We start from the raw sequence: 115,915 nt of genomic DNA on the forward strand, positions 1-115,915 counted from the left end.
AATGAAACATTTGAAACGTATTCATACCCATGGCCAGAATGGTATCCTGCGACCCCGTTGCCGTTGAAATAGGTCGCTGCAGTGGTTGGGACATACGTAACTCCATCATAGGAATGACTTCCATACCCATTTCCTGGCACATAGGACCAAGGACAATATGGAAATGAACCATTTGCTGGGGCAGCCCCAGTTTCAACAGCAACAAAAGTGCCACGACAGTTCTTACACGAAAGTTTTTTATTCACATACTTGCGCAGATACTCATACTGAACTTTACAAGAGGTGCAAATTGTCCAAAAGGTGTCGTGCCTACCATGAGAAGTCGGCAAATTGGAACTTTTGCTATAACCTGTAGCATGGGGAGAAGACAAATTTGTCTGAGTAATCCCACCCATCTGTCCATTTCTCTTGAGGTCATATGTACTGCGCAAAGCACTATCTGACAGCCAAGTCCACGCCTCGGAAACAAGCTTAAATGCCCCATCAGCTCCCACACATTTGTTCTTATCAGGATGAAGCAACACAGCCATCTTCTTGTACTGTCTCTTGACAGCCTCTTTATCAGCAGAAGGTTTCAATCCAAGAATCGAATAATAATCTAGTTCACCATTGTGTTTAATCTCAGAAGCAATGTAAACCTCAAATGTGGTCACCATTTGAGATATACCCTCCAATCCAGGACATAGTGTCTTAGCTTTTATGGCATAGTTTTTTGCGCCTGCAAAGTCTCTCTGAGCAAATCGCTTCTCAGCAATCTCTATTGCTTTGAGTGCCTCCTCTTTCCCCGCTTCCATCTAGGAACCAAACCACTTCACAGCTGAACTCTCAAACAGAAACTATGACCAACCCAGCATCGTCTCCAATATCATGTATAACCTTGTTTCCATGTCTGACAACACGTTTGGAATAAACTAAAAAAGTAAGTACACATATACCCTAAATCCAAAAACACCAATTCATAAGCATATATGAACATAAATTTGAAATCAGGTGCACCAAAACGCCCTAATTGTGGGCAGAAACAACCAAAACAACACGGATCATGCTCTTTACTTAACTACCTAAACATATAATACTCAATCCTCCACATAAAATCTATAAAACAATGACGGAAAAATAGAAACCTTACTTTCCCATCTCTTCCCTAAACCTCCCTAGAAACTAAACAGTTCCAATTTCAAAAGCCAACAATTCATTTATATCATGAAACCACTCCAAGAGTGACGGAAATGATCCAAAAAGATCCATCTTTCAATTAACAACCAAATTCAGCTAAATTTGATATAGCCTAAAACTTTTACACATAGATCGAAAATATACAACAAAAGCCCCAAAATTCACATCCGTAACCTATTCCCAAAAAATAAAAAAGCACAATAATTAAAGCTAAAAAGAGAAAGAGCAGAAAGAAAATACTCACTGGGATTGGAACTTATAATGGGGTGTCGAAGAAGATCTAGATCGCCACGTGTACTTGGGAGATCGAGCAAAATTGAGCTGAGCTAAGTGCACTAAAAAACAGGGAAACACAGAACCCGATTGTATGGTGTGTGGTTAATAGTAAAGGTGAAGCCTTTGCGATTGAAAAATTCTAAGAAAAGTGCGATTTGAATGGCTACCGGAAGATCCGAAGTGGGTCCGACTCGGCGGTGTTAGTGGCGGCGGTGACGGCGGCGATGAGATATTGAATAGGAGCTTCCGACAAACGCCGATTTCGAAAGCGAAGGTAAAGGGGGAAAAAATGAAAATAAAAATAGGGAAAATTTTTTATAAAATAAAAATGATAATTTTCAGAGCTAGTAAACGCTGTTATTAACATTGTTGGAACATGCTAACTTGCGCCCCAGGTGCGTATCTTTTTCATTAAAATAATAATAATATAAAAATAAGTTTTTTTCCTAAATATTATAATTAATTATTATTATTATCATCATATGAAATTATTTTAATATTTACTTTTGGTAGGAATTAGATGTTAGACAGTATGTTATGGTTGGTGCAATGTTGGATGATGGTTTGGAGAGTTTTCAGTCATAGTCTGAATGCTCCACAATTTTTATTGATTTTTAGTTTGACTAATTTTTTTTATTATTATTTTTGTAAAAACAAAAAAAAATATTTTCTTCATTTCATTAATAGTGTGTGTTATATTTTATTTCGTTTATAATTATGTGATATTTTGATAAAAAAAAAATATATTGTGTGTTTGTTCTGTTTACACCAAATTGATAATGGTTCAATGACAAAAAAATATGTATGTTTTGTTAACTAAATATATAAAATATTAATAGTATATCTTTTGTTGTAAAATAAAAATAGAATATACTCCTTTTCGTACGAATTATTCAAATTAGCAAGAAAATTCCCAGAAGATAACTCCTGATCACATATTTTTTTTGTGTTGTGGACTGTTGTCTGATACATGATTCATGTTTTATTTGCATTTAAATTAAATTTATTGAAAAATAATTAACGAATATTTTATAATATGTAAATAGAGTATTGATATTGATTTTTTTTTCCTTTGAAGTTAAGCGAAATTTTGTCAGAGTATCTTTTCATTGTCAATTGTGACACTAATATTTTATATGAAGTTTAGAGATATTATTTCACTTGTATTTTTATTTAAAACAAAATCAATATATAACAAATTAAAAAGTAGTGTTTGTAATATTAGATGATTTGGAGAAAAAAGTTATTGTAATTTACCCATAGATATATCAATTGAGACTTGCTACACATACAAGTCTTTTTGACATACAAGTTTATACAAGTTAATCCTAATTCAATAAAATTCACTTTTATAATGCAAGGAAGAAGAGGAAGAGTTTTGAATTATATAGAACTTATCAATACACATACATAAAAATTCTTAAACAATACAATATAAATAACTTGTATGGACTTGTATGTGTAAATGACTTGTATGTAGAGAATAATCCATATCAATTATACACGTAATAGTACATCATTTATTTTTTGGATTATATATGAACTTGAAAATGATAAATTTGTTGAATGATTCACCTAGCTTATTTGAATTTCAAATTATTACTTTCTAATTTGGAACATAAAACTTTCTAGTTACACAAATCTAAAGTTCTTTTTAACTTGCATTTACAAATTTTTTTTTTTTTTGGTCAAGCATTTACAAATTCTGAACTCGTAATTTCTTTTTAACTTTTGGGCTAGCCACAACCATTTAAGTGATTGATTGGGCTAACCCTAAGGGCCCAAAGATATTTGCTAGTTTCAGCTAAATATTAATTGTTATAATTGTATTCACCAACCTCAGTGTATAGTTCACATTTTCAGATTTTCCCCCTAAAAAGTAGCATCTGAAGTTTAAATTTTATGAATGAGTAAAATTTTGTTCAAGCTGGCTTAAGCCTAACTTTTATCTGCTTTTATCATAATAATCACCCTCAAAGCTTAAACATTTAGATATATAATAAAATCTAACTTAATTAGCCTCACACACACCCCCTTTTAAATATCCTACTTGCTTTCATTACTGTTGTTGTAATAATGTCTCCTACCTTTTTTGTATGAACATATGCCTATACTATACTACTAGCTACCTAGTTAGCCATAGTTTTATTTGGACATTTTCTCTTCTTGTGATACTATAGTAGGATTTCTCTTAATAGTGTAAGTGTTGTTGGGGCCTTGCTTCATTTGCTTTTTCCAAAAATAAAGATCAACAAAATAATATATCGCCGAATGAAAGCAAAGAATATTCCAAATGACATTGAGATTTGAAGTCTTTGTATATATTACTTTACAAACCTTTTCTTAATTATTAATTACCAGATTAGAACTATTCTTGTAGCTATTGGTCAGTTAAAATTCTTTTAGCCCAGTAGCATCCTATGATTCTAATCTCAACTTTGTGTTATTTTAATTTGTAAGGGGTATTTTTCTTAAAAAAAAAAATTAAGAGTGAAATTCGAACCCAAAACCTTTAGGTGAAAATAAAAAAATTACGCAATTATCCTAATTCCTATCATTGAAATGCTTCTAAACAGAATACTTAGATTAAAAGTTTCATCAAATGTATATATCAGTGTATGTATCATAGTGTAAAATTTTGACTAGAGTTAGGTGCAAACTTTTTTAGGTTGGAATGACAGAGATTTGCGCTCCATTTTATGTCCTCAGCACTGCTAATAAGTTCTATAAAATGTGTTTAAAAATATAATTTCTATAAAAATAACAGAAAGGCAAATGCTATATGTGAGAAGAAGAAGAAGAAATAATGAGCCTATCACATTCAAGTAGTTGACCAAAAATAGTGGTAAAAAAAAAAGTTTAGTTTGTTTTTCTACTATTTACAGTACTACTTGTTGAACTGAAGCTCATGCTTTTAGAGTTTCTTGTTTTCCTAATTAACAAGGCCTTAAGCCTTAAGAATGTAAACAATATCTGACTATACTTGCATAATTGCATAGTACTAATTAACTAGAAACATTTTCTGTCCAAACAAAAGAGAAAAAAAGAATAAAAGAAAGAGAAAAAAGTACTAATAAAGCATTGTTATTTTGAAGCTTGTATTGATTAGTAATAATAGTAATTTTATATATAAAAGAAAAAGAATAAATAAATAAAATAGCCGGCACATTGATACAGATAGAGCAGCTTCTTGTAACTTTATTTAAATTAAAAAGATAATAATAATAATAATAATAAAGGAAGAGAAATCAGACGTTGATGGGGTTACAGAGGAACATGAGGGACGATGCGGACGCGTCGCTGGGGATGATTCCTCCTCCAGCGTTATTGTTACCGTGAAGCCTCTCATAACTGTCAATGCAGAACAGCGAGAGCGAGAGCTGAACCACCACAGCCACCGGAACCTCCTCCCGCCTCCACCTAACTCGCCTCCGATCCGACTCAGACTCAGCGCCGAGTCGACTCAGTACAGGCCTCACGCACACCATGTATAGCCTCTTGTAGCCTCCGAGCGCCAACACTACCGATTTCACCGACGCTGCTGGTGGACCTGACACGTGGCGGAAGCAGAGGTGCTCCCATAAGGAGTCGTCGTTTCTGGCCAGGCTGCACCATAGACGGCACACGCACGCCGCCACTCCCAGCGACGCTCCGTCGAGTCGTTTAAGTATTTCCCTTAGAATGTCGATGTTGTCGTTTATGAAGAACCGCTGCCGTTTCTCTTGCTTCATTTCTTCACGGTGGTTGAGAGAGAAAGGGATTTGAAGTTTGAAGGGTTTAAGAGGGAAGAAGAATAATGTGTGAAACTGAAATCTCAAATAACATAACTCTGCTAACTACTAACCTAAAGTGTGGGGTTTAACTCCAACTTTTAAACCAATTTCCAATATTCACATTCAAATTTTACAAAACATTATCGTAGCGTTTGGTGGAAAGACAGAGATGGAAAGACTGAAACTGAGAGATAGAGACTAAAAGATAGAAATTGAAATAAATATCAATAGTTTGTTTGGTGTAAAATGGGAGATAAAAATTGAAACAAGAATGAAACTCTAATTTAATTTGCATAAAGAGTAAAATTGGAATTAATTAATTGAAATGAAGGTATTTTAGGTATAAAATGTTATTAAAGTTTCGGTCTCCGTCTATCTAAAAATTTTAGTCTCTTGTATTCCCACTTTTTGGAAGTACTGAAATACTGAAATTTTGGAGACAGAGACAGAAATTTTAGTACCAGTCTCTGAACCAACAAACATAATACTGAATCTTAATCTTTCAACCTCTGTCTCATTACCTCAAAACAAACGCTATCTATTTATTTTTTCTTTTATACAGCTCGCATCCATTTATTTTAAATAACTATTCAAGTTAAGAATGTGAAAGATAGTTATTTTTGTTGATGTGTAATTATGTAATTAGATATACGTGTGTAAACTAATATATATACATTTGTGAGAGGCTGAAAACTCAGCTGTTAGATGATTTGATTGATTTGACTAATTTTTTATCTAATGACTCTCAACTATCAATTTCACGTGAAGTCAACTGCAAATGAGTTTTCAACTATGATTAACCTTAGGTTAGCTTCTAGAATTTCTGTTTATAAAAATAGATAGAAACTTAATTTTATATTATGTTGGGTAATTCTCTAAAGCCTAAACCCACAAGAAAAGAAAAGAGAGTCAAAAAGTTATTTTTTTAAAAGAAGCTTTGTGTGTACAGGGTTAATTGTATCTTGTGAGTTGCGAGAAATATTTGACTTGTGTGTGGAAAAAGAAATTAAAGGGTTATACGTACAGGCACAGTATATTATGTCATTGAATATAGTTGTTTGTTAGGTTGGTTTGTTGTTATAGTTGGATTTGTATGTGTAATGTGTGCATGAAGAGAGAGAAATATAGTGAGAGTATCGAGGGATTAGAGCAAGTGGCCAAAAGAATGGTCCAAAGCAAAATACTGGAACCAATGCCTATGGCTTTATTACTCTTGTTTCTTTTCTAATATAGGGTTTGTTTCAGGGTATGTAATATATATTACTAGATTTCCTCTTTCTTTGTTTCTTTCCTTGTTTGCATTGTTATTTTTTATTTATTGCTGCAAATTAGAAACAACAAAAGAATAGATAGAGAAGAGAACCGTTGTATGTGAGACATAGAAAGATCACGGAGGAAGGAAGAAATTAAAAAGGATTTCTTATCTTTGAATTCATGAAGATCTTAATTTTTTGCATTGCAATGACTAGTCACTAGTCATCCATGCAGACATGTGTGTATATATGTATCTTTTCGTAAGATTTTTATTTGGACCACTTCATACTTCATAATGCATTTAATAAAACTCTTATTTATTTGGTGTTCTGTCAAGAAATAAATAAGGAACAAAAGTTACTATATCTTGAAAAGTCACAAGATGATGTTCTTAGTGTATATATGATATATATAAGGTGTAGGGCTGGCAATTCATACCTTACCCGCGGGTACTTAACTCGGTTCAATCCGTTTGGGTAGGGTAGGCTACCCGACTCGCTGCGAGTAGAGTAGGGTACGGTCTGGGTATGCCTGCGGGTAGGGTAGGGTACGGATTTAGGGTGTACCCTACTCTATTCTATCCACACCTCAAGTATAACACATATTTTATAAAAATTAGATACATAGTGAAGGAAGTAAGAGTTGAATCCACAACCTCTCTTATCTAATAATTTACAATAAGTGAACAACCACTAAACTAGTTAGTTAATTTAGTAATTTAGTGCATTAGTTTGTTATTTTTTATATTATTAATATGTATAAAATTTAAAATAATTAAATTTTATATTTATTTTGAAAAAAGTTGATATTTCTGCGGGTAGGGTAGGGTTTAGAACTTTAAGGTACGGGTAGAGTTAGGGTTGAGAGATTCTCAATCCGCGGGTAAGGTAGGATAGAGTTTTAATAAAATTTTCAACCCGCGGGTAGGGTTAAGGTAGGCTCCAAACCCTACCCTACTCTATCCATTGCCAGCCCTAATAAGATGGAGAGTCTCGTACAGTTATCTTTATGTGAAGTTGATAGTTAAAAATCGTTAGAGTATAATTTAATCAAATTTGTCAAATTATTTAACAGTTTTTAGTTATTAACTTTACATAAAGATATGTGACTCTCCATTTTATATATATGCACTAATTTTTAAGGTTCATGATATTTATAGTTTAGGGATGTTAATTATTGATTTTAGCATAAGGTTCGTACGCTACATGCATAAACAAAAATAAGACTACATAGCAAGAAGGTTGACCCTCTAAATTTATAATTATACTTTATCATATCTTTCTATGTTTCGGCTTAGTTTCTTCTTCCAACGGTCCAAGTAAAACTTTGGATTCTATATATATATGCACAGGTTTTAAAATTGTTTTCTTATATTAAAGTTTTAGTTTGACTTATATATGTACTACTACCTTGGAATGATCGAGTTCAATAATAAATCATGTATGTTCTCTACAATAATAAAGTTACTATCTAATAATATCATCATTAGTCTTCATAGTTCTCTCCAATTTTTCATTCTTAGGAAATAAATATACTTAATGAAAATTTCCTTTTATTTAAATAATAAATAAAATAAATATGTTTGCTCAGATTCACCACCGCATTCTATCTATATTGTCATTATGCCCCTTCTATCATTAAACAACAGAAATAATCACTCATTGTTTAATCGATTGCTCTAGAATAAAAAAAGTATGGTCTCAGAGTTATTTTTGTAACTGTCTTCCCCTCAAAATCGTAACGACTTTTGAACTTTGTGGATTGCATCAATAGAGATGTTTAACCCGTTGAAGAATGTTGACCGTAATCCGCAATTATTTGCTATCATTTGCTGGAACTATTGGAAAGCTTGCAACTAGTTAATTTTTGAAGGTTCTACTTCAATGTCATCTGCCATTCTAGCAAACTTTGTCAAGTTGTTCCGTGAAATCCAAAAACTCCCAGTTTAAATCCTCATATCCATGAGGCAATCTCTTAGTTTCATTCAAATTGATTTATTATTCTTTTTTCTTTAAGATTTTTTTTTTATTTTTCGACCATGTACCGTTAAATGAATACCTTTAGTGTATTATTTTAAAAAATCTCCACATTTTATTATGTTGTTCTACTTTTAGATATCTTTGTATTAATATTTTATTTTTCAATAATTAATAAAATATAATCTACTATCTTTAAAAAAAATAAAATATAATCGAGTCAAAGACTTTTTGACATAACAAAATATAAATATTAGAGAGAGCTTGTGCATCTAAATTAATTCAATGTGTCTTAAATATGTAAGGTTAGATACAAAAGATATATAGTACGTAGTAATTTGTGAATTGTTATATATCTTTAATTTCTTTAATGCATGCAATAATACCTATTACCTTTCGTTAAAGACAATAAAATGTGTTTTGCATTGATTAAATTTTTCTTCTAATCTTGTTAGTAATTATGCACCAAACATTGCATTTCAGAAACAGAGAATACACCGTGGCTACTAGAATTATATATTAATTATACACCATTTTTGGTAAATGGAAAAGAAAAGAGCGAGGATGCATAATGTATGCTATATATTCACCGAAATAGTATCTGATTTAGTTTTCTTTTTTTTTTTTTTTTGGTTAGACAGACCAAAAGTAAAGTTACATTATATATACATATATACAAAAATATTATTTATATATTAAAATTATTCATCAAAATTAATTAGTATACATCTAACATAGTTTATATATATATATGTGTGTGTGTGTGTTAATTTGAATACTAACAAAGAAAAATAGAAAAAAAAAATAGTGAAATAATAACCTTAATACCATAATTAGTCAATCACTATTGAAATGCCTCTAAAATTAATTTTCTCACACATCAAAATTTTTGAGTAGAGTTATATAAGGTATAAGCTAAGTAATTTTTAATTAAAGTTCAATTAGTAAATCAATTTTTTTTCAATCAATATCATTCTATATTTTTTAAAACAATCCTTTTATCTTAATTATAAATCTTAAATTTTAAATTTTAAATTCTAAGTTCTAAATCTTAACTGCTAAATAATATATCCTAACAGTAAAATCTTTCAAAAAAAAAAAAAAGAGGATTTAAAAAAATAATTTTATAATAAAAGATTGGCTAATGTTATCTATAATTAAAAGTTGGTTTTTTATACTTATTTCTGTTAATTAAATTAAGGATTAAAATACAAAACTTGTTAAAATAAGAATAAGAAGAGTAGACTTCCATTAAAAAAAAAAAAAGAGTAGACTTGTGGCACAAAACAGTATACACTTGTTCATTTATTTAATTTAAATAGTATTAAATAGTTTTTTTTTTTAAAGAGTAGTTAAATTTTCTCTTTCAACAATATTGAAAGTTCATGTTTTTAATATTATTGCAATATATTTCTACTTATTAATAACTTAACACTATTATTAATAAAAAAAAAAAATTGATTGACATTTGATTTAAATATATTTATATGTTTGTGTGGAATTAAGCTAAGGAGTATGTAGATTGTAGAGGCCACTGTGCAATAGAGAGAGGGTGTCATAAGGGGTTGTTTTTATTAGGTTGGACTTGTTCGTTGGACACACTTGTTGGGAGAAGCACTATTTCCTAATTCTTGTTCCTAGCAACTCGATAAGTGCAAAACAACAAAGACATATACATATACATATATAAATAAATAAATAACTTATAAAGTTGGGAACCATAGAAAATTAATTAAAACTAAGTAACTCACCATTGATTTTCATTCATTTTCTACATTTATTCTTTCTCCACCAACAACTATGCTTTGTACTTTGTTGTTGTAAAGTTGCGCCCACATATAGTAATTGGTCAACTAGCTAGCTATCTAGCTATGCTATTATGTTTATAACAGCTTCTCCCATTGTCATCACCATTATTTATTCGTCAACGAATTCAAAGTGTTCAATAATGGAAAGAGACCCAATCATCCTTAGCTTGCTCCATTATTACTGCTCTGATCGATCATCATGCATGCCTTCAAATGATTATTTCATCTTCTTTTCACTTTGCTTCTTCACATTGCATTGGTTACTTCCTTTTTGTTTTTCAATTTTTTTATATTATATATATATATAGGTTTATGTATCTTAGATCAAACGCTTATTGATAAGAAAGGTCAAAAAGTATAGTTTTAGTAAATGTGTTGTAACAATTTCACTATAATTTGGAGACGGTGGAAACTCAGGTGCAGTTGACTTCATGTGAAGTTAAGAGTTGTTAGATGAAAATTTAGTCAAATTAGTTAAATCATCTAACGGTTTTTAGCTATCAACTTCACGTGAAGTCGACTGCACCCGAGTTTCCACCTTTGGAGATATACAAATAATTAATTAGTAGTTTTATTTAAAGGTATGCACGATTTGTCGTTGACTAATAAGTCGTTATATGTATAAGGCAGGATTCGAAATCCTGATACATATTTAAGCGGATAAATGAACTGACAACTCGACTAACTCAAGTTGGTTACTTAAATGAGCAATTTTTTGTTTTATTCACGGTATTTTCTAGTTTGACAACTTGACTAGTTTGTTAGAAATTTGAGCTTCATTTAAAGTTCTGCACGGTTCGCCACTGACCATTGAGTTGCTACATATATAAAGCAAGATTCAAATCCCCGACAATTAATTAAGCAGACGAGTCAGTTGAGAATTCGACCAACCCATTATTAGTTATACTACTATACTTACTACTAGGGCTGGAAGTGAGCCGAGTTGAGTCGAGCTAGACCAAGCTCAAGCTCGGCTCACAAAAACTGAGCTTGGCTCACGGCTCGACTCACTAACAATCAAGCTTATTTCTTAAGCTTAAGCTCGGCTCACCAAAAGCTCACGAGCTGACTCGAGCTCACGAGCTGGCTCAAATAAGAGAAACATAAATACATAATCTATAATTTTATATCAATAAATTATAACTTATATATTTTTAAAAATATTTGAAAAGATCAATTTTATATATTGTTTATCTATCAATAAATTATAAAAATTTTTTTATTTATGTCTTATATTAAATTATATGTAAAAAATAAATATAAATATTAAATAATTAAGATTATATGTAAAAAATTATATATATATATATATATACGAGCCAGCTCACGAGCTAATGAGCTGAGCTTATCCAAGATCAAGCTCGACTCATTTAATTTATGAGCTTAATTTCAGGCTCAAGCTTGGCTCACCAGCTCACGAGCTTAGCTTATCGAGCTGTTAACGAGTCGAGCTCGAGCTGGCTCATGAGCTGGCTTGACTCACTTCCAGCCCTACTTACTACTACAAGTGGTAAAATGTAATTGGTGGGACAAAAAAGGGATAGGATTTGATGGAAGAAATTTCAAGGAGACATCAAATTTAGTAATCACAAACACTCATAACATATAATATTTGTTTAATGTAGAAAACGTCTATAGCTAGAGAATGAAATCTCCCCAATTAATTAGCGCAAGTAAGTTGTGATGATAAATAATCCCTAAACAACATCCATAGAACAAACAAACAAGCAAGTAAAAGGTAAACAGAAAACAAAGACATGAAAGCAAACAATGAAAGACAGCCATAAGGGTTCTAAATCAAACGCTATATATAGTATAGAACCTGACATTTTTCTATTAACTACTCTCTTAGCTACAAGTGAATAACCATGGAATCTCTCATCCATCATCCCTTATATATTTTGAAAGCAAAAAAAAAAAAAAAAAATTAATAGCTATTATAATTAGCTTATTATAACGTGTATGCGTGTGTATGTTTTAAATTTTTAATTTAATGTTAATAATTTAACCTTAGCTTATGTCTTTGCTTTTTTGCATGGGATTGAGGAGTTTTATTTGTTGATGGATTATTCCTTGTTTCATGGGGAAGAAACTTCTCCCAATGAGGACGCTAAATTCCTAACTTGTATAGGTTATAAGATTTTTGGCTGACAAAGGCATCTTTGGATAGTGATACATGAATCAATAGAAACAAATAACTATGTGGCTCGTAGCATGCAAACAAGTAAGAACAACCAGCAACCCCCCAGAAGAAGTTACTATCACTCTATCCAAAAGTAAACTTTGTAATCGCCACCAAATTAATTAATTCTTATTATTATTATTATATCTTGTAACATTTTATTGGGCTTATAATTTTCACCGGAACGGATAAACACCAATATTTTCGTAGCTTCTAATATTAGGAACGTAATTTAGGATATACTCTCTTTTCCTGGCTTGTGTGGGCCTTCAATTCAGATGTTCCAAAAGTATTTATTTAAACATTATTTTTAGTATTTTTTAATATTTTTTGGTCGATGTAATTATGCAATTAACAATAAATGTAGGAATGTTCAAGACTTGGTCCGACCTGGATCCGAGACATATTTTTGTTGGGTTCGAGTTTTTATTTTTTATTCGGTGTTGCTTTTGGATTAGGATTGAGTTTTATTTTGAGTCATCCGGTCCGATCTGAATTTATTTTTTACAATAAAAAAATATATTTGAGTTAATTAATAATGTTATATTATATTTTTATAATTCAATTAATATTTTTTATATTATACGATATTATTTTTGTTTTAAAATAATTTATTTTAATATAAATATGAGCTAACATTTGTTACATTTATTTTTAAAAGTAAAATTTTATTCTTTTAATATATAAAATTTACAAATTTATATATACTAATGTCTTCTGGGATTGATCCGATTTAATTCGGTTTCTTTTTAGATCATTTTAAATTGGGTCAAAATAGACGTGGTATTCTTTTAGGGTCGGATCGGAATCTACTTAAATCCGGTTTGACCCAGCTCATAAACACCCCTAAATAAATGTACTTGTTTTTATATAATTTTATTAATAATAAAATTTAATTATTATTGATATGTCCTTTTTTATGTTTTCACAAGTTTATTTGTTATTAACAAATAAATTGTTTTTTTTTTAATAAACAAAAAAAATGAGTGCTACCACTGACTTCAATTATGATTAACTTTAAAAAAACTAATGTACAATTTATTATTATTTTGAAAAACAAAAAAAAAAACTAATAATGTATGAATAATATTATTTTTACTGTAAAATTTTTGTGTATCATCATCATCATATGGCCAATTTGGACAGATGCACGTGACTTGATAGACTACGTACTCTTCTTGATTCAGAGATTCCTCCTACCCAAGGAAGTGACAATTTCTCATCTATTTTGATTTTTAATTTTCTTTTCAGTTATTTTTTAAAATAAAAATTTTCCCCCCTCCATTTTGTGTGTGAAGGTATATTTCTAGTTTCTACTTGAGATCAATTCCATAATGTCCATATATAATTCAGTTTCGATATTTTGGGAGTAGTGACCTGTTCAAATTTTATCTTCCTCCACGTTATTGAATCAACTTTAGTTCATTTCATATCCCATAACATAATTTGAATGTTGATTGTCCTAACTTTTTAAGAAGTTTCAATTTGTATAATAAAAACAAAAAACCTTTTTCGTTTACTATGTCCATCTTAAGATAAAAGGTGTAATTATTTTATTACACATTTATTTGCTGGTATAAAATGACATAGTTACATAATTTTTAATAGAATATACTAACTATGATATTTTTTATTTTAATGTGAAATTAAAGTTTTAGATTTAACAAATAATAACCACAATATAATTTAATTTCATTTTTACTGGATCTCTGAATTATAGATAAAGTAGCACTACAAAAGCACACATGTGTCCTTATCTGTTTGGGCCAGAGGAAAGAGGCCCACATTTTTTTATTGGGAAAAAAAGCCATGGGAATTTTGGGCCATGAAAAATGATGGGTTGACCTTTGGGCCCATTAGTATATTGGATTCAATAAACTATAGTGAGTTTGGACCCCACAATCACACTTTAACAATTTTTTTCAAAAAAGTATCTTACCAAAAAAAATAAAAAAAAATAAAAAATAAAAAATAACAGAATTTGTTACTTATTAGTATTAGAGTTTGCAGTCACATGTCTCTGATTTTTTCTAATTATAGTATCGTGGCTATTTCCATTTTCCACAAACGGTTAATTCGGAAAACAAAACCCAGCTGAAACCGAAAACTGAAACTGAACCTGGGGGGTTTTTACGTCTTTTCACCTTCATTTCAATGGAGCTTGGTGGTTGTTCTTCTTCTTCGTCTTCTTCAAGCTTGTGCCTGCAACAATTAACAGCACTATTACGCACCGAAAAAAGTTCTTGTTGTGTTTCCACTCGTGACTGGAGGAGCATCAGCAGCAAGAAGAGAGCAACAACACTTTCTTCCATTTCCACGCGAACATTTTCAGTGTCGTATCGCAAATTTGTCGATTTCGCTTTGGATGAAACCACAAGCCACACTCACTTGTTCTCTTCCCCTCTACAGGTTCCACTTCTTAATTTTTTTGGATTAGGTTAATTATATAATATAATTTAATTTAACTGTAAACTATTATATCATTTAATTATGTGTTTCAGTCACATCCTGTGCCGTTATGCTACCTATATACAGCGACAACTTTTTACTTTGATTATTAGTTAGTGCCTTAATTAATTTGTTTTACTATAGGTAGTTATTTAACTACTAAACCACTAATTATTATTATAAGCTTGTGTGCTATTGAGCTTTTCATTCATAAATTGTTGCTACTATTGTTTAAAATTTAGTTTAATTATGGCTACTAATTGAGCTGAAATTGTGTTATTGTGTTTTATACCTTCGATGATACTTTCCTGTGTTGTTAACTAGGAAAAGTATAATTCTCTGGAGCCGAAGGATGGTAAAGGAGAGATTAGTATCCAATCATTCGAAGCTGCCGAGATTCGGCTTCTACGGAGTTTGATCATTGAGACAGAAACAATGCAGGTATCTTTTCAAAATTTCTTCTAAGCATCATATCTAATTTGATATATGATTGGTTTTACACTTTCAATATTTCAAATGCTATATCTCTGCATATTTCTTTTTTTCCTCCTTAGTCATATTACAGCTATTTTGATGTACCAACTACACTACAGGGGGAAATAAGTAGCAGAAGATTACTTATAATTATATAATAAAATAAAATTGAGAAGTCATTACTGAAGTATTCTGAAATCTTGGAGATAGGTAAAAGTTTTACTATATGCTTAGTGCTTCATTTTTATGCAGGTTCTGGATTTCACTGTCTTTCCAAGAGCAGAATATGATGTCCCCATATTTTGTGCTAACTTTTTCACCACCGCTAGAACAAATATTGTCGTCTTGTAAGTTGGCATCTTCTTCCATATCTATTGCAATATGCTTCTGGGAAATGTATCAATTATGTTCTCTATCTTGACAATCTGATAAAATTTTCTCAACTCTCAACTATTCCCTTTATATTTTCAAACACCGAGGAGTGAGGACAACATACTATGTATAAATTTGTAATGTGGATCACTAATTGTTGTCCAAAGCAAAAAAAAAAAAAAAAAAAAAGTATTGGAACACAAGTTCTAAGAATGCAGCTTTGCTTTTATGGTTACAGGGACCTTAACCCTTTGCATGATGTCATCAATCAACGTCACTACAAGGAGAAGTACTTTAAAAGCTTAATTCCTCTTGGCCTTAAATATGCAGAGGTAACTGGAAATAATTTAGTGGAACATTCATGAAACGATTCTTGCTAAAAGTATCTTCAATATAGGAACATTTAACCATTCAACTGTTTAACAGCTTTTTCCATGGGGAGGGAAGCTCACAAGTGAATCTATAAAGTTCTTTTCACCAATTGTCATTTGGACAAAGTTCAATTCAAGCCCAGAAAATTATGAAATTCTATATTCTGCATTCAAGGATTATTACAAGGTAATCCCAGCAGCATGGTACATTAATAAATCATGTTTTGCGAAGGGTAATCTCAGTAGGCTTTCTAATTCTTGACCTTTGAATATTATTCTTGCAGGTATGGTTGGAGTTGGTAAGCAAAGCCGTTAAAGCGACTGATGAATCCCAGATTTCCCGGAATCTCGAAGCTCAACATAGATATCTGGTGTGGAGAGCAGAAAAGGTAGTTTGCCTATTTTGTTTCTGACTTTTTAAATGACTGGTGATTTTCCATAAGAATGTAAATGGATGTCATAGTTATGATGGTTTATGATTTCAATAATTCAGAGAGAAGTCACTTTCCAGTTTCCCACCTATGAAATAGAATTACACAATTTTGACAAACATTATGGTCTTGCTTGTATATGATGGGAACATCCACTGTCTTTCAAACAATAAAATGGATGCTTTTGAGATCAAGTTTTGAACTGTCACACACTGAGCAACCAACCTAACAAGAACTTGCGTTTTAGTATCGTCCATGTCTAATTCTTATTACCTAAAAAACTTGGTGAGTAGGATCCTGGACAGGGTGTTTTGAAGAAACTGATTGGGGAAACACTTGCAAAGGTAGACCAAATTTGAGGTTAGTCTTATTCTGTTACATCCTAGTGCTACGGATCCTTAATTCCTGTTTTATCCCATAGGATTTGCTAAGAGGCTTTCTCTTTAATGGAGTTGACGTACTAGGCAGCAAAACATTCAATGATTATTTTCCGCACTACTGCTCGAAGGATGGTGATCTGAATAATAAAGGCAGCATTATTGGGAAGTCTTTTGAAAATCGCCCATGGGACGAGAGAGGAGAATTCCTTGGTAATATCTTTTGAACCAAGTTTCGTCCTATTGCTGCTTTCTTTCAGTCTCTTATTAGAGTCTTTTGTTATTTTCGCTCCATTGGCATCATTGGAGTATTTTAGGTGAAGGAATTATACCATAGGGAAGCCTTTCGTAATCGTCCCTAGGAAAAAAAATACAAGGACATTGAGATAGTAGAGACAGTGATCGGGTGACGCAAGCCAAAAAACTCGGGTTGCGACCTGCAATTTTTGTCAACAGTTAACACTTAACACCCTAAATCAGTTGCTGTCTTGCTGATTGGTTAAATCAGCTATCACTCGCTTGTAATTTCTTTTCCTCTTGCTATGTTTTTATGTGTATATTATGGGCTAAAATCAAAATTAAGCACCCTTGAGGTCTAGGAAATTGTAATGTAGACACCGAAATTTTGATTTATCTGCTGCTCTACATATATATAAATTCTTAATCCTGGAACACAATCTAATTTCAGCTGAACACACACACTGGTACAAATAATTTGAATGTGTTCTTGCGTGAGTAACCTGGACACAACGTCGGCTATGAGAGACGGCGCCGAGCTTTTATCTTCAATGTCGAGCTATAAGTTAGGAAAATCTGAGCTCTTTGTCCAGAGAAGTGTCATGGAGAGAATGAACAAAGGGGATGTACCTGCAAAAGGCACTCCGATATTTAAGTTAGTACTGTGAATTCAGTATATCCTTTGAAGACAAAATATCATACTTTTATAGGTGAGATAGAATAGGTCGGTTACGTTTTTATTGATCATCTGAATTGAAGAACAGTTAATAGGTTTTAATAAGTAATAATGTCTAATCGGACGTTTTTATTCCAGAATGTAATTCGTTAAGTCTGATTGTAACGTATAACGCCGAATTATAACGTAAAATGCCAAGTTATAGTGCATAATGTCGAGTTATGACATCGAATTTGTATCGGCCGTGTCAGAACGCTCCCTACAAAATTTGTTCCCGTCATAATTTAGAAACGTGCTTGGTATGTTCATCCTTTTGTACGTGGAACAATATGGGCTCTACTATTTTATTTTGGGCTGTTCTGTGCCATTGGATATATACACGTGAAATATAATAGAGGGCTTGATTATAAATATCCTCGGGCCTATGAAAAAGAGTGTTCTCTTAGTATTATAAACAGAAAACAACATCATTTCTTTTTAAGTTTTCAATATTCTGAAAGAATTAAAATTTTCTATTTCAAGTCTTTTAACTAGCGTCCATAAATGAATCCAAAATAAAATGAACCTCATTCGCTGTATTGAGTAAATAAATTTAACCTTTAAATCTTTTAACAAACTTTTTTCTTCAAAAAGAGTCTAAAGGATGGATGGTATAATAAGATGATCGATTATAAGGCAGTAAAAAGAGTCTAAAAGACTATAAAAGGATGAAGAACGGGTTCTACACTTCTACTTGTTGACTTGTGTAAAAATCAATATCTTTTTTTATAAAAATAAAAGGCAATATATATAACAGCAAGTACATGCCAGGCTTAGGTAATCAAATTAAAACCTTTTTCCTTTGACCCATTTTTCTTTTCTATGACTTTGCTATCGTCTTTCTCTCTCACTCTCTCTCTCTCTTCATATGCTTGGCAGTGTGCTGTACAGCAATACGAAATGAAATCTGTGAGTCTGTTCTGATTGTGAATGTTGATATAAGATTGTACCTGCTGTACCTCACTCTTCATCATAGAATGAATAATATAAACAATTTAGGTGGCTGCCTGTGGTATATTTTTCTCTACAACTTGTCCAATACCTTCTATTGAAAATAATTAAAAAAATTTATTTTTTTCACGTTAATATTTCAAACTATTTATATAGATTATTGACTAAAGTTATTCACCAAAAAAAAATTTAGTAGCTGGGAAAAATAATATTTCTGTTTTATCTACGAACAATCATGAAGTTTGATTCTCTATGTAGCTATGCATCTCACTTAGAATTAGGTATGAAATATGTCTATATTTTACAGGTCCAAATAAGAATGTTGAAAGTATCGTAATCTAAATATGAGTTCATATTCTTCCTCGAACAAAAATTTCTTCAGAAGATATTTGAATTTTGTATCATTTTTTTTATTTGTCCAATGCTATTTTTTTTTTTGAAAATAACAAGAATAAAAAATGTTTCAATCATATAAGTTTGATATTATATCATGAAATTATTTTTTTTAAATTTAAATTAATAAAAAAATATATAAATAATTATATCTATAACACATATTTTATTTAGTTTTTTAATTCAATAAAATAAAATTAGTTAAAAAATATCAATTTAAGAAACTAAAAAAATTATTAATTAGAATCACATAATGAAAATATTAATTTATAAAATTTAACATAGAAGTTAATATGTTTATAAACGAAGATAGTAAATTGGCAAATATAATTTTCAGGAAAAATGTATTTTATATTCTAAACTGACAAATCATTACTGGTGCCTTAGCAGTTATACTTTAAACAATTGATACTTAAATATATTTTGAGGAAGCGGGTTGCTGGTTAGAGGTGTTAAATAAGCGGGGAAGAGTTAGAAGTTAGAAGTGACTCCTCATGAGATCAGAGGTCAATTAAAAGTAGAGAAACGAGTTGGTTAATATTTTAAACAAATCAAATAAATGAATTAATCCAATTCCATTCGTCGGAGTCAACGAATTACACCAATTAACTTGTTTGATTTTTTTTAATTATTTCATAATTTTAACATTTTTTTAATTTAGTATCCTTTATATTACATTTTATATATATATTTATCATACATCAATATATTTTTATTGTAAATTATTTAAAGTCTAAATAACTAATTAGTAAAAATAAAATTTTGTATATATAAAAAGAGATTGTATACACTTAAGAAAAACAACCAAATCAAACGAACCAACAAATATATGTTCAATCTAAATTCGTTTAACTCGTAAATTATACAAGCCAAATTGAATTGATCTTTTCTTAAATGAGTTTTGACGGCTCTATTGCTGGTCATGGAATTGGGATCATAATAAGCTGGGGTATCGCAATGAGTTGGATGAAAGTGATAGGATGATAGGTTTCTTTTATTTTTCTTGTGGGGATGATAGACATAATAATTGAAAATTTTTGTCATTAAATTATTGAGTTAATATTTAATTTTATCTTTAAATTTGTATATAAATTTTAATTTAGTTTTTAATTTAATTATTTTTATTTAATCTCTAAATTTTATAAATGTAACTAATATTAATTTTTGAGATAATTTTTTATACATAAATATTAATAAAACATTAATATATGCACAGTTAAGTGCTATACTAAAATTTATAAAATAATCCTGTTTTAGTTGTGATATTTAAATAGTCTAAAAATAATATTGTATCATTTGCTTTAGAAAAAAATTCTATAAACATTAAATACAATGTTATTTTTGGGAAATAGATCCTCTCAAGTTTTTTAACACTTGAGAAAATGAAGTGCGATCTCTTACTTTTAATTCTATAAGTGGGACTAAAAATAAATATGAAAGAGAGAACAATAAAGAGTTAGATTTAACACTGGACACCATCCAATTTTTTTTTCATTGAAAAGAATCTACTTCCTTATTTTTGAGGTATTTAAATTTTTGCTAATATCTGTACGTTAAAAATTATTTTAAAGATTAATATAAATTACATTTTCAAAGTTTAAGAACTAAACAAACAAATAATTAAAATTTTAGAGATTAAATTAAAATTTGTGTGTAAATTAATAGATAAAATTGAATATTATCTGTTGATTTATTACTCCTCTTAAATTTGAGCTTGTCAATTTAACTATGAAAAAGAAAACATAGAATAGATAATGAAAAATCAAAATATTCATAAAATATATAAACAAAACCACTACAAATAATGATAACAAGAGACACTAAATTATACATAAGTAACAAAAATATAAGAAAAAATATAAGAGTAAGCACAATAACGAATACCCGATTATCTATTCAAATCTAAATCAAATCAATTAAATTAGTTTTGGTTTACCTTAAATCTAAACCAAACTTACCCGTGCTAACCCGTAATCGATTACGAAACTACTATCCCTGTAGAAAGACTAGACAACCTTCTCAATTCTCAAATGAGTGAAATGACACCCATAGAGAGAATGATCCTAGAAAAAGAGGAGAGTAAAAATTTGCTATATTAAGACCAGTTTAAGGCAAATTAGACGAGTGGGCCATCATAAAAAAATGCACGTAATACATATATGAACTTCAAATAAAGTTTTAAATTTATTATCATTCGTGTAGTTATTTATATTTATAATTTAGCAGTTACTTTTTAATGATGTTTATTTTGGATTTAGAATTATAATCTTCTATATATCAACTAAGAATAAATATTGATTTTATTATTTTAGGTAAAAAAATTATTACTATATTTTTCTTTTATGAGAGATGTCGTCATATTTTATATGTATGGAAAGTTATAGTACACCATATTCTAGCGCTAGCTATGTTACCATCACTATATGACAAAAAGTACGTAAGTATGTGTCAAAATGTCTGAGTACACATGATAGAGGGATTTTCTTTTTCAATTACAATGATAAGTAATAAATAAAATCAATAAATAATTGAAGGTTTGAACTTTGAAACATTTCTGTTTTAGCGAAAGTTGAACTATTAGATGATTTGACTAAATTTTTATCTAATAACTTTTAGATATCAACTTCACGTAAAATCCACATCACTTGAATTTTTACCTTATTATATATGCATTCAAAAGAAATCTACATCAACATTCTTGCTCAGTTAAGTTTGTTTACATAAATTTAGTTTAACAAATTTTAATTATCTGCATAATTATTCTTTAATCTAATTGATCATGTAAAAGTTAATTTGAATATTCTAGGTAAAAAATTTTAAGATAATTTATTATATTTAAATTGTATGAAAAACTTATTTTAAATAATATAATTATAAAAATAAATTATTATATTTAATAAAAATAAATTATATTTAATACTTGATGTTAAATCAATATAATATTATAATTCAAAAAATAATAAATTTTTTGTTATAATTCTACGCCTTAAAATATTATTTCACTTATAAATGGTTTTTATTAAAATTATAGGTTAAGATTATTAATGAGTTTTTTTTACTAAAAGCATATAAAATTTATATTTTTAATACATTTATTAAAATAAAAATTCAAACATTTTTAAAATAACATAACATGACATAAGTCATATATTTTTTTAGATATTGATAAAATTTTAGTATAACACTCGGTTATTATCATTAATATACAAAAAACGTATTATCTGATCTGCTCTTAGAATTTTATAAAATATCATAAAATTAATAAGTGAATGTTACACCAAAATTTTGTTCATATTAAAAAAATTTGGCAACATATGGACATTAATAATTTAAAATTTACAAAATTAAACCCTAATATAAACTTTAGGTTATTAATGGAAAATTTAAAATTAAATAATAATAATAATAATAATAATAATAATAATAATAATAATAATAATAATAATAATAATAATAAATTGAATAGTGCAAAAGTCAAAGAGAGAATGAATGAGTGGCAGATCTACAACTGCTCTCTCTAGTGCCTAGTCTCTCCCGCTTAATTAGCTGCTTCTTCTCTCTTCTGATCTCTTCTGAATCTGCATCTCTTTCTCTCTCTTTCAATATATATCATGCCATCCTATTCCTACATGGCTATATTATATAGCCCTGCTCTTTCCCTATCCCTCCATCTATCTCTATCTATTATCCGTTATACAATACATTATTCTAGTCTAAACTCAACCTAAGAAATGAATTACAAACTAAATAGATTATTATGATCATCAACAATAAATAAAAATAAAAAAAGGAGAAATTTCCAAACAATGAAGAGAAATACATCTTCTAAAAGACAGAAATTATATTTTTTTATATTAATTAACTTTTTAAAAAATTATATTTTATTTTAAATTCTAAATTTTCTAAAAAATTGGAGTTAAATAATAATTAAAAATTATTAAATAATAATTTAATCAATTTTATTAAATTATTTAACACTCTCATATAGGGGTGACAATAGTAGGGTAGATAGGGTTTGGATCCAACCTTAATCCTACCTGCGGGTTGAGAATATCCCAATCCTAATCCTACCCGCTCTTAATCTGCGGGTACCTGATGACTTTTCTTGCGGGTTACAAAAAATATACATTATTATATAACTTGAACGATAATTTAAAATAGAACTGATTTTTATATAAAAAAAATATTAAATTATCAATTAATAATTTTCTTTTAGTGGTTAAGAATCTTTTGCATTTAGTGAGAGGTCTTTGATTTAATATCCACTTAAAACATATTTTTATATAAGTATATAACATAAACATATATAGAGTGCGAGTTGATCAGGTTGGGTTGAGGCTCAACCCGCATCCTACTCGATCCGTACGAGAACCCTACCCACATTCTACCCTATCCACTGCGGATCGGATTGGCAACCCTACCCGATCGGATGGAATCGAATTGGATAACCGCGGATAGGATACATATTGCCACCCCTACTCTCATATGTTAACTTAAAAAATAATTAGACTTGAGTTTTTAATTTTTTATTTTGTTTTGTTTAAAACGCAACAGCATTATTGAGTGGGTTGGTTCCAAAGGGAAGGGATGATATTAATAAGAATTGAATGCATGTTTGGTATTTCTCTCTGATGTCCGTTACAAGAGAGATAGGTAGGTAGGGTTAGGTGTGAGGGGGGATAGATTAGGGGTAGTAGACATCTATATATATAAGGGAATGGGTTTTGTGTCAGAATTAGAAAGACAGAAAGACAGACAAATCAGAAATAAGACATAGAAGCAGGAGAGACTACCATAGCCACTAAACAATACAGATATATAGATCAGATCATAGCTACTCTACTATCATACTTTCTCATCTCAATATCAATATGTCCCTCTCATTTTGTCCTTCCCCCAACCCCCTCTTTCAATTCCCTCTTTTCAATACCACTCATTATTTTTTTTGTTTTATCATAGTATTATTAATTCCGATATTAGGAGTGAACATAAATCCGATTGAATATGACTAAAATTTTTATTTGAGCTGCACAAAAATTATAAGATTTAATATTCACAATTTTTAAATTTAAATTCAATTTGATTTGATCCGCATAATTGCGAATCAGATCGGATATCTGATATATTTGTAAAACACAAAAATATTTTTAAAAATTTATTTTTTATTAAAAAATAACAATAAAATTTATTTTTTTATATTTTTAAATATATTTACTTTAAAAATAATATTAACATATTTTTCTTAAATAATAAATTAAAATAATACAACATATATAATAATTATTAGTTGAAATAAAACATAAAAAAAATATTTACTTATTTATTTCTTTATTTTTGCGGATACGCAGATGTGCAAATTGGATATGCGAATATCTACCCAAAATCCACAATCCAAGTGATTGAAACTGATCGATGAATACCTCTATCCGGTATCACGAATTAAAACTCTATTTAAAAATTTGCTAAGTTACTGCATATATTAGTCAGAATTTAAATACCTAACACTTATTTAAATAAATTAGTAAACTGACAACTAAACTAATTTAACTTAGTTTTAATTTAATACTACTCATTATTACCCATTATATTACACACCAAAACTGTGCATCATACATATGTTACATATTAAACAAGTGATATATTTTATCCTTGGTCTTGTGTATTGATAAAAAATAGGTTGTCTATTTTTATATTTATCTCTTAAAATAGTTATTAAAAAAGTTTAAAAATATTAAATATTATATTATAATTCACATCTTATTTATTATTAAGCTGGCATTTAAATCCTAATATGACTGTTCATCGAGGTACCTTGCTCTGCCCCTTTTCAATTATAATGTTTGTATTATATAATAGCAATAAAACAATTATTAACTAAAAAATAACATAAAATAATGTTTTTTTTTCTGCATTCTTAGCTTACACATGCAGTGTCCTTTTCATTTAGACTTAACATCATGGTGAACAGTTTTGTCATCAAGTAGCAGAAACATGGTTATGACCAACAAGTCAAGTATGGAACCAGAATACTAGTGTACTTTGTATATTTGATCGATATATGGTAAATAATAGATTAAGATTTCATACTCAGATGCACGTGTCCCAAAAAATGTTGCTCAAAATAATAGGGATTCAACAAGTTATAAATGTTACATACATACACCATGCTCATATTAAAAACCAAAACCAAAATCATACTTATTAATTATTATCAAAATAAAAACCAAAACAAACAAACAAATGGAGAGTGGTAATACATACAAACAACACCCCTGCTTTATTGTCTATTTTATACCAATCAGAATCATATTTTCTATTTAAGATTTCTGGTTCAAGGCATTGTCAATTCAAAAAGTTTCTTTTGTTTGTTTTCGTAATGTCTATCTTCTATCATTCTCATTCCAAAGATCTCAGTTCTACAGGAATTCAGAAATAGTCAAACAAATAAGTCTCCGTTCACTTCACAACACCAAATTATCTTTTCAGAACCCCCAAACAAATAAACTAACGGAAATATTTCAAATGTATCGAGGAGTACTAGTGTACCAGTTATTTTAACCGTTGATTTCAATTAATATATGTTATATATATTTTTTATAATTCAGATCAACGATTAAAACAATTGGAGCACTAATACTCCCGGTGCACTTGAAATGTTTCCTAAATTATATGATTTATTTGGATCTCACTCTTTATTCTACACAAATTGAAATTCATAATTGGACATTAACTATATCACGATATAGCAATATTTTATATCATAAAAATTAATTATTTGCACCGATGAGATAGTATATGAAAATTAATTTTTTTTCCCTAAGTCAGAACATGCATGCACCGGTATCTTGCTGGTTGATTCGAAACATGAGAGGTTGTTAATAACTTAATAATATGGATTCTGATGAACATTGGGGATCTGACCTAGTAGAAGCACGAGAAAGGATATAGTAGTATATAAATTATTTAATGTGCCCGTGTTGTTAATTTAATTATTAATTAGATGTGGTCCATATAGTCATAAAAATATAGGGTCTTAATTTCTTATTTTGCGCATGTAGGCGTGCTTCCCTACATGAATTTTCTATTTCACTTCCAAGAAAAGCGTGGCAATGAAATCCGTCTTATTAATATAGCTTGTTTTATTATTTGATCACCTTTATAAGCATCCAATCAGCACTACAGTTAGGGTTAATAATCCCATGCATGCCCAATTTCCCATGATATTAATTATATCTTTGACAATATAAGGGTTAAATAAATAAATAATGACAACAATGGATGGATGTGAATGTGATTCTTGTGAGGGTAGATACAAAATGGAATCTAAAATTTGGAATAATGTGAGGCCAGCCGAACAAGATGAACAATGAAATCTCTACTCTCAAGCTAATTAAGCTAAGAACAATACTATACACCAAAATCCAATAACTGTATGAAGGTGTCATTCCAAGAAATCGCCACGTGTCTTTCATTTGCCACCATGGCATTACCCTCAGGTGCATTATCCCTAACTTCCAACGCGCAACAGAAAACCCCAGCAAGTTGCTCAATGTTCCAAACCCTTAGCATCCGAGTGACCCCGGAGTAGGTTAACACATAACTCAAGTTGATGCACGCTAACAAACCCCTAACCCACTGAGGCCTCAATCGGAACCTACTCAACCGCTCGAACGTGCTGGCGCGTCGCACCGTACCGTAACCGTTCCTCTCGACAACCACAAACGCATCGTGACGCGCGTCCAAACTGCTTACAACGAACCCCGTAACAGAACCCACGTCACGTATAACTTCCTCCGGGTTCCACAAACTAAAACAAACTAATCTCGAGCTCGTGCACGCCACGACGTAATCTGGTTCCGTTACTCTCACGCGCCCAACTGGCTCAACTAATTCTGTTAGCATGTGCCATCCCATAACCGTTTCCGGATCTGTTAACGTCCCGCCCACTGATACCAGTTGCTGGTTGGGCGCGTCCCATATTTGGAAAGCCCGGCCCGGAAGGCCTGCGTATAAGCCCACCCACCACCGACTGTTTCCCGCGAACTCAACTAAAACGCCGTTGTTCACCACGTCACCCGCAACCACCTGTTGCGGTGGTTCGTTGGCCACGTTAACCGACGCCACGAAAATATCCCCGTCGAGTCTAGCAAAGGTGAGCGTGCTGTTAGAGAGGATTATTCCGGACACGGACCGGGAGAACGGGCCGAACCGCGGCCCGTGGTTAGTCCGGAATGTGCTGACGTGGGCGAGAGTCTCGACGTCGAAGAGGCGGACGGTGCCATCCGCAAAGCCGCAGGCGAGGTGTCGGTCAGAGAGAGCAAGGCAGCGGCATAGGAGGGTTTGACGGTCGCCGGCGCCATTGGGAGGCATAGAAGGATCGAAGTGTGGGACATGGAAAGAGGGTGCTCCCAATGCAAAGTTCCTAGCCGTCCGATGCCAGTAGATGTACTCCTCTCGCCACGTGTCGCGTATTAAGTAGGCCCGGCGCCAGATCAATCTGGTAAGTCTCTGCCACAGTGGATCCAAGTGTGAGACCCCTCGCCATGTAGAACAAACCTGCATGCACATAAAATAATAATAATAATAATAATAATAAAAAGTGGACCAACCAAAATACAGAGCAAGTCCAATTAACTTTCCAAGCATACAGGGTGTTTTGTTATATTAAGCAAAGTCACTAAAATGATCTAGCCATATATAGAAAGTTTAATACCGTTTGGAATCTTATGTGTATCTAATATTCTTCGTTTATCTACTTTATTTTACTTTCTGTCTGCTTAACCATAAGTAGCATATTATATTATTATATTAATCCAGCAAGAGAGAGAAGCAGTGATATATATATATAGGCATGAAGGTAGGTGCAGTGGGTAGCATCATCAGCGGCACAGAGAAGCAGGAGATAGATACAATAGAGACACATGAATGGAAAATTAACTTGCCTAATTAATTAATACAGACAATATCTATCTATACATAATACATGCGCAGTGTACTTGAGTTTAGGGCTTGCTCCATCATGATGCTCATACAAACAGTACCCTTACCCTACCTATAACATAACATATACTAATCCAATAATCTCACATAAAATAATAACAACGAAGAAGAGAATATGAAGGAAGGAATGGAGAAGAAGTGAAGTGACTGGATGAGAGAGAGAGATTGATGTGGTCCATACCCACAGATATGGGTAAGATAATAACGAAACTAGCTTAGTCAAAAATATTAGTTGCTGTTTGTTTTTGTTGTATGTAGTGTAGGCATGTGTTGTGTATCAAATCAAAGTATAAACATGGTATCAAAAGCGTGCTTCCCCACAAACATTTCACTTTCATTTCCGAGAAAGGTATGCCCAAGTGCCTGTCTTGTTCAAACCAGCGAATCTCTACTTCTATTCACGCACACAAATTAAAGACCGGTCCAACAAACACCAAAGACAAAAACATCAACTGCTCATCAATCCACCAATGAATTATTCCTACTTCAAGCTATATAGGATTTGGAACAGACACTACAAAACTCTACACTCAAATGCAAAAACAAATTCACTTGCATTTTTCTTTTTTCTTATTTATATATCAAATTTATAGAAAAAAAGATAAGGTATATACCTATACCTATACCTATAGATGCTCATCCATGATATATAAAATAATAAATATATTTATATTCTGCATAGTTGCTGGTTCAGATATATAAAGGTTGATAGTTTCTAGTCAAAGCTAAGAATAAGCATGCACCATGTCCCAAGTCACAAGTATGATGTGTGTAAGAAAATTGTCATAATTATTTACTTATATGAATATGTTATATGAGACAATATTTAACTTATTAGGAAAGAAAGCCAAAATAATGATAGGTGTGAACTCCGCAGATATATATACAAAAGGAATGGGAAGTTGTAATGACAACCTTGCCATGGCATGTGCCTTTTGGCATTATGCACAACCTTCTTTTTGACCCATATATATGTACTTTCCATTAAACATTATTCAACTAATTAACCAATCCCTAATCACTATTAAAACCCTAATACACAAGGTGCCAAATACTAATAATACACTATAGTTAATTGCCACTATATGAACTAAGGAATAAGGATTAACTAGCTAAGTAGGAAAAATGTGTATTAATTTTGAGAGGTCTAACTTAACTACTATATATGGAAATGATGCACTTGTAAGGCACATAAGTAAACTACAAATGCATATCAACTTATGTTTTTATCTAAAAACTAAAAAGCTAAGGAAAATTTTTGAATGTGCCGTCATACCGGTGTTTGAGTGATTTTTAAAGGTTGTTCTTAATTATAAAAAATATATATAATATATATAACTAAGATCAACGGTTGGTACGACGGTACACTTGAAAATCTTTCAAAAGCTAAACTCCATATATTTAAATCTTAAGATAGCTAGAAAGGCATGCAATGGATCTTGCTAGCCTAGGTAGCATGAATAAAATTTAAAAAAAAAAAGTGAGTCAAAAAGGATGAATTCCAAGAAAGGGGAATGGCAAATTGGAATGCAACACAAAGAAACCTTTTTAATTGGATAAATGAAAAAGGAGGTCCCCAAAACTAGACATGTTTTGGAGCAAGATATAAGCTAATAGCTAGGTACTACCAAGTAGGAACATTGCCAACAAGAAAATCCAAGCCCCCTTCCATCTTTGAAAGGGACACTTTTTTTTTTATTTATTTATTAAGAAAATGACCCACGTAAAAGTAGGTTCTTGATTGCTTTCTCATCATAATACAAACTGTTTTTCTCTTCTAGGATGCTTGATAAGTAGTATGTAGTAGTAGTAGTAGAGAATGTATATCTTAGCTTCCACAACTCAAACCTAAATATATGATTTATTTTGAAAAGAAATAATAAAATAGAAAATAGAAAATAGAAAAAAGAAAAAAAGAATCAGCACCTGCAGGTTTTTGCAATGGTTTTCATGTTTGACTTGACCAATATTTTGTCGAGTTTACAACCCGTGATGATGGAGAAGATTGATTATTATTAATATTATTATTGCATTGAAAAAGAAAAGATTGTTAAGGGAAGAACCTGAAACAAACGAGCAACGGCAGGAGCAGCAGCCAAGCGACCATGGCGGTTGGAAGCATCAATGGCAACTTGAGCAGCGAGTATTTCGAGAAGGACCTCGGGCAGAGCCTCGTTCATGGCACGTAGTCGTTGCTGGCGAGCAGTAGAAGACTCTCCGAATTCGCGGGTGGACCTCCGAAAAGAAGACTCGGGGGCAGCATTGGCGTCGGAAGCAGCAGCATTTGAAGGAGGAGGAGGAGGAGGAGAAGGAGAAGATGTTGATGATGATGATGATGTTGATGATGATGATGATGGTGATGATGACATGAGAATTAAAGAAGTGGATGATGGATGGTGGGGTTTAGGGGAGAGAAGAAGAAGAGAAAGAAAGAGAAGAAGAAAGAAAGAAAGAAAGAAAGGAAGGACAAAAAGGTTGGAGATAAGGACATAAACTGAGGGTCCCAAAACCGATCATTTCAATTTCTTATATCTCTTTCTAATTTCTATACTCTCTCTCTCTTCTCTCTATACTCTATTCTATACTATACTGTAGGAAAATTTTCAAGTGTACCATCGTATCAGTATTTCAGTTATTTTTAATCGTTAATCTTAATTATAAAAAATATATATATAATTAAGATCAACGATTAAAAATTACTGATACACTGATACAATGATACACTTAAAAATCTTTCTATACTATATTCCAATACCATCATACTCTTCTCCTCCAAATAAAATACTCATATTTCTATCAAATTCGTTTTAGAGAACTGTTAGAGACATTAAAATTTATTATTTTTATTATTATTTAATATTAAAAATATAATTATTAATATTATATCATTTAAATTTTTAAGATAAGTAATTTTATGATATAATATTAAAATTTTATATTTAAAATTTTAAAATTTAATTTTTAGTAAATTTTAAAAATAAAAAGTAATATAAAATAAATAAAAAAGATTTATATAAAAATAAAATAAATTTAAAAAAAACTCTTATTTAAAAAAATATTAAAAATATAATCATTAATATTATTTTTTTTAGCTTAAATTTTTAAAATAGTAGTTTCATAATATTTAGTCATTAACTCAATATTTTTAATTTAGTAATTTAATAATATATTTTATTTTATATTTTTAAATATTAATAATTAACTGATATTTAAATATAATAAATTTTTATAATTTTTTAATATTCTCCTTAATTTTAATGTACTACTGCTATTTATTTCAAAAATAATAAAAAATCAATTCAAGATAGATTAAAATTTAATTATTATTTATTTTATTTTATATTTTAAATTATTATTAATAAAATAATTGAATAATATTAAATATAATTAAAATATAATTATAAATGTTATGTATCAGTCAACGATATAATTTGAAAACACTAAGAAATTTAGATGATAATGATAACTAAGTAATATTACTAATTTAATAATTAAATTTTGAATAATAATAGCTGATAATTATGGAAAAAAATTGTTTTTTTTTTTTTTAGTTGTCAGTTGTTAATATATACCTTTTGGTTATGAATGTCTATGGTTCTTTACTTAAGTGCAAAGTATAAGGTAATTAATTATTCGAATGATTTTATATAAAGATAATAATTATTAAAATTTTAATATTTATTATATTAAATAATTTATAAAATTATTATTATTATTTTTATATAAAAATAAATTTATTATTTAAGTAGTCACTTATTAAGGATAAAGCCAACTAAAATCAAGGAAGTGTTAATTAATGAGGTCAAAAGTCTAAGTTAAAGAAAATATCCAATACAAATACACATTAATATATTTAATTAAATGATTTAATATAATATATCTTTCATGAAAACATATGAACAGCCACCGTCTAGCTATAGAAACTAAAAAACTAACACTGCTGCTCTCTCTCAAAAGTAGTTGCTATTAGTTAACCACTTTTTTATACTCTTTAAAAGCATGAAAAATTTGAGACTTATTAACTAATAAAAAAGCACAAACATGTTTAATAAATGAGAAATTAAAGATGATGGACCCCAACATCAGAGAACACAAACTATAAAAGAGCAATTAAATCTGGAAAAAGAAATTTATGTATCAAAAATTTTTTATAATAAAAAAAATTAGTCAAAATTAATCAGAATTTATATTTTTAATTAATTGTTATAACCATTAATAAATATTAAATAAAATAAATTTTAACTATTTTTTATTGTTTCTCTAACATTATCGTTTTAATTAAGTGAGTGAGTGAATATAAAATGAAAAGACACCACATCCAACTCAAAACCTTAAGGTGTCAAGTTAATGGATCTCTCATCTTATAAACTATTCACTCTTCTTTACTTTCTTTGATGTGGGACTAATTTCATGCACCTCACACTTGCAACACTAACACATAATCCATCTTTTTTATATCCCTGCAAAAGTATCTTGTTAGCAAATTCACATTTAATTACACAATGAAAAGTATAAAATTAAAAAAATTATATATCTTTTACAAACTTTGACACACTAATTAAATTATTTATAATTTCAGAAATATGTATTTATTTTTGAAAAAAAAATCACTTTTTAGATTCTAAAACATAAATTAAGAAGTTACCAATATGTAGAATAGGAATATTTTCACCATAATTTTCAATTTGGACTTGATCATCTGGTCCATGGTCCATTGTATTCAATTTCAGCTGAATTTGCTTGGAATGAAACTGGTTATGCTAGATGTATATTAAAATTAGTCATCAATATAAAATATATGTTATAATATAAATATATATTAAAAATAAATTAAATCATATATATATTTATATACAAATATATTGAAACTAATTTTAGTGACTGATTTTAGTATACGGCTATTCTTGTATTGCGGGACATGATCACATTCTCTACTTATGGCAGTGAATAAGTCTCTAATTTTGTATTGATTATAGTAAGCAATATTTGATAGTCTTCATCAAAGTCTTATAAAATAATTTTAATGTGTTCTTCAGTTGAAAGAGGATTTTCCAAAGTTGTAATAAAATCTGTAATATGCTTGATTTTAATGATTTAATTTGTTGGGGTTAATTTTTATTGATGTTTTTCTATTATAATCGTAAAATTTTCTTGTGTCTTCAAATGGGCTTGCCTAATAAACACAACTATATGCTATATGGATCGGAATAAATAAAATAAGTCATAAGGAAAATAAATACATGTATTTCAGATGTTTTTGTTTGGGTTTTAGGTGTGTGGCAGATTGAATTTCAATTTAATTAGTACGGTACGAACAACAGCTCTTCATTATTATAATTTAGGGCCAAATTAGTATGTACCTGCAAATCATCGTACGTATATATTTGGATATACATGGATATGGAAATGCTAATTGTTAATTGAATATTCTTTATTTAAGGGGTTGCGTGTGTATTTGATTTCATTTAGATTGAATATTTTATCCAATTTTTAATAATTATTTTAAAAGGATAACGAAATTTAAAAAAAAAATTAATCTTATCTCTTATCTTTTTTTTAGACTGATTAATTTCTATGTCAAAAAAAATAATATTGACTTTTCTTTAGTATAGGAATCTCGTTGTTCTTTTGAGATAATTCTTAGAGATCGGATTAAATTTTTTTCTTTTATCAAAGACCTCAATGTCTTTCAAAATAATTGTCAGAACTATTTTGGATTTTTCTCTTTCATTTAAATATGGTATGAAGTGCACATATGATATATGAATAAAATTAATTATATTATTTAAAACAAGGTGTAGTGCATGCCAAATTGCCATATACAAATAACATTATTATTACAAGAATTGGAAGTGATTATTAATCTATTATTTATTTATGACATTATTAATATTAATGTGTCAATAAATAGTATTTATTTCTTGTGTATTTTTATAATAATACATTATTACATAGGCGACTTTTTATTTTATTTTACATTTTTTTGGAAGTATATATAAACAAAAACGTAACTCATTGTATATAATAAGTATGGAAAAATTTTAAGTTTACCAGAAAATACCAGTGTTTCAATTATTTTAACTGTTGATTTCAATTAATATATATTATATATATTTTGTATAATTTAAATCAACGGTTAAAACAACTGAAACACCAATATTTCCAGTACACTTAAAACTCTTCCAATAAGTATTTGCTTTCTTAAAGACCTCCTTTTGAGTTTTGAATATGGTCATGGGTAGAAGCTGCATATATATTCGCATTCGAGGCCATATTCAAGAGAAGAAAGAGACAAGAGAGGAATATGATGATGTCTACATATCTGAACTTTCATAATTTTTTGTCATTTTAGTACTGATTTAATTAGAACACAAGCAAGTCAAAGATTTCGTTACAATATTTTTACATAATAATATTTTATTACATAACATTATATTAGTAAAAATAACTACTTTTTATATTAATTGCGTGAATAATTATCCAAAACAGAGAACGGTTGTGATTGTACGAGTGTGTAAAATATTTTATACTATTAATGTATCAAAATTAAATTTTTATAAATATATAAAATGAGAGATACATTGAAGAATTATAACAAAAAAATTATTTTAAGTTAGAAATAATGTAATTAAGCAGAATTTGTAAGTATATTGCCAAATTGAGTCTTGTCTATTGATTTGATGAAAAAGGTTTCTTCTTTAGCACCACTTGTAATAGACTACATTATTATTAGCCTTGCTTTCCACATTTAGTTGGTCTTCATTCTAAATTTCCAATTAACTTTTGCACTATAATCATTATTCAAGGAAAGCACAACAAACATGACTGAATGTTCCTGTTTATTAATTTTATTTTAATATTTTACTATGAGAAAATCTTGGAGAGTGAGAGCAATAAGCGCTAGAACTAAAGTATAACACTTTTTATTTTTTATATTGGGTTGAGAATAATATTATTTTGGATAGTAGATTATTGAGGTGTTATTTTTAAATATGACACTGATTAATTTGGAGTATAAAAATTAAACTCTTTGATTTGTGAGAGGTATAAAAATTGAATCTTTTGATTTATACTTAAATAAAATAAGATACAAAAATTAGATCTAATAATTTATGTACTTTTTAAATTTTTAAAAAACACTCAAAATTACGATGTTAAAAAATAGGTGAAAACTTAGGTACAGTCGACTTCATGTGAAGTTGATAACTGAGATTCGTTAAACGATTTAACTAATTTGACTAAATTTTTATCTAACGACTCTCAAATTATCAACTTTACGTGAAATTGACTGCAAGTGAGTTTTCACCAAAAAAATATCACTCATCTCACATTCACCCAAAAAAAATTACCCAAAGTATAAGCGTGAAATTTACTGTCCCCTCATTTTTGTGCCACTATTATGACCACAAAACATATGATTTATAATCATTATTAATCCATCCACAAACCACAATCGACCCTATATAGAATCTAGAGAAAAAGGTCATACTCTAGATCATGCCTTCAATTTGTTGCTAATGTCACTAATTATTTTTCTTGCTTCAACTTGGTGTCTACTCAAGCACATGCATAACGGCGCAAACATCAATAAATTGCAACTCTTTACTCTTGGACCTTTTTTCTCATAAGTTGAAAGCTTGAATAATTAGGAAATTAATCACTTGCATATTTGTTTACTTAATTACACGGGATAGTTAAACAAAGATTACTTGGTTTATTTGTATTTTCATATATATTTTGTAATATATTCATTCATTTAATTAGATTATTAGATCTGAATGAGAGATTATTTCAATCTAAAATATAATGCTCTATATAAACTTTAGGAAGAAAAAAGTGTAGGACCTTTTTACTTATCCAAGTCCGTCATTGGACCTGGTCTCTTCCCTTTTACATAATAAAATCTTCGTGAAGTCAAGATTCTAATCCTATCAACTTTACTTTTTTCTTCTTTGAAACTTCAAATAATATATATATGGAAGGAGTTTTAAGTGTATCGGAAATACCGGTGTTTTATATTTTTAAGAAATAAATTAATTTAAAATTAAAATATATATTAAAATTAATTAATAAAATAAAATAAGTATTATTCTAGAGATATAGTATTATTTTAATAAAAAATTAATAAAATTTTATCACTTATATAATTATATTAATAAAATAATTAAAAATAATATAAAATTATAACTAAACTAATTAAGGCTAAGTATTAGAAAGAAACAGATTTTACTTTTAATTTTAAATTTTTATTTTATGACATATGATCTCACAAATATTTATGTGTCGCCTTATAAGACAAAAAATAAAATCAAAATTAGATCTAACATTGAAAATGCTCTTAGTTCAAATACCGACATTAATTAGCTAGGTTTCATTTGTCATATTTTGCAAAACAAAAGTGTTTAATAACAAAAAAATTAATAAAAAGTAGTCAAAATATATTTTATTTAATATTATTAATTATAATAATAATTAATAAATATTAAATAAGACAAATTTTTTTTTTGTTTCTTTAATATTACCCTTTGCAAAAATTATTTGTCAAATTTGAGAAAAGAGCAACTAACTAGGAATGTTTCATGGGTGGTGAACAATATAATTACTACTACTCTTCTTTATCTATCAACTCTTTCTTTTTAGTAGTTCTTAACTTCTTATTTCCTTAGCTTCCCTTTAATGACTAGGATAAGGTAATTTTGAAGTTAAATAATTTATATTGATAAAAGTTTTCTACCCTTATGTTTTCATTGTGATTAAAGATGCACTTGTTGAGAAATATGACATTATCATAATTCTTCAAATTAAAATTTCAAATAAATATTAAAAATTATTTTCCGAAAAATAAAACATAATTCAAAATCTGCCATGAATTGAAGAACAATCACTACAATGGCAGTGGTTGTCCTCGTTTGACTAGTTTGTCATATATGGTTGAACAATGGAACATTATTTAAAATCTTCAAAGCTGAATTATGCATTGAAAAGATGATACTATAACAAACAAAATACATAATCGGATAAATAATTTCCTAATTTTAAAAACACTCAATTGGAGAAAATATTATATATGTATTATTAAATAATTGATAAGAAATAAGAAAAACTATGTTATTCACACACACACATATACACACAAAAAAAATATTGTAAATATAATTTGTTAATTAAAAACAGTGAGAGAGACACATAAAGTACGCTTAGAAAGTTACCACTCAGACAGCTTTAGATCTTTTATAGATGATATGATGAACACTTTACTGACTTGGAGAGAAAATAAAAAAATCTTTATGTGTGTAGAAAAACACTATTTCTACACCCCATTTTTAATATTTTCCACTATTCATTCTTCTTTTGGTTCTTTAATATCTTCTCACATTTTAATTTCTTTGTCACTTTTTTTTCCTTATTACATTCTTCTTATTCTTTTTCCAACCTATTATTATATACTCTTTTGTCTCTTTTTTATGTAGTTATCAATTTTTTTTTCTTCTAAGTCATTATAACTTAATTTTTTTTTTTTGGAAGTTACATATGTTTCTTTTTGGACTTTAAAGTGGAGCTCTTGAACGGATCTGGTCCAGGCTACTTAATTTTAGTCAACCACTTCAGGCCAGGCCACTTTTGGGCCATTCCTGATTAACCTAATTTGGGTTTGGGTTAGTTAATTAGAATTTTGAGATTAGATTTCCATTGTTCATACTTTGTCTTTGTAATAAAAATTAGTTCGTTAGTTTTTGGTTTACTCTTTTGGGACCTTAATCTTTTTGGAAACAATTCTGAGTAACTAAGAAGCCCATAAACTATAAAAAAAAATAAGAAGCCCATAAACCCTATAAAAAAAACTAGGCACGTCATTCTAGAGATTTCCACTGCCTCAAAGGAAATGCCAATAATGCCCCTTTCGTTGTCTTCGTTACTTAATCTGCAAGTCTCTACGGCGTCGTTTTGGAGGTCGTAGATGGCAGGGATTACGAGCCCGAAGGCCTACTGAAGGGGAACCTCGTCGATTGGAACACTGCTGAGTAGAGGGGTTACTGAAGGTGGCAAAAATTTAATGGCTAGCGCCGCCGATCAGATTAGGGATTTGGGGAATCTGAATCTCAACCTGAGGTAGGTTTCGAACCCTATATCAAACACTTACGCTATGTTTGTTACGATGGAAAATAGGAGGGATTTGATATGGGGGGAAAGAAATAGAAAGGAAATAAATATTTTCACTTGTTTGGTTTTGAAAGAATATGGGAAGGGAAAATATAACAGTAGCAAAAAGTGATGTGGGGTCCAGTAAAAATTTTTCTTCCCAACTAAGGGGAGAAAACGGAAGGAAAACTCATTTGTTCATTCCATTTTATCATTCCAAACATACCTATGGAAATTAAATTCCACTTTTATTTCTTTCCTTTCTATTTCTTTTCACTCAATTTCTCTCCTTCCTATTTCTTTCCACTCCCAAACAAAGCATTAGAGATGATGTATTGATCGATTATGGCAAATTGTGGATCTTTGCATACTGATACTAGTTCTTTATTCATGTTGGAATAAAGAAACTTTTATTTGAGTGGAATAACGAACTTTACAGCGTTGATGACTACTCCAAAAGAGGGTCCTCTCTTTCCCGCCATTTCTTACTACTTACTACTTACAAAGGCCCCTTTGGCAAAAACAAAAACACAAGTAGATACCATGCAAAAACAAGAAACATTGCTAAGCTATGCCTTTCACATTCATCTTAGATGACAGTTCCACTTGGAATCAATGCATCCTTGATTATTGTCACAATCCCACTTTTTATGAAGTACCCATCTGTTTCCCTTGCAGCTTCTTGCACATTGTCACCGTTTATGATCTGAGTCACAACATTGCACCTAAAAGTTAGTTACATTATCTAAAACCAAATAAGGGTAGAAAACTCATGTGTACAATCTTCTACAAAGGCATTTGATTTGGAGACTGTCGCATGACACAAATACAGAACAAAGTTTTCTATCTCTGTATGTTGTATCCTGCGACGTTGCTAAACGAGGCCTTAGTGTACTAAGTTCATCAGATTATATACAAAACTATGAAAGCAACAACTTTTGAAGATTAATAGGACAAAATGGCATATGTTTACCTTGACATTTTCCCCAATTCGCGCATTCTTGTCAATGATTGCCCTTTTGATATGAGAATTCTTGCCAATGCCAATTGGAACACTGCCTTTAGCCGCCAGGAACCTCTTGTCAGCCTCAGTCTGGAAACACAAATCAGAAACAAATATTGAAGTTAGAACTCATAACTGCCAAGCAGAATTCAGTGTTGCAACTTTCATAATAGGCTTTACTTTTTAGCCATATTACCTCATAGTAATCAGCCCCCATTAACAATGTGTCTTCAATGATTGCACCTTCTGAAATGCAAGATCGTAGACCAACGACAGAGTGATGAATTTTGCAGTTCTACAAACAAAATATAGAGAAGGTTAGTTTCCAATAAATGAACTAATCTCACTGTATACATGAGCCTCGTGTTCATAAGAAAAAAAAATCGGTAGGTCACTATTGTTCTATTCAGCTTACCTTAATAACACATCCTTCACCAATGACACTATCTGTGACATCTGCATCAAGCATCTTAGATGGAGGCAAATATCGTGGTTGGGTGTAGATTGGGGATGAACGATCATAGAAACTGCAATCAATATGCCGAAAAAGAACATGAAAATGGCATAATTGAAATTCATTGAAAGTAGAATGATTATATCAAATGGCCATATATGTTCACCTGAAGTCTGGAACCGGCTTTTTAGTGATTCCCAAATTGGCATTATAGAAAGCTTCAATGGTACCAATGTCTTCCCAGTAGCCATCGTACAAGTAAGCTTGAACCTGCGAATATTTACAAACATAACATGAGACTCTTGGAAAACGAAGCTCTGAAAACGTTTAGAGATTTGCTAAGAAGGTTATACTACCAACAAACAATAGCAAGACATTTGCTATAACAGAAGTTTCAGCAACACATAGTCATGCTGAGTCCATGAAAAACAAATTCTTTGCATTTTATATTTATGCTATAAGCTTCTCAAGTTATACCCCGCCCATACATAGAAATAACAGGAAACCTCTTAATACTAAATACATGGAGGGAACACATACTCTCATTCCAATAGAAGTTGCACCAGGAATCACTTCGCTTCCAAAGTCATTTGCACCGGGAAACTTGTCGCGCAGCAGATTTAACATCACATCTTTGCTGACCACATATATACCCATGCTAGCAATATAAGGCATTTCCTTTGCTCTCGCATCATCAAGACCCAATATAGTGGTATCAACCTAGCAGGAAAAAAAGTTGATAGAAGCAATCACTTTAACCGACTGTGCAGATAACAATTGCAGAAAAAATTATATTCATTGCACATTGTATATGCTTACCTTCATAGCTCTCAACTGTTCTCCTTTTGGCTTTTCTGCAAATTCGATTATACGCCCCTCCTCATCAATCTTCATCAGACCAAATGCAGTGGCACGCTTTTCATCCATTGGCAATGCCGCCACAGTGATGTCGGCATCACTTTCCCTGTGGGCTTGGATGAATTTCTCATAATCCATCCGATACAAATGGTCACCAGCCAAAACTAAGAATTCCAAAACGTTGTGCTCCTCAAAAAGCCATAAGTATTGCCTCACAGCATCCGCAGTACCCTGCAATGATGAATGATGACCTTAGATTTGTTGAAATATCACATGAAGTGCCAAAGTTCTAAAATACAAGATGATTGTAACGAATTCATTTTCAAAAGCATAACAAAATCAAAGGAATTAGCACAATACAAAGGATTCCACATATGCAGTCAAGGTTGTGATTTTACCTGGAACCAATTTGGATTCTCAGGACTCTGCTGGGCTGCAAGAACCTCAACAAAACCCTCATTCTTGTAGCCACCCATGTTGCTTGCATACGCACGGGAAAGGTGCCGGTTAAGGGATGCAGAATTGAACTGTGTAAGAACATAGATCTTGGACACATTGCTGTTTAGGCAGTTGCTAACAGGAATATCAATGAGCCTATAGTTTGCTCCAAGAGGAACAGCTGGCTTCGCCCGCTTCTTGGTCAGCGGATACAGCCGAGTCCCAGCACCACCACCAAGTATAATGCCAAGAACACTCTGAAGAAACATAATCATCAAAATTCAAAGCATGTTACTTTGCAATCACCAGTGAAAAAACAGAGCCATGAATATCGATCAATCGAAGACGATAGTGTCTACCAAGTTAACATCATATATGAATGACAAAAACAACCTGATCCAATTTAGAAACCAAAAAATTCTCTACCTTTCATCCTATATATAGAGTGATCGTAACATTATTAAGCAAATGAAATGAAAATTAAGCTCCAATTACAAATACACCACATTCTAGGTCAATGATATAACAAACATGAGATCGTAAAAGATCTCATCTTTACACAAATTGTGAAAAGAGTAAGAAAGAAAAAGAAGTGGCAGTGAAAGCTCACTCTGCTAGCATCGGGATCAAGACAAGTTTGAGAATTCTGGGAATCAGAAACGGCCTTGGGAGTGACAATCAGAGGATTGCGGGTGCAGGTTGACGTGCGTGAAGACGCGGCGGGAAGAGAAGAAATCTTGTCGCCGGAAAGTTGTGAGGAGGAGAATGAGAGGGAGCGTGGGATGCACTTTCGGAGTGCGGCGTTGTTGGAGGCAGAAGGAGAAGAAGAAGAAGAAGAAGGAAGCTTGAGAACGCCGATGGCAGACATGGAAGCCATTGGTGTGGTTGTGTTGTTCTTACAGCTCTCACAGAAAATTGCGAGAGTTGTGTGAGTGAGTGTGTGGCTATCAATGTGTTTTTTTCTTCTCTCTCTTTCTCTCCATTTCTGATCCATATATTTATAATTTTTTTTATATTTAAAATAAATTATCATAATATAATTATTGCAATCACGTTATATATATATATATACTAAAATCAATTTCTAATATAAAATATATATTAAAATATAAATTATATATTAAAAATAAATAAATAACACATATATTTATACATAATATATGAGGATTGAATTTTATAGTTAATTTTAGTGTATAAAAAATATTTTTATTTTTATAATTATATAATTGAAGGCTAATCATACTAAATTATTCACACATGCATAAAATCTAACCATCAAAGAGAGGAGACTAAATTAGTTTCATAAAATTATATATTTTAGAATTGGTAAAAAATCACGTGTTTATTTTTATATGAAATCGATTGTAAAAATTAGTAGATGATTTGATAAATTTAATTAAATTGTTATTTAATAATTTTTTTAATTAATAATTTTATATAAAAAAAAATGTACGTGTGTCTCCACTTTTAAAATTACATAATTTATTGATAATTTTATCTAACGATTTTGGTTGTTTTATAGAATTAATTAAAATTTTTATGAATATTGAGTTAGTTAATATCTTTTATAATTAGAATTATTATTTTTATTATTTTTATAATAAAATGTCGTAGTGGGTAAAATATATTTTTTATATTTGTAGTTTATTTTTTTATATACTAATTTTTATATTTATTAATTTGTAAAAAATTACTTTATATTATCAAGACAGATAAATTGAAACCTTTTCTAATAATAAAAACCTAATTAACTGAAAAAAGACCTAGTATTATTAATTAATAATGTATGCAAACTATGTCCTTAATTTTAGTTTAAAATTCTCTATTTAAAGATTTATTTCAATTTTTTTTCCCTTTTCGTGTCTTATATTATAATTTGATTCGAATCACATTGGTTCAATGGCAAAACTTTCAATGCATGAATATTAAGTTTATTTTATTTGAATGAGATGAACTACTTAAATTTTAGCGATACGTTATATGCTTATTATGGTATATATTAAGAGTGATATTCATAATTCATACTATGTATATAAAAGTGGTACATAACTACATATATTTATTTTTTTAATATTTATAGATTGAGATACTTATTATATTTATTTGTAGGAGTGACTCATTTGATTGAAAACTTGTGTCGACACATTGTGGTAAAACGACAATGAACATTTGGCATGATAGATTGGCAAGTGGAGTGAAAATAATAATAATAAAAGGTTGGAGGAATGAAAGATGATTTGTGTATTTCCAAAATTGATTTTGCAATTTACACCGTCCTTTTAATTTCAATTAGGACAAAGATAATAATACAAGAAGAGAGGGACAGGCATGCAATGACCACCGTTGAGAGTGTTACTTGCCACATATAGGGGTGAGCACGGGTCAGTTTGGTTCGAGTTTATGGTCAAATTAAAACCGAACCGATTAAAGTATAATTAGATTAGTTTGATTCGGATTTACATTTTTTTTATATATGTACTCAAATCAAACCAAACCGATTAAAAATGGATTGGTTCGGTCCGAGTAATTGGGTATTCGATAACTTTAAAATTCATAAAAAAATCTAAATTTTTATCTTTAAAATTCAACAAATACAATAAACATATAATATCAATAAAAATAACACAAACATGTTAAATACTAAATACATTAAAAACTAAACTCATTAAAATCCAAACATATTAATAATGAATAATCATTGTCTAATGAAAAAGCCATATATATTTTTTATTTTTTTATTTAATTAATATATGATCGAGTTCGAAAGTTGGTTCGGGTTCCGCACCCCTAAAACTAATATCCGAACCAATCACTTACAAAAGTCATCGGTTTGATTCGGATTGAACCCGATTACCCATTGGTTTCAGAACCAATTTAATTGGTTCGGTTCGAGTTCGGACGGATAATCGGGTACCCGCTACCCGTACTCACCCCTAACGCCCACACATTAGTCAGAAACCAATGTATTTTAATTGAAAAATAATCAATTATATTAAATATATATAAAAAATTAGCTACCAAATTAACAACTCATATAAATACATTTGAAGCACAAAATAAAAATTGAAAATATATAATAACTATTTGACTGATTTGGTAGCGTATTTTTATGTCTATATATCATTTTTGAAAAAATATACCAAACTAATTGATGAGTTTGGATGGAGTCTAAAGTCTAAACTTTGATTTAACCAAACCTTATAGAATGCATTAAATAAATATATATGGATGGGTAGCTACAGCTTTCTATGTAAATCCCTTTAAAATTATAGGGTACATAGCTTGCACTTGAAAAAGATTAGGTATGACTTGGGATCTCTAAATTTTAATAATATTTTTTTAATTCCCTATATAGGTTTAAAAAATATGGAAAGTTCTAAAGGGTTGCCAGCTCAAGAATCTACCAAGTTTGCTCAGTGCTTATTGCCTTATTATATGAACGTATTTTCATTGAATATGTGATAAATATGGTCATAATGAGCACTCAATAACAAAGTAATCAGATTGCGACAAGCATAGTATCATCATTAAATTATTGTAAGATATTTAGGGATGGAGGTATGAGAGGCTTATAAGGAACAGAGGATTCAACGGTTCATAAGAGAGACCTTACTTGAAAATTAGAGAATATAAATTAGAAGCTGAGGCATCCACTGCGTTTGTAGTCCAACGGTTAGGATAATTGCCTTCCAAGCAATAGACCCGGGTTCGACTCCCGGCAAACGCATGTATTTGTTTTTTAAAACGATTTTCAATTATTATATTCGCACGAAATCTTACTACAGCCTTAAATTGGATTAATGCAATGTACAGATATAGATTTATATTTATATGCTTATAATTATTAGGGTTGTACTGTGTCCCTAAAGTTGAATAATTGATTGTTAATCCATACTGCATGCTTTGGACTTTGAGAGTTTGGTACCTGCATAATTTATTGATCTGATACGGGTATATATTGATTGCTTATAATATTAACTTTGTAACAATTCACTCTTGGTCATCTTTTTATATGAAAGATCAATGACTTGATCTCAAAGCTCATTGCACCTCTTAACTGATGTTAGGTGAGTTTGGTAAGGGATATTGGTAGTATAGATCACATGGATAGCATCATAGTCCTCTACTTTTTCTTTTTCCTGCTTATGTAAGAGTAAACCATGCACTGACACTGATAACTTCTCATTTGCATTGGAGTATGCTTTCATTGCATGCCACTCATGTCACGGCTTAAAGAGGAATGGGCCTCTCTGACACTCACAAGGACAATGTTGTTCTTTGTAGTAATATGTTGTCCATTTCCATGCAATGAATTGTGACTTGTGAGTACCGGGAAAGGGACATGTATGCAGTATGCTTCATAATTTTGCATTTATTTATAATTCTTTTAATTTCTTTTTTAAATTGATGTATGGAATGTAAATTATGTATGAAATAAATCTCATTGGACAATTGCTTTTTTTTTTTTTTTTTTTTTCAAGATTTCGGTGGGTTTGATCTAGTTCATGAATGGCATTAATGCATAGAATGCTCTGTTTCATGACAAAAATGCAAGCTCTTTCAATAGAAGAATCCTATGTTCCGAAGTTGCAATCACCATGGGTCCATTTTCCTTAATTAAAGTGTGTATGGCAGGTTGAATTGAAATTGCTCTACATGGACGGCAGCCTCTCCACCCTTCTCAACCCTGATCAGTTTCGCCGCAATTGCTTCACACAATACCGAGACATGAAGTCCATGGATCCTGCTGAGCTCCTTGGAATTTTACCGACATGCCATTTTGGCAGATTCTGCTCAAACAAGTACCTTAGCATTGTCCATCCAAAGATGGAGGAGTCTTGTTTGGCAATTTGGAGCAGCAGAGTCAAGTCTGTTGAGGAAACCATCCAAGGACAAAGTTTTAAGGCTGTGTTGTTGCTTCATTTGGTTGCAGTCTCACTTAAACTTGCACCAAGTCACTTTGAGGCAAGTCCTGGAGCTGAGTTCCATAAAGAGTATATGCAGTGTGGTGAGATTTTCAGGTTGGAGAGTACCACCTGGATATGTTGTAGGCTTTCCTGTTAGTGTTAGCCCTGGGTTTAAGCTTGGAAATGGGTCTATCATAAAGGCTAGAGTTTACTTGATGAGTCTAACACTCCAACAATAGGCGTAGAGCCAAGAATAGCCGTAATAGAAGTCACTTGATCAGAGAAAAATTTTTATTTTGATGCGAAAACCCATAAAATTTCACGTTTGTATTAGTGTTAGTATATTTCCAATATATCAATGTATAAATAAACAAGCCACACTATCTCATAAACATTCTTGAATACTCATTGATAAGACTAGCTAAACTAATGGCATAACGACCAAAAGAACCCCAAGAGTAACAGCCAAAAAAAAAAATGATAACGGGAATGATCAAGACAATAGTACATTGGATGCTGTTGAATATGGTACAAGAATGAACTTCGACCTCGCGTATCAAACTTCAACAAAGTAAAAAAGGCGTATCTGAAAAAAAACCCCTATTAAATTGTTCATCATCATTGCTTCCAATCTACACCACAATAAACTGCTTGATCTCCAAGCTCCTCCTCAATTCGCAGTAGCTGCATCAAAATTCAAATCATAGTACTACAGGCTAAAATATTGAATGACTAACACCCTAAAATGACAGTAAGCAAACCAAAAAGTCTACATCCATCAAGATAGTAGATAGTTCACAAAACTCTGCTTAGACTTGTGCATGAAGTTTAGCAGTATGGATAGAGAAGGGTGTCTAACTGGTTTGTCATGCTAAATAAATAATTTCCATCTTTTTGCAACGATAGTCGGATGAAGAATAATGGTTAGCAGGTCAATATTTGAAGTAAGCCACAAAAGTGCACTAATTCCATCAGCATAAGAAATAAGAAAGAGACCTGGATGTACTTCTCTAGTCGCTCGCCTCTGCAAGGAGCTCCTGCTTTGATCTGACCAACGGAAAGGCCAACAGATAAATCAGCTATGAAAGAGTCTATAGTTTCCCCACATCTATGAGAAGTTACCACTCCCCAATGTGCTTCCTTTGCCTGCTTCACCACCTCAATGACCTCTGTAACAGTTCCAACTTGGTTGATCTACATTACAATGGGAAATCATCACATTTGTTGTTTCATTTTCAGGAAAGATACACGGAAGGGCACAAAGAGAAGGATTTATATATCCTCTTAAATGACCAAAAAACTAAAGCTAAAACGCACTGGAAAAACTAAGGTGCAGTCAAGCTAATATATTTATATAAAGTGGCTTTGTAAACTCTATCTTCTAATGTATTTTGCACAAAAAGCAACCTTTTTGCAAACTCTGGATATCCAACACCCCTATTAATGAAACAGGATTAATTCTATGAAGAAAAAGTGGGAACAATTTTGAACTAAACAAAGGAACCCCTTCAAAGTTCATTTAAATTATAATCAGTTACCTTAAGAAGAAGAGCATTACATGCATACTCTAGTATTGCTCTCTCAATGCGTTTTACATTAGACATCAAAAGATCATCCCCAACTACCTGCATAACATTGGAATGAGGGGAAACCATTCAAAGAAGTATCCAGTAGATCAAGTAAACATCTCATTGGTAACATGTCAGTATATTTCTAAACTTAAAACCACAATCAGGCAACAGAGATTCTGTATTGTGAAAATGTGGCATTAATACAAAGTTATTTTTCATTTAAAATGTTCTGTAATAACCAAAAGGATAGGGCGTACACCATAGCATCTAGCACAACTTAACAAGGACAGAGATTGAATGTGCATTAACTCATATAAAATATCAATTGCATAAGAAATTACACCTGACAAATTCCAGTACTAGAGAAACGCTTGATATGTTCCCAATCTTCCTTGTCAAATGGATCTTCTATTGATACAATTGGGAAATCTGCATATTCAGAAAGAAAGATACAAAACAAGCATGAAGTATAGCCTAGACGACGTATGATATCATTAGGAAAAAAAATATAGTTAGAAAATTACTGACCATTACATAACTCCCTGTACAACTCCACCATATCCTCCGCTGACAAAAAATTCTGTCCTGACTTTTGAGGAGATTTGAAGTCCAGATCATATCTTGTACCTATATCAGGGGAAACACATATACTGCTTCAAGGTAGTCAAAGGTAAAAGATTTCTCGGAAGTGTAATAGAATTGTTAACATCTGTAGGAAGGATAGTAGCTTTGTTGTAACAGAAACTGCATCTATTTTTTTGAAAGTGACACTGAAATAGTAAAGACAATTCATATAAAGCAATTCATTTTAATAGCATTATGCAATATTATAGTAAGCACGTATCAGCATATTCCATCTTCTGAACATCTAGAGGTACAAAAGAGACTGAAAATTGCAATTACCTATACAAAAGTTAGTAGCAGCAACATCAAGTGCTATCTGTATTTTGTCAGTATAACCAGCTCGGCGAATTGCCTCCTTTACAAGATCCAGGGCTTCTCTAAAGCTGATGATACTTAACTTAAGTCAGCTGAATGAAATAAATCAAAAGAACTCTGAAAGTAATAACTTTAGATTTAAGAAAAATGAAAAAAAAATTAATATTATTCTCACTTGTTAGGATCTTTTCCAAATGTATTATTATTAAGCACATGCATCTTTAACATAACTAATTATGCTTTCATACCCTTTTTAGTAAAAGACTACATAACAAACAATAAAATAGCTTGCCTGGAGACATTAGGAGCAAAGCCACCACTTTCACCAACATTACAGTCATGTGTACCATATTTTTCTGTTATAACAGCCTGCCCTTTTATCATCAACCAGAAAATTAATGTATCAGCTTAAACATACTATCTGCTAGTGGCTGCTAGGATTCTTTAATCCAATGAAAAATAAGGCTGAGAAACAACAAACTGGACTTTGAGGAGATCAAAGGGAAATCAGAACATAGATAAATAAGTAAAATCACCTTCAAGTGATGATAGGTCTCGGTGCCCATTTGCAGAGCTTCCACAAATCTATTTGCTCCGGTTGGGAGGATCATTATTTCCTAACGACACAAACTATATAAGAAAGCTTTACATGTGTGAAAGAATCGTCTACACAACAAAGCAGCAGACAGAACACAGAACTTAATCACTTATAAGCCTAACTACAGCAAGATTACTCACACACTTATAAGCATGGCTAAAAAATGAAGCAAAGTGAAACAGAAGCTATACCTGAATGGCCAGATTATTGCCCGCATGCTTTCCGCCGCTGATAACAGTAAAGGCCGGAACAGGAAGCATGGGACTGACTTTTCCATACAGGTCAGCAATGTGCCTGTAAAGTGGCACCTGAAATTACAGAAACAATCATACTGGCTTTCCACCTTAAAAACTGAACGATCATGAACTTCTTGTTATTTAACCCCCCAAAAGATAAAAGACTTGAGAAAAGCATGCCTCTTTTTCAGCAGCTCCAGCTTTACAGGCAGCAATGGACACGGCTAAAATAGCATTAGCTCCAAGTTCACCCTGAAAAAATAAAAAAAAAAAAACTAAAAATCAGCAGCAACAAAAACAATGAACAAAGAGAAATAGTGATTGGTTGTTCAAAGGGAAAGAATGTGAGAAATTAAGGGACCTTCTTCTCGGTTTTGTCGAGGTCAATCATGGCCTGATCAATCTGTGACTGAAGAGTGGGATCCATACCAACAAGCGCTTCAGAAATCTTGTCATTGATGTTCTTCACAGCCTTAGCAACCCCGTTTCCAAGGTAGACGCCTTTGTCGCCGTCCCTAAGCTCGACGGCCTCGTACATGCCGGAGGAGTCGCCGGAGGGGACGGAGGCGCGGAAAACACCTTTGTTGGTATGAAGGTCCACTTCCACCGTTGGAATTCCCCTGCTATCGAGGATCTGACGTGCCTTCACTTTTGTGATGACTGATTGCACTGATTTCTTCATGTGATTCGACTGAATAAACAAACAAACAAAAAAAGGAATCGATTGAGAGAAGAGGAAAACGGAGAAATGACGAGAGAAGAGAGAAGAGTGAAGAGTAGGTTACGATGAAGAGGACGGGATCGGGGGTTTTAGCCCTAACGGCGGCATTGACAGCATCCTCGAGTTTTCGAGAGAGCATGTGCTTGTCCAGGTACTCCTGCACTGACATTTTTGTTTTCCACTAATTCAATTCAATTCAAATGCTTCGTCTTCAACACACAGACACAGTAACCGTAATTGAGAACTGAGAATTGTTCTTCCGCTGCGACGGAAACACGCTTCTGCAGCTGAAGCTGCTAGCTACCTAGCTGGAGATTCTCGGAGACGACGTCGTATTCCTTACGTAACTTGCCTTTCCAATTTTACCCTTTTTAAATATAATTTACCCAAAAAAGAAAAAAGAGAACGTTTCTGTGACTCTTTGCAGGCACAAAATCGTATTTGACAAATGAAATATGGAGAGAGATATTGTGTCCAAAAATATTGAATTGATATATTTTGTGTTCATTTTGTCACAGATATAACTTATATTTTATTTTTTTTATTATTCTTGTTAATTTTTTATAATTATATTTTTTATTATTATATTTTTTTCTCAATTTTTTTAAATAAAATAAATAAAAATAAATTAGATTTTCATTATCATCAAACAGAATACAAAAATACTAAATTCTTTATATCTATTATTTATGTCTTATTCTTAGTATTTATCTTATCCTATTCTCAAAAACAAACTTTTTATATCTATTATTTATGTCTTATTCTTAGTATTTATCTTATCCTATTCTCAAAAACAAACGCAGCTTTTAAATTTCAATTTCTAAGGTTCAATTGTAATTTACCTACAAGATAATATTTTTTATACTATTAAATATTATTTATATACCTTTTGTATCCCAATTAATCCTTTCTTATTATTATATATGACCCATCATTAATAATTAATAATTAAGAGCCCAAGTTTTTGTAGCACATAAATAATTGTAAAGAACCAAGTATTATGCTCAAACTAGTTTCATGAATGGAAAAAGGGAAAATTTTATGTTCCTTAATTGAACTAAAAATACAACTGAGAATCTTATTTATTCATTTTAGCGATTCAAATTTCAATATTAACAAAATGAACATAGTCATGATCCTCAGCAGTTTTAGACTTGTACTAAGAATATTTAGAAATGTTTAGAGTCAGAAATTTAACAATTTGAAAATTAAGACACAAATAACAACTCAACATTTCTTTGCATGTATTCTTCTTGTATAAATAATTAACCATGTCTGAAGAGCAATAGTTAACAAATACAACAACTTAATCAACTATTTCAACCTCTGATTCATGGTGTTCTGCTAGAGAACTCAGTATCAGAACAAATCAACAACAATGTAGTAATGAATAGCTTTAGGCATGTATAATGAGTATTCACCATTCACCATCCCTCCCCTTTATTTATGCTACTACAAATGCACTTGATGAACCTGTAAAGTGGCGAATGGATCCTAACAAACTCTTTGCAGCACCAAAATGTTTTATTCTGTATACACCAGGAGCTACATCCTGTGGAATTCTCCATTCTATGGTTGCTTTACTTCGCGAGCTGAGTTTAGAAGGCCGCGACCACTTGAACCTCAAGCAGAAGTCATCATCATCATAGGTAGGAACCCAAGTTTCCTTTCCTTGGAGGAATTCCACAAGTGAGAATGTACCTTCTGTCATTAGGTCATTTCTGGGGCATGCAGACCAGAAAGTAACCGACACCATGTCGCCTCTCTTAAAGGTAGCGTTCTTGGGCACATCAGAGATGACATCCCCGAAGTTTGAGCCCAGAGGTGTTGTGTCCACCACTACCGGTGTCAGCAAACTTATCTGCTTGTCGAGGAGATCCGGGGGTTGTGGCCCTGGTTCTACCGGCTGGCCACTGATGAGAGCGTTTGCAAGCTTCGTGAACTCTTGAATGTATGCACTGAGTGTGTGTGGACCGAAAAGCGTGGAAGCACCCTGACAATGCAGAAAAATAGAAAGCAGATACATTACTGCTATAATCTAAAAACAATTTGATGACATGATTTGTGTCTCTCTGCAAAAGAATTTTGCCTGACCTCATATCTTTGCACTTCGTACTCTTCAAATGTTGTCACATACTGTGAGTAAGTATTAGTCAACCCAGCTATAACAACATGAATGTTGTTACCGAAATCTTTGTGACCACTTAGCACTGTCTTCACTGCATCACGAAGACGCCTTCCAGCCATTGTTGTAAATTCTGTCAGAATTGAAACCGTTACAACCCAAATCATCAAGATATCATGGTATCAGTAACATTTCAGCATATTCTTACAACTTATAAGCTCAAAAATGTTAAAAAATTTGATCCAAGGAGTGTATTTCTCATTAATATTGATTTATATACGGTGCTTCTAATTGCAATGAGGTCATTGATAGTTGAAACTAGTTGTCTCAAAATGTGAAGGATCGAAATGTTAATCATCATAGGAATTAAGAATAAGAGTCCATACCTCCTGGTACACTAAGAATAACAAACTGTCCAACTCGGAGGATCTGGATGGGAAGTATTGAAGGCTGCGATGAACATTAGAGAAGAAAGGTTAATGCAAGTAACAATTATACTTTTAATAGTACGAGCGAGGAGCAACATAGTTTTCTATAAGGAACATCTTTCAACCAAGCAAAATAAGTGTATTGGGAAAACCACAAGTAGTCATAATAGTGACATAAAATTATCTTTGAGAGTGTTTGAATTCATTGAAGTTCAGGATGAATAAGTAACTTACTGCCCAATCATATGGTACTTTCATTTCACCAGTATCAAGCAAAATGGGCTTTGGCTTCTGGCAATCAATTTGTTCCTGGCCTGGTGTTCTAATCAAGTTGCGGACCAGCTTCCAAAAAGGATTTCCCTGGCATACAATTAGAACAAAGAATAAGCAGAGACAATGAAAGCAATTTAAGAGCACGAATTGAAGATAATGGAACCAGTCAACATAAAGTATGAAATCAGTGGTTACCTGATCATCACCTTGCGTGAAATCAAAAGCTCCAGGTCCATCTGTTGTTCCAGCAGCAAATGCGAATCCCATTGCAGCGGGGCATGTCTTTACTACCTTGGAATTCGGAAGATTTACCTGAAGCTGGGAGAAGTCTATGTAGGCATGTCGAGAATCAACCTTCCCTTTAATCTGTTCAGATGCTCCACTGAATAGTTCCACTGCTTTTTTAAATTGTCTCTCTCCTATCATACGTGTACTTTCGAATTCATCTGGATAGCTGCACATTGGTGATAGGATGTGATATAGTAATAAAAAGGTTAGGTAAATTTTTAATGCACTTGATAGAAAAGTTTAAATGTAATAAATAATTACCCTGGTCCTCGGCCATAGCATAATTCATTCTTCCCTCCACAAGTACTATGATTGAAGTCACAAGGTCGTCCAGTATCTATACAAAAAGCTCCAAGGACATTTGGACTAACGTCACCACAATTCGATTGGCAAAATGCAGATACAAATTTAGGCTTGTCAGCCTGCCTAAGTGCACCTCTTACGCGTCTTGCAATGCTCGAAGATTTTGTTACTGGTCTTCCAGGAGGAGATTGGAAGGAGGCTGCGATTTCCAGTAGTTCATGGTCTGTACCCACAAATTTTGAATCGAATTAGAGGCACTTTATCAGAAGTTCAGAACTTAGAAATTATGGACTAAGATAATGCAATCAATTATATCATCATTGCACACATTAAGTCAAAATATAAACAACAATAACTAACTCACGATTATCATTAAGGCTGGGAATTATGTTTGAGATTCTTCGGGGGATGCCACCATCTTCAAATCCAACATTATCCATTTTTACAGCATTTTTTCGCTCAAACCAGTCTTCCATAAAACGTGCAGCAGCACCTTTATTATCCCCACTAACTAATGCGTTTGTACGACTCATTGAGGTTCCGTGAGTAGCAAACCAATTGAAGCTTCCAACAGGACCCCATTCAGCATCAACAAACTTTAAGAGAGTCATTTCTTTATCCACATTATACTTATATTTGCTTCTCTCTTCAGCAGGATTATTGAGATAACCACTAGGACTGCGATTTACACCGGCATCTAAGAGCTCTCCTATAAGTTGAAGATAACTGTGTTATAACCTTATGATATCACCATAGAGAGGAAGAAAGTTGACATAATAGTCAACATACTTGGATACTATTCTTTGAGAGAAAAAATAGAAAAATTTGTGTCTCATCTAGCACATGTGTAATTTCCTGATTCTTTCATTTCTAAATTGCTGTAGACATAACACAAAACCGAAAAGTCAAAACAAAATGAAACACAAACTGATCAATTTGCCTCCTATAGTTTTTCATCTTAACCCAGCACGCTTAAACAGAAAAATACTTAAAACCACTATAAATTTTAAATAATATGGAAGCCATGGTTATGCATGTGAGTGGACAAGTGCCTTACTGGGAAAGAGAAAAACAATACAACTTCTTTTCCTTACCTTTGTTGACAAATATTGATCCTGGGTGGAGATTTTCATGAGCCTCAACAATGCTTTTCTCAATTCCATCAACAATGACATCAAATGACTGGCGAACGAATCCAAGGGATGTTACAATATACACAACATACTGGAGATAACCACCAGGACCAGCATGAGTGTGAATTCCACTAATAGCTACATTCTTTTCAGTGTAAAGATCACCATATCTGCCAAACCAAGCGAAGTACAACCTCAGGCATGCAATTAAGGATGGTAAATAATTAAGAAATGGAAAAAAAATGCATAACTACACAGCGAAATCTAAGAAATCTATCATAGTTTCTGCAAAGTAATCATAATACCAAATCATTGTTTTACTTTTACCTTGCTTTCAGCCTCTCAAGAACTTTGATAGTCACAAGCTGTGAAGCCATGCAAGCATCAAGGTTCACAAACACCACCCGGTTACCATTTGGCTCGGCGACAATGAAAGCACGAGCCCTGAGCCTGAAGTGAACACCAGATGCAATTTGTTCTGCGTTGGCATACCCCATCATATTGACATCAGCTGCAGGACCAGTGATGTCATAGCTTCCAAGACCAATCAAGTAATCCGAATTTGAATGCACAACAGAACTCCATAGCAGCAGTACTAGCGGCAACAAAAGGGTCCAACCTCCCATGGTTTTACATGCCCTCATAGAGAGGGAAGGGAACTCCATTTCACAACCCAAGTTCAAATCAATCAAAAGACCAATTCTTTTTCCTATTTTCAAGCTTAGTCAGTTGTTCTCATTTCCCTTCACAAATCACAACCACAAAGCTTTCAGTTATTGAAACTTCAAATTCAAAACCACACAACAAAAAATTGAACCTAAAATTGAAAATTTCAGAACTTCCTAGTTCCTAATGCATGTCTAACAAATAACTATCAATTCCAAGTTCCTAATAAATCATATATTCACACCCAATATACTTGATTAAAAAAAAATATAATAATAATTCAAATATACTAGACATTATTATGAAGCAATAAAAGGAGAGTTGAGTTCCTCACCACCCAGATGCAAAGTTGCGAGCTTTACACGAACATGAACATGACGAAGTAATCTAAGCTAAGTTGGAAATAAGAGAAAATGAACCAGGAGATTATTAAAGGGAGGAAGTAGTGAAGAATGGGGGGGAGAGAGAGAGAGAGAGTTATTTTTAATTATTATCGTTATGTAACAGCCACTCTTCAATCAATGTTGCAAGAGTGGACTGCTATGGAAGCAACGAAACCAGTGAGGAAAGAGAACAAGTGTGAAGTTGTTGGTTCCATGCCGTGCTATTTGAAGCTTCCGAATTTGTTTCTCACTGCATTGGATCAACCTAACTAATTCATTCATTCATTGAAAAATATAATTTATTTATTAGCCAATTAAAAAACAAACTTAATGTTTTGTTCCTCAATAAATAAGAATATAGTTTCATAAGTTTTGCACAAGTTATGCTTGTTTAATTGTTTAAATACTAAATGTTTAAATTGGTAAAAAATAATTACTCATAAATTAATCACTATATCATTATATTATTCTCCAACAAATTATATTTTGAAGTTAATTATACTGATGTGACGTATTCTGATACTGATTTACATATGTTTTTCTTTCGCTTTTTAATTTTGTTATGGAGCTTCAGTTAGTATAGGACTCCGATATGGAATAAGGGAGCTTTACCTGCTTGTGATGTCAGCGAGAGAGTAATCAGACCGTGCGAGTTGCAGCTGACAAATCGGATGGTCCAAGTTTTTCGTGCAAAACGGACCGTCCGAGTTCTTGATATCCAGCCACGTGTTGCATGCGTGTTGCTCCCACAAACGGTGCCCCTTTAACCCAACAAAACTCCTTCATTGCATGCATACCCACCCTCCGAGTCACTTTCCCCTTCATCCCCACCCAGCATCAATTCCTTCTTCTTTTTCCTCCTTGAACGCTGTCTGCTTCATCTACTTCACTAAAAAAAAATTAAAATGTCAAAGAAACCAAAATCTAGAAATGTTGATCGTCCTAAACTTCACATTATAAAATATCTCAACCATTCTGATTATGTAAGTTTATTATTAAATTTTTTTTATATTTTAGAATTATAATTATTATTTTTATAAATTTAATTATATTTATTATTGTTAGAAGTTGAACTGAAGAAGATATATGTGACTTAATATATATTTTTATTGATAGAAATTTAGAAATAAATATTTAAATAAGGTGTAAATGTAGTTGATTCTTGTTTAGAATTTTTTGTAATATAATAGATTAATAATAAAAAAAATTTAGAATTTTTTGTAATAATATTAGAAGTTATAATTAAGTAGTTAGTGGTTATAATTAAGTTTAGAGATTTAGGAATATATGTTAATAGTTAAAAATATATATGTTTAAATGTAGTTAATTCTTGTTTAGACTTTTTTGTAATATAATAGATTAGAAATAAAAAAATACTTGTTTAGAATTTTTTGTAATAATATTAAAAATTATAGTTAAGTGGTTAACTGTTACTGTTATAATTAATTTTAAAAATTTAGGAATATATGCTTAAAAAAAATTAATTCATATACAACACAAACTCTCCGATTAGCTTCATCAAAAATTCAAATATTCCCTCCATGAAAAACGGACCCTCTGATTTGCTTTTAAAATTTTTCTCCCAAAGAAATCGCATGATCCGACTTCTTCACACCAAATCTGAGCAAAAGCGGGGCGGTCTCACAAATTGGTCTAGCACCTCTAACATCTATAACCATGCACAATACTTTCTTTTTTTTTTTTTTTTCAAAGACAGGAGACTCGAACCCGCAACCTCTTAATTGAGTATGGGGAGATTATGCCATTTGAGCTATTACTCATTGGCCCATGCACAATACTTTCACAGCTTTTATAACCAAAAAAATAAGCCTTCTTCTTTTTCACTATTTTTTTAAAATATTATGTAATCAATTGTATATAAATTAATAGTTAATTATTATTTATATTGAAATTTATCAATAATTATAATATTTTATTTCATATATTTTTAGTAATTATTATTATAATTTTTTTTTATATTTCAATGACTCAATCGTCAATAATTAATAATTCTAATTCTATATCTGATTACATTTTGACACCTAGGATGACATAATAAATTTTAGTATATTTTGCATGTCAACAATTATAAAAACTTTATAACATTACTACCTTAATTCAGATAGATTTAAAAAAATGAAATTATTAAATAAAAATATTTAATATACATTAAAATTAATTATCAAATTAACTTATATATATATATATATATATATTAACTAAATAATCATGCCATTAGAATAATTACATAATCTACAATAAACAAATAATCATACTTGTTTATAATGATATAATAATTTTTTTATTAAAATATCAAATATGAATAAATTATCATTTGTACCCATAAAAGATATAGACGCTGACAAATATACCCATATAAGAATAAAACGACAATTGTAACCACAAAAGATGGCTTCTGTGTGTCAAGAGTACCCTAACAATTATCATTTTATTCTTATATGAATACATTTGTAAGTATCTGTATCTTTTATGGGTACAAATAGTAATTTATTCTATAATATATATTTCTATATGCAATGTTTGATTTTTCATATCTACTAACTTGATTATTGTTAAATATATATAAGAGGTCAAATGACTTATGCTAATCTTTCAATATTATTTTGAGTATTAACCAATTGTTTAACATTCAAACAGAGGAGCACAAAATCGACCTCAAATTCGTCAATTTTGGGATAGGCTATGATATAGGAGTAAGATCCAAAAGTCCAGTCATATTATACTTCATAAATCTTGAATATGTTCAATCAATAAATAAACAAATATATAGTGTTTGTGACACAGGATAATAATCCATTAGTGCAGCGTGCACCAGCATTTAATATTGCTTGAAGGTAGGTGCAGCAAGAATTAGTGCCTTAATGGGAACTATGATCAGTTATCATCAATTATTTTCTTGACTAGACTCTAATCTGCATCCACTTGTCAAGTTTCTATTTTCTTCTTGCAAGATACTTAACTAGTTAACTGTTTCTGTAAATGGTTCAGGACAGGGACGAAGCTTAGTTAAGATAAGGGAGCATAGCTCCCAAATTTTTGGTAAAAAAATTAGTAATATTTTTTCAAAAAATAAAAAATTAGTTCAATTGGCTCAAATATTTGCTATGACTTAAAATACCAAAATTTAATCTTTATTTTTTATTTTTATTACACAATAATTTTTAGTTTTAAATATTCAAAACATGTTGAATTTGGACTTAACTGAGTTTATTTGCATTTCGCAGCTCTCTATTCAATAAGCAACACTTTCTCTACCTTTGAGTTCAAATATAAAAAAATAGATATTTTTTATTTATGTAATTTAGTATTATTTTATATTTTACATTTTACTGTTTATTTAATTTAATTTTTTATATGATAAAAAATATTAGAATATTCAATAAATATGATATTATTATATTTGTATAAATTGATAAAAAAAATTCAATAAATATTATAAATTTTAATATTTGCCATTCTAACTTCCTTTTTACATATTTTATAGGATATATATTCAAATTTTTATATGAAATAATCACAAAAAAATCAAAGAATTGATACATTTTTAAAGAGGAAGGAGAACATATAACTTTTACAATATCAACAGCTGTAGATAGTTCTTCTATTTTAATGAATCACAAAAAAAAGTGAGATACAATCTCCAAAAGTTCAAAAAGTTGCATCTGATGAGTTTGACCTTAATTCTTTGGAACGAGACCCTGGAAAACGGCTTTAAATTTGGCAATATCACCCAAATCAAAGAGATGAGGTTAGACGAGTTTATCTTAAATGAGTCCATATCAAAAGCATCTGACAATTATCTTCTATCTGGCCCCTCTAAAATTTTGATTCAAGCTCCGCCACTGGATCAGGAACTTACCATAAATAAGAATTAAGAAAAATAAGAAAAAATCATATAAAATAAATAAGTCCTTCTTTTTAAAATATTTGCTATCAAGGCTACAAAACTACGCAAATTAACAAAATCACTCTTATGCAAAAGGTAAATTGGTAACAATGTGTTGGAAACTTGGAATTCGAATTTTTGTTATAGCTATATAAACTTATAAAAGGAATTCACAATAAGGTCTTTAAAAACTTAGTCTAATACAACCTCAGAATGAAAATATTTTTCTTTTTGATAATTAAAAAATATCTGAGTGAAGATATTTCAAATATAAACCATCATGGAGCATTTGAAGTTAGTAGTGCATGTGTGATAGTAACAACTGAAAAATGAAATAGACTAATGATCTTAACAATGTTTTGAGTGTGTTAGAGATATAATTATTTATATTATATTTTTTATTAATTTAAATTTTAAATTTTTGAAATGAATAATTTTATAATATAATATTAAAATTTTATATTTAAAAATTTTAATATTTGATCCTTAATAAATTAGGTATATACAAAAATAAAATAAAATCTAAAAAAAACTTTTATTAAAAATATAATCATTTATATTGTATTATAAATTTAAATTTTTGATATAAATAATTTCATGACAAATTATTGATTACAGATTATTAATCGGATCTAGTGTCAAACAAATCTATCCATGTGTTCACCAATTCACTAAAGGCAGGGAGTTTTAGGATGTTTTTTTTTTTGGTGACTAGGATATTTACTTAATTTAGGATTATGTTAGGTAACTAATGTTTTTTTTTAATAATATAAATAATAAATAATAGGTCTTAAAATTAGTCCAATTTAAATAGAAATCTGCTATATATACAAGTTTTTTTGGTTTATAAATCTTATAAGTTGGCACAAGCCCAACAAAATACACGCATTACATTTTCACATTCAAGAGTAAATAAACGTACGTTATTCAACCACTCCCACTTCCTGTTTCCAAAGCGCCCTACTCACCATGCATTATGAACGATTCTTCTTCTTCTTTCTCCATGAAAACGAGTTTCTTGCCAAATTTGAAGATAATGAAACTTCAGAAATATACTAAAACGATTACAGAAATACACCTAAAGGATTACAGAAATATACCCAAACGGTTACAGAAATTCACCCAAAGAATTATAAAAATACACCCAAAGAATTACAAAAATACACCTAAAGGATTTAAAAAATACACCCAAAATTCGTTGAAGTACACCTTATGCATATTTCAGAACTCTTTCTCTTTCTCCTCCTCATCTTTGCTGCTTCTTCTTCAAAAATGATTTCAGAGCTTGATGTCAAAAAACAATGAAAATCGAGAATAACGAATAAAGAAAACAGAGAAAAAAGCACGTAAACGAAGAAGGAGAAAGAGAAGGCAAGAAACGAAACAAAAGAAGAAGAAGAAGATGAAGAGAAAGAATAAAGTGCAGCAAAAAAAAGAAGAACGTGCAGTAAAAACGTACAGTAATGATTCGAAGCACATTAATATAAAAGATTTGTATAAAAAAATGCTTGTATGTAAAAAATTATTTATTCAAATAAAACACACTGTATTCTAAATTATTTATCTAAATCTTAATATTAAAATAACCATTCACATACATAATAAATTAAACATCAAATATATCTATTATTTATATTATTTAATAATTTTATTATTTGCCTATACTTTTCCTTAATCTATTTAGTGTTCACACATCACAATTATATATTCACACATTTCGGTGCTTTAACAAGTACTAAACCTTATGGCGGCAACGTCAAGTTAGGGAAAGAATGACACGTGTAGGTCCCCATCAAGATCCAAACATAAAGTCAACACGAAATATCATCGAAGCTCTTGTGGGCCCATTCCCTCTTATCCTACATTAATCCCCTATGGTTTCCTCATTCATATATAATTCTGATACCGGCTTTTGTTTGAAGCTAAGAAATATATTTCCACTTTCATAGTCTCCTATGATAATAAGGTGGAACCCCCAAAAGCAAGTTTAATATGTCATAATACGTCAACTTCAAAGTCACGATTACATGTACAAAAATGAAAACATCTTAATAGTTTTAGATAAATATTTTTCAAATACAAAACGTTGCAGCTAGAGAAAGACGTTATAATTAGAAGCTAGAAACACAGAGAACCGTGGCAACTTATAGGAAGATGAAAGCTGAAAGTAAAACAACAAATGTGACAAGAGAAAGTCATCATAATTGGTGAGTTGGAAAAACTCATCTAAGACAAGTGTATAGTATGCTCTTACACTGATAATTAATCTTTCAGAGCAAGCCCTTTAATTTAACTTGTCAATTATTGCAATGTATACTAACTTATTAATATATTTGTGTATATTGTAGCCCAAATTCAATTTATCAATCGCATCGTGCTGTCGTGGGTAAGATCTCCATTGACATCAACCTGAGATGTGGTACTTATGTGTAAAGTAATTATGTTATATTTTGTTGGACAAAACATCTCATTTACTTTTTATCACGATAATTTTTAAATTCAGTAGGTTAAGAATTCACAATAAAATTTTATTTAAGAATATGTAATTATTATTAGTTAATAGACTATTGTATATATAAAATGTGATTCAAATCATTCGCATTTATTTAAATGAACGAGTGAATTAACTATTTAGTCAAACTAAATTAATTTATTTTAGTATAAAATTTTGTAATGGATAATGTTAAGGTGAAGAGTAAAAATTATTTTTTTTTAAATTAAAATAATTCACCAATAAGAATTTATCATATATAATGTACATATTCATTCAAAATTTTATAAAAATCTTTATTGTTCACTTAATTTTATTCTTTTGCCGAAGAATTCTCTTTTGCAATACATGCTAACTAATTTTTTTGTTCACAGTATTTCCCAACTCAACAGGTTAAGGATTAATCTGTCACAAATCTGAGTTCTATTGAAGGTCTGTGACTAGCCAATAAATTATTGCATGCACAATGCAAGATTCGAACCCAACTCTTGTTTAAATTCTTTATAAAATTAAAGGGTACCATTTCGACTAGCCCAGCCCAGCCCACTTAAACAAAAAGCCCATAACATTAAAAACGGCGCAACGCAAAGACAAAGACGCGCCGAACCTGAAGCGTGGAGCTTGTACCTTGTAGTGTGAACTGTGAATTATCCACTAAGCTCAGCTAAGCTCAGCTCAGCACTTCACAGAAACCCTAAACCCGCATTTCAAATTCCTAAAACCCTAACGCCACCACCACCCTGCGTCCATGGCGGAGCTGAAGTTGTCGGAGTCTCGGGACTTGACCCGCATAGAGCGCATAGGCGCTCACTCTCACATTCGAGGCCTTGGTCTCGACTCTTCTCTCGAGCCTCGCGCCGTCTCCGAGGGCATGGTCGGCCAGACCTCGGCCCGCAAGGCCGCCGGCGTCATCCTCCAGATGATCCGCGACGGCAAGATCGCCGGCCGCGCTGTCCTTCTCGCAGGCCAACCTGGAACCGGGAAGACCGCCATAGCCATGGGGATGGCCAAGTCCCTCGGCCTCGAGACACCGTTCGCCATGATTGCCGGCAGCGAGCTCTTCTCCCTCGAGATGTCGAAGACCGAAGCGCTGACACAGGCGTTCCGTAAGGCCATTGGTGTTCGCATTAAGGAGGAGACTGAGGTCATCGAAGGTGAGGTCGTTGAGGTCCAGATTGACCGTCCTGCCGTCGCCGGCGCCGCCTCTAAGTCCGGCAAACTCACTCTCAAGACGACGGAGATGGAGACTGTTTACGACTTGGGAGCGAAGATGATAGAGGCCCTTGGGAAGGAGAAGGTGACCAGCGGTGACGTCATTGCCATTGACAAGGCTTCTGGAAAGATCACGAAGCTTGGGAGGTCGTTTTCGAGGTCTAGGGATTTCGACGCCATGGGGCCTCAGGTAACTAACTCGTAACAGATAAACTGCCTGTAACTAATATAGAGTTAGTTATTCAGTTTGTTGCGTTTTTTGTAGTATGCAGTAGAGAGCATTAGTAGTTGTGTGTACTTGGTTATTTGTTGTTATGGAAGTTAGTTTCTTAGATGATTAGTGATGGAATGAGTGTTTCTGTTTTCAGGTGAAGTTCGTGCAGTGTCCTGATGGGGAGTTGCAGAAGCGCAAGGAGGTCGTGCATTGTGTTACTCTTCATGAGATTGATGTTATTAATAGCAGGTACTTTACTTACACACCTGAAGTGATTTACTTTTTGTTCAAGCTCGTTGTTATGTGGCAATGCTTGTGCTTAATTTAGAGTTAGGTTTAGATTGAAGGATTGCCGTGTAATACAAGCCCTAGTTTAAGCAAAAACAAAAATCAATATCATCGTGATGCGTTGTCTTAATCCAGCTGATGATTGCCTCATAGGAATTTTTGTAGGCAACACTAGTAAGAATCTTGTTCAGTATGATGCATATTATGTAGAATGTTTAGAGTCAGCCTATGTTATTCTTGAGGATATCCTCTATTTTTTCTCTTTAATGAGTAGTTTACTACTTTCATTGTTTGAACAATACTCTGTCAGAGGCTTTTAGTTAGGGTGAATGTAGGTGCAACTGCTGAGGTTTAAAATGGTGTATGGAGGGGGAATTTGAACTTAACAAGGAGAGATGCATTACATGGCATATGGTTAATGTTTATGGGCTAGCATCACGATCATTGGCCATCCTTCTTCCAACCTAGGAGATGCAAGTATATTAAAGACTATTATCTTAATTGGGAATGGGATTCCTTTTTCTCTTCCAAATAAAATTTTAAATTGGGATTCCTTTTTCTCTTTTAGGTAAGTGTTTTATTTTATTGTTTTCCATTTTTCTATATGTTCTGTCAATCTACTTTTAACTGGTATGAAGTTCTGCTAAAAGGCATTGAGTATTGAGATTTTATGTATCCTATGTTTGGATCCTGCAACTCCTTGGATTTTGAAGGAGGCTCTCTTTCAACTTGTGACAAAGCTTGTTACTCCTGTTTTCTTAGTTATTCCTAACATTTGGTTGTGTTATCTTATTTTCAGAACACAGGGATTTCTGGCTCTTTTCACTGGTGATACAGGTGAAATTCGTGCTGAAGTAAGAGAACAAATTGACACCAAAGTAGCAGAGTGGAGAGAGGAAGGAAAGGCAGAGATCGTGCCTGGTGTCCTTTTCATTGATGAGGTGCACATGCTTGATATTGAATGCTTTTCCTTCCTAAATCGAGCTCTGGAGAATGAGATGGCTCCTATATTAGTTGTTGCTACTAACAGAGGCATAACAAATATTAGAGGCACCAATTACAAATCCCCTCATGGGATTCCCATTGATCTGCTTGATCGTCTGCTTATCATCTCTACTCAACCTTACACGGAGGAAGAGATTCGCAAAATTCTGGATATCAGATGCCAAGAGGAAGATGTAGAAATGGCTGAAGGTGCGAAGCAGTTGTTAACCAAAATTGGGGTTGAAACATCCTTGAGATATGCCATTCATCTCATCATAGCAGCTGCATTGGCATGCCAAAAGAGGAAGGGGAAAGTAGTGGAGCTGGAGGATATAAACCGTGTTTACCATCTATTTTTGGATGTCAAAAGATCAACGCAGTACTTGATGGAGTATCAGAATCAGTACATGTTCAGCGAAACAGGGGAAGGTGAAGAAGACGATGTCCATGCCACGGTCTCTTAAAAAACATGAACTCTAGTTTGGATGGATTTGTAAGTATGTGAGCAAGTCTCTAATTATTAGGTTGCAGTAGCAATATTTTTTCTTTCTTGTTTTAAAGGACATTGTGTTTGTTTGATATTGGGATTTACTAGCAGTTTTTCTTGGTTGAACTGAAATATCTTCATCCTCCATATGATGCTGCTGTATCTGTATGTAATTTTATTACTTGGTGAAATGCTTAATCATTTGATCTGACCATGTTAGAAAGTTTAGCTTTTACCACTTTCAACAGTCAACACGGCATCAATGAACGAAGAAAATTATCCTCACAATCTTTTAAAATTACGTGGCATTGGCAAATTGGGGCTATTGAGTCGCGTAACAAGAAGACAAATTTGGTTGCGTGCTCATTCTTTCCCCCAATTATATGCTTCCAAGCTACATTCTCTAGACCCAACTATTTGTCTTCGGCCTTACTCTGTAACAACGTTGCAAACATGTTTTCTATTTTTTATTTTTTACTTTTTTTATTAATTTAATCTTTTCGAAATGGTACTTGTTTACTTAAGCTTTAAACACAACTCTAGGTTGGCACTTCCATACGAACTAAACTATCTAATTTAAACTTAACTTGTTATGAATCATTTTTTTTTCTACCACCTTGGCATGAAATGTTTTTTTTTTTTTTTTGGTATTGCCTTGGCATGAAATGTTATTGTGCTATTTAGTTTGTGCGAACTCCTTTGTATTTGAAGGCCCAATTAGTCTTTTAATATTTAAAACCAAAATTAATTAAAAATTGCAAAAAATGAATATCTGCTCTAAAAATATTATTTATACATTAAAATCAATCATTATGTTATGTATACAAATATATGTATAATCTAATTGTATTTTATATTTTATTATATATATCTTTTGTGATTAATTTTGATAGTTAATTTTATTATATAACTAGCATGGTTGTATCTGCTCACAAATCAAGCAATGCAGCACAAGTTAGTCACCAAAAAAAAAAAGCAGCTGAAGACAGAAAAATAATGATAAAAAAGTAAGAAAATAGAAAAAAAAAGAGCGGAAAATTGAAAGAAAAGGGCGCCACCTTCTAAATTGAGATAAGTGAAGAAAATAGAAACACTCCCTTTCTCCAATTTCCAATCCTTTTATTGCCATCAAAAGTTCAAAACATAGCTCTCACCCTATTCTCACTACTATTATTATATTATCATTTATCATCCAAACAAAAAAAGCACCAAACCCTCAAAAATTAATTAGTAAAAAAAATAAAATAAAATAAATAAAATCTCTCTCTCTCTCTCTCTCTCTCTCTCTCTCTCATTGTGGTTGTGGAATGTGAAACTTCTTGCGCCTTCTCCTCCGCCGTGCATGAGCTTCCACCACCGCTGCCGGCGACTATAACAACCGCATCCACCACCACCGCCACCGCCATGCCGGCGTCCCGCCCCTCCTCCGATCTCATCCTTGACCGCCTCGCCTCCTCCGATGGTCAAATCAAGCTCAAAGCCATCCGGCAGCTGAAGAACCACATAATCGGAAACCGCACCAAGAAACTCTCATACATCAAGCTCGGAGCCGTCCCCGCCGTCGCCGCAACCCTCGCCGACTTCGATTCCGACCCCAACCTCATTGTACAGTCCGCCGCCGCGCTTGGCAGCTTCGCCTGTGGCCTTGACGCCGGTGTCCGTGCTGTCCTCGACGCCGGAGCTTTCCCTCACTTGATCAGGCTCCTCTCTGCCTCCGATGACAAGGTCAATTTCTCTCTCTCTTCTTTCCTTATCATTTGTTTTGCCAGATATTGTAGATTGCGATGAAATTGCAATGCTCTGAATTGTTAGGTTGATCGTTAGGTTGCGATTAGTGATGGTACTTGCTTGGTTACGCTGATTTGGACCGTTATTTTTTTTATCATGATAATGCATTGATAGTAGGAATGAAATAGCTTGTGTGAGAATAATGAATTGCATATTTTGAACTCAATTTAGTTTCTGGAGTGTTCTTATGGTATTTAGTGATCAGTTTCTCCTTTAATTGTTCTTGCTACTTCTATAGCTATTAGAAATATTTCGAGTGCGATTATTAATATTTTAATCTCCAATGCCATCTGATTGGCCTTTGTACACTTGATTTCAGGTTGTGGATGCAGCTGCACGTTCTCTACGAATGATTTATCAATCAAAATTGGCCCCAAAATATGATTTTTTCAAGGAAGAGAACTTGGAGTTCCTGCTTTTACTGTTGAAAAGCGAGAATGAAAGTCTTTCTGCACTGGGTGCGAGCATTATTATTCATTCGTGCGAGACAGGTGAAGAACAGAATATCTTATGCTATGCTGGTGTGTTGGACAAACTCATCAGCCTTCTGTATGGTTCTCTAAGCCAGCGAGATGCTAGTTTGGAGTCCATAGCTGCGATAGTTAAAAACAATTCTGAAGCTGTCTCTAAATTTGTCGACCTTAGAGGTGGAAGAGCTTTGAGCCCTGTAATTGAATTAAGTAAAGACAAATATTCTCGGACAAGATTACTAGCTTGCTTGTGCCTGATTTGTGTTAAGAATGCTTCTTCTTACCATCTTCAAGACACAGGAATCAAAACCAAACTGATAAATATTCTGCTTGAACTCCTTGATGATTCTGGTCAAGTTGGAGATGAAGCTCCATTTGCCTTTTTGAGTTTAATTGCTGAGAAGGAAGATTTGCAGAAGTTAGCATTTGAGGGAAATGCAATTGATAAGTTCTACAATCACTTGCAAGACTGTCCTTCACATCCCAAACGTCTTGAAGGGATATTTCTAGCCTTGGCTGATCTTTGCTCTAAATTGGAGTGCTGCAGGTCTAAGTTTCTTTCGTTACAGGTCTGTTATTTCATGGGCATTAATAGTAAACCTCATTTATTGCTAGTAACCTGTTTATTGAAATGCATTGTTATGTTGATGATATTTTTTAGCATGTCAATGTGAACATGTTTGAATTAATTATAAGCAATTTTGTGTTTCTTCCAATTTCATATTTTCATGGAGTTATGATATGAGTTGCACTGGTAAATTTCATATCTAGATACTAAACCCACCATTATTTTCTCTCTTGGCTGAACACAGATGTTAAATCTACTAGTTGATGCTTTAACCCATTATGATGCCAATGTACGCACTGCAGCCTGCATTTGCTTGAAAAGTGTCTCTCGTTCCATCAAGGTATGCAACTTACCATGATATGGTTCTCAATTTGTGTTATGCTATGTAGTTCCTATAACTGAATTCTCATAAAATGTCATTCAGAATTTGAGTGTAGGTTATTTTATGAACGAAAGAATTGTCATTCCGTTGGTTCGACTCCTCTCTGATCCTTCTACTTCTGTCCAGGTATGCGTTTATTTATTTAATTAGATCTAGCATGGGCATTTATCTCAAGCACATCGTTGCTTTTGTGGAAGTCATGCTTATTTACTAACAATATTTAGTGAGATTCTTCGATATAGTCCTTTTCTAACCTAGTAAGCCAAAGTTCTTTCTATGCTGTCTTCCAGGTTGCAGCCCTTGGTGCTATCAGCAACATTCTGGTTGACTTTACAGCACATAAGTCAGTGTTTGTACAATGTGGAGGCATTAAAGAGCTTGTTCAATTGACAAAGTCAATGGATCCATCTTTAAGGTTAAATGCTGTATGGGCCTTGAGAAACATGGTATTTCTGGCAGATAAGATGTGTAAGGAAGGAATTTTTATGGAACTGACGGTTTCTTCTGTAGCTAGCCTTATTTGCGGTAATGATCCTCATTGAAAGTTAATATTTTCTGAATTGGCACCTCCCAAAAAAATTGGTTCTTAATTCTCTGTATACTCTGCAGATCCTGAGCCTTCTATTCAAGAACAAGCGCTGGCTCTTGTGCGAAATGTTGTTGATGGGTGTATGGACTGTGTTGAATACGCTTTTGCTGAAGAAGGTATCATCCTGGATGCTGTTGGAAGGCAAATTCGGAAATCTTCAAAAACCGAAATTTTGATACAGGTTGGAGAAACTTCCGAAACTAAAGCCGTTGGTTGATATTTTAGCCAACCATTGGTATTTATATTAACTTTGTGATGCATCTAATTAGTTGTGTGGCCTACATAGGGGATGTACGTGCTCAGCAATGTTGCAAGCGGGAATGAGTTTCATAAAGAAGCTATCATGAAACTACTCTTCCCACCAGCAGAAAATGGGTCTCGCTCTTTCTTCTGCCAGTTTTTGCACAGCAGTGACAGTCGTTTACGCACATCTGCTGTTTGGGTCATAGTCAATTTGACTTTTCCTGCAAGTCCTGGTGCATTTGGTCGGATTGTAGAACTGCGTAAATTTGGTGTAGTTTCTCAAATCAAGAGGATGGCCAATGATTCTTGCATGGATGTGAAGGTCCTTAAATTTTTATTTCATCTTTTATTCCCTACTGCATTTGTTCTAAACTACTTTTAGTCATTTTGTAAATTTTATTATTCTGTTGGTGCAGCTTCGCGCAAGACATGCACTTGGGCAGATTATTACCTTTGGTGATAGTTAACTGTCTCCATGCAAAGCCCTTTGATGAAGCAAAGAAGAAAGTCTTGATAGAGTTATTTTCTCTAGTACATTATATGTAAGGGGGGTATCCAACCTCAGCTTCGGATATGGTATGTTTCAGCAGATGTTCTTCAATGACTTGCTTACTGTCTGTCGTAGAATCTTCTTTCTAGATATATGCCACTGAAAATTGGAATCATTGACTACTGTTTGGTTTTTGATATCGGAGTGTTTAGTTTATCCTTTTATGGTGTATAGTACTTAATAACATGAAAGATCTGTTGTAAAGTTTATGGAAGTTCAATGTTTGTACATTAAGCGAGCATGTTATAGAGATTTCAGATTAGCTGCTTATTCTGTTGTGTTTGTAGTAGTTTATTGTTATCTCTTGTATTTTTAGTGCCAAGAATACTTTTATCCGGGATCAAGATTTATCTGTTTCTCAATCTCTGTTTTCTTAATATTTTGTCACTTTGAAGTTTCTTCCCGATAATGGAATTTTGATGTTCTAATTCCAAATTCGTTGTTGCTTTTCCCATGTTTCCCTTTGCAGGTAAATCAAATTATTTCTTTAAATTTTTGAACAAGTCAGAGCAGTGTGAAAGGTTTCAATTTTGTTAGCACTCCTGACCAACCAGGATACGCCCCCCAAGTTTCATTTTCTTGTTAATTACTCCAAGTGTTTCTCTTTCTAAGTCAGATGCTCCAAGTAGATCGACAGGCTTTAGTATTGTACAATATGAGTAGTAAATGTCAAGTTTAGAACTTAGCTTCAAGTTTCAGCTTCATCCTTGGTTCTGCTTTATTTTGCCAAATAGTAGAATTGTATTTTTATGTGTAAGTAGTGATTGATGTTATGTGCTTGATCTCTAGTTATTGGTCGACAAAGTAGGTCCTAAATATAAGCAACAAATTTACTACACATTTATCTTGTTCTTAGTTAACCCCTTTACATACCTGAAAATGGGCACGTATAATAGACTTTGAAGATTTTCAACCAATTCATAAAAATCATTCATTCCAAACTCTCTTAGTAATAATAGAATAGATGATGTATTTAAAAAATGTGTAGACATATTCACAGCTTACAGAAAGTAGTAGTGATTGATACTGAAACCTATAAACTATACCCTAGAAGAGACTAGGAAGAAGCCAAAGGCAGGAAAAACATAATATGAAATTTTCTGACGCATGACTTATCAGCCGATTTTTTCTGTGTTAGTGTCATCCGAAGGCCATATTACAGTTTCTATGAGCCTTTCCCTCATTAACTCCAAGTTCTCATTCGATATGTCTTCATATATCTCAGCATGATTACATTTCTGCACCACAATAATGAAAAATAAAAAAAGATTATAAATCTTAAGCTTGGCCATTTTTAATCAAGAAGAAAGATATAACTACTTTTCTGAGTTCCATTATTAGTACCTTGACCCATTTACCATAAAGGTGAAGCCGTGTAACCATCACTCTCTCAGCTAGCTCTTGGTGCTCCTATCAAATTGGTCCAAAAAGGGAAAACAAAAAATTACATTACACATTGTGATTTGGTATTGCAATTTTCACAAGAATGGCATGTTAGATTGAAAATTCTATGGACACTCGAGTATCAAAGACTACCTTGGCGAGGGATCGTAGAAAACGTTTCCCATCTGATGGCTCGTTTGTTGCAACAAAACTGCCAACATTATAAGCATGAGTAAGACTTGGTCAACAAAATTATTATACTAATAACGAGAAAAACAAAACATTACTATGAGATTGTAAAAAGTGATATAGTTTCCAACAAGCTAAGAGTCTAGAATAACACAAGCTCATGTTGAACTAGTTTCTAAATTTGTCACAACACAATTCAACTATATTCTAGTGTCAATAAACTATAAGTAAATGGTTAAATTAGTCCCTAAAAGATTATTCATTTTTTAAATTGGTCCCCGAAAGATTTTTTTAATCAAATTCGTCCTTTAAAGATTTTAAATTAGTCATGTTAGTCTTTGCGTCACTTTGTTTGTTGATGGTGTCAAAATTTGCTAATGTAACGTGTTAAATGACACTCCAACATACACCTAGGAGTCTTAATTGACTATTAACATAATTAATTTATGAAATTAGATCAAATCAACTCCAAATTAAGGAATTCCAATGCCTCAAGTTTTCTCTTCAATTAGGTTTTGATTTAATCTAATTTCATAAACTAATCATGTTAATAGTCAATTAAGACTCCTAGATATATGTTGAGATGTCACTTAATGTGTTATATTAGCAAATTTTGACACTATCAGCAAACAAAGTGACAGAAAGACTAACATGGCTAATTTAAAAATTTTAAATGACGAATTTAATTAAAAAAATCTTTCAGGGACCAATTTGAAAAATGAGTAATCTTTTAAGGACTAGTTTGACTATTTACTCAATAAACTATTGTTGATACTTGATACAACATATGTGAATTTCACTTACTTATAAAAAAACCTATACTTAGGTGGGTTCATCTCATAGAGCTGCTGAAGCACCGTCCTCACTGCCTTGACTGTGAAGTAGTTGAGTAATTGCTGTATCCCAACACATGAATTCAGATAATATAAGATCACAAGCAACAACATCTAGTATAATATTAAAACACTTATTGACTATTATTGTATGAACCTCCGAAATTGCATTTACATATCAATGTTAATGAAATTGTCTTAGGAGAGTATAAAACTACATATGGTATGCAACATCTTTTGGGAGCGTTTGGTGGAGAGACATAGACTGAAAGACTGAGACTGAGAGACAAAGACTAAGAGACAGAGACATAAATAAATCACAGTATTCTGTTTGGCGCAAAATGGGAGGCAGAAATTAAAACAAGAATGAAACTCTAATTTAATTTGTACAAAAGATAAAATTAGAATTAATTAATTGAAATGAGAGTATTTTAGGTATAAAATGTTATTAAAGTTTCAGTCTCTGTTTCTAAAAATTTCATTCCCCTGTGTCCTCACATTTTGGAGGTACTGAAATACTGAAATTTTAGGTACAGAGATAGAAATTTTAATACCAGTCTTTGAGCCAACAAACATAATACTGAATCTCAATGTTAGTGTACCTCAAAACAAACGCTACCTATAATCATCAAATAGTGATCTGAAATAACATGACTAACTTCATCACTAACACCAAATAATAGATCTGAAATGAAAATATAAAAATGGCACCATGGATATAAACTGTTCATATATGATCCACACAATCATATTGAATTTATGTGTTTACCGTTTTAACATCATTAAAAGTCTCCTCATATTGACCACCAAGCTCGTTAACAATTGCAACTCTCCGATTATCCTTGCGCTGCTTCTTGAAGCTTCTATTAACAGAGAGCCTCCACTCTCTCACCCCATAAACAACAAAGGAACTACTCAGTTCCACGTTGTTCCCACGCCTCACCAAACACTGCTTATTACCATTCACACCGCCGGTAATGGTGGTGGTTGTGGGAAGAGCATCCACGCAAAGATATGAGTCCACCAACGATGTTCCCACAACACTTAGAGCACTCACCATATCCTCTTCTTCCACAACACAAACTTCAAAGTTTCTCCAAAACTCACCCACTTGAAAATTATGGCGGAAAATAGTCCAAGTTGGAAACTTGATGGTTACCCACTAATTTTGAACAAGGGAAGAATCGTGGGTATCCGAAAAAATTGGAAATTTGTAGCTATTGAAGTCAAAGAAGAAGAAGCATGCAGAGGAGAGAGAATGTGGAGAGCAAGGAACACGAGGGAGGAACAGGAAGAAGGTGGGATTTTTGAAGTGTGTGAACCTTAACCAAACGAAAACTTGAGGTCGAAAAATTTCGGAGAGGAAAAATAAAAAGCTGAGAACTGAAAATCAACGTTAGCCTCTGACTTTTTGTTTGTTTCTGTGTTCTTTCCAAATGGGTTGAGGAGAGAGAGCCAACTCAGTTCGACGGGTATTCAGTTTGGTTCTGAATGGACACGTGGCGGTTTTGAATCTTTGTCTTTGTCCATAGATTCTGATTCTGATGTTTTTTTTTTTTTTTTTTCTCGAGTCATTACTGGCTGATGATAAAATGGCTCAGAAAATCTTTTATCTTGTCCCTCTTTTTTTTAAGTTATTTATTTTTTGAATTGCAGTATTTTTATTGGACTTTTTTGAAATGGTCTAATATCTGATAACCTTTTTTGGTCAAGCACCTAAGGCCCATTAACAGGCCGGATATATAAGCCCAAGCGACACTGGATATATAAAATCCTGGATTAATGGGCCAATTCACAACTTTGGGTGAATAAGCTTAATCTTATAAGCCAATGAACTTGAGTTCACATGGCATATCTCTCCCTCCCTACTTTAAAGGTCTTGGGTTCAAATTTTAGAGATTACAATTAGAGAAAAAAATTTGGTAAATATGTGAGGAATATGTAGATGTATTGTGTACTTAGGATTGGAGATTGTCCAATCCATCTGGGTACTTAGGATTGGAAGTTGTCCAATCCACTTGACCTCCCAAAAAAAAAAGCTTAATCTTATAACAATCATTTTAGTCCCCTAGTCTGGTTAAACAAGTGTTAGAAGTTCGAATCCACCTTATGTATAGAACAACCTATTGACCAACGGCAAACTTTTAAATGGAACTCAAATTTCCGATGAATTAGTTTTTAGCCTGTTAAGTTGAAAGATAACGTGAAAAAAAAAATTTTATAACCATTTTAGTAGTTAACTCACTAGTTTATTTAAACAAATATCAGAAGATTTGAATCCTGTCTTATAAAGCTCTAATCTATGATAAATTAATTTTTAACCCGTTAGACTAAAGAATATGGTAGGGAAAAAAAAAAAAGAGTGGATTACCTTATAATAATGTTAGCTAATATTTTTTGGACAATGTAAAAAACTAGTAATGAGTTTGTATATAGGGGGCATAATGCCTAATCTAGAATTCAAAATAAATAGTCTACAGTCTTTTAAATGAATGTATGACTGAAAATTGATATCGGTTTGCAAGATATTAAGCTCCTCAAATGCCAATTTGATCATGGTGGCTCTGAATATTAGAGATGTTGGGTTTCATAAATTTAAAGTGCAAAGACAGCTCCTAGGATTCTATGACGAACCAATTAAAAAATTTGAAGTGCATGGTGGTGGCTGACAAGGTTCATTAAGCTAAGATTTAGTATTACTCTAAAAAGACAAACCAAAGGGATCCACTGCTATACGACAGGAACTGTGCCAAACCCCTCTTAGTCTCTTAATTTTCAACTCCATATGAATCAATTAGTATTTAGTACATATAATATGAGTAATCAATTTGTTACACAAAATGGCTGAACAAGAACCACTAAAATATTTTAATGGATCCGTAACCTAATGAGAATCTTAACCATTAAGTATTTAATTATATTATTTGTATACTAAAATTATGTTATTATATCAATTAATTATTGTATATAAAAATATATAGTTAGTATTTTATAAAAAAAATTTAATATACTATTATAAATAAATTTAATTATTCTATTATTATTTTATTGATTGATTATTTAAATTAAAAATATGTTAATCACCATATATAAATATTTATAAATACATAATAATTAATTTTTAGTATATATATAATATTTTTTTATTAAACGTTTTTTGGGCCACGTTATTATCGTATACAAATTAAAAGATAAAGAAAGTTGTAATATAATCATAAAAAACGTAATGTATCACCTAAAAAATACAAAAACAATATATGATTCCAATGAAGAACTGAAATTCAAAATTTTTTTTAAGGAGAATTTTGAATTATACCATCCCAATTAAACAAAAGTAGTAGATTCTTAATGGGGTTATCAACTTTCGTTTGGTACGAGGGATAGATATTAAGCAATTTTAGACGTGAGAATGCTTTTGGTCAGATCATTGGTGAAATCCCAATAAAATTTAATTAGTTAAGGTTACGTGTACACCAAAATCAGCTATTAAAGTCAATCATTAGTATAAAATATATGTTGAAATACAAATACACATATAGGGTACTAACAATAAAAAGTCTAATAATATAGGGTCCCAAAATATTTGAATGATCTTTATTTCTCTCCCACTTTTTGCATCATCATATTGTTTGCATTTTCTTATCAAAATTCCAAGGCCTTGAGTATCTGTAGTGGGGTAAATGTGTTTTAGATTCGCTTTTTTAACAATCTTTAAGAGGGTGCTTAAAAAAGCACACACATATATGAATTTGGCGGTCTCTTTTTTGATAAATCATGTATTTGGATTTTCCATGAGTTATTTTTCCTTAAAGTTATAAGAGAAAGAAAATTTTTATTAAAAAAAATAAATGTAAATTTATTAAATTTTAAGGCATTTAATATATTAGTTGAAAAATAAAAAATCATTTATTCTTTTAATCAATGTTTTATAGTAAGCCAAAGTTCATATATTATATATACACATTATCAAAATTATCCTAATTTTAAATTTTGATATGATTTTTATTTTTTATTTTTATTAAATAAGTATATTTATTCTCTTTTGAGATGTCAATAATATATTTATTCTACATCAATATATTATGTGTCACTAATTAATTCGTCATTATATCATTACATATGACCAAACTATGAAATAACATGTATTACTAACAATTTATGTCTTTAAGCCACGTAAGCATGTTGTTAACAATGAGTTAGAGACTAACGTAGTATACTTTTGTCAACCTTAAAAATATAATTAGTACAATTAAAATCTTAAAGACAATTTTAATTAAAACGCTAATCTTAAGGGAGACCACTTTAATAAACACACTTAAAATGTCTTTTTTTTAAAAAACGTTTATATGTGTCATTTTATTATTGGACATCTTTATTAAACTGGTTAATAATTTATTTTTTAATAAACTAGAACAAAATCAATTTATTATAGTAACAATAATAAATCCAATGGTCTGCATTACAATTATTAGACCCAATTTGATCCGATTGAATTATATAATCTAAACCGAATATCTTTAAATTTTTTGATAAAAAAATAAATATATCCCTAACTTTTTGTTTTGCAGACATTTAAATCCCTAAAAATTAAAAAATATAATTAAATTCCTAAAAAAAAAAAGTTGAATTTATTGTTATTGTAATAAAAAAATCAATTTTATTCAAATTTATTAAAAAATTTAAAAATAATCGGTTCATTAATACGTTCAATAATAATGTGACAATGTGACACGTAAACGTCTTTATCGCATCCCCAATCTTAAGAAGTGTCTTGGAGCTTAACTTCGTATATATAGCTTTTATATATATATAGTTGCATGTTTACCGATTCTTTTGACTAATCAATACTAACATAACCTTTTTCTCTTCTCTCTATCTCTAATTTGTCACAAGCTATGAAAATGGCTCCTTCTGGAAGGACAAGAAAGACAAGAAGAAGAAGAAGAAGCAATTTGAAGAAGAAGCATGAGTCAACAAGCTACTTGATTTCATCCAAAGATTCAGATTCAGAGGTGGTAATTAGTAGCAGCAGTGTTTGCTCAACTCCAAAAGGTGACAAGTTTCGGATACCAGAGATTTCAACATGCCCTCCTCCTCCAAAGAAGCCAAGGATTCTTACAACAAATTCTTCTTTGCGCAAATCATTATCATTCTTTCAACCTCCACAAGACCTTGATGATGTCTTTTTCTGCCTTGCACTATCAACAGATCTTTCTTTTCCTTTTGTTTTCTAAATTATTACAATATATATATATAGATATACATAGATAGTGATATATGTATACAAGGCCCTTCATCATCATGATATTTTTTAAGTGCATGATTTTATTAGTTTTAGACTATGTTTTTTGAGAGATCTTTGGATTTTGGAGTTGTTCATCATCTTAGGAACAAAGTTATTATTATTATTATTATTATCTTCACCCCCTAAATTTAGTTGGGGTGGCTCTATATCTATACAACTGGATTTTGATTTTGATTTATTTTAATTTTTTTTAAATGGTGTATTCATATTTTTATTTTTTTTAATTAAGCTTTAATTTATATAAAGTAATCCTAGCAATACCAGAAGATATATATGTGTTCTAACTTTTTAAATTAGGGTTAGCTAATCAGTATTAGGAAAATAAAGTTGATAGTCAAGAACCATCAGCTGATTTGACAGATTTATTTAAATTGTTATCCGATTTCGACTATCAACTTCATATGAAAACAATTAAATACGAGTTTTTTCCATAGTTTTCTCTTGTACTCTGTTTATGTATGATTAAACGCTTCCTTTTGTATTAATCTCCTCTTCTGCTAATTCTCTCTTATGCACTATTATACACATATGATGATAATCACTTTAAGTTTTGAAGTTTTTAGCCAACACAGTTACTAGCTACATTGTATAATCAGAATGAAAAGTATAAGTAAATAATGAAAATATTAAATAATGTGAATAATAAACATGTTGGATATTCATTTCACTAGGTGTACGGATGGTTATTTTAATATTAAAATTTAGATGATTAATTTAAAAATGTAGTGTGTTTTTATTTGATTGGTGGTTGTTTATGTTGTTTAAAATAGTCGTTATTTACTTAGCACTCTCCAAATAAAAAATATTACAGATGTTTATTAGCTTTCTCTTTACACATATTACAACATATAGAAAAAATTGTATGCCAATTTAAAATAAATAATGATTTTGATTATTGAATATTAATGTGTTTGAAAATTGTAGTTGGAAAGCCTAAATCCCACTACTCATTAATCTACGGCGGCATTATTGTTGTTTGTCTTTGTCTATAATATTTAATTTAATATTAATTAGGTAAGTTCAACGTATCGATCAATCCCTACGATCATGCATCAAAGTTATATTAGGGTCCACCGCTGATGTTAATTACAAAAACATAGCGATGAGTTATAACTCAAATGACATAGTCTCTCCATACTTAATTAAGAGGTTGCGAGTTTGAGTCTTTTTTCTTTGATAAAAAAAATTACAAAAACACAATTGAAAAATAATAGTAAAATAACGGCACACGGTTACCGTTAAGTCTGTTAAGCAAAGTAAGCTATTTTGACTGCGCAGTGTGAACGCAGCCATTTGTTTTCTGGTGAATATCTACTATGATGTCTAAAAAGTAATACTTATTTATTAAAAAAAATTAAAATTAATTTTTTTTAAAAAAATATAAAAATAAATAATTTTTAAAAAATTAAAATTAATTACAAAAAAATTAAATTAGACAAAATTTAAATACTAATTCATTAACAACACAAAATTGGCCTTGTTTCCTAAACATATCACATTTAATTAATTAATTAAGGTGTGTCAGAACATGTGAGCTCAGATCCCACATAATTTTCTGTAAGAATCCAATGAAATGGGCCCTCGTGCGGGTCTGTCCATTAATATGTCCTTAGTTAAGGGAATCTCAAGAAATCTTCCAACATTTTTTTATGGCATTGGTCGGTTGAATGGATTAAGAATTAATTTGTTGTAAATCTAAATTTTAATAAAAAATTTATTATTAGTTAATAAATTATTACATACTCAAATTGAGATAACTAATTTAAATTAATTATTAGACTAATTTAAATTAATCACTAGATCAATTTAAATTAGTTAAAATTCTCTATCATTTTGTCATATAATATGCAAGAGTATAAAACTAGTAATAATAAATCCTAATAACTAATTTAAATTAGTTAAATGTTCAATTTATTTATCTATTTAAATAAATATAAAAAAATTTGAATCACATTTTATATATACAAACGCCACTTGTAAATTGCTCCAAAAGCTAAAATTTTTATTGCATATATGGTACCAATAAAGCTTTGTAGTTTGTGCCTAGCAGCAAGTGCCATACTACCTATGAATGTCCACTCATGCAAACATTAAAGAGACAACAATTATTCGTGATTTCATGTATTGTTATTATAAAGAAATGGCAATATGTGTTTGATCAAGTGGGTGATAACTTTTCTAGAATCCGAGGTTGCCCAATTTCTTGTTAATTTCATAATAAAGTAGTCGAGTCAAATGTATGCATTCACTTCCTTTAATAAAATCCTATGATAAGTTGTAAAAAACTTATCAACATAATTCTAAAATTAAGTTAAGAGTATTTGCTCCTCTTGTAAATTAAAATTCATTTGAGAGAGAGAGAGAGAGAGAGAGAGAGAGAGAGAGAGAGAGAGAGAGAGAGAGAGAGAGAGAGAGAGAGATTTTGGAAATACAACTTGTTTTGTAGGAATCCAATGTTTGAACCCTCAGTTGATTACATGTGAAATAATATCCTACATACTTTTAATTTTTAATCTAAATAAAAAACAAATGATACCAATACAACTAAATCAAGAAAAAAGCTTTCTTTATTTAATGTGTATGGTCTGCTGACTGATGATAAATTGATACTGCCTTTTTTTTTCTCCTTTAATCCTTCCTTTCCTGTTTGTTTTCCACTACTTGAACACCAAAAAATATAATATTAGAAAATTTTATAACAAAAATGTTAATTCTCTATTTACCCCACATGACACTGTCTGGGTTGAATATATTTGATCCAAATACCTGAATTTCCATAAAAAGAGAATGGATAGGAATATGATATGTCACCAATTGCTTGAGAAACAAGCCATAACTTTTCAGTTCCACTCCAGCTACTGATTCCTTCAAAATATCCTTTTTTTCTACATCAATTTGTATGTACAAGAAAGTTAAATATATGCATTGAGTTAAATGGTTCTGAATTACCTGAGAGTGGCTATAATTAACTTAAAACTAATAGTTTAATAACGCTTATGAATACCAAATATACAAGATGAAAAACATTTTGGAACAGAGTTTGTACATGCTTTAGGCAGCCGAAAGAAATCTGATAGCTGTGGATGCCAAATCTTGTAAAACCTTAACTTTTACTTGTCCCCTCCTGGGAGGAAGGCGCGGCGGAGTAAGGCACGGCAGAGTAAGTTGCGGGGGAGGGAGCAAAGGTGGAGAAATATACAGTGTTGTGTTTTCCTTTAATGGGGTAGAAATATCATTTGCAAATTGTCTTGGCATGTCAATGTCGTAAGAATTATTAAGAGCAATATCATATGAAAATTGTATTGGCATGTCAATGAGGTAAAGATTCTTAAGAGCTTCCAAATTTTGAATAGCATCCGCCCCTTGTATTATTTGAGGGCATGACCCCAGCCGCAAAACTTCAAGCTTAGGCAGTGCCCCTTTATCTATCTTTAAAGTCCTCACGGTATTCATCCTCTGCAAGGTTAACTCCTTTAATTTCTCAAACCAGCCGCATTTAAAATGTACCTCTTCACTCTCACAATAGTGATCAAGATGGAGTTCCAGCAATTCTGGCAGGCCTTCAAGTTTAGGCAATGGATCTTCAGCTAGCCTTGACCCTATCAAGCATAACTTAATAAGATGCTTAAGCTTCGGAATCCATTCTGGCAATCTCTGCAGAGGCCCATTCAGGTAAAGACGTTGCAGGTTAGCAGGAGGATCAACTATTGCTTGCAGCACAAGAAATCCACAGTTTTCGGCTGCCTTGATGGATAGAGAGCAAAGATTGGGCATGTTCTTTATGGCATTGCAAACACTACTTCCATTGACTTCACTTAACTCAACAATGCCCAACTTCTTCATATTGATCATATTCTCCATTTCTCGAATAATTCCATCCCCATTAGCTGTGCTTGTATCCACCATCGCAAGAGTCTGCAAATCTGTTAAACCCCCAATCCCTCCATTCAACCTGAAGCCTAATAAATGTTGCCGATGTTCTTTGGAACCGAAGGAATAAGATAAAAGATGTCGCAGCTTAACAAGCTTATTGATTTCCATAGGTAGCTCTAGTACTTGTGTATCTCTAAGGTTTAGAGTTTGTAGCTTTTGAAGCTTGCCAATGGACTTGGGAATTATCTTGATTTTCGTCTTCCTTAAGCTCAAATACTTCAAATTCAATAAGTTTCCTACAACTTCAGGAAGATGATCAAGTGGAACATCTTCAAGGCCTAATGTCACCAAGAGATTGAAACCGGAGAACAAAGATTTTACCACAGATTCTGAAAGTTCTTCAATGCCACAACTAATACAGGATCGCACCCGAACAAAACTTTGATCATTTCCAATAAAAGCACTTTTGTCAATATTCTGGATTGATATACGCCTCGTCCATTCATGAAATCTGAACCGTTGTTTGCTCACCACTTGGCAAAAGTTTAACTCCTCACACTTTCTGATAATAAAATCATGCATCAAATCATGGACCCTGCAACTTTTAACCTTGCCATTGACAAACACATTGGAGACTTTAACCAAGCTTCTACGAATGAGCTCAGCTAAGTAGTCTTCTGCTGCTTCCTCAAGTGTTTGATCTCCAAACATCTCATTTTCATTCACAAAGCCCTCTGCTACCCATAGGCGAATAAGCGTTGAACACTTAACGGAGTAATCTTGGGGGAAAAGGCCAAAGTACAAAAGGCATAACCTCAGATGGTAAGGAAGATCATGATAACTTTCTAGCAAGACCAGATAGAAGCTTCTAAGATGAGGATCGGTGGAGAATTTTGAGCGGAGGCTATCATATACCTTTTGCCATTCAGATACAGTTTTCTTCTTAGTTGAAAGGAGGCCCGAAATAACTACAATGGCAAGTGGCACTCCCTTGCACCTCTTAACAAATCTTTGAGACAAATCATTCAGATCTTGAGGACAACCATGATGGTCAAATTGAAATGTCTTCAAAAGAAAAAGCTTCAAAGCATCATCAGCAGGCAATGGTTTTAGTTCATGGATATGAACCGGAGCAGAACGTTGACAAAATTCAGCTATTCCTCTGTCCCTTGTTGTGATGATGATCCTGCTTCTGATGTTGGTATCAGCAGGTAAAGCAAATTCCATGCATTCCCAAAAGTGTATTTCCCACACATCATCAAACACGATCATGTAGCTCTTTCCTTGCAAGTAGTCTCTTAGTTTTTGTGTCAAATTACACTTGTCCACCTCTTTTTCCCTGATTCCCTCCACAGGATACTTTTTACCATCATTCTCATACAAAGTTTGTATTATAGTCTGCAAATGTTCCTCTTTGAAGGAATGAGACACAGTGATCCAAGCATAACAATCAAAATCCTCCTTATGTTTGTTGTAGAGATTCCTAACAATTGCTGTTTTCCCTTTACGGAGATATTAATAAGAACCAAAGAAAGAAATTAAGTTAGAAAATGGTTATATTTAAATATAAACTGTTCTTACATTAATTACGTTTCACAAGGGGAAAAGAGTATAAAGCCACAATAAATTTTAACAAATCACTAGTATGGACTTTAAAATCTTTCAATTAGTCCGTAACATTTCAATAATATTTTGGGATTCATCTATAATAACAACTCCTCTAACTCTCTAAGTATAAAACTAGTTGTAAAGTCTTTAAAGCAATGAGGAATGCTAGGGGATCAGCAACTTTTGTGATTTGTAGCCATCAATAATGGTTTTAATGGTGTGAGATTGGTATGAGATTTCATCCAATGGCTTACTTTTCTTTGCTGGTTACATGCTGGCCAGAAAACAAAGTTGCTGGTCACATAGACTTTTCCTAAAGTAATAACTGAGCAACAAGAATATTACCGAGTCCCCCTTCGCCTACGACGGAGATGATGGTGCGCCTGGCTTCTCCATGTATGAGCCAATCAGTGAGCAAATTCTTGGCATAATCAACTCCCACAAGTTCATCATCCCTAATAAAATGGGAACCCATTCGAAGGTCATAGCGTATTCGTTCAGCCACATTTTGTTCTGATGACGGAGTGAGCCCAAGAGCCTGCTTATCTTCGTAGAGCTTCCGTATGGACGCTGTCACGTTCACAATCTCAGATCTGATCCGGTGCCTGGGTACCACACTTGTTATCACCAAACAAAACTTGCACAGCATTCCACGCCTTTCATCACAAGAAACCAAAGTTAGTTAATTTGCAACTAACAAACTACAAACTCATACCTTATATAATGGTAAAGACTCGCAGTTCTGTGAGTCGTTAAATAACAACTTAGTCAATTGAAGAGTGCTAGGAGCAGCAATTTTTGGTATTTGTAGCCATCAAATAGCCATCAATGATGGTTTTAATGGTGTGAGATTGGTGTGAAATTTCATACAATGGCTCACTTTTTCTTGTTGGTTACATGCTGACCAGAATTTGAAAAAGTTGCTAGTCCCTAGACTTTTTCTAGTCAAATATGTCTAATAATTTTGAATTTGGATCTTCTAAATTTTGAATTTTTACTTTAGAGGGTAAAATGTGATCTTCTACTCTTGAATAGTTTCTCTCTCATATTTACTCTTGGTCCCATCTATAAAATAAATAGTGAGAGATCACACTTTACTCTCTGAAAGTGAAATTCAAAATTTAGAGGATCCAAATTCAATAATTTTTACCTAAAGACAAATACACGTCAGTTTCTACCTTCTCTCTCGCTACTTTGTTTATTTCCAATTCTAACATTTATGCAAATCAAATGCTTGCCTTTGAGATGGGTGAGGTGCTAGTTTGATGATGTAAAAGTCAACGGCATCTTCGATAAGAAAGGAAGCATGTCTGAGTTTGTTGACCCAAACCTTGACGGCGTGGGAGGAGGTGTCAGCAGTATCTGCCTTGGCATCAGCATCCTTCAAGTAAGCTTGGATCAAACACAGCTCGTCTCTCACTCCTTCAACTTTCGTCCGCACATCTCTCAGCAGCGTCACTTCCTCATTCAGTAACCGCGCCAGCTTCATAATCAAGCTGTCCACCGCAACTGTTGCCATCAAAATGGAAGAGATCGTTCACAGATAATGCAAATTAAACTTCAACTCGCCTCTTCCCTTTTGCCTTTAACTTATTCCCTGCTTTACTTTAGCTTTGCCTTTATACTTTTTCTTAAGTAACATTTCTTCTCAATTAACCAATGAATCATATGTTTACAAATAAATAAATGTATAGGAATCTGTATTTGATATCTCAATTTTTTTATTATGTTATCATAAAAAAATTTAATTATTCTATTATGATAAATTCAATTATTCTAATTATTTGGTAAAAAAATGTGTAATTGAATATGAATAAAAAAATATACCAACGGCTAATTTAACATTTTTGTTGGCAATGAATTATAACTCAAATGACATAGTCTTTCTATACTCGTCTAAGAGGTCGCGGATTTGAGCCTCTTTATCTTTGGTAAAAAGATATTTAACATTTTCGTTAAAGGAATATTGTCCTTTTTTTTTTTTTTTCACCTTCTTAATGAACATATAATAAAACTTGTGTTAAACATATGCAAATGATACATGAAAGTGAATAGTGAGTAGTTTCTAAGTGCTTCTTTGACTTGTTTTCAGCTTAATTTTTGAGTTACTATTCCCTGAATGGAACCAATGAGAGTAAACAAACCAAAAACAAAGCCTAAAATGCTTAAACTCCGAAGCATGATCCACTTAGCACTCCATGCTTCAGTATTAGACAGACCTAAGTACATTTCCACTGGAAAATATATGGTTAATGGCCAAAAGATTAAGCTTCCTAGTACTCCCAAAATCTGGTTGAAGTAAGGGAACATCAATGCAATCACCGTGGTTGATGCCACGTAAGCGGTTCGGAAAGACAGCCTCAGAAAATTCAGTTCAAAATCCGGTAAAAATGGCAGTTTCAAGAAATATGAGTGATTCACAAATTCATTATCCGGGTATTGAAAGCGGAACCAATTCTCAACAATGGCAAAAAGTGGCTGACTATACACCTGGACCAAAAAAAGTGAAAGAGATACTTATTTTAAAACAGAGAGAATATCACAGCAGACATGATAAACAACACAATTATTTGATGATAGTTTACTCCAACAGTGAAATTAGAGAACTAAATAAAAAATTTAGAATAATGTTATCCATCCAAGTCTTTTGTTAATCAAGTCTAACCAAGTTAGTCTAACATAATGAAAGCAGTTATGACTAGTATTATTCTAAGTCTTATGGTTTATTTTGGTTGGACTATGATTAATAAAAAGACTTAGATGTGTAGCATTATTCTAAAATTTAACGTTTGATATTATATACTAAGACTATGTTGTATTTGTGTACCTGATATGCACCAACAAGGTGAACCACAATACAAACATTGGCAAAGTTAACAAGCCAATAATACTTGGAGGATCCAAAACCTGTTAAGAGGTTTCCTGGTGTATCATTACCAAAAGCTGCATATCCAGCTCCTCCACAGCCAAGGTAGAAGAACGTTGTGATCGCCACCGATATCACAGAGGCCTTCTTCATAGTTTGGTTTTCCGGTGGAGGTGACTTTAGAGTATCCTTCAACAATCAAAGCAACTTATATTAGAATCTATAGTAGTTAAGTTCTGGTATGATCATAGAACAGATATACCTGAATTTCCAAGAGAATTGTTGAGAATGGATAGGAATATGATATGTCACCAAGTGCTTGAGCAACAAGCCATAACTTTTCAGTTCTACTCCTGCTTCTGATTCCTTCAATGCTACCTTCAACATAACCTTTTTCTGCATCAAATTGTAGAGTAAGAAAGTTAAATGCTTTTGAATTGTAGCTCGCAACCGCAAGAATCAAGCAACTGTCTAAAGAGCATACCTTTGATTTGCAGAATGGAAAGGGCCATTCCTATGAAAGAATAAGCAAATGACATGATTGCAGCAACAACCGAAAGCCATTCAATGTTATGGAAGTTTGGTATCTGTGAGAGTACAACTTGTATAGCCCCAAAAATCAGCATATAATATGCATCTACAAACTCACATGCTACTTCTTCTTCATTGGTATGGTAACAAATTGAAACCAAGATTGTTCTGTAGTCACAAACTAAACTAATATCAGCAATAATGCATAAAACAAGAGAGTACTAGTCTATAAGTCTAAGATGATGCACCTTATGCTGATAGCTGATGTAATAACATAAGCAATTCCAAAACCATATAAGCTTATATTCACAAGAAGGCCACATAACCGTCCATTCTTTAGTCCTGTAATTCAGCCAACAAGAATCTTGACTAATATTTGGAAATGAAACAATGAGTTGAAATCCATTTTGGCCTATGAAATTTTCGAACGGATTCAATTTCGACCCGTAAATTTATAGTTATCCAATTAACACCCTCAAATATTAGATTGTGTCTCAGGTTTGCCCCTGTAGCTATCTCCGTTAACGGAGATCTGATGTGACACGTTAAGTTAACAAAGTGTGTATCCACGTGGCACCTAACTTGCCAGAATGGATTTGTGATGAGTGAATTACGTGGCAAAAGTTGAATGAACTGAATTTCTCCAGTAAAGTTTCGAACATATTGGGAAAAGAGGGTTGCAAATTGAGTTCATTCGACTTTTGACACATCATTCACTCATCACACATCCATTCTAACAAGTTGGGTGTTACGTAGATACACACTCTGTCAACTTAACGTGCCACATCAGATCTCCGTTATCAGAGATAGCTACGGGGACAAGTGTGGGAAACAATCCAATATTTAGAGGTGTTAATTGGGTAACTATAAATTTAGGGGTCGAAATTGAAGCCGGTCAAAAATTCCATAGGCCAAAATAGGTTTCAACTCGAAGCAAAGACTTAAAAAGAGTAACTTTGAAAATGTACCTAGATGAGAATGAACAGCATCAAGGTAAGAGGCACTACGGTGAGGTCCAAATTGAGGATGTGGAGAACGGTAAGTGTTGGAAAGAAGGAAAGAAGAAATGAGAGTGAATGAGGCAATGATGAGAATGGAGAATGGCCCTGCAATCCATCCAAGCTGTCCAATGCTCCATGCCAGAGACAGCACTCCTGATCCTATCACTCCTGTCACTATGTGCGCCACCGCCGTCCACACCGTCCCTATTCATCATTCATTCGTTCATTCATTCTTCTACATTTCGGCCGCAATATTGTTGCTGCAGTGCCAACTGTCTTGGCAATGCAATTGGCTCTGCAGCAATTATTATTGCGGCCGTTACGTGTAGATTTTGAGACATGACAAAAACAAACCTGTTCTTTTGAGAGGGTGAGAGAGCAACAATGGTGTCTTGTCATCATTACTTGAAGCTGGTTCTGCTGCTAACCCCATGTGTGTTTCTTGCTTTTAAGGTTTGTTGAGATCAATCCTCAATAGAGATGAGAAGTTGTTGACTCTTTATATCCGCCTCTTCCTCACAAAAGCATAATAACGAATCGCATTTAAGGTTTTCTACTTTTGTTGTTAGAGCCTTAGCAAACATAGCATGAATTATTACTTCTTTTTTTATGAGGTTTCTTGTTGGTATTATTAAAGTAGGTAACGTGAGAATGACATGATCAACATATAGATGGAAAACGTGCTATTTATTTAGAAAAATGTTAGAGAATTATTAAAATTTTATTATTTTTGATCATGAGTTAACTATCAATATTTAAAAGTGTGTACTAAAGATATGTTGTTGAATTATTAGACTAAAAAATTGAGTTAATGATTAAAAGTTATAACAAAAAATAATTAATTTTGATAATCCTTTAACATTTTTTATTTTTTGATTCATTTAATTTAATTTGTTTTTCAACGCTGGCTGGATATAGTTTATTCCTAACGTTTTAAGACTAGCATTTTATCTTTTTAATATTGAGGATACTTATCAAGTGCAGAACCCATACAAGTTTTTTCTGTAATTATAAAACTGAACGTGTAAGTCTATGAACCACAATATTGGTTTGGCACAAGTACGAAACAGAATCACGTAATCTGAGTTGACTAATCAATCCAGCATTATATGGAACTTATCTCGGATCGGTAACAAATCTACGTTGAGATCTTCTTATCGATGGCATCTTAAACTATTCAAAGTGTACTCAGAGTTTGTTTGGGAAGTAGTGGACGTTTTTTTTTATTATGAAAAGTTATAATATGTGTGTTTGATATCACTTAAAAAAAAAGTTTTTAACTTTTTAAAAAGTTAATTCACAATTTTTTTTAACTTTTCAAAAAGTTAATTCACAATTTTTTGAAGAGGTGGAAATATATGATTTCTCCTTTTTAATAAATTATTTTATTATTTTTGTAAAAAAATGACATCAAAACAAAAAAAAATATACTTTCATTCTTGGTTTTGTAAACAAATATTTTTTATTTCTGCTAAAAATACTGATCTTCCACTACTATTTTTACGCAAGGTTCCATCTGCTAGAAGTACAGGCCTTCAGCCTTCTACCATCATTTTCACATAATGGTTCATCTGATGAAAGTATTGACCTTCTACTACCATTTTAAAACAATGTTCTATCTGAACTACATACTGCATATATTCTTTTCTATTTTTTTTTTTTATCATTTTACCACTCTATTTTTATTATTAAATTTGTACTTAACATTGAGTGTAGTATAAAATCTTAGTTAGTTAGTTTTAATTTTATTTTTTTTACATGTAATTTTATTTTTATATAACTTGCTATTATTTTTATAGTTAGTTATAACAAGTTCTTGACCCCAATAAAAGAGGAGGGAGTTCTAATAGGAGTAAAAAAAATAAAAAACAGTAACAAAATATATATTAACACACATTTTACATTTATTTTTTATTTTTACCTACCATATCATACACAATAAAACCAACAAACACTAATTACACAATAATTTTTTTGGCATTGCAGATTATTGTGAATTAAAATTTTATTACTATTCACCACATACAAATACACCGTTATGGGTGAAGATGAAGTAGAAGAACCAATTTCTAATGATATTACATGGGAAGAACTAATTGCCTACAAAATAAAACTAATAAGAGAGCAAATAAAAAATCAATTGCCTCAACTATTGTAATCTTAATAATTAAGTTATGTAAAATCAACATTCAATATTGAAAAGTATTTGTTATCGTCGCATTTTTTTGTGTAAAAAAAATTATATTTTTTGAGTCATTTATCCAAACGCTACAACTTTAAAATAAGTACTTCTATAACTAAAAATTCAAATACAAAATAACTTATTTATAAGTTACTATTAGCAAAAATCATTATACTTTAAACCCTTTTTCCAAAAAAAATTATTTAAATTATTTATCCAAAATTGACCTCAGCACATCTTGTTAATCGAAACTTATGTAACCGAAAACTCGATACACTTTTCCTAAGGTAAACGAGTTTGTAAATTAGTGCCTATAGGCTATAGCACACGCATTAATGTGCTCTAAGAATATGCAAGTATTAAATGGCTTGGATTGTTTAATAGTTCCTATAATATGTGAAAATATAGGAGACATTCCCAATTCAAAACCTAGATAACTAACAATATCGATGTAACAGAGAATATAGATACTGCATACGTGCTTATCTTATAGTTTTCTGGTACATCTCAATGTAAACCACTTGTTGCAAAAACAAAGCTTGCAAACCAAGAATCCATCAAAGACAAAAGTCCTTCTCAATAATGTTCTATTGTGAATCATCAGAGAGCATTTATCATTCTCTTCATCTCAGCAGACCTCCTGGGATCCGGTTCGTCTATTGCTCTCTCTGTAAGTACTTGCTTGATGCGGCACATTGACTTCCGTACCTGATTTCACAAACAAACTTCTCAACAAAAAAGCACTTAAAACTAATCACCTAGTGTTTCTTTCCCACTCCAATAACAGAGTTTAACAGTAAACATTAAGTTTCTCTCTAATCTGCATTTTGTCCTATGCAAACATTTTCTACGAGAAAACCATTTAATTTTGATGCAATGTCAGGATAAAACCATTTTACACGTGCATCCAATCACATAACGCCACATTAGCAAAAATAATTACACAGTGCATGAAAATTAAACTCAAACCACAAAAGTATCACCATAACCATTGTTCTATGAAGTATATATATATACCTTGGGGATGCGTTCCGGGTTAGGAAATCGAAGGTTCTGGGAATTGAGCATCTGGCGTTGAGTCATGAGCATGTTTTTCTCCTTCAACAACACATACCATAACTTATGAAGATCATCCCAAGACTTCAAACGCAATTCGGAGGCCTTCCAACCCCGACCTAACAACATCAGATAAACCAAGTAACTAACCCACAAACCCATCACTAGAGCACAATTGGTACAGATTTTATAGCTGCAAATAAGAAAACCACATTCATAACACACAAGCAACAAAAATGAACATCCAAACACAAAGTGAAATCATGTACTTTCAGTTAACATTTCCCAATTTTGTTATTATCATTGGTCATTTGATCTTAAATCGCAGTCTGCAATGCAATTACATCCCAAACAGCTGTGATTTTCCGGAAAAAAAAACAACTTTAAACAATTATAGCAATTCAGGAGTATACTATATATAAGTTTAGGTTTAGGTCAATTAGCACAATAATTAGTAGATATATGCTTTGATTTGGATACAATTTAGTGAGCTAACTAACCACAAAAACAAGTGAAAGTTACCTAAGCTGGAAATCAAATTCTATAGCTAGAACCAAATTGGAAATCAAACAAAAACCCTAAGTTATTTGTAACAATGGAAATGAAGGAAGAGAAAGAAGCGCAAAGTGGATACCATATACAATAGGTTTATCACTTTCCATGTCCCTGTCAACCTCGAAGAACTCCTCAAGAGCGTTGCGGGGTTTGTCGCCGGAAGCAGTGGCGGCTCCGGCGGAGGAAGCATAGGTTCTGGATCTAGCAGCTGCGGCGAACAGTGTTCGCCCAAACGTTCTCGACAAATACATCACTGCCACGTGGCCACTGCAACAATGATCAATTTGGTTGATTAATTAGTTCATTTCATTTCATGCTCACAATTGAAGAGAAGAGAAGAGATATACCTTTTTTAAAAATTGAAATATTTATGGTTTGAAATTTTGTTTTAGGTCGCCGGAGTGAGGTGGCTGCAGCCTGCGGGTGGTGGCTTTTGTGAGTGAAGCTGCAACTCAGCTCTCGCAACAACAACCCCTTACAAGGCTTTTTTTTGGGCCTTCGTTTTGGGCTTCTGAAACTCTTAATAGGGCTTTTTGTAGATCTTAATAGTTAAAGTTAGAATTGTCTGTCCAAAAACTTGTTAGAAGCCCATTAAAGATATAGGCTACAGAACAGTACATTCAACAAAACAAACATGTTATGAATTAATATATCTCTCCCTCGCATGTGCAATCCTTTTATTGGGCCTAGGCCCGTTTACTATACCAAATAGAATATTAATTAATTAATTAATTGAACTTTTATATAACTATATTTATATAAAAACAAAGTTATTAATTAATTGAATATTTATATTATTTTTAATCAAAAACCAAAAGAGGTTATTAATTATTAAAAATATTTATGTCAAAATAGTGTCTATTATAAAAAAAGATGTGTGTAAAAGAATTGTTAAATTTTTAAACAAATTTAAGTTCACTATCAATGTCCAAAATGAGAGAAAATACTCAAAAGAGTAAAATATCCAAAAGTACAATCATTTTATTTGGTAGTTAAACGTCTCCCAAATACTTTATATAATATAATATATAATATTATACGTATCCAAAATTTGTATACAAATTTCTCACATGTACTTTATTTCTTTTACAGTAATTCTGTAGCATTACATTTTCTTGTATTAATAGCAAACAATATAATTCCATGTATGTTGAATTTACATGAAAGTTGAATATAATAATGCAATAATATATAAGCAAACAAACTAGACACATAATCGCGCTAAACAAAAGCTTTTAATGAATTTCATGAGCTAAGTTTTGCACTAATTATTCCTTCAAGTGATCCAATAAGACCTAACACTGTGACAAGAAAGCAAACAAAACTAAATATTCTAAGAACAATCCATTTTCTTGACCAAGCTTCAATTTTCTTCTGCACAAAGTACATCTCAACTGGGAAATATATTGCCAATGGCCAAAAGCTTATGGCCCCTAACACTCCAAGAACTTGGTTGAAGTAAGGGAATAATATTCCAAGTCCAGTTGTGGAAACAACATAGGTTGTTCTGAAACATATTCTGAATAGATTCACTTGAAATGCTGGTAACTTTGGTAGCTTCATTCTGTAGAATTTATTCACAAACTCACTGTTTGGGTATTTTCTTTGGCACCATCTATCAACAGCATTGTATATTGGTTGACAATAAATCTGATCAATAATAAACACCACAAATTTATAAACATCACATATTTATAAGTATATAGCCATATTTAAAAACAATTAGCTAAAATAGAAGTATATATTAGGCTGCGTTTGGTAGGAAAACTGAGACTGGAAACAGAGACTTAGAGATCGAGACTAAATTAAGTCTTAGTATTGTATTTGGTACAAAATATACCGACTGAGTTATATCTCAGTATTATATTTAGTTTAAGATAAATATTGAGATTGAGGGGATAGATTTGGAATTTAAAAAGTTAAATGATGATATTTTTTAGAAGAAATGTTATTAAAGTTTCAGTCTTTGTCAAAAAATTCAGTCCCGTCCCCACTTTTCGGAGTTACTGAAGGGACTAAAATTTTATGTCTCCGGATTGAAATTTTAATTACAATCTCTAACCACCAAACACAATATTGAATTCCAGTTTCCGAATCTCAATTCCAGTATCTAAAAACAAACGCTACCTAAGTGTATAATATTTGGTACTACCTGATATCCTCCAATCAAATGAAGAACAATGCAAGCATTGGCAAAGTCAATAAGCCAATAAGGCTCATAGAAACCAAAGCCAGTTAAGAGATTTCCTGGTGTTTGATCTCCAAAAGCTGCATATCCAAAGCATCCACAGCAGAGGTAGAAGAATGTTGTGATGAATATGGCAATCATGGAGGCCTTCTTCATGGTCTTGTTCTCTGATGGAGGAGCCTCTAGAGTGTCCTTTTCTCAACCCAAACCCAAATACAAATACAAGTATTAGATCAACCAACATAAAACTTTGTGGAATATAATCTTCATGAAATTAAGATTACCTGTATCTCAAGGAGTATGATTGAGTATGGATAGGCAAAAGCAATATCAGAAAGTGCTTGGAAGATTAACCACAATTTGTCAGCAGTACTTGAAGCTGCTACTCCTGTTATACTTCCCATAATTCTTCCATTTTCTACAACACAAACCATATTAAGTCTTATAATTCTAAACAAATATCATAACATATATATATATAGCTTTTTACCTATGACTGTTGTGATGCCAAGTCCAAGTCCTATAGTAGCATATGTGAAGGACATTAAGGCAGCAACAACTGAAACCCATGCCATGTTGTGAAGATCAGGTATGAATGACATCACAATCTGAACAACTCCAAATAGCATCATATACAATGTATCCCCATATTTACATGGAGCTTTATGCGCTTCTTTGTGGTAACAATTTGATTTCAGAATAGCCCTGCATTAATTTGTAACAAAAACAATATCAGCAATAATAACAAGAATAGATACTAATAATTAATCTAACACTAAAGTTAAGTACCTTATACAGCTTGCTGTGGTAATAACATAAGCTATACAAGTCCCATACAAGGTCAAATATTGAAGGAATCCAGCCAAGTATGTCCTTTTACTACCTAAACTAACACTAAACTGAGTTAGAAGGTATAATTATGATTATGGTTATGATTATGATGATGGCATAGTTTAGTTGAGGCTAATTAGAGTGATTGATGTGTTAAAAGACTAATATACCAAGATAGACTCTAACAGCATCCATGTAAGAGTAGTTTCTTTTGCCAGAAACAGGATCTGGAGTTCTGTAACAATCTGAAAGGAGGAATGAAGAGATATAGGTGACAATTGCAAATAGAAGCAATGAAACTGGGCCTGCAATCCATCCTAATTGAGAAGTGCTCCATGCTAGAGATAGAACACCAGCACCAATCACAGCAGTGATGATATGAGCCACTGCACTTCTTAGAGTTCCTGGTATAGTAGAATTTGATGCAAACAAGGACAAATAAAAAAAAAAAATTCAGGATTTTTTCAAACTCAAGAACCTAAGTTAGAAAATTGGAATGGTTTACAACATAATGGTCCTTCCTATGGAGGATCTTTTGTTTTACCAGTTCTTTTGGGATGGCCATCATCATCATAAGTGCCAGTACCACTTCTTGTTATTTGGAGAGAATCTTGCACTCCCATTTTTGCAATCCAAGAATTCAACTCAAAGATAGACCACTAAAGTCACTGCAATTTGAAGCCTCACGGGTAAGCCTATGATAGCTACGACGACAACGACAACAACAACAGAGTCTTATCCCACTGAATCCAATTGACTACACGAATCAAACAACGTCGAATCAAAGAAAAATTAGGTGGCATGTACCACCTTTTTCTTCTTTTTTCTTTCTATTTTATAATTATTGGTTTGTTTTGAATTCTAATGTATATTTTGTTGCAACACTAAATTTTAGAATTGATAGCTAAGATCAACACACTTGAATGAACGTGTTGTTGCATGAGAATGAATCTAAAACATATGCATGTGTGCCTCTGTATTGTTGTCCTTGACCTCTGTCATGTGCTAGGTACATATTGGACTAATGTGATCTAAATCACTGTGAAAATTAAAAATCCTGTAACATACAAGGTTACAAGCTACTCTGACACACACAGAAAAAAAGAACAAACCCCGTGTTAAAAATAATAATTAATTATAAGTGTAGTGTGATTTTAAGTAATGAATTAAATGAGACTTATATATAGGGGTGGGTGACTTAGTTGAAAAAATGGTTAGGTAATGCTGGAATGATATGATATGAATGATGCAAGTTGTGATGATTTTTATCCAAAAAAATATACTGCTAGCGTTTGTTTTGAGGTACTGAAACAGAGATGAGAAAATTGAGACTTAATATCATGTTTGTTAGTTCAGAGACTGATATTAAAATTTCTGTCTCTGTCTCCCAAAATTTCAGTATATCAGTACTTTAAAAAAGTAGGAACACAGAAGACTTAAATTTTTAGAGATAAAGACTGAAACTTTAATAACATTTTATACTTAAAATATTATTATTTCAATTAATTAATTCCAATTTTATTCTTTGTGCAAATTAAATTAGAATTTTATTCTCGTTTCAAATTTCTGTCTCATACTTTATACCAAATAGAATACCAAGATTTATTTTAATCCTTGTTTCTTAGTTTTTGTCTCTCAGTCTCAATCTTTCCATCTCTATCTCTTCACCAAATACTACCTTAATACTTAATTTGTTATTGTTATTGAATAGAACAATCGGAAAAAATATACTTTTTGTTTTTTAATTTTTTTAATTTAAAAATACTTTTAATTTATTTTAATTTTATCTTTGACATTTTAAATATATTTTAAAATGTAATTGGGAGTGAAAACTTATTTTTTTAATAAAGACCATTTAAAAAATTGGATTATTTTATAAAATTTAGTTTTTCAATAAAAACCGAAACAAATGCACGGTATGTTTAGAAAACAAAGGCCTACATAATACAGATAGAGAAGACTCAAGTACTCAATTATTGAATCAAAAGAGAATTCAATTATTATTTTCTGCACACCAACTTGGAATTTTTTGAAATTGAATATGCCTTCGACAACCATGTGGGTAACATATGTTCTACGTATTCGTAGTATTTATCCGAATTTAATTCACAAATTATGAATATTAATTCGATTTATAAAATTATTAGATTCGATTTTTAATCTACACTAATAAAAATTAGATTATAAATTTTATGTAAGTATTCGTATATATATAAATTCATAAAAATAAATAAATAAATATTTTTTTTATATTTTATTTCAATTAATAATGATTATATTTATATATGTTATATTATTTTATTTTTATTATTTAAAAAAATATTTAATAATATTTTAAGAATAACATATTTAAAAAAATAATAAAATAGTATTTTATTATTTTTTAATAAAAATAAACTTTTTTAAATATTTATATGTTTTGCAGATATTGGATCTAATCTGATAATTTTAATGTGGATCGAATTGAAATTTTGGTTATATCCAATCCGATTCGATCCGCGACCACCCCATTATATCCATATATTTACATATAAAGTTAATTTTTAGTTAATCATATATACTATTCATATAAAATATATATTAAAATATAAATTTGTTATAAAAAATATATAAAATAATATATATAAATAATAAATATATATTGTTAATTTATTTTTTATCTCTCATTTGAATTGAGGGCAGCCTTGTACAGTGGTAGACTATAAAGTTTGATGTGAATATTATTGTTGTCTTTTTGCCGTAAGTGGGAGGTTAAGGTTTAATTTCAACCATTCCTTAATACTTAAACCTTTTCCATTGGTCTTGGACCTTAGCTTTCTGAATTTGAAAGCGGAATCAATGGCGTAAAGCTACTACTTTAATTTGTGTTAATCAATATCATTGCATTTAAAAACTCATTTTTGTTTAACAAAAATACCAATTATTTTTTGAACTTTTGTTTTGTGATTTACTTATTTTATACAAGATAAATAGTACAATATTCTAGAGATGAATTTTTTATATGAATATTGTGTCTTTTAGAGATAACTTCTAAAAATTCGATTATAAATTTTTGAACTATAAAAATTTAATAAAATTTAAATAAAAAATTTTAAGAAACAAACGCCTACTATATTCTTAATAATCACAAGCGCTTCTTTCTCATTTTAGCATACTTACAATAATATTTTTTATTAGTTGAAAATTTATATGTTATTTTAAATTATCAATTTTACGTAATTACGTGCAAATTTTTGTATTTTTGTTAATAAAAAAATTGTATCCAATTGATACCAGAAAGATTTTATGTATATAACTTTTACATACAGTTATTTTTACGTAAAATTAATAGTTGAAAATAGTTAAATAATAATTTAATTAAATTTATTAAATTATTTAATAATTTTTAAATATTAATTTTATACGAAAAAATTACAAATAAATTTTTACCCTTATTTAATAAAAAAATGTAGGTGTATCAAATTTCCTACCGACTTTTTAGTAATTGAAAGACACTTGATATAAATAATTCCAATACAAAAATAAGCATCAAAGTTTTTTTCTTTCACATTTTTGTGTTCACACTTTCCTTTGATAGCCCTAATTAAGTCAACCACTAAGTCATGGAGGGTCATCTCTACCGGCATGCCAATCATCATTATCTAATAAGTGGTCACTGAATATAACAAAACATTGCAAAAATTCAATTATTTTTTCAAATATTTGTATGTATAAAATTAGGGGTGTCCGCGGATCGGATCGGATATGGCCGAAAATTCGATCCGATCCGCACAATTTCTATCGGATCGGATTGGATATGATATCCGCACTTTTTAGTGTCGGATCCGATTCGATCCGATCCGCAAATGTGCGGATCGGATCAGATCAGATATCGGATATATCCACATAATTAAACCTTCTCTTTTTAATCATATTTCTATGTAAAAGAATTCGATAAAAATATTTCTTTCATACTTTTAAGCTTATTTATTCCTAAAATATTTTTAATCAAACTCTCTCTAAATAACAAAAATAAAATAATACAATATATGAATAATAATTACTAACTAAAACATACAAACAAATAAATATAATACCAAACATATATATATTTATTTTTTTTAATTATTATAGTGCGGATCTGCGGATCCGCGGATCGAATATGCGGATGTAGAGCAGATATCCACGATCCGATCCGCAAAAGATGCAAATCGAATCTGATCCAATCCGATCAATTTGCGGATCGGATCGTATCAGCAATTTTCGAATCGAATGCGGATATTTACCGCGAATATAGTCCGATCCATGTACACCCCTAAATTAAAATACATGATATGAATTGATTATATTTGACAAGTTGTTGAAGCACATGCAATACCCAATAATGTTGCCCATACGTATTTGCTACAATGATGCATTCTACCGAAAATAACAGTAATCAAGAGAAAATGAAAAAACTCTACCCCACCACTATCATATATATGTTGTATTTTCATGTTACTTATATTATTATTTGAACCATTAAAAGCTGATTAATTAATTGTTTTAGAATCAATTATATACATTATGTATAAATAACACTTTTTTGTTTTCATGTTCATCAAAATTATTTTTACTACTACTAATACCTAAGCCAAAAAGAACTTAAAACTTTCATGTTCACTTCTTTTACATATAAATAGGGTTATCATGGATCAAATTCAATTCGCATATCTACGGTGTTTATCTGAATTCGATATGAAAATTGTAGATATGGATCCGATCTATAAGGATATCAGATCGGATCAAATCTGCACACTAATACAATTAAATTGTGGATTTCAGATAGGTATTTACATATTCGCGAATCCGCAAAAAATAAATAAATAAATAATAAGTAAATACTCTTTTTTATGTTTTATTTCAACTAATAATTATTCTATTTTATTTTTATTATTTAAAAAAATATATTTAATAATATTTTAAGAATAAACATGTTTAAAAGAGTGAAAAAAAAGATTTTATTGATATTTTTAATAAAAATAAATTTTTTAAAATATTTTTATGTTTTACAAATATATCCGATATCCGATTATTCGATCTGCAAATGTGCGGATCGAATCAGATTAGATTCAAACTTAAAATATGTGGATATTAAATCCGATCTAATTATTTTAATATGAATCGAATCAAAATTTTTGTTATATCCAATTCGATCGGTCCACGTCCACCCTTACATATAAATAAATAAATAAATAACATTCTATATGACATTTTGCAAAGATATAAATTGAAGTAAAGTAGTAGTTGAATTTATTGACGAGTAGAAGTTCAGTGGGGGTACTCTACTTGCATGATCTTTGACATCTACGAAATAATTGATGGACCTAAGTCTCTATTATTGTGTATATATGTGTTTTCATCAAAGAGGACAAAATCACACATTCACATAATCACATGTGCATCAACAATCAATATTCAGAATTTTATAGTTTATCTAATTAATTTATCTAATTTTAGAATATGGTTATCTTATTTGTTTTAAATAATCAACACAATCTCATCATCATTATCTTATAGTAGTAGAATTGAGTGTCAAATGGAAACTCATTTTTAATTAAATATGTCAATGATATAGACTAAAATAATGCACCAGAGGAAATAATAATTAAAACATGATATTTGTTTAAGAAAAAAATTAATTAGGATTTTATCATGCATATTAAAAAATTATTATTAAAATTACACAACTGTAAAGAAGTTATACAATTTTTGCCAGAATTAACCTACGAAGAAAAATATAAAATAATTATTACAAATTGATAGAAAAATTAAAATAAGATTTATATTAAAAAATAATTTATTAACATTACTATAGAATTTAGAGAAAATTCTACTCCCCTCCCCTGCGAAATGTTAAAATGACACTTCCCTCCCTTCTATTTTATAAATGTACATTCTCCTCCCTTCTAATTTTTAAAAAATTTTTTCTTTAATCCATTTTAAACTTTTTGTGTTAACTAATGTTAACTTTATCTATTTTTTAAGAAAAAAATTATTTTTTTAGAAAAATACTTATTAGCAAAACTTTTATTTTTTATCATTAAATTTTGCTTACCAAAATATCCTTTAATAAATTATTTTTTTATTGATTAAATTATATTTTTAAAAAATTAATAATTATATTATTTTTTTTCTAAAATACCTTTCAATAATTTTTTAATTATTAAATTATAATTTTACCAAAATTTTCGTTAACAATTTTTTTATATTTTACTATTAATTTTTTTATATCTATATATATTATTTTAACATTAAATAAAAAATTTTAGTAAGATTATTATTCAATATCAATATATATTAATTGTTATACATATTAACAGTGGTAAGATTTTTTTATTTAATGTTAAAATAATATATATTGATATAAAAAATTAATAGTAAATATAAAAATAATCGTAACAAAAATTTTAGTAAAATCATAATTTAATAATTAAAAAATTATTGAAGGGTAGATATCTTAGAAAAAAATAATTTAATTATTAATTTTTTAAAAAATATTTTAGTAAAAATACAATTTAATCAATAAAAGAATAATTTATTAAAGGGTATTTTAGTAAGTAAAATTTAATGATAAAAAATAAAATTTTTGTTAATGGATATTTTTTCAAAAAATAATTTTTTTTTAAATGGATAAAGTTAACATTAGTTAACACAAAAAATTTAAAATGGATTAAAGAGGAGGTTTTTAAAAGTTAGAAGGAAGAATAATGTACATTTATAAAATAAAGGAGAGGAAAGTGTCATTTTAGCATCTCGCATAGGAGGAAAGTGGAATTTTCTCTAGAATTTATAATAACATATAGGGTGAATATTCAACCCTGTCTTTGACAATTATCTCAAAGATATTATGAGACTCTCAAACAAAAAAAATTATTTTTTTCGATTTCTGATCTTTATTTTTATGAGACTGATTAGTCTATATGTCAATGTCAATGATTAGTCAATGTGTCAATGATTTGTCAATGATTAAAAATATTGACACATGGGTTAATTAGTCCCAGAAAAACAAAGATCAAAGATCGAAAAGAGTATTTTTTTTAGAATCTCGTTGTCTTTTGAAATAATTGTTAGAGTTATTTAAAATTTTTTCCTAACATATACTTGTGATGTTTTCTTGTCAAATGAAAAAATATTCACATAAAAAAAATATCATTATTGGAGAACATAAATAAAAAGATGACTTGTTTTTTGCTTTTTACTTTATTCTTTTATTCGATATGTTGTTTTATTCATTTAAAAATTTATTATTGATTAATATTTGTTGCATGTATGAAAAATATTTTAAACTTTATTTTAATACTTATTTAAGTGAATAAATAAACTGATTACTCAACTAACCTAAATTATTAATTCAAAAATAATTAATCATAGATCGTGACTGCAAAAGAAACTTTGGGTGACATTTACTTTAAGTAAATTTTTTTTTATTTTATATATGCAAAGTTCATTTAAGGTTCGGAAGCATAATTTGTATTTTAATAACACTTTTTTTTGTTTATTTTTAGAATAATTTATATATTTTTTTTGTGGTATTTCTTTGTTTTGATGTTTTTTTATGGTATCTTTTAATTTTATAGGTCAAAATCTAATTTGTTGTGGATTAAAATTTTATTTAAAAATTTGTTATTAATCAATAAATTATTGTATGTACAAAATAAAATTTAAATTTTTAATAATTATTTAAATAGACAAATGAATTGACTATTAGACAAATCCTAAATGAGATAGAATCATTGGAAATGAAAAGAGCCCATAATGAAGCTTCTAAGAAATATTATTTTGGGCCTTATGTATTAATTAAACCTCTTAAGAAGCCTATGTATCTCTTCAAATTCCACATTCACTGAACCTAAATACTGAGCCCAATTAGGCTTATTTATTGTACTTATTCTTCTATGTATATAAAAAGCTCAAAGTCATTGCAATTTGCAAACATCCAAAATTCAGCAAAAATTCAGACAAAAAAAAAATAATAATAAATCAAAAGTGCAAGAAAAAAATAAATCAATAATAAAAAAAAAATGGAGCTTACTTGACGCTGGTGGCAGATGTAATAACAAAGGCAGTTGTAATGCCAAACATGGTTGCATAAGCCATGACTCCACACACATGTTTATTCTTCTCTCCTATCATCATTTTTCATAACATCCCTTATGTATTCATTCACTCCAATTTTTTTGTTCTTGAAGTTTGGCAGAAATTTTCGGTTTACATTAAATATATTCTCGATGACTAAATTTTTAAAAAATTTAAGACCAATCTAACAATAATGCATGAAAATTATGCTTGATTTGCTTGTGTTGAGGGTTGTTCTTATGAAATTGTTGTTGAATTGGTCTTAAATTTTTTGAATAATTAGCCGTCAGAGGTATATTTGATGCAAATCGAAAAATTTTAGAATAAAATTGAAACAAAATAAAATTTAGGAGTATTTTTAAAACTTTTTTCAAACTTTAGGGACAAAAAGTATAATTTACTCAATAAATAAATATTTAATACCTAAAAATAATTTGACTGCATCTATGAAGGAGGAACTCCTGGTTGCACCATACTCAGGATGAGGGTGTCTATAGCAGTCACTAAGAAGGTTTGAAGAAACCATGGTTGTGACTGCAAATAACACAATGCAAATCGGACCTCCAATCCAACCTAGTTGCGCCACCGACCATGCTAGAGACAGCACCCCTGCCCCTATCACTCCTGTTATTATGTGCGCTATCGCGCTCCACACGTTACCTTCCAAAAAAATATTCCGTTAATTTCAAGTTTTTGTTACGACAGAAATTTAGTTATAAAATCTGATATGACGTAGGGACTTAATTAAAAAGAAAAAAAAAATATAAAGACTTAATTAAAAATTTAATAAAATTACAGAGATCGACGTAATAATTAAACCTAATTTTTGTTACTTGCTACTTTAATATTTTCAATGGATAGAAATTAAATTCTTAATATGAATGTTGGTTATATATAAAGACTCAGATTGAATTTTGGTTAGAATTTAAGATTTTGAAATTGAGAATCAATTAACTACCATTCATATCTACTAGTCTAACTAATTTTGCACTACTTGTTTATTTCCATCCCAGAATGCAATTCCAATACAATTTGCTTTTGATACATTATGATTGCTTGAAGATTATTAATGAATCCATTAGAAAATCTATATATAAAATTAAGTGTTGGAACAAAATTGAAGTTACTTACCAATTCTCTTAGGAGATTCTCTTGTCACATTATTGCCTGAAGATGAAGAAGAACAGCTTTGATGAATCAAGGGAAATTGCTCCATGAATTCATCAACCATTCTTTAAATTCTTCTTTCAAAGTTTGATTTTTCTCTTCTCAACAATCACAAGGTAGAGCAAGAGGGTATATGTAATGAAAATAAATATAATATATATATTTTTTAAGGAATATTGAAGGAAAAAAAATATGTTGTAAAGCACATGAAATACATTGAGTATTTGAGCCTTTTAGATCTGAATTTAATAAGTTTGTGAGAAAAATAATAATAATATAAGGGTATTTATATAATTATATTTGTGCATTTTGAGTTGATATTTATACAAAAGACATTTCTTCATTCCAACACGGAACAACATGAAAATTGGGTTTAGTTGCTTCTTTTGAATTTATATTGTCAAATTTAGAATAGTATAAATGAAAATAAGGAACTTAGTAGTTTTCATTTGCTAAAATAAATGAAACATTTTAGAACCACAAGTTATTGAATTACATTAGCAAGTAGAAATTTTAACTTAGTGATTCTCATTTTCAACAGCTCCATGTCTAAAATATCGTTTGTCAATCTAATCAAGTACTATTAAATATTACTAAATGAAATCTTTATTCTATTGGTGCCATTGACGCAATCATTAGTGGCTAACCATCATTTTAGACATTAAACCATTTCTTTTTCAAATATTAGATCCGTATAAGTAACCATATATACATAAACGTCATTGACATTCTAAACTTAGATAAATTAATTTTATATGGCAGCACACTATACTTTAAAAGTTACTGTTTATACCCTGGCCCAAACACTAGAGTCCAGGCTCAAATAAGAGACCCAATCCTAAGATTGACTCTCACTCGACACCGATCTTCTCTCAAGAAGTCAGTGTCAGCAACGACTTGGTCCAAAGAAGTCGGGTACGAAGATTAGTTGGCAGATAACACTCAAGTAACTGCCCCTAAAATTTCTCAACCCACTTTCAGAAGCCATATCCCAACTTTTCTAAGATAAAGGGACGGTTATCCTCCTTAAAAGGTGGAACTACTCCAACGATGATTATTGGTTCACCACTATAAATACACTGACACCCCTCAAGTATTACTAAGTCCCAATACTCTCTAGACCTGCTTACACCCTTGCTGACTTAGGCATCGGAATGTCTTTGCAGGTACCACCCCCCATTTTCTCACACATACAAGTCGGACGGAGGCCCAAAGACGCAAATATGCTCGGAGGCTTCTCTCCTCAAACGATTAGACCAACCCAACGAGTCTAACCCATTAATCTCCGGTTACCCATCGTAACATTGGCGCTGTTGTCGGGGACCCGAGAGATCAACCAATAATGGCGGACAATTCACCAGAAGATGGTCATACGGCGTCCGATTCTTAGCAAGAGAATCTCGACGCTGGAAACAATGATGCGAATGGGACCACCCACCAAGGTGGCGCCGATCAGAACAGAGAGGGTACTTCTGGATTGAAAGACCCAAAGACAAACTCTTCTGATGGACGCGAGTCCGGAAAAGAAGGACAAACCCATGCAACCGACTTCATGGGACTATTCCACGGCCACCAAGGGCATTTGGAGCAAGTGGAGCAGGAGTTAGAACGACAGCGAGAGGTGGAGAGAAACTTGAGGAATGAGATAGAGCGACGAAAAGAGCTAGAAGAAAAGCTCTTGAGGCTGGAATCCACTCTCAAAAGTCAGAACTCTCGCAACGACCGAGAAGATTCCCTTTTGAGAGGAGAAGATCCATTCAATGAGGACATAATGAGGGCAAAAGTTCCAAGAAACTTCAAGAGCCCCGATATAGACCTCTATGACAGAACTACGGATCCCAAGCATCATCTAAGCAACTTTAAAAGTCGGATGTATCTGGCTGACACTTCTGATGCCACTCGCTGCAAAGCCTTCCCGGCCACCTTGTCGAAAGCAGCAATGAAGTGGTTCGACAGCCTCCCTCCAAGGTCGGTTACCAGCTTCGAGGACCTCTCGTGAAAATTCCTAATGCGATTCTTCATCCAGAAAGATAAAGTAAAATACGCATCGAGCCTCCTGGGAGTAAAACAGGAAGTCGGGGAGCCTCTACGGGACTACATGGAAAGGTTCAATAAAGCGTGCCTGGAGATTCAGAACCTGCCCACAGAAGCAGTTTTCATGGGACTAGTAAATGGACTTAGAGAAGGCCCCTTCTCCCAGTCCATATCTAAAAGGCACCCCGCCTCCTTGAGCGATGTACAAGAAAGAGTTGAGAAGTACATCAACATGGAGGAGAATGCCAGATTGCGAGAACCGAGTTGGCGACCTGGGCACCCTCACTCATCAAAAGAGAAAGAAAGGGAGCCCAAGAAAAGAGAGGAAGTCGGCCCCGAAAGGCCTAGGAGATATCACTCTTATACTCCTCTAAGAGTCTCCCTAGTTGATGTCTACAGGAAAATTTGTCATACCGAAAGACTACCTCCCCCTAGACCCATCAAAAAACAAAAAGGGAGGGAGTCGTGGCGACTACTGTGAGTACCATAAGATATATGTTCACTCAACAAATGATTGTTATGACCTTAAAAAAGTGATAAAAAAGTTGGCCAGAGAAGGTCGGCTTGATAGATATCTCATGGAAAGGTCGGACCATCAGGGGAAAAGGAAGCGAGGCGACGAGAACCGGAGAGATCCACCCCACAAACCCCAGAAAGACATATACATATGATATCAGGGAGATGCTAAGGGGCTGCAAATTGTCAAAAACACTTAGTGTAATAAAAGTACCTTTGCAAATAAATAAAGATCTTTTTTCATATCTCTATAAATTCCTTTTTATTCGCCCTTCCTACGAAACGCACCGACTTAAACTCGACAAAGCGTGAAAATCCTATGAATCGACTTAGATGGTCGTCAGGATAAAATGACGAGGTACAAGTCGGTGTAAAGAGGCTATAAAAGTGATCATGATGAAACTCGGAAATTACTCGACTTACAAAGTCAGAAAAAACCGAGAAGAAAGGAAATGCATCGCAAAAATAGCATAAGTTACGGAAACTCAGTAAAAGTAAATTGAGTACGAGGAATATCAAAAAAGAGATAAGAAAACCCATAAAAAAACCAAAGGCAGAACTGTCCCAAGACTTTGAGAAAAGTTCAAGATAACTTAGACAAAGGACAGTCAGTCCAGGTAAAAGTTTTTTTCAAAAAAGACAAAAGATTTCGAAAAGTAAAAAAGATCAAAAAAGGTTTTCAAAACCTAAACAGAAAGCATGCAGGCCAACACAAAAATAATATAAAACCCTTATCCAAAAAAGGGTATTTTTAATTTTGTTTATAGCCATAAAAGGCCAAAAAATTGTCAGCAAGTTACCACCACAGAATAAAACATAAAAAGGAAAAATTATTTTAAAACGGGGGACCCACAGGCCGGGCCCCCATATAGCCATCATAATTTAGTTGGAAGAAGGAAGATCACCACCACCAAGAGAAGGGCCATCACCACCAGGACCAGGGAGAGAAGTCGGAGCAGCATCCAAAAGAGTTGGAGCGGGTTGGTCGGGGCCTTCAGAAGGAACTTTCGAGGAACTCGGAACGTCTCCCCAAGAAGGAGACTCTATTACCCTTTGCCTCCGAGTCTTCAACTCGGAATCAGTTTCAGGTCGGGGAGGGGAGACAATTGCACCATTCACTACGATCTTGTCAGGATCTAAGGGGGAAAGGTCTAACTCGGAGTGTTCCTTAAAGATCCTCCATGCCTCCTCTGCCCCCTCAGCAATTGAATCCTCCAAGTCCTGATAAGAGTCTCGACACCCAGAGAGCTCCTTCTTCAGGTCTAAGTTCTCCGTAAAAAGCCTGATATAATTCTGCTCCACCTTCTCCTTAAGGCCCTCCGCCATAGCGCACTGACCCATCAGCTTCTTCTCCCTCTCTCGAATCCGATCCTTCTCCTCCCTTAACTTGGTAACCTCCTCCTTCAACTTCTTCTCCTCCTCCTGGTATAAAGAAATCCTCCCATCAAGCTCCTCAACCCTTTGGGTAGAACCCAAAGAACTAAGGGAAGTATGTTCAAAAATATCCAGGAGTTTCGTACACACCCCAGCCGCCCGGACGCTTCCTTGAACTATAACATTCAGATGGTTCCAAACCATAACATCATCCATATTAATGGATGAATGAGGAAAAAGATGTTTTCGGACAAATTGGGGACCATCAAATGTAACCCCGGAAGAAGAGCCAGAAGTCTTCCGCTTCTTTTTCTCGGGTTCAGGGGAAGGTCGGGGGAGGAGAAGGAAGAGAAGAAGTAGAGGAAGAGGACCATGATAGGACGGGAGGAAGTCCCCAAGTTATGAGGATGAGGAGGAGGAGGAGGAGCAGGAGGAGGAAGATCACCAGTGGCCCTCAAAGCGTCCACCTGCGCCCGAGATCTTTTCTTGGCATCTTGAACTTTTTGGTAAGAGGAGGCAGAAGCTTTCTTCACCATTTCTGAAAAAGAAGAAGGTAAAAAATCAATTCACAAAGAAATCGAAATTCCAGAGTCAGAAGTAGTTAAAACAAGTCGGAGCAAAATAAGAAACAATCATATCTACATATTTGAGCCCGAACAAAAGTCGGAGACCCTTGGAGAAATTTCTTTGTATCCAAGTAAGGGGCCCTCCCCCAAACTTCTCGAAGGAACCCCACAACAGCTTCTTCGACCTCGTCTAAATAATCTAAACCATACTTCTCCACAGAAGAAGCCTCCAACCAGTATAAAGGAAAACGAGGAACGAAATTTTCATCCAGGAAAAAGGGGTAGTGACCCTCTACAACTTGAACTTTAAAGAAGAAATTTTTGAAGTCACGGAAGGATTCGTCAAAAGGTTAAAAACTCTCCGACCTTGAATAGCTCGGAAAGACACCCAATGTTGTTTATTGTTTTGCCCACTAAAAGCTTGGTCATATGAAAAAGATAAAAGAAAATCCTCAAAGAGGTCGGAAAATGTAAAGCCTGACTAACAAGTTGGTAAACCTTCAAGAAACCCCAAGAGTTGGGATGGAGCTGAGTAGAAGCGACACGGCAGTGGTGCAGGACAGAAATCTCAAAAGCAGAAAAGGGCAGAAAAACTCCTAGTCGAGCGAAAATACTCTCATACATAAAAAAGAAATGAGGGTCCTCATCAGAAACCCTCCTAAAACAAACCCGGTCTTCCGGACCCGGGGCAATCAGTTCATATTTTGGCTTGTCCTCATCAAAAGCACAAATCCTATGATGCGTGCGAAGATCAGTGATGTAGTCAGAATCTACAAAAGGTTATTCTCCAAGAACCGTAACATCCACCCACTGAGCAAGGGACTCTAGAGAAGACATTTCTCCCTATATAAAAAGGATAGCAAAACCAACAAAGGAAAAAGAAAAAGGATCAAAAACAGGGTCTCTAAGGGGCCTGGGGTCAGATCCTCAACAAAACAGAGTCACTAAGCCTACAGTCAACACTCCTCTCAAAGTAAAAATATACAAACGAAAGTATTTGTAAAAAAGAGAGAAGAGAGAAGAATTAACCTTTGCTTGAAAAAGGGTAGAAACAGTAGTGGCTCAAGAAAGGAGGAGTCCCTTCGAACAGAAGTTTCTTTCGAATGGAGAGGGCAAATGCGAAGGTTTTCAGAAACGAAACAAAGAAAGAGATGGAAAGTATTTATAAATACATTAGCGGCATAATGGTAAAAACGGAGGCCGTCACTAAAGAGGTGCGCCGTTACCAATGTAACTGATCTTCGTGTGTGAATACGCAAATTCCTAACAGACGCGACGTTTGATTAGACACGACTGTTGAGAAATTTTAAAACACGTCAGTTCTGAAAAATCACGTCGGTTCCTCATCAGGTCGGCTACAAGCCCGACTTAAAATACTCGAACCCAACTCTCAGAAGAGGTTGTACTCGAGTAGGGGCATTGTTCATACCCTGGCCCAAACACTAGAGTCCAGGCCCAAATAAGAGGCCCAATCCTAAGATTGGCTCTCACACGACACCGACCTTCTCTCAAGAAGTCGATCTCAGCAACGACTTGGTCCAAAGAAGTCGGGGACGAAGATTAGTTGGCAGATAACACTCAAGTAACTGCCCCTAAAATCTCTCAACACACTTCCAGGAGCCATATCCCAACTTCCCTAAGATAAAGGGACGATTATCCTCCTTAAAAGGTGGAACTACTCCAACGGTGGTTATTGGTTCACCACTATAAATACACTGACACCCCTCAGGTATTACTAAGTCACAATACTCTCTAGACCTGCTTACACCATTGCTGACTTAGGCATCGGAGTGTCTTTGCATGTATCACCCCCATTTTCTCGCACATACAAGTCGGACGGAGGCCCAAAGACGCAAATATGCTCAGAGGCTTCCTTCCTCAGACGATTGGGTCAACCCAACGAGTCCAGCCTATTAATCTCCGGTTACACATCGTAACAGTTACATATAGATTGCTTTTAATATTAAAATAATTTTAATATATATAAAAATAAAAATAAATGGAAACATTTATTAAAATATAAGATTATATTAATTTTTTTAACTATAAAAAACACATGCTAGTTTTGAAAAATATTTTTATAAGTATTTTCAAATTAAAAAGACTCTTAGATTTCAAAACTAAAGCCAGAAACAATTTTTTTAAAAGTTATTTTATCAAACCGGCCAATATATGAGTACATCTACCTTATTATTTATAGTTTCATCTTGCATACCGTTTGATCTAATTTAATTTTAATACACTCAATTAAATAATTATTTTTTTTTCTTACGCAAAAATTAGTGATTTTTGCCAATGAGCTATAACTCAAATGATATGGTCTCCCCATACTTATCTAGAAATCGCGAGTTCAAATCTCATTCCCAATTTAAAAAAAAAAAATTATGTGGTTTTTGGTAATAAATCTAAGAAGTTTTTTATTCTTTTTTTTGGATTTACATATGTTGTTAATCCCTCTAAATATGATACATGTCATTTTAATTTTTATTTCTCTAAACACCTTTATTTTTATTCTCTTTTCAGTAAATTACTATTTTTACCATGAATATTTCAACCTGACAAATGTTTAAAAAAAAATTAATGTTTACAAAATTTTCATTCCTCTGATCTGTAACTTTTACTTTGACTTCCGTACCTGTTTTTTTAGTATTGAGTTGTGATATTATACACAAAAAATAATGTCTTGGATATTTATAATATTTCTCATGATCAGAAATCAAAATATATAAAAAAAGTCTAAAGAACCAACTCTAATATAAGCTAATTAAGTTAAATCTTTTTTATTTCTGATTTTGAAATTCGAAAAATTAGAATAGTAGAAGGTTGTTTTTTTTTTTTTTTTCTTCTTTATAACGAATTTGTTTTTCAACTAGTTAGTTGGAGTTGGCTTTATTCGTAGTTGGTTTTTTTAGCAGAACTCAAATGTATAATAATGAGAACCATTAATAAAATAAGAGAGGAAAAAAAATTGAAACAATTTTCTAGTGAAAATTTTGTATAGGTAAGCTGTGCTTGCCATTCTTTTTCTATTGCATTCTATAAATCTATGTTACAAAAAAGTAGCTTATAGAAGCTCTTACATGAAATTTATTTCATTAAGACAAACATTATTTTCTATGATTCAAAAGCCAACAGAAATGTTCCATTGGTATAACTCCTTCTCTGGCACTCTCAGATCAACACTAACCAATCCAGAATCTTCTTCATATCTAAATTCAACTTCCTCTGAATCAATTGTTACCAACTTAGGCTTAGTTGATGAATATGCTCCAAATTGGCCACACCCTCTTACTTTCATCACAACATTATTTGTGCTTGTTTCATTGGATCCATAGCTTAATTCTTTGATTGCACCTCCTGAGTTGAACATCTTGATCAAACCAATAGGAGCAAACTTGACACCATTTTCCAATTCCTTTACAGGAACAATTGTAAATACTTCATACTCTTTGGATTTCATTGTAATTGGAATTGATGCATCATTTGGAAGATAAATAGCCTCTCCTGCAAAATTAACATCATAAAAAGAATAAATTAGTCATGCCTTAAATTAAAAGTATAATGTATAAAGCCTGGTAAAAACTCAGGTACAGTCGACTTTATGTGAAGTTGATAGTTGAGAATCGTTAGATGAAAATTTAGTCAAATCAGTCAAATCATCTAATGGTTCTCAATTATCAACTTCACGTGAAGTCGACTGCACCTGAGTTTCCACCATAAAGCCTAGAAATTAAACATACCACCAAGATGGGAGAATACAATGGTGTCTCCATTCCAATTTTTATCAGTGACATTGGATAAATGATCAACATCTTTAGCCCTAATCACACCGGAAACTGTCCCCGGATTTTCGTCGTGGATGAGGTTCTTCTTTCCAACTTTACACCACCCCGCGCCTTGGCAGTTGAATACCCCAACCACTCCAGAAAAATCATTCAGGTTCCAAATCTTGAGAAGACTGAGAAAAATTAAAATGAATCATAAGAACAATAAATATGTTACATCAATTAGTCCAAGTATAATTGTTGATTCTCTAACCTTTTTCCATCTCTAGCAGGATCAACAAATAAACAATCCTTAGTTGGTCTACCAGGAAGTTTAGCCCTCAATATAGAACCATCAGGAAGTGCAATTTTCTTCAAAAGATTAAAGTCATGGTGTCCTGGCTTGTCACTGAATCAAGTAACAATATCCAAACATTAAGAATCATTACCCTAATTCACTTAATACATTATACTAAAGGTGGAAACTCAGATGCATTTAACTTCATATATGAAGTTGATAGCACGGGTTTAATTAGTTCATCACCATTTACCTGACATATATAGGACATCCTCCAACTGCTCGAGCCGCGCCGTGATATTCAGCCATTGGATGTAAGCTCTACAATGCAGAAAAGTTTCAAATGATAAATCAACTTGTCAAGAAAGCAAGCAAGTAAAATCTTTTGAAGAAAGATGTTAGGATCTGAAATTTGAACTTACTTGAAACATGTCCCAATCTGGCTGCATAAATTCACCAAGGAAAATTGTGTTGTAAGCAACAGATGCAATGTGAATGGTGTGTGATGCAGGGTCTCTTGGCCAGAAATCATCCGAAGCTCGAATGACAGCCGAATGTTTCGCGCTACATAAACAAAACAATCAAGAGAAAATCCATTGCTAACTTGAATGAATCCAAAGATTAATGTTCATAGAATTAAGCAAATCCTTAATTAGTACCTATATAACCCATCTGTGTTGTGACTCATGCAACAAATGATTCCATTATCAGGGAAGTTCCTAGAGATTGATGCCTCTAATGCTTGTTGGTACTTCCTTGCAAGCTTCACCCTGCCACCATGGCCAGCACCAAGTGTTTCAAGAATGTTCTGGACATCAACCTTGACACCATCAATGCCAGCAGAAGCCAGGTAAGAATGGAGTTCATCATAGAAGCTAAAAACTTTCTCAGGATTCACAAGGCCTAGTCCATTGATGGCTATAGTTGTTAAGGCTTCATCCGGTTGATTCGACTCAACTCCAGGCGACGAAACAGGGTAGGCCATTGCTGATTCATAGTGCTCCATGCCAGAAACACCAGGCTTAACCCCACCCCAGTATCCAGTAATTGCATGCCACACATATATATGCTTCAAGCCATGTTCTTGTTTGATTTCATTGGTTATGTGACTAAGTCCTAATTTTGGATCCTCTACCCTTTGGCCTTGTTTTCCATCCCTTTGGAACTTATGATTCTCTTTGATATTTGTCAATCGATTCGCAAAGCTGGCGAAGAACAATGAATCAATCAAACATGTTCAATGTTGTAAAATTTAGAATCCACACAATGAAATCAAGAAAAGAAGTACTCACTTTGCACAATTATCAGCTTCCCATTCAATACCATTAGCATCCATTCCAACAGATTGCCACCCATCATCAATTATAACAAACTTAGCAGGAATCCCACCTTTCTTAAAGCTGCATTAAAGAACATATATTATACAAAAATCTAACTATTATCATAGCTTGAAATTTTGTCCATGGAAAAGGAATAACACCTCTCTAATCCTTGCTTTACACCATCTGATGTGACATTGGTATAGAAAGCATCCCATGTACACCATCCAAACCAGTTCAATATATCTGGCATCTGAATACACACAGTTATGATTAATTAACATTTAACAAACATTAGAATTAAGACAGACAATGAGATTTACCTTCTTTCTCTCCCTATGAGAAAATGTCTGCATGTGTTTCTCAACAGTCCTGAACAAAATTTTTGAATCAATTACTCTAACAAATTCACATATGAACATAAGAAACACTGCACAATCATGCTGTGAGAATTGAAATAAATTACTTGACAGCATTGGTTATGACTTCATAAGGGTCTAATCCGGCACCAATGAACACAAGATGAGTCCCATCAAATTCCTCCACAGCAGGGCACCCTGCAAATCAAACACATGTTTCATCACACATACACAACATAATAAAACATGTTCTTAATTCTTATTAGGATATACAAGACATGGGATATACCACTTTCAACACAAACTTCAATCTCATTCTGATGATTCCCCTGAAGACTTGCTCTAAAGTCACCTTCCAAGAGTGGTAAGAGAACTACATAGGAAGATTGGTCTTCAGAACCATTGTGTGTCTCAATCAACAAGAACTGTGTCTCAATTGGGACATCTTTTCCAAATGTCCCCATTCTCTGTGTCATCCACCACATCTTGAACCGGAACAAACACATAAACCTCAAACCCCTAAACACACAACACATCACTTCCATGATCACAATCACATCCTTAAAGTACTAAAAAAAACACCAAAGAAAGAGACAAGGAAATAAAACTTACTCAAGCTTCCCAATTGGGAAGATTATACGGCTACCCTTATGATGGGAATGAACACCAATGAATGCAGCATTGAGAAGGGCACCACCAGATGATGCTGGAGTCACAAGAACATTGTCATTCACATGGCTCATCACCTTCTTCCCCAACACCATCAAGTTCCCATCTGCAACACTTATTCCTGCTCCCACTGTCATCTTCTCTTTGAATTCAACAACAGCAACACACAAAGGATAGAGAGTGTTGCTGTTTCAAATCCAAATTGTAAGATAGATAGATAGAAGGGAGAAAAATACGTGAGATACAATACAATACAACAAAGCACAGATCAAGGGTGGGTATTTATAGGGGTGATCACTGGTCGGTTTGGTTCGGGTTTATGGTAAAATTAGAATCGAATTGATCAAAATGTAATTGGTTCGGTTTGGTTTAGATTTGTGATTTTTTGTATATATATTTGAACCAAACCAAACCGATTAAGAATGGATTGGTTTGGTTCGAATAATTGGGTACTCGTTGATTTTGAAATTCATAAAAAAGAAAACCAAATTTTTATCTTAAAATTTTAATAAGTACAATAAACATGTAACATCAATAGAAATAATCCAAACATATTAAACACCAAATACATTAAAAACTAAATTCATTAAAATCCAAACATATTAATAGTGAATAATCATTGTCTAATAGAAAAATTATATATATTTTTAATTTTTTTTATTTAATTAATATATAATCGGGTTTGCGGGTTAGTTCGGGTTCCGCATCTCCAGAATCGATACTCGAACCAATTGCTAACAAAATTTATCGGTTTGGTTCAGATTGGACCCAATTATCCGTTAATTCTAGAACCAATTTAATTGATTCGGTTTAGATTCGGACGGATAATCGGTACCCGCTACCCGTGCTCACCCCTAGGTATTTATAGCAATTGGAAAATCATAATCTACACGTAACTGCACACCAACATGTTAGGGACCTATAAGTATAAAAAAAAAAAAAGTAAATAATAATAATGTTACAATTATTGGGATTTTGTCAGTGCCACTAACATAGAAAACAAAAATATGGTAGCATATATTATAGGAAACTATATACTTTTCAATCTAGCTAGCCACTTTTCATAAATGGATCGGCTCTCGGGACTTTAAACCATCCAGATTCAAATAATCATAATTTTTTTTATATGGTCTTGTCCTCAATTTTTCACTTTATAGTAATAAAAACGTTTCTTGATTTGGAGAAAGATTGGAAGGGTACAGCTACGAAGCATGAAAAATATCTGAATGATAAAAGATGACGTGGCATGGATGGGTGCGTAAGGGATTTTGGGTTAATAATTTAGAAAAGTGTACCAAAAATATCGATGTTCTAATTGTTTTAATCGTTGAATTGTTTTAATCGTTGATGTGAATTATAAAAAAAATATATAATATATATTAATTAAAATCAACATATATTAATTAAAATTAACAGTTAAAATAATTAGAACACCAGTAGTTTTTAATATACTTAAAATTTTTTCAATAATTTAATATTTAGTAAGAGAAAATATCGGTG

At 31.9% G+C, this 115,915-nt stretch overlaps 16 protein-coding genes and 1 non-coding gene across 24 annotated transcripts in view; 4 read left to right on the plus strand and 13 right to left on the minus strand.

Moving 5' to 3' along the window:
• Window positions 1–1,758, minus strand: part of LOC107609141 (uncharacterized) — a 3,447-nt gene extending 1,689 nt beyond the window's left edge. The window contains exons 1-3 of the mRNA XM_016310986.3: window positions 1,620–1,758; window positions 1,421–1,511; window positions 1–889 (exon numbers count right to left, since the gene is read on the minus strand). The exon at window positions 1–889 is cut by the window's left edge and continues 1,689 nt beyond it. Coding sequence (XP_016166472.1) covers window positions 1–794 — 794 coding nt within the window. The 5' untranslated portion in view covers window positions 795–889; window positions 1,421–1,511; window positions 1,620–1,758. The remainder of the gene's footprint in view (window positions 890–1,420; window positions 1,512–1,619) is intronic.
• Window positions 1,759–4,520: 2,762 nt separating this feature from the next.
• On the minus strand, window positions 4,521–5,276 carry SLY2 (F-box family protein). Its single transcript, XM_016310189.3, has one exon. The coding sequence runs from the start codon at window positions 5,181–5,183 to the stop codon at window positions 4,701–4,703; it is 483 nt and encodes a 160-aa protein (XP_016165675.1). The 5' UTR covers window positions 5,184–5,276; the 3' UTR covers window positions 4,521–4,700.
• Window positions 5,277–14,467: 9,191 nt separating this feature from the next.
• Window positions 14,468–17,637, plus strand: HY2 (phytochromobilin:ferredoxin oxidoreductase, chloroplast / phytochromobilin synthase (HY2)). 5 transcript variants are annotated; one of them, XM_088492595.1, is made up of 9 exons: window positions 14,468–14,854; window positions 15,218–15,334; window positions 15,620–15,714; window positions 15,978–16,071; window positions 16,166–16,297; window positions 16,395–16,499; window positions 16,835–16,885; window positions 16,963–17,131; window positions 17,236–17,637. In XM_088492595.1, exons 1-9 carry the CDS (start codon window positions 14,600–14,602, stop codon window positions 17,253–17,255), a joined length of 1,038 nt encoding a protein of 345 aa, XP_088348721.1. In that variant the 5' UTR covers window positions 14,468–14,599; the 3' UTR covers window positions 17,256–17,637. The 5 variants fall into 5 exon arrangements, 4 of the variants coding, with proteins under 4 accessions (XP_088348721.1, XP_088348720.1, XP_088348723.1 ...); XM_088492594.1 differs by having other exon boundaries at window positions 14,486–14,854; window positions 17,607–17,637; XR_015892010.1 differs by lacking the exon at window positions 17,236–17,637 and having other exon boundaries at window positions 14,486–14,854; window positions 16,604–16,885; window positions 16,963–17,061.
• An 8,984-nt stretch (window positions 17,638–26,621) lies between these two features.
• Window positions 26,622–30,583, minus strand: SAP (Transducin/WD40 repeat-like superfamily protein). Its single transcript, XM_021106846.2, has 2 exons — window positions 30,278–30,583; window positions 26,622–27,770 (listed from the first exon to the last, which is right to left on the minus strand). The coding sequence occupies exons 1-2, from the start codon at window positions 30,581–30,583 to the stop codon at window positions 26,622–26,624; spliced, it is 1,455 nt and encodes a 484-aa protein (XP_020962505.1).
• Window positions 30,584–38,745: 8,162 nt separating this feature from the next.
• ADG1 (ADP glucose pyrophosphorylase 1) lies at window positions 38,746–42,116 on the minus strand. The gene is made up of 9 exons (XM_088493513.1): window positions 41,718–42,116; window positions 41,068–41,364; window positions 40,631–40,900; window positions 40,352–40,531; window positions 39,978–40,081; window positions 39,773–39,884; window positions 39,554–39,652; window positions 39,328–39,447; window positions 38,746–39,060 (listed from the first exon to the last, which is right to left on the minus strand). The coding sequence occupies exons 1-9, from the start codon at window positions 42,099–42,101 to the stop codon at window positions 38,944–38,946; spliced, it is 1,683 nt and encodes a 560-aa protein (XP_088349639.1). The 5' UTR covers window positions 42,102–42,116; the 3' UTR covers window positions 38,746–38,943.
• Window positions 42,117–44,762: 2,646 nt separating this feature from the next.
• On the plus strand, window positions 44,763–44,834 carry TRNAG-UCC (transfer RNA glycine (anticodon UCC)). The gene has a single exon. It is a non-coding gene; the product is annotated as a tRNA-Gly (tRNA).
• A 1,468-nt stretch (window positions 44,835–46,302) lies between these two features.
• Window positions 46,303–50,447, minus strand: ENOC (cytosolic enolase). Its single transcript, XM_016310842.3, has 12 exons — window positions 50,144–50,447; window positions 49,720–50,049; window positions 49,539–49,610; window positions 49,314–49,430; window positions 49,061–49,141; window positions 48,817–48,893; window positions 48,489–48,592; window positions 48,114–48,212; window positions 47,929–48,014; window positions 47,553–47,639; window positions 47,011–47,208; window positions 46,303–46,698 (listed from the first exon to the last, which is right to left on the minus strand). Exons 1-12 carry the CDS (start codon window positions 50,246–50,248, stop codon window positions 46,633–46,635), a joined length of 1,422 nt encoding a protein of 473 aa, XP_016166328.1. The 5' UTR covers window positions 50,249–50,447; the 3' UTR covers window positions 46,303–46,632.
• An 852-nt stretch (window positions 50,448–51,299) lies between these two features.
• LOC107609139 (neutral ceramidase 1) lies at window positions 51,300–56,133 on the minus strand. Of its 2 annotated transcripts, XM_088492527.1 has the most exons (10): window positions 55,630–56,133; window positions 54,957–55,372; window positions 54,591–54,799; window positions 53,861–54,205; window positions 53,455–53,719; window positions 53,101–53,359; window positions 52,867–52,992; window positions 52,591–52,654; window positions 52,174–52,337; window positions 51,300–52,072 (listed from the first exon to the last, which is right to left on the minus strand). In XM_088492527.1, the coding sequence occupies exons 2-10, from the start codon at window positions 55,292–55,294 to the stop codon at window positions 51,524–51,526; spliced, it is 2,319 nt and encodes a 772-aa protein (XP_088348653.1). In that variant the 5' UTR covers window positions 55,295–55,372; window positions 55,630–56,133; the 3' UTR covers window positions 51,300–51,523. The 2 variants fall into 2 exon arrangements, with proteins under 2 accessions (XP_088348653.1, XP_088348652.1); XM_088492526.1 differs by having other exon boundaries at window positions 52,867–53,359; window positions 55,630–56,004.
• Window positions 56,134–62,616: 6,483 nt separating this feature from the next.
• On the plus strand, window positions 62,617–65,475 carry LOC107609337 (uncharacterized). Its single transcript, XM_016311259.3, has 3 exons — window positions 62,617–63,478; window positions 63,657–63,751; window positions 64,590–65,475. The coding sequence occupies exons 1-3, from the start codon at window positions 62,825–62,827 to the stop codon at window positions 65,236–65,238; spliced, it is 1,398 nt and encodes a 465-aa protein (XP_016166745.1). The 5' UTR covers window positions 62,617–62,824; the 3' UTR covers window positions 65,239–65,475.
• A 938-nt stretch (window positions 65,476–66,413) lies between these two features.
• On the plus strand, window positions 66,414–70,689 carry LOC107606417 (uncharacterized). Of its 2 annotated transcripts, XR_015892375.1 has the most exons (9): window positions 66,414–66,986; window positions 67,369–68,088; window positions 68,332–68,427; window positions 68,512–68,595; window positions 68,760–68,994; window positions 69,079–69,239; window positions 69,345–69,623; window positions 69,718–69,877; window positions 70,321–70,689. XR_015892375.1 is itself a non-coding variant. In XM_088494264.1 (8 exons), the coding sequence occupies exons 1-8, from the start codon at window positions 66,666–66,668 to the stop codon at window positions 69,766–69,768; spliced, it is 1,947 nt and encodes a 648-aa protein (XP_088350390.1). In that variant the 5' UTR covers window positions 66,416–66,665; the 3' UTR covers window positions 69,769–70,107. The 2 variants fall into 2 exon arrangements, 1 of the variants encoding a protein (XP_088350390.1); XM_088494264.1 differs by lacking the exon at window positions 70,321–70,689 and having other exon boundaries at window positions 66,416–66,986; window positions 69,718–70,107.
• Window positions 70,690–70,757: 68 nt separating this feature from the next.
• LOC107608778 (chaperonin-like RbcX protein 2, chloroplastic) lies at window positions 70,758–73,641 on the minus strand. Its single transcript, XM_016310512.3, has 5 exons — window positions 73,026–73,641; window positions 72,228–72,319; window positions 71,388–71,445; window positions 71,196–71,261; window positions 70,758–71,089 (listed from the first exon to the last, which is right to left on the minus strand). Exons 1-5 carry the CDS (start codon window positions 73,314–73,316, stop codon window positions 70,967–70,969), a joined length of 630 nt encoding a protein of 209 aa, XP_016165998.1. The 5' UTR covers window positions 73,317–73,641; the 3' UTR covers window positions 70,758–70,966.
• A 6,710-nt stretch (window positions 73,642–80,351) lies between these two features.
• Window positions 80,352–84,701, minus strand: LOC107608777 (disease resistance protein RPM1). 2 transcript variants are annotated; one of them, XM_021106848.2, is made up of 4 exons: window positions 84,281–84,701; window positions 83,388–83,698; window positions 80,608–82,936; window positions 80,352–80,446 (listed from the first exon to the last, which is right to left on the minus strand). In XM_021106848.2, the coding sequence occupies exons 1-3, from the start codon at window positions 84,559–84,561 to the stop codon at window positions 80,613–80,615; spliced, it is 2,916 nt and encodes a 971-aa protein (XP_020962507.1). In that variant the 5' UTR covers window positions 84,562–84,701; the 3' UTR covers window positions 80,352–80,446; window positions 80,608–80,612. The 2 variants fall into 2 exon arrangements, with proteins under 2 accessions (XP_020962507.1, XP_088348594.1); XM_088492468.1 differs by having other exon boundaries at window positions 80,352–82,936.
• Window positions 84,702–85,101: 400 nt separating this feature from the next.
• On the minus strand, window positions 85,102–88,009 carry LOC107606419 (putative amino acid permease 7). The gene is made up of 7 exons (XM_088493634.1): window positions 87,795–88,009; window positions 87,408–87,644; window positions 86,688–86,781; window positions 86,393–86,607; window positions 86,171–86,304; window positions 85,870–86,097; window positions 85,102–85,532 (listed from the first exon to the last, which is right to left on the minus strand). The coding sequence occupies exons 1-7, from the start codon at window positions 87,871–87,873 to the stop codon at window positions 85,131–85,133; spliced, it is 1,389 nt and encodes a 462-aa protein (XP_088349760.1). The 5' UTR covers window positions 87,874–88,009; the 3' UTR covers window positions 85,102–85,130.
• A 1,962-nt stretch (window positions 88,010–89,971) lies between these two features.
• Window positions 89,972–91,707, minus strand: LOC107608992 (uncharacterized). Its single transcript, XM_016310802.3, has 4 exons — window positions 91,581–91,707; window positions 91,313–91,500; window positions 90,640–90,797; window positions 89,972–90,330 (listed from the first exon to the last, which is right to left on the minus strand). The coding sequence occupies exons 2-4, from the start codon at window positions 91,482–91,484 to the stop codon at window positions 90,223–90,225; spliced, it is 438 nt and encodes a 145-aa protein (XP_016166288.1). The 5' UTR covers window positions 91,485–91,500; window positions 91,581–91,707; the 3' UTR covers window positions 89,972–90,222.
• Window positions 91,708–92,283: 576 nt separating this feature from the next.
• On the minus strand, window positions 92,284–95,412 carry LOC107608991 (putative amino acid permease 7). The gene is made up of 7 exons (XM_016310801.3): window positions 94,797–95,412; window positions 94,423–94,656; window positions 94,211–94,304; window positions 93,912–94,126; window positions 93,706–93,839; window positions 93,386–93,613; window positions 92,284–92,883 (listed from the first exon to the last, which is right to left on the minus strand). The coding sequence occupies exons 1-7, from the start codon at window positions 94,873–94,875 to the stop codon at window positions 92,479–92,481; spliced, it is 1,389 nt and encodes a 462-aa protein (XP_016166287.1). The 5' UTR covers window positions 94,876–95,412; the 3' UTR covers window positions 92,284–92,478.
• Window positions 95,413–97,837: 2,425 nt separating this feature from the next.
• LOC148550117 (putative amino acid permease 7) lies at window positions 97,838–103,699 on the minus strand. The gene is made up of 4 exons (XM_088494265.1): window positions 103,481–103,699; window positions 102,773–103,009; window positions 102,306–102,399; window positions 97,838–97,907 (listed from the first exon to the last, which is right to left on the minus strand). The coding sequence occupies exons 1-4, from the start codon at window positions 103,578–103,580 to the stop codon at window positions 97,853–97,855; spliced, it is 486 nt and encodes a 161-aa protein (XP_088350391.1). The 5' UTR covers window positions 103,581–103,699; the 3' UTR covers window positions 97,838–97,852.
• A 7,284-nt stretch (window positions 103,700–110,983) lies between these two features.
• On the minus strand, window positions 110,984–114,672 carry LOC107609111 (seed imbibition 1). Its single transcript, XM_016310949.3, has 12 exons — window positions 114,359–114,672; window positions 114,036–114,265; window positions 113,854–113,944; window positions 113,711–113,759; window positions 113,549–113,640; window positions 113,361–113,468; window positions 112,728–113,273; window positions 112,491–112,632; window positions 112,322–112,389; window positions 112,045–112,179; window positions 111,747–111,964; window positions 110,984–111,510 (listed from the first exon to the last, which is right to left on the minus strand). The coding sequence occupies exons 1-12, from the start codon at window positions 114,550–114,552 to the stop codon at window positions 111,128–111,130; spliced, it is 2,256 nt and encodes a 751-aa protein (XP_016166435.1). The 5' UTR covers window positions 114,553–114,672; the 3' UTR covers window positions 110,984–111,127.
• Window positions 114,673–115,915: the final 1,243 nt, after the last annotated feature.

This window comes from Arachis ipaensis, chromosome B7 (assembly GCF_059453495.1).
Source record: "Arachis ipaensis isolate K30076 ecotype BB chromosome B7, ASM5945349v1, whole genome shotgun sequence".
NCBI lineage: Eukaryota > Viridiplantae > Streptophyta > Magnoliopsida > Fabales > Fabaceae > Arachis > Arachis ipaensis.

Coding starts and splice junctions, on each gene's coding strand:
- SLY2 (XM_016310189.3), bottom strand. CDS start 5,183: ATGAAGCAAGAGAAACGGCAGCGGTTCTTCATAAACGACAACATCGAC.
- HY2 (XM_088492594.1), top strand. CDS start 14,600: ATGGAGCTTGGTGGTTGTTCTTCTTCTTCGTCTTCTTCAAGCTTGTGC. Junction 15,715..15,977: donor AGAACAAATATTGTCGTCTT/GTAAGTTGGCAT, acceptor TTATGGTTACAG/GGACCTTAACCCTTTGCATG. Junction 16,072..16,165: donor TTGGCCTTAAATATGCAGAG/GTAACTGGAAAT, acceptor ACTGTTTAACAG/CTTTTTCCATGGGGAGGGAA.
- SAP (XM_021106846.2), bottom strand. CDS start 30,583: ATGTCATCATCACCATCATCATCATCATCAACATCATCATCATCATCA. Junction 27,771..30,277: donor CCGTTGCTCGTTTGTTTCAG/GTTCTTCCCTTA, acceptor ATGTGCATGCAG/GTTTGTTCTACATGGCGAGG.
- ADG1 (XM_088493513.1), bottom strand. CDS start 42,101: ATGGATCAGAAATGGAGAGAAAGAGAGAGAAGAAAAAAACACATTGAT. Junction 40,532..40,630: donor AACAGTTGAGAGCTATGAAG/GTAAGCATATAC, acceptor TTTTCCTGCTAG/GTTGATACCACTATATTGGG. Junction 39,061..39,327: donor GAATTGGGGAAAATGTCAAG/GTAAACATATGC, acceptor GTTGTGACTCAG/ATCATAAACGGTGACAATGT.
- ENOC (XM_016310842.3), bottom strand. CDS start 50,248: ATGTCAGTGCAGGAGTACCTGGACAAGCACATGCTCTCTCGAAAACTC. Junction 48,894..49,060: donor AGACCTATCATCACTTGAAG/GTGATTTTACTT, acceptor ATAAAAGGGCAG/GCTGTTATAACAGAAAAATA. Junction 46,699..47,010: donor GACTAGAGAAGTACATCCAG/GTCTCTTTCTTA, acceptor ATTTTGATGCAG/CTACTGCGAATTGAGGAGGA.
- LOC107609139 (XM_088492526.1), bottom strand. CDS start 55,294: ATGGAGTTCCCTTCCCTCTCTATGAGGGCATGTAAAACCATGGGAGGT. Junction 53,720..53,860: donor TCCCAGCCTTAATGATAATC/GTGAGTTAGTTA, acceptor TTGTGGGTACAG/ACCATGAACTACTGGAAATC. Junction 52,073..52,173: donor ACGAAGTGCAAAGATATGAG/GTCAGGCAAAAT, acceptor CTGCATTGTCAG/GGTGCTTCCACGCTTTTCGG.
- LOC107609337 (XM_016311259.3), top strand. CDS start 62,825: ATGGCGGAGCTGAAGTTGTCGGAGTCTCGGGACTTGACCCGCATAGAG. Junction 63,479..63,656: donor TCGACGCCATGGGGCCTCAG/GTAACTAACTCG, acceptor TTCTGTTTTCAG/GTGAAGTTCGTGCAGTGTCC. Junction 63,752..64,589: donor ATTGATGTTATTAATAGCAG/GTACTTTACTTA, acceptor TCTTATTTTCAG/AACACAGGGATTTCTGGCTC.
- LOC107606417 (XM_088494264.1), top strand. CDS start 66,666: ATGCCGGCGTCCCGCCCCTCCTCCGATCTCATCCTTGACCGCCTCGCC. Junction 68,428..68,511: donor GTGTCTCTCGTTCCATCAAG/GTATGCAACTTA, acceptor AATGTCATTCAG/AATTTGAGTGTAGGTTATTT. Junction 69,240..69,344: donor AAACCGAAATTTTGATACAG/GTTGGAGAAACT, acceptor TGGCCTACATAG/GGGATGTACGTGCTCAGCAA.
- LOC107608778 (XM_016310512.3), bottom strand. CDS start 73,316: ATGGTGAGTGCTCTAAGTGTTGTGGGAACATCGTTGGTGGACTCATAT. Junction 71,446..72,227: donor AAGTATAGGTTTTTTTATAA/GTAAGTGAAATT, acceptor TAATGTTGGCAG/TTTTGTTGCAACAAACGAGC. Junction 71,262..71,387: donor TTCTACGATCCCTCGCCAAG/GTAGTCTTTGAT, acceptor CCAATTTGATAG/GAGCACCAAGAGCTAGCTGA.
- LOC107608777 (XM_021106848.2), bottom strand. CDS start 84,561: ATGGCAACAGTTGCGGTGGACAGCTTGATTATGAAGCTGGCGCGGTTA. Junction 83,699..84,280: donor GCACCTCACCCATCTCAAAG/GCAAGCATTTGA, acceptor TTGTGATGAAAG/GCGTGGAATGCTGTGCAAGT. Junction 82,937..83,387: donor CGTAGGCGAAGGGGGACTCG/GTAATATTCTTG, acceptor ATCTCCGTAAAG/GGAAAACAGCAATTGTTAGG.
- LOC107606419 (XM_088493634.1), bottom strand. CDS start 87,873: ATGGGGTTAGCAGCAGAACCAGCTTCAAGTAATGATGACAAGACACCA. Junction 86,782..87,407: donor TGCTGTTCATTCTCATCTAG/GTACATTTTCAA, acceptor GCTGAATTACAG/GACTAAAGAATGGACGGTTA. Junction 86,098..86,170: donor CAATTCTCTTGGAAATTCAG/GTATATCTGTTC, acceptor TGATTGTTGAAG/GATACTCTAAAGTCACCTCC.
- LOC107608992 (XM_016310802.3), bottom strand. CDS start 91,484: ATGTATTTGTCGAGAACGTTTGGGCGAACACTGTTCGCCGCAGCTGCT. Junction 90,798..91,312: donor TGATAAACCTATTGTATATG/GTATCCACTTTG, acceptor TGATGTTGTTAG/GTCGGGGTTGGAAGGCCTCC. Junction 90,331..90,639: donor ACCCGGAACGCATCCCCAAG/GTATATATATAT, acceptor TTGTGAAATCAG/GTACGGAAGTCAATGTGCCG.
- LOC107608991 (XM_016310801.3), bottom strand. CDS start 94,875: ATGGGAGTGCAAGATTCTCTCCAAATAACAAGAAGTGGTACTGGCACT. Junction 94,657..94,796: donor TGGCCATCCCAAAAGAACTG/GTAAAACAAAAG, acceptor CTACTATACCAG/GAACTCTAAGAAGTGCAGTG. Junction 94,305..94,422: donor TGCTGTTAGAGTCTATCTTG/GTATATTAGTCT, acceptor GTGTTAGTTTAG/GTAGTAAAAGGACATACTTG.
- LOC148550117 (XM_088494265.1), bottom strand. CDS start 103,580: ATGGTTGATGAATTCATGGAGCAATTTCCCTTGATTCATCAAAGCTGT. Junction 102,400..102,772: donor TGCAGTCAAATTATTTTTAG/GTATTAAATATT, acceptor AAATGATGATAG/GAGAGAAGAATAAACATGTG. Junction 97,908..102,305: donor ACATCTGCCACCAGCGTCAA/GTAAGCTCCATT, acceptor TGTTATATTCAG/TGACCACTTATTAGATAATG.
- LOC107609111 (XM_016310949.3), bottom strand. CDS start 114,552: ATGACAGTGGGAGCAGGAATAAGTGTTGCAGATGGGAACTTGATGGTG. Junction 112,180..112,321: donor GGATGTCCTATATATGTCAG/GTAAATGGTGAT, acceptor TACTTGATTCAG/TGACAAGCCAGGACACCATG. Junction 111,965..112,044: donor CCTGCTAGAGATGGAAAAAG/GTTAGAGAATCA, acceptor AATTTTTCTCAG/TCTTCTCAAGATTTGGAACC.